Source organism: Sturnus vulgaris, chromosome 8, assembly GCF_052056855.1.
Source record: "Sturnus vulgaris isolate bStuVul1 chromosome 8, bStuVul1.hap1, whole genome shotgun sequence".
Taxonomy (NCBI): domain Eukaryota; kingdom Metazoa; phylum Chordata; class Aves; order Passeriformes; family Sturnidae; genus Sturnus; species Sturnus vulgaris.
The window spans coordinates 19442541-19569036 of NC_142250.1; the positions used below are offsets into that span (position 1 = coordinate 19442541).

General features: G+C 45.8%; 4 protein-coding genes across 6 annotated transcripts; 2 read left to right on the forward strand and 2 right to left on the reverse strand.

The window, feature by feature from the left end:
* Positions 1–57104: 57104 nt before the first annotated feature.
* On the reverse strand, positions 57105–66736 carry HIF1AN (hypoxia inducible factor 1 subunit alpha inhibitor). 2 transcript variants are annotated; one of them, XR_015805146.1, is made up of 9 exons: positions 66465–66734; positions 65259–65509; positions 63844–63992; positions 62012–62157; positions 61431–61537; positions 60975–61038; positions 60638–60748; positions 60466–60551; positions 59370–59506 (listed from the first exon to the last, which is right to left on the reverse strand). XR_015805146.1 is itself a non-coding variant. In XM_014875372.2 (8 exons), exons 1-8 carry the CDS (start codon positions 66681–66683, stop codon positions 59462–59464), a joined length of 1092 nt encoding a protein of 363 aa, XP_014730858.2. In that variant the 5' UTR covers positions 66684–66736; the 3' UTR covers positions 57105–59461. The 2 variants fall into 2 exon arrangements, 1 of the variants encoding a protein (XP_014730858.2); XM_014875372.2 differs by lacking the exon at positions 60466–60551 and having other exon boundaries at positions 57105–59506; positions 66465–66736.
* A 2057-nt stretch (positions 66737–68793) lies between these two features.
* Positions 68794–72238, forward strand: NDUFB8 (NADH:ubiquinone oxidoreductase subunit B8). The gene is made up of 5 exons (XM_014875370.2): positions 68794–68997; positions 69167–69293; positions 69853–69952; positions 71154–71309; positions 72013–72238. Exons 1-5 carry the CDS (start codon positions 68898–68900, stop codon positions 72103–72105), a joined length of 576 nt encoding a protein of 191 aa, XP_014730856.1. The 5' UTR covers positions 68794–68897; the 3' UTR covers positions 72106–72238.
* A 2005-nt stretch (positions 72239–74243) lies between these two features.
* Positions 74244–109296, forward strand: SEC31B (SEC31 homolog B, COPII component). 2 transcript variants are annotated; one of them, XM_088169050.1, is made up of 27 exons: positions 74244–74312; positions 78624–78712; positions 80709–80832; positions 81629–81824; positions 82591–82686; positions 83743–83883; positions 84372–84514; positions 84751–84850; positions 86795–86956; positions 88799–88951; positions 89707–89937; positions 91337–91411; positions 91982–92062; positions 92988–93096; positions 93470–93648; positions 94272–94398; positions 95432–95577; positions 96957–97130; positions 97746–97928; positions 98611–98824; positions 99208–99531; positions 100567–100605; positions 103449–103504; positions 104745–104891; positions 105308–105424; positions 106816–106887; positions 107426–109296. In XM_088169050.1, the coding sequence occupies exons 2-27, from the start codon at positions 78634–78636 to the stop codon at positions 107603–107605; spliced, it is 3648 nt and encodes a 1215-aa protein (XP_088025176.1). In that variant the 5' UTR covers positions 74244–74312; positions 78624–78633; the 3' UTR covers positions 107606–109296. The 2 variants fall into 2 exon arrangements, with proteins under 2 accessions (XP_088025176.1, XP_014730853.2); XM_014875367.2 differs by lacking the exon at positions 100567–100605.
* A 4820-nt stretch (positions 109297–114116) lies between these two features.
* Positions 114117–119849, reverse strand: WNT8B (Wnt family member 8B). Its single transcript, XM_014875288.2, has 5 exons — positions 119799–119849; positions 118682–118820; positions 117200–117325; positions 115064–115206; positions 114117–114674 (listed from the first exon to the last, which is right to left on the reverse strand). Exons 1-5 carry the CDS (start codon positions 119811–119813, stop codon positions 114117–114119), a joined length of 981 nt encoding a protein of 326 aa, XP_014730774.2. The 5' UTR covers positions 119814–119849.
* Positions 119850–126496: the final 6647 nt, after the last annotated feature.

A 126496-nucleotide genomic window follows, 5' to 3' on the forward strand; every position in this document is an offset into this window, starting at 1 on the left:
TCATGAGCTGCATAAAATATTTTTTTAATATACTGTGCTTGGGATGCAGGTGGAAATGGGCTACAAAGGCTTCTCCCTTCCACCTTGACTATCTTTTCACGCAACACTTTGCTTTCCTATTCCCGACTCCCTTGTTCCTACTCATTCATTTACTATGTTCTTGCCTTCTTTTCCCCTCTTGCTCTTAAACTATGTTTTTCTCTACTTGTCCTCCTTTCCCTGTTCTCCTCCTCAATTTCCCTTTCTTCTTTAATATATATACATATTTCAAAAATCTGGAATTAGAAATATTGAAAAATTATTTAATTCCCTAAGTGGGACTGACGAGAAGGCAGTAGAATTTTCCCCTGACTCACACTTGGTGCTGACTGTATTGCAGAAAATGCTGTCTTTTTTCATTGGTTGCTTGCTTTTCAACTTTTCTTTTTTCTTTTAGTTATGCTGCAATTAGTCTAAAATTGAGGGAGTTTGAAAAAGCAGAGCAATAGCAAATCTTTATTTTCCTTCCTTCTGTCATCCCTATGGTTCTCTGAAGCTAGAAAAGCAACTTCAAATTATAAAGAAGGGAAGAGCAAAATTAAACTTCAGACTGCACACACTATTCACTTGTTGGTTAAAGGAACAAAATGGGGAAAAGAGGACAATTAGCATGTTTGGGATGCAAAAACTCATGTGTCTGTATATATGTCAGTAGAGAAAATGTGAAAATGGGTAACAGAAATACTGCAGCTAGGAACTGATGTACATTACTAGTGATGGTTTAAATACCATCTTTTAACTTCTTTAATCTGCTTAAAAACCCCTGTGGCTAAATCAGTATAAACCCTTCAGACTGTAAGCACAGATATACTGGTATCTGTGTACCTAATACCTGTGTAGCTTAATTTCATGCCTACAAGAGAATAAAGTTAAACTGTTAAAAAGTCTATTTGTATCAGTGTAAATGCTAGAGGGAAATGTACTGTGTTTACCCTGCTGTCACAGTTAAAATTTCTTATACAGATAAAGCCAAAATGGGACTCCTGACCATCCATATTTCTCTCCCTTCCCTTCCTCATCCTTTCAGCCCCATTTGTGCCAGCTTTTCTTTCTCTCTAGAAATTCCCAGAAAACACGTTTGTGGGGCACCTTGGAACCCATGCTTAAATCTCTCACTAAGGGACTGTTCCATCTCGCTGCAGAGCCCCATGAGGATGGATGAGTCCTGAGTCCAACCTCTCTGCAATGGCAGGCAGGGGCAAGGGGAGAATAGTGCACATTTCTGAGTAGCAATAGGAGTCATTCTCCTTCCAGCTCAACTTTCCCTGTTTGCTTGCTTTAAGATCAGGAACAAGCCTGGATTTTATAGGGGAGGGAAAAAATAAACTAAAAATTAGCAAAGAGAAGAACAGGTGTTTGTGAGAAATTTACTGTGTGGGAAAGAAGAACCAGGGAGGATGAAACTGCAGGAAAACAAGAGACTACTCTGAGGAATGTGTAATTCTCCATTTAAAAGCTGGACTGTTGGCTCATTCAGTCCCCACACTTATCCCTCCTGGCTATTTAATTTACAAGCTTTTGGGTGCAGAGACTACCTGTACTGCTCCAACAGAAATCTTGGGAGGTTTTCACTCTTTACAGCTGTCTGGGGCATGAAAAGGAAGCTGCACTTTAACAACATAGGTCAAAAAAATAGCAGCTGGACTCAAGGAAAGAGAGATTAAAAGGCTCTGCCAAAGTCATCCTATTAGACACCGATACAGTTGAGGTATCCTACCTGTCGTGTCCTATATCCTGTATGTAAAGTAAGAGAGCAATGGAGAGACAAAAACAGCCTGATAGAATGACAGAACTAAATACACTTATTTCTATGCAGAAGACTGCAACCTTTAATGGTTTACATTGAATGCGAAAGGTGTCTAACTCTTTGGCTGTCTCCTCTTTCTCAAAAATAAATATAAATCCACCCATGACATACCTTAGGTATGGTGGGCTTATGGGCAGCCCATAACAGAACAGGTTCTAAAACCAGAACAGAAGCTTTCAGGCCAAATTCATCGCTGGAGCAACTCCGTTGACTTCAGGGTTGTTAAACTGCAGAGGGATTGGGCTTGATGCTTTTAATTGTAGTCACAAACCCAACTGCAGCCTGATGAGCAGAAAATAAGCTATTACCAGAACCATGTAGTCCTCCATCCCAAAGAAAGGAAAATATGCAGGAGCAAGAGCCTTAGCTGTACTGAGCCTAAGGCCGTATCATTTGGAGGACTGGAACAGCCCAGATACCTGTGTTCTTTTTGTACCAGCATCAGGTATAAAGCACTGCGACATCCAGGATCAGTTCACCATCAAGTGATTTGCTCATTAATTTCACCTATAAATCATGTTCCTGCTTTTAAAATGGCAAGGACAATAAAACACACAGTAAAAGGTATGAAAGACACACAGATCCATAAGATGAGGGAAAATGTTTGCAAAGACAAACATTTTTTAATTTCCAAAACTGTATAGAGGACATCTAACAGTCTCCTAGGGAGAGTAGTCAAGAAAGGATGATCAGTACAGCCATGCAAACTTCATGACCTTTAGAACAGGTTGGTAAAATTCATTAAAGGACCACCTAAATCTCATCACTGAACTATAGTCACTTCTGGGGAAAAAAACAGCATCTTACTTACTAGTGGCACTCAACAATTAAAATTCCTCATTAAGTACTCTACACTTAAGTATGTCCTGAACTCCTAGCACATGCTTAAATCCTTATTTGTTAAGGAATGGTAAAGTCCATGACTAATGAAATAAAAATATAATTTACAAATGTTCAGTCTTTCTTTGGAAGATTGGAGTTAAGCATGCTAGTGTCTTTCAATATTTAAATGCAAAAGAAACCAAAAACATTATCATGGAAAAGTTTTAACAGTGATAAGAATAGATGTATTTGTTGTCTCCATGTTAGGATTTACAAAAGCTTTATAGTCATGAAAAATGGAGCTAAGCCTGATGAACAAAATAAGAAAATTCTTATTATAATTTACAGGAACACACACACATAAACATGTATCTATCTGTGTATCTGTAATACACAGTGTCTGGAATATAAAAATTTTATTGCCAAATTGAATACCAAATAATAAGTTAAGCTGACAGAAACATAAAGATCTGCATTAGATGGCACCCAAAGGAAGGCAGAATTTCCAGTAGGAAATTGCTTCCTACCCCATCGTGATTTGGGGGGAATTTGTAGGATATATGACAATTTTGGGGACATTTTGAAAGTGTGGCTCATGTATCTTCAGGACACTTGGGTCCTGATAAGGGATATGGCCTTTCTATTTTCAGGGCATACATCCAAGTTGAACTCAGTTGCAAGTGCTGAGCCCTGGGACACTTCTTTTGCTTCCAAAGAAATCAGCAGAGGAGAAAATATGTTTTTTGGTGGTTGGTGTTAAAGAAGAGAGACCAACAGGCTATTCCAGGCATGCTGCTGTAGTGCTGCACTGTAGTGTGAGATCAGGATGAGAGAAAAGGAACATAAGGCAAGAACCAGCTGTGAGGAGGAGCAAGGCTGCAGAAGGCCTCCTCTGCACAGGTCCGGGGTGGCTTTGCTTGGCAGAGCATCTTTTGGCCTCGGGGCTGGGGCTGCCCTCCACAGGGTGCATCAGCCCACGTGGACATGGTCCAGTGGCTGCCCTCAGACTGCAGGACAAGAGGAATTATAGGGACTCAGCTGAGACCTGGACATCTGGGAACACAAAGGGTTGGGAGCTATATTGGGAGGCAGTTTGGAGAACATCTTCACAGCATTTGAATGGTTTGGCTGATACACTGGAGCCGTATGGTGGATTACTGGTCTCATAGTTCATGGGAGATGCCAGTTGACTGGGTGCTCACTTTCCTTGGCTTGTCACTTGTCTTTAGGTCATTTGGAGTGCAAAAAGTCTCTCCTGTCCGAGGGACACTTCCTCCCTCAGCAGCCATGCAGACTGGGGCAGCCCTTGGCAGTCCCTGCCAGTGGTGATTCCTTGCCAGCTGGCAGGAGCAGCTGATGGGCAGAGGCAGCCGAAGAAGCAGAGACAGGTGACACCACCACAGACACAAGGGACGCCTTTCCCAGTGTCCCCTGTGGCCAGGAGGGGTGGGAAGCGTGGGAAGCTGGTGGGTTGGAGCTGCCCAGCAGCCACAGGAAACCCTGCAGACAGTAGTGTGCAAATGACTGCAGGCATAAGCTCCATTGATAGATGTAAGAGCAAGAATAAATCCGATTATGGACAAATTACTGTTTGGCCTCACCTGAAAAGATGGTCCTGGAATCTCTACTTGTGTAGAGAAGGCAGTGCTTTAGACTGTGTCCAAACCCAGATTAATCTGGTTCTTCCATGGACAGAAATGTTCCATCATAAACTTTGTCTGCCACGTTACTTTGCATGGGTCCCACAAGCTCAGAGTGCAACCTGATGGTTTTGCTCAGAGGCCTTCATTGCTCCTGCCCATTCCTGCTGTGTTTTGTACTGACCCCTGCAAAGGTACCTGCAGTGCAGTACACCTGTGTCTCCAAAGGGAAATACACACCTCTACATTAAAAGGAACACAGATAAGAAGCTTCTCCTACATCAACAGGGGAGGATCAAGTCTGATGAGCCTTATGTTAGTCTGTCCTGGACAAGATGCTGAAATCAGCCATGGAACTTGTACTGCGTCTCCATGTAAGTTTTGGTGCCTCCCATATTCGGCTGAAAGCACTCATGGGGAAGGAACAATTCATTCAAGGGCACAGGAAGAGATCCTATGAGGGCGAGGTGATAATTTGCACCATGAGCAATACAAAGCCCTGGTTCTCTATGCCTTGAACATAAGCTGTTAAAAATGGGCATTTCTTTCATCCCAGAGGCCAGGAATTAAAAAAATTGTAGAAAACATCTTGTGCTTGTGCTGCCACCTCTGCTTGCAACAGACAGCTCGGGCTGTGAAGACACGGTGCCGAGATGAGTGAGTGAGTGTGTGTGTGTGTGTGTGTGTGTGTGTGTATGTGTGTGTGCATGTGCACGCCTCTTGGTGCGATTCCTCCTTCCTTGCCAAAACATCTCCTGCTGTTTATTTATTTATTTCTCTCTGATAACGGAGGGGATCGCGTTTCCGGAAGAGTGCCAGCAGATGATACGAACCCAGGACTGATACTGCCAGCAAACCCATGCCAGCCCTTTCTGCCGGAAAAATTTCATTTTTTCCAGAAGGAAGCCATGAGTGTGAAGCAGAATCCAAATCCGATTTCTCGGCATTTTTTGTTATCGCTCAGCAGCCCACCAGGTGGGGCAATGGAGGGAGCGCACTCAGCTGCAACTCAGTGCCTTAATCCAATTTACAGCTTCTCTTGGAGAGATAATTACAGCCCTGAAACCAGTTAGCACTGTACAAAGAGGCTCTCGAACCAAAGCCCCGATCCTGTCTTTCAAATATTCACCTAGAGTGTCAGGGATGCTTTGGAGAGGGAGGGGGACACTTGAGCTAAGCCACTATGTATGGAGAAGTGAGTACACAATGTCCCTTCCCAGACACGTGTGCCTCACTTGTACACTCACACAGGTTTCCCAAAGACCCACAGGGAGTGACGGTGTGGGACTGCCAGCCCCTGATTCTCCAGCTCTGGACACCTGGGCAGAAGGAAGCTGCAAAGCCTTCTCTTCCAAGCACAAGTGGCAGATCAAGGGGGCAAGATGATGGGCAACCTGAGGTGTGGCAGGGCGGGTAGAGAAAATGACCAACCCTTCCCCTAGTCATGGACACAGCAGCTCTGCCATTAAGGTTACTCCTGCAGCCACCCTGAGGAAACCAAGCCTGTTCAATTTTTTCCCCAGTGATTAGTGACTTAATACTTGGTTTAATACAAAGATGCAACGTCTCTTTGCAAAGACACCCTATGGTGCAGCATCTCACAAGCCAAGCAGGCCACCCCTGCAGGTGCTGACTTCCTTGCAGCTCACAGCAGCTGGGCCTGAATTTTACACAACCTGTTACGCCTCTGCTTGGCCCCTGTGGAGCCACTCAGACATGTCCCTAAGCTGCAGGGCTGCGGAGGGATTCATAAGCAGTGATGAGGAGGAGGCTCGGGCACTCTGCAGCAGGACAAAAGACATACAAAAGACATACAGGGGCATTTATGCTCCATGCAGACCTCCAAAACCTATCCTTTTCAGCACCACAGCCCATTCTCATTGCAAGACACAATGGCTGATGCCTCTGCTGTCACCATCACATCATTGCCTTGAGAAAGAAGACACCTGAGAACCTGAATAGTGGAAAAGTCTGTGCAAGTAGATAGCTTTAAGATTTCCTGTCATATCATCACAGTGAGATATGGGGTGACACTTGGTGATGGACACATTGGATTCAACTTGCAAATTATCAAGAAGGAAGCCTGGGGCTTCACTGGGTTTCCTCAAGCCACATTAAGTAACTTGTAAACTGTAATTAACCTCCTCTGCCTTAATGATTTTGACCTTCATTACTCAAGTGTGATTCTGGAAGATCTTTCTTGCAGGTGATTTTCAGTCCAATTGGCATAGTCAAGAGATGAGTCCAGCCTTTGGGATTTAAGTATTAAAAAGGAATAGAAAAGGCAAAAATATAGATTCTTGCTGGTAGGAATGCCAGCTGATATAGGAGAAATTTGAGATCAAAACACATGTAAGTAATCCACTGGATATGTAGTCCCCTCCCTGATGCCTTGGTTCATAGCAGAGGCCAAGTTCTTACCAGAAGGTGACAGTTGAAAGTTCTGTTCTGGAAACTCCTCCTTTAGGTGTGGGTCTGGAAAATTTTCCAGGAAAGAATAAGCCAGTATTAGCTGAGATTGCATTTGCTGCAGAGTATCAGCTTACAGGCCAAAGTGGACTTTCCTTCCTTGCCTCAATGGAGAACTGAAGGAGTCAGGCTGGCTGCCTGGCAGAACATCCTCTTTCAACAGGCCAGAAAGGCCACAGCAAGTCTGCAGTGACAGAGCTTTCTCTGGTAAAAAAACAACCTTTTTATTGTTGTTGTTCAAGCTTTCAGTCATAAACAGAGTGTGCTTGGTTGGGATCCAGGTTGAAGCCCTCACTCTTCTACTCCTTTCCTCTGTGTCCTTGGCCAAGTCTCTCCACTGAGCATCAGCAGTTGACAGAAGGCACTGTCTCTCTCTGGGTGTGCCTGGGCTGGCAGGCACACTCAGAACTGAGCTCTGAAGCATGGCAGTATGCAGGAGAGGTCGGAATTGGCTGGATTCAAGAGGCATGGCTTATTTGTTCATGCATAGCCTGGGAAGAATGTGCCCAGACACAGAAAGCTGGCACAGGCTGAACCTCTCTCCTTGCAGGCCTCTGGTTGGGCTCTTCTTCAGGGCAGACATGCCCCAATATGGGCTTGTATCTGAATGGATTAACAATGGATGTAACTTTTATTGGAACCTCCTAGCTATCACATGGACTCTAGGAGTCAAGCACATGAAGTTTGTCTCTAGCAGGAAAGGAAGCAGCAGAAATCAGATCTCAGAAAGAGACATTCTGTTTAGAAAGTCTTTAGGCTCTGAAGCATTTGCAGAAAAATTTTCTTCTTGTAACACAAGCCTATTGTAGCCCTCAAAATGAACATCTGCCTTGTATCAGATACTCACACACTGGACAAGTTTATGAATTCTCCAGCTATCCTGTTAGGAACTCACTCTGGCAGTAGTTGCAATGTGAGGACCATACATATATTCCATGAGAACAGTTGTTTTGATTTTCTAGCAGTGCATTAGGATCTAACACTTCTCTGCCCCTCTTGCATAATATTGTCCAGTAATATGAAACACAGAAGCCCTGCTTGGAACCATCATGTTCTGACTTCGATTCAAGTCTTCTAAATGTTCTAACTGTGGTCCTTGGCTTTTCCATTGATTGCTCCCATGGCATTTCTGACCTGCTAGGAATGTGCCAAAAGGGCAGCTGGAGCTTTCCTTGCTAGTAAACCTAGGGCAAAGTGTGGTTCATCTGACACATACCTCTCACAAGGATGACACCCTTTGTGCACGTGATATCTGTTTGCTTTTCATAGCACAGCACCATCAGAATCAGTCATTCTCCAAGAGTGTAACAGGACTATCTTACATAGTTGATTTGCTTGTATAGATACAGGAAAACACATGGAAATTCCTGTATTTATGAAGTCATTTCATCTGCCTCTCTGTATAATACAGACACTCTAATGTGGGACACAACTGCCCCATGAGCAAGCTATTATATGGTTCCTTGGGAGGTCTGTAGAGGAAATGAAGTATATTGGTCTCAGTAGCCAACTGAGTTGAAATCCATGGATATCTTCCATCCATTTGGCATCTGGGACATTGTATCTAACTGTGAGCAGTTGAGAGACCTAGACACTCAAAATCTCCAAGCTGATTGTGGCAAGGCTAAAGATGCACCTGCAGGAAATCAAAGCACGGGACCAATGCTGACCCAAAGTAGAAAGCAAGGCATTAACACTCTGCTTCTTAACTCCCCACATGTCTGTACCCAGTTCCCTTATCACAACACTAATTGCACCCCAATAGACTGTATTGGGAAAGCCCAGGAGACCTTCCAGTTCTGCATCATATCATGCCTTGGGAACAACTCTGATCAGTAGAACCTTCTGGAAGACAGGCTATGGACTCTTCATCTCAGAGATTATTTTCTAGTAGACAGGCAAAATCCATAGCCATTAAAGGAGTGCTGGTAAAATCATTAGTATAAAATATGCTTGGGCTTGGGGGTGCTTATTGTTTGGTTTGTTTTTTACATTGCTGGCTGGTTATCTAATCACCAAAGAACTTGGAGTGCAAGAGGGGCAGGATATCTGTTAGGTGAAGAAGCATGTATCCAGTGGCAACCGATCAGGAGGCTGGCTTTAATCATGACATTTTACAAATAACTGCATTTTTTAAAGTGTCCTACACGAAACCAAATTCTAGACCTTATTTATCTCAGAATTCCATGATTAGGCCAGCAGTGTTCTGTCAAAATTGTATGCCTGGATCCATGTAGGCAAATTCAGTGTTCTCTGCTGGAACTACACTGCCATTAAAAAGCACAGGAATACAGAACTAGAGATTATTGAAAAAGAACAGACGGGAATGAAAACCTCTGGTCAAACTGGAGAGAGAGCACTGAATAGCTCCAATTTGCGACATCATCTTGAAAGCTGGGGTTTATGCAGCCTCAAACTGAGTACCAAATTTTTTAGGGAAACCTCGCCTTTTATTTCTGTTTTGGCTTTGTCTAGACTCAGAAAGTAGCTGCATATATAGACAGAAGAAAAGCTGAGTGCTTATCTGGAGTAAATAGGTAAGGATCCCCTGCTCCCAGCAGCCAAGTAAGAGCTGGGAGTGAGGGAGAGCATGACCCTCTCTCAACACTTCTTTTGGTTGGTAAAAATGGCAACCTAAAGGCTGACAGGAATTTTCCCCCCTCTCACACTGTGGTTGGAATTGGGAATATTCCATGGAGGCTGATGAAGCTGAGTAAGAGCACTGCAGCCAGAGCAGCTGCCAAGCAGCCATCAGGCAAGACTATGTCAAGACACAGGGACCTGGGCTAGGACCCAGGAGGTCCCTGTGGGTCCTGACCCTTCCACCACATCCAGGCCTCTTCCTGTCTCTCTGGCAGCAGCACAGCCTCCCCAGGCCTCTTGCCACCGCTGAGCTGTGCGGCTGGAGGGGATGGCACATTGAAGCAATTTGCCAGGCTGCATGACAATTACTGACACAGATGCTCCTGTGTCAATATGGGCTCTTCTCTCCGTTCTGGTTACAGCAATGGGTGTGCCTGGCGGGGACTCCTCTCAGCACAGGCCAGTAGCATTATGGGGCTGGGAAGGGGCCATGACTGCCTGGGCTTGTGAGAGAGAAGCAGACTCAGAGGTTGTCCCTGCTCCCTCCCCTCTTCCAGTCTTTTTATCAGGATCTTCAGCTGCCTGCCATTCCCACACTCTTCCCTCTGTCCTCTTCTACCCACATACTGTAGCTTTCTCTCTGCAACATCACTCCCTTGCTGCCTGTTTGGAGATTAGGGACGAGAGAAAGGGGCACTGTCCAATTCATTTCTGTCAAATCCTTCATGCACCCTTCCTTTCAGTTTCCTCTTGTCTCGCCCTGCCTCAATTGTTCCTCTTTTAGCTGGGGTGTCAGTCATTGCACAAATGCCAATAAATGACATCCTTCACAGACACAAGAGAGGTGAGATGGGGCAGATTTTAGGAGTGTCCGAACAGGCATAAGGAATTACAGACAAACCCCTTCACCCTCTGAGCAGTTGTGAGAGTCATCTTCTCCTGACAGCTTTTCAACCGGCATCAAAGTCTATGTGTTTTTGCCTGCCAAAGGCTGAAACGCAGTGAAAACACATTCAGTATTCAAATGTCATCAAACTCCATCCAAACAGAAAAGTGTCATCAAGGTGACATAAAGACCTCAGTCAGACACTGTAAACAATACACACAGCAATCCTCGATCCTCGTGTCCACCTGAATGCCTTGGATGATTCCAAGACCCCTGGGGATATCGTGCAACTAGTTATCAGGTCTGTATGAAAAAAAGGGTCCTTCCCTTGGCTGTAGCTTCAGCACCAGGTGGACAGACAAGCAGTCCTGGGCCATTTGTTGCCTAGAGCTGCCTGACCTTGCCTCTGCAGAGAGGCCCAGAGGGACTGTGTCCACGACTGCCAAGGCTATGCCTCAAAGCTGCATGCTCGCCAGTGCCTGTCCCAAGTTTAGACACGACAGTCAAAGCTGAGACACAAAGCACTCTGCCAGACTTCTTCCAGCACGTCTTGAGGTAATCTGAGAGATCACTGCGTTCAGCTGCTCTTCTTTGTTTGCTATTCCCTGTCTCATGGGAGCATGTCCCACTGCACAAAGGCTGCAGCACCAGAGGCCCAGCCATGTGTTGCCCTCTGCCAGCTCAGCAATGGCAAATGGGTCTCCAGGAGAGGGACAGCTGACCTGGTGAGCTGGGAAAAGGTCATGTGTGTGACAGACCCACCAAAACAGTGTCTGCTAGCACACACTATGTAACACCATGCCTTCCCCTCCAGAGAAGGCCATCAGTGGCTTAACTCTCAGACAAAACCACCTCAGGATGTATCCTCAGGATGTGTCTTCTGCCCTTTGAGAAGACCAGCAAAGGAGTCTGCTGCTCCTGCCAATGCTGCACAAAACTGAACAGGCCTCCCTCAACCCCAAACCAGCTTCCTTCTGACCCTCCTCTGATGTAAAAAAAAATGTACTGCTCCTTTAAATGTGGTGCATGTTCAAAAAAAAAAATTGACAAGCTCCCTCACTCTCAAAAGAGTGAGAAATTTTCATTGATTGATTTCTTCATGGCTTCTTAAACAGATAATTAATTCACCGTGAACCTGCGGACACACCGTCGTGAGTCGTTAATATTGTAAATTCACATATACTTCAATAATCGCCTGACCCCCCCGTCACCCCGAAAAACAGATAGCTGTGCAGCAAGGAGGAGGGGAACGGGGGGGGAATCGATTTTCGAAGACATGAAGGGATCACCCAGCAAAGGGAAGCTATTGATTCTCTTTTATAAGACACCGCTATAATATTTATTCTTTTGTAAACAGAATTAACCCAGCATCATGGGTCATTCCTATCGAACAACTTTCCTCACATGTGCGCAGCAATGCTGATTGTATCAGATGAGGTAGAAACATCCAAACTGTACCACCCACCCTGGCTCGCACCTCAGCATCTGCTCAGCTCCCGCCTGCCGGGTCCTGCCGCCATGGCACAAACCCAGCTGGCGCAGGGCTGGCCGCAGCCGGGCTCGGCTACGCAGGTACGGGCAGCCCAGGGAGCAGCCGTGCTGCTCTCACCAAGTGCTGCTGGCACCGTGGTGGTCTTGGGCTGCCTCGTGCTGGGGGGGAGTGACTGCGGGGCTCCTGCAGCTGGAGCCAAAGAGACTCATGGTGCTCGGCTGAGCTGTGACTCACACCTACCCACAGCTGTTGATAGAGGAGAGGGGGAATTGTGACATGAAGAGGAACTTCTCTCCATCCCCTAACCCTCTTCCCAGTCTGGAGAGGTTGGTCATCCAGAAACCCATCCAGCAGCAGATGGGGCAGCAATTGGTGTGAGGACTCTATCACATCCAAGCTCCTCTCTGCCCACCCATGGCAGGGGATGCAGGCAAAAGACCCATGTGGGGCATCACACTCCAGAGCCCTGAGGCTCAGTGGCTCCTTGCACAGGGACAGCACAGGGACAAGGAGCAACAGGGCTCCCCCTGTTACTGGGGCATGAGCTATTACTTGTGAGGGGACAACTGCATTTCAACCAAATGAAAGGTCACCCCTGAAGGAAGCAAGAGCCTTAATGGCAGAAGTGACAAGCAAAAGACAAAGAGAGGCTTCTGGATCAAGCATCCCAAAGAAGAGCTAACAAGTTGTGATCCAGTCAGGGAAGGATCTGTAAATCTTGCCTGGAGCTGTCTTCCTTCCCTGATTTTATCTGCATAAACAGTGAATCACTGTTCCCTAGAAGAGACTATTCATACACATTCAAGTCTCTTGAAGATGCATCTTTGTGGGACATAAAAACATGTTCTGTGTAAATAGAGATGCAAATCTTTGCCGTGGGTACAAACATGCCTGAGGTCTAGAAAAGTCTGGAGGCTGTAACTGTGAAAATCCTGGCTGCCCATCAACTCCTGAATTGCCATCTTGTAGTACCATGCAGTCCAAAGCAAAGACAGAAACCGTAACAACACAGGAGTCCCTTGCATTTGCCACACAAATGTGAAACTCTTTCCAGCAAGGTCTTCCCAAGAACTTCTGGCACGAGAAGGACAGTTCAGATTTCACAAAACACAAAATCGTATCTTGGTCACGTTTTTCATGAGTTAACCGCAGATCTACCCATCCCAAAGCCGGCGCAGCCGAGGGGTGCCCGGGGTTCCCCGGAGGAAGCCCGACCAGTGCGGCTGTGGCCGCTCGTTCCCGGGCGGCAGCGGCGGGCCGGCCCCGTGCCCGTCCTGCAGCGGGGATCCGGACGTGCCGGGCCGCCGGCGCTCCGGCTGGCTTCCCCTCGCCTTCCTCTCGCCCCAGCCGGCGGCCAGGCCGAGCCAGAGCGAACGATGAGTTGTGCCCGTGGGTTTAGGGGCGGCGGGGGGAGCAGCAGCAGCCGGGGCCGGGCGGCGGGGCAGCGGAAGCCCTAATTAGAAGCGGGGCCGCGGGCAGGCAGGGCTCCATTCAGAGGGCGGACAAAGGCAGGGTCTGTGGAGCAGAACCGCCCGGCACTGAAAGGAGCGCGGAGGACCCCGCGGCGCCCCTTGCCCGCCGAGGCAGCGCAGCGCAGCGCCCCGGCCGCAGCACCCGCGCCCCGCACGGCCGAGGGGAGCCCCGGCTGCTGGCCTGCAGGAGGACAGCGGAGAGCACCAGCCCCCCAGGTCACCTCGCGGGCCCCGCCGCCAGACGAGCGCCTTTCCACTCCAGCAGCGCCCCTGAATGCGCTAATTAGCCCCCCGAGCCCGGTGCTGGGAAAGGCCACACCGCTCATATGACCGCCACGAGGGGCCTCGGGGAGCGTCACCGTGCCCCGGTCCTCCCCGCAGGTGGGACATGGCCGAGGGAGGCCGGGCCTGGGTGCAGGTGCCAGCCCGTGGAACCCCTATGCGAGGGCACCCCTGGAGAGGAGCTGAGAGAAGGTGCCGGCCCCGGACGTGGAGGGGGCTGTCAAGGTGATGCTCTGAAAGGCTGTGCGGAGAAATGAGCAAGAGGCCCAGAGCTTGTCTAAGGGCAGCAGTACATCACAGTTAATTCAGGGCTCTTTCCAAAACAAAGGCTTTCTGTGGATTTCAACATGTTTGCACAATAGTGGACAGAAAGAGCAGTGAAGTGTCATCTCAAGGGCCCCCTCCCTATCTGTTGCCTCTTTGCCTTCCCTGCCCACACATTCAGTACATCTACAGCACTGTCTCCTCTTCAGATGCTTTCTTGCTACAAATTCACTTCTTGATCTATTTTTACCATGCCACATGTGCTTTGCTTTCTACAGACTTCCTAAGGCTCCACTGTGAGGCATCCATGGCTGTAATTCCCCACATGCTCCCACTTGGGGATATGTGGCACAGGGAAGCTCATGGCTGTGGGAGACCTAGTACAGCAGCCACACATTAGGAAGCTGCTGCTGGCAAAGTGAAGAGTGGACTCTAGCTCTGCCCTCTTTCCTCTGGATTTGAACAACATCCAACTCAAGCCTCAGCAGAGGCCACTCTATCACATGTGTAAAAGCAGTTTCTATAAAGAGGGTGGAAGGCCACAGCTATATGAGACCTTCGTGACAGTGGTAGGATCAGAGAAAAGGCAGGGGAGAGGGAGGTCACACATGAAGACCAAGGCAGATGGCTTTATCATGTATTCTTCCCCATCCCTGTCCCACTTGACTCCCCACACAAGCTCAAAGGTGGTGGCCAGCAGCTTTGTCCTCCCATGGTCATGATGAACCAGCCAGGACAGAGGGCATCTCAGCGCACACCTGCCCTTCTGTGTGATACTTTCTCTTTCCCTTCACTTTTGGGATCTGCACCCTAGCAGACCCCAAGATCTCTCACATCCTTGCAGTGAGTGTGCACTGGTCTCACTCAGCCAGCACATATTAGTTAAACCAGGCTGACATACAGCCTTTTGTCCTGATGGCAACACGCAACAAGCCAAATCACCTCATTTAGCTGGGTATGCTATCAAGTTCAAGGGTTCATCAGCTCCAAGACTGGTGCTCACAGCCCTCACACAGCAGTGTGAGTGCCCCTCCCTGGATCTTCAAGCACCCCAAAAACCTGGCAGTAGTCAAAGCCTTTCAGAGACTCTGACATGCTGGTAAGGAAAAAGCAGTATAGTACAGAGGAGCAAACAGCAGGCAGTAAAACAAGGCCATGGATTAACCAACTCATCTTTGATTTTCCTTCTTCCCCTCCCATTTTTTTCCAACCAGCTTCCAAGGGTAAGGGCTTCCAGCTGAGGCTGCTTTGTCACCTGCATCCCCCCACACACACTTCCCAAGCCCCAGAGGTCTGCATTGCACCCCAGGACCTTGAGAACAACTGCAAAGAGACAGGAGGCCTCATACAGAAACCCAACAACCCTAGCGAGAATGTAATTGCCTCCAAAGCTAGCAGCGCTGGCAGGAGAAGCTGCCTTCAGTACAGCCTTTCCACAATCACACGCGTCACCCAGGTGCACAACATCTTTTGCAAAGGCCCAAGGGACTCGACAGCTCTGTAAGGCCCTGAGAGAAGGGAAATTGCTATCAGAGACTCCTGTCGACTACATAGCCCACCAAGGAGGCTGCTGGCTTCTACAGGCCATCCCCCATCTGTTGGAATAGCAGGAAGTTTAACGTTAGCAATAAAAAATAAAAAATGCTGGAGTCCAACTGGTGACTGAAGTCTGGTGCCAGGCTCTGCTGCAGAGACATCACAGCTGCTTACAGTGCCTGCTCGGAAAGAGGTGCTCATTAAACATTTGCCTTAGGTTTGTTTTCCCTGTTTGCTAAAAGCAAACATTCACAACAAAGATCTATGACAGAGGGCTGCAAATCAAAAGTTTGATTTAATAAAAACAAATATTACCAGCCATCTGACTCTAGGCTCTTCTTCCTTTAGCTTCCGCTATTAGACTTTAGGAGTTATTTTGAAAAGCTTAAGGCCACAGGAACCATAAGTGATTTTTAATTTCTGATTGAGAACTCTAGATTTTCAACTAAGAGATCAGGCTTTAGAGAAGGCCCTAAGTAACCAATACCCTCTTCAGAGCTGGCAAAAGGAGTTTCATATCACAGAACTACCTCATGATGCAGAAAGCACTTTTCCGAGGTAAGTGTTTTTGGTGGAGTTCCTGCCTTTTTTTCCCAGCTATGGAGATGCTTTCAATAGCTGCAAATAACTTCCTTGCACGAGCCATGAATACTAGCAGATCAAAGCTGACGAGTTGGTTCAACAAACTGGACTACTAAAACATAGAATGCTCATCAATGCCAGGCTGCTCAGAGGAAAGCTCTCATCAGCAGAATCCAGACAGCAGAGCTGTGAACAGAATTCAGAAGTACCAACATCCCAATGTTAGCAACACGTGAGGCCTCTAGCAGGAGTGGGTAGCTTGCAGCCAGCAAACCAGGCAGCACCCACCACTTTGCATTATATGTCCCTACAGCACTTGAGCTAACACTGACACTAGTACCATTCAGCTGCACCTCAAGTAGTTTGAAAAGTTTATTTAGCAGATTCCTCACGTTGCCCCAAAGCATAGTGAGCTCTGTCTGGTTGCAAGCCCATCTACTGCCATACTAAGGGCTGAGCCTTCCCATGTCCCACTGAAATGGTCTCAGGAAGCCAGTGCTCCCCAGGCACCACTGTGCTTGCACCCCACACCAGAGCAGTGCTGTGCAGCATCCATGGAGCATGGCATCACCTGCCTGCAGCTGTCCTGGTGGTGCCTCTGCACCTGGGGGCCCGTCTGTCTCTGGGCACACCCTTCTCAGCATGGCCAGCACCAAGCCAGTCTTGCCCAGCTCTCTGGGAACCTGGGGGGAAGCTGGTCTCCTTGTGGAGCCACATTGTGAGGCACTGACATGAATTGATCCGTAAGCCGCCCCTGATATTCTCCACTTCTGATTGCTACATTTTTTGTGACAAATTGATAAACTGCATCTCCACTCAGTTAAAGATTTGATCTCGCTCTCTTAATCCGCTATCAATAAGATATTAATCGTGCACCCGACCCGTTCTGTTCCCCGTCTGCCTGCAAATCCAATAATCATTTCAGAATTCACAGCCGAGTGGGGCACTCCCTTCAAACAATTAATTATAGGGGAGTCTCATTTATTTTCCCTGTAACTCTCTTCCCCCCTACCCCTCCCCTGCCTGCCTGTCTGTCTCCTTCTTCCCCCCTCCCTCCTTCCCCAGCTGAAATTCATGCTCAGCAGAGACAGGAGGTGGGAGTGCAGTTTAGACTGGGAGCTGAAGAGGTCCTGCTGAAGTCCCTTCCATTTGCTGCTCCACAAAGCAGATTAAACCCCACTTTGCCCAGCCTCCATATTTCTCTGAAGGTGCTGGCCAAATTCACTCCAAAGCTAAAAACTTGAATAATCCCCACTGATACATAGTCCCTCTAACACCTTTAATATTTGTTCTGCCAGTGACTTAGGATTTCCACCTCTAGCCAGTCAGGACAGGGTTTATTCATGCCCAGAGCTGTGTGCCTCAGGGTAGCTCAGGTAAGGGACAGTTGAATGAGAAGTCTCTGTGTGGGCATGAGGATGGATAAACTGATGACAACTGTGCTTTATCCACATACCCCATTGACATTTTCTAATAGCCTGCACTGCTATCTGAGTACTTCTTGATTTGGACTTTAGAGGTGTAGTTTCTGTCCCTGGTCCAGAGGAGAACCAAGCTTCCTGGCTAGATGTGCTCTCAGGGCAAGGTCTCACTGCACTATTCCTTTCCTGCCCAGCCTCTTCTGGCACTGCATCTCAACAGCCAGCCCATTTCAGATGATGCTGTTAGGGAAATTAGTCTATGCAATAATTTTTAGCCGTAGCATTCATATGAAGGCCAGATACACAAAGTAGTTTGTGTCCCAAATTTGCTACCACAAGTGCTGGAGACCAAGAACATAGCCCATGGGGAGGTAAAAGGTTGCAAAGAACCACAGAACATGCAAAGTCTTTCATTGTCTGCGCTACAAATGCCAAGTAAAAAGCGTAAGTTAAAGTGTCCCTCACTGTCAGAGGACTCACTCCTGAGGTGCATGCATCTTTTGCTTCATCCTCTTTGTCATCCTCCCCTTTTACCCCAAACCCCATGGGAGACAGAGGCACTATGACCAGAGATGAGAAGGGCTGGGAGAGAGGAGCTGTCACCAGCAGTAGCTGCTGTAAGCATTGGCAGGAAGACCAGAGGAAAGAGTGTCTCTGCTCCTGTGTGGGGACAGGAGCAGAGTTCTGACAAGCTCTTTAAGCTCCCCAGGCTCCAGAAAATGCTGTGCAAAGTGTTTTAGCAACAAAAGTCTTGAGAAGAACAAACACTCTAATCTCTTAATGAGCCGGCTGATCCCCCGTTTTGGCTCTGGCTACTCTAAAGAGCCACACGCTCCCCTCCTCCCTGGCCCCCAGCCCCCTTTGGAGCAACCCGCTGTGGCCGCCTCAGAACCGATTCAAGGTGCTCTTCGGGATCCAATCCAATTACCCTGCGCCCTGCTGAGCGGCCCCACAGACAGACTGGCTCTTTCAGGGCAGAGTCTTATGGCCTGTTAATCCTTCCCTCATTAAAAGACCTTGTTCCTCCCTCCTCAGAGATGACAAAAAAAAAGCCACAAAAAGCTCCTCAACCTCACACTGGGAAAAGTTTACGCAAGAGAGCCTCAATGCGGGGCATGAAAGCTGGGCCTGCGAGCTGCGGCCTCTGCCCGCTCACAGGGGTCACCTCTGCGCAGCGCAGGAGTGTCTCTGCCTCCTCCTGCCCTCAGACCTGCCTCACCCATGACGAGCAGGGCAGGCAGGCGGCCCTCACATTGCCCCGGCACTGTGCCTTTATTGGCTTCTCTCTAATGGGCCTGTCATTAAGGCAGGAGGAAGCTGGGTGGGAGGGTTCCCATAAAACCAAGGCCTCAGCTAATGAACGCAGTACCTGAGGGGAAAGGATGCAGGAGGGGTGGTTGTTGGTCACACAGGGCTGAGCTGGCTCTCGACAGCCTCGCAAGGACAAGGTTCCCTGCTCAGTGGGAGAGGAAATGTCAGAGCAGCCCCCTCTGCCATCCACCTCTCTGGGGTGCACATGCAGGAGGAACCAAGATCTCTTCCCAGAGGGTGGCCATTCCCACACCTGGGAGTTCTCCTCAACACTTAGCTGGAGGGATGAGTCAGAGGTCAGTCAGCTGCAACCACCTCCTAACAAACGAGTAATGCTGCTGTGATTTTGCACCTCTCCTGCTTCCTTCTGTGGGAAGCTGCAGCCACAAACCCCAGCATTTCCCCTCCAGCTGTGCATGCTATCTGACCAGCTCAGGTTCAAATCCACCAGTCGTACTGTAGACACTGCTACTTGCACCAGTACTCATTAGCCCATCAATGGAGTATAATGAAGAGTAGGATCACTCTTCTTCTGAGGGAAGATCCATGTATGTATAAGCCAGACACTCACTGCAGCAGGTGTCTTCAACTCAACCTAGTACACATGGCAAAAAGGAAGTATGGTAATGTTAAGAAAATACTTCATAGTCATGTTTTCCAAAATAAATTATAGTTCCAATTGTTGCTGTCTAGTAGGCTGAATTTACATCCTTGCCAGCATACCACAGTGCAGAATTTCAGTCCTAGATCCCAGGAGTGTTAAAAACATGGCTAAAGATGGAGACAAACCTAGTAAATTTGGGTGCAAGATAATAACAACACCAGAGTTAGGCAGGATGATAGGACAACAGCAAGGACTTCTCTCTAAAGATAAGGAAATAAAAATTAAGCAGAGTAATATTAAGGGAGAAACTCCCTGGCAATGAAACTCACTAGGAAACTTCACTACTTAAAACCCTACAAAAATTGCACTGAGGAAAAGGGCTACAGGGGTGCCAGAAGAGCCTAATCAGGTATTTTGGTACAACACAGAGCTTGGGGAATCACAGTTTTATTCTTGGTCCTGATACCAGTTTGTAGTACAGCCTCACCACATTAAATTCAGCACATGTCCAGATAATGCTCCCATCCCTCCAACTGCCAACATACAGAAGTCACTTGCCAAATTTAACAGAGCCAGTCAGGCTTAGGTTAGAGGTAACCTAAGCATCATGATTTCTGGGCTCAGGAGAATGTTAATTCCACAAAGTCTTCTCAAAATTGAGGTGGGCTCACAATTCACATGAAAGCTGCTATGGAGGTGGTCAGCCTCCCTCCAGACCTGCAAGAGTTCCTGGCAGTCATAACGTGTATGAAAAGGAGCTACAAGAACGAAGTAATTACGTTTTGTGGGGTGAATGGCTCATCCCAGCTTGGGCTAACCTAGGAACTGGTGAGTCAGGTTCTGCTCTGGCTATGCACTCTAAGGAGCAACATATCTGTGATGGTCTGATGTGATGGGGCTCAGGATTGCAGGTGACTGAGAAGGATTTCAGTGATAACAAAAGGCATGATTTGGTCTTCCTAAAATTTTGTTGTTGCAGGAAATTGCAGCATGGACTTACTAAGTATTTTTTCACAGTGGGTGTCTGATTTTTTTTCTTATAAGATAGTAGAGGGAAGTGAACATACTAAGCTGAAAGGGACATTTTTTCAGTGAGGTTGTGGTTTGAGTTGAGTTTTTGGGAGAAAGAATTAAAAGCAGTTAAAATTTCTGATAACTTTTTTCCTTTCTCAGAAAAAAAAAAAAATCCTTACCAGTCTGTCACAGGCCCCAGGGAGGTGAACTGCATGATCTAATTGGGCATTATCTCAGTGTTCTCAAATTTCTCTCTTGTCACACAGTCTGCTTTTTGACCTATGCCAAGAGAAACAACGTTGGCATGCATCCTTTTTGGCTTTGACAGAGCCTTTTTCTGCTCAGCTCTCTTCCACAAATTCTTTCTAGTTATGCCATCTCATCTATTCACTTTGCTCTTGCACATTTAACACCTTAATTACAACACACAAGATTAGAAATCAGACTCACCTTTTCCCACCTAGGACTGTTTTCTTCTTATTCTTTGTACTCCCTTCAGTAGGACCAATGATACCCACTTCTTCACTTTTTTTGTTAATGGTCAGGTTCATTTTTTATTCTTTCTTATTGAATCCAGCCATCTGCAGAGAACTACTTTACTCAAGAACTTGGTCTCTGCTCACCGGTTGACTGCCATCAGGTGATAATTCCTCCCCATCTGTTGTCTGAAATTATTTTCTAAATCATTTCTGTGAATGATTCCAACTATCTTGGTCAGCTTTGACTGGATGGAGTGGTTACACACTCCATTTCTTTCCCCATGAGTCTTCAGTCCCCTTTAAAGTCAGGTCTTGGGTGACAATCCTGGAATTTTTAGAACAAAACAATTTTCCATTAGATCTCACTAAATTTTACTTAAAAGTGTCTTGTTCCACAAATACTCTGACTAGAAAACCTGTCTACTAGGACACCATCAGAAACCACATACCTAAGAGAGAAACCTCAAGGAAATGTAAGTTTTTTGTTGGATGGTACACTAACTAAAAATGCATTCTTTGTGAAGATTTACTTCATTATAGGCTGAGTTCAGCAATGCTGCTGCAAACGCAGACCAGGTCCTTTGACACAACACAGAATGCTGAAAGCTTTGGACTCGATCCAGCAAAATATTTAAGCACACAGGCAGCTTAAGAAATTAAGTGCATAGTTAAATATCTAGCTAGATCAGGGCCAAAACATTTGGCATCTCATAGGATTGCTCCATAGAAATGTTCTTCATTTTTAAAAAGCTCATGTTTCATCAAAAATATATTAGGAATTACCAACTTCCTTTTTAGATGCAATTTAACATGGTTATCTGACATAATATCGTGCCTTTCACTCATTTCTCTGGAGACAGTTATTTAGGGGAAGAGTTCTTATGTCACTCAGCTACAACACAAAGCTAATTTCTTGCCAAGGTGTTGCCTGGGAATCCCCCCTGCAGTTGTGACCAGTCTCAGCACATTCCAGCAAAGAAGGAAAGGTGGTCTGAAGGACACAGATATGCAAAGACTCCTAATTTACTAGGGATATGTTCCAAAACAGTGTTCATAGCAGGACATCAAGGGGCTGGCCCAGATGTGGAGGTCAGATACAAGTGTATGAGCCAGACTTGCTCTCTGTCACGCAATTACTTGCCCTGTGTTTAGCACAGACTGTGAGATAGAGATCAGAGCCCTCTGTGCTACCTACCAGCATGAACGAAGAGTTACTGTCCGTAGACCTTCTGTCCAAATAACCACAGCAAAAACCGGGAGGGAAAACTGCACTTTGCCAATAGAGAGTAAAAAACTTTCCTGCCTCTCCTTGCAGAAGCAGTTACAGGGACTAATACTGGAGAACACTACAAGACATAGGCAAGATCTTTTCCTTCATGCTAAAAATACCACCTCACAAGTTTAATGGAGCTGATACAAGGTCCACCACGTTTTCCTCTGCCCACTACCACCTTCACCAGTCTATCCCTCTACCTAAGCACTGGGGAGGCTGGAAGCCCATGGGGGCAGGGAGTTGCATCAGTATCTCCCAGAAGAGATAGGTCAAGAGGAAGTCAAGTCAAGCTAGATGGCCCTTTACTGATCCTCCCTCTTAAGGCCATAAATAGCTCTATCCTCTGTGACCCTCGGCCTCCCGCAGCCCTTCCCCACCTCTGCCCCCTCCCCAGCACAGGCTGCTCCTTGCCCTCTGCAGATCATTGTCTCCCTGTTAATTGCTCTGTCTAGGAGGAACAGGTCAGCAGCTTCAGGTGAGAGCCAGAGAGAGCTGTTAATAAGTAAATGATAAAAAAAAAAAAGTTACAGAATGAACTTGTTTCTTTCCAGGACTTGCCTTGCAGTTTGGCAACCACAACTGTCCTGTTGCAAAAGGGCTCTTTTTATCTCTCCTTGATCCAAATCTCTGACGGTAACATTAAGCACGAACATGTGACCTGCAGTTCCAACAGGAGTGTGTGTTTGTGTGTATGCATGGGTCTTGCCAGTTTAGAGGCTGCCCTGATGGCCTCACTGTATCTCTTTGTCTATGTTACTAAACAAAACAAAGCAGGAAACAATATGCCCTCAGATCATTCCTACTGTTTAACTTCAGGCTCCCTGGCTGGGGGATGGTTGTGTCTCTCAGACAGTGCATGGCGACAGCCTATGACACCAACCAGCGCCACCAGACAGCACAGACAAAACCTCCAGCACCATCCAGCATGCCTTGCACCCCTGGACACTGTTACTTGCCACACCTCAGGGCCCCATCATGCACTAATGCTCCTGAGATCCAGTGTGCCACTTTCCTGTGATGCCCTTTCTCAGCATGAGGCCTGCAGTGCTACACAGGAGCCATGGTACTGCAGAACCAGCAGTCCCAGCCACTGCTGCTGTCTTTAAGTGTTACACAACGCATGGAACTCATAGGAAACCTCTCCAAACCAAGTACAATATGAGAGATGAAGCATTTGGAGCACACACAAGCCACCAGCTCCATCTGAGAGGAGACATTGCAGGAAGAAACTTCTGATGTTAGGAGACCTGAGAACAGACTTGTTCCCAGCCCTAGAATCAAGCATCAAACAGAGAGCCTAAATTTCCCCTGGAAACACTACCCTGGGCTTGTGCCATCTGGCTTATTGGCCATGCTGTGGCTCCTGCCCCTGTCCATGGCACAGTCATTCCTTTTGCTGCCCCTTCCCAGGAGGAGGTGCTGCAGGGTGGTGGCCACACTCCTCCACTCTCCACCTTTGTGAGCCTAACTCTGTGGGGTCTCATATTCCTTTGAAACCTGAGTTGTGTTGATGGATATATTTGCTGGGTGCCTCCCGTCTCTCCTGGGCTCAGGCTGCCCTGTCTGAAGGTTCTGTGAGGGAGAGGGGTCTGGAGTTTAAGAGCGTTATTGTTACCGGAGGAAGGAATTTTTGGTCCTATAAATCAGAGGCAGGCAGGAGTAGGGCCGGCATACTTGGGCTGTGTGAACAAACTTCATTTCCTGGGAGACTGGCCTTCAATCACCCTCTGTCATACTCCACTGATCAGAGGTGGACATGAGAGGAGTTCATTAAGGTGGAAGAAAAATAATATAATAGGTCCTCCCCATGCATGCACTATTCCCGACCCCTGGGGGTGGCAAGACATCCCTTCCTTGTGCTAAGATCCAAAACACATACACACACAGAGCCACTCACCCTGAATATGCTGGTATTCCTCTGCCTAAGCAAATTTCCTTCTAAAAATGGACACCCTGAACACAGACCGAGGTTTTTTTTCTGGCTACTTTTCAGATGAACTCAGTTCCACTGTCTGTTGACTCGCTTTGTAATTCTTGGCTGCACTCTGTCGGAGAAGAATCAGGTCCAGCACTTGAGGCAAAAGGAATCGACAATTTTCTGAGCAAAACAGAACACTCAAAGCTCTCCTTGTTGATTTTGTTTCCTGGCTTTCTGAATGGATTTTTTTTTAGGAGATTATCTCTTCTGTTCCTCTTTACCATCCTTCAGTACTATTGGTTTTGACTGGAATTAGGAAAAGGAGCAAGAATGTTAAGTAGGCAAAAATTAGAAAAATAAATACATTTAATGAAAAAAATATTTTGAATTAAGGATATGGGAAAACCTCAAAGAGGAAAATTGTTTACAAAAAGTTTTGTGTTTTCAAGAAAAAATTGTGAGCCAACCTGCTGTATGGAAACATGGAAAAGAGCTCTAGTAAGGCCCAAGAGACTGAGCTGATGTCTAACATGGACTTGTGCAGTGGTGATACCACATAGAATAAAAGCCTTTCAGACTTCTGAGCTTGGCTGGGTTGGTGCCGTCCCTTTATATGCTTGTCACAGAAAGAATAACTAAAAGAAAGAAATAATTTATTGTTTTGACCACTTCTAAAACACTTCCTAGCAGTCCTTATGTTTATAAGATACAAATACAAAACAGATCTTGGGCCACAGGACTCAGGAAACAGATAAAAGATAAATAATATTAATTTGGTGGTGCTGTCCAAGTACATCTTCAGACTAGTGAACAGCTGGTGCTCTCACCTCCTGTGTGACAGAGGCACACATTGGTTTAGGGAGCTCCTTGCAAGCAGTTTTAATCGATGTCTCGTTATGCTGCTGGACTCAGCTCCTGGAGAAATTTGTGGTTCTGTCCAGGCAGACCAGGGAGCCTGGGCACTGCCATCCTTGGTTCCAGTGTCTTGCCTCTCTGTCTATGATGTCTAGAATGACCAAATCCAGCAGGAAATGAGACGGGGTTTGTGTGAACTGGTCCTGGGAACAGAGGACTCTGGAACATAAAGAGTGCACTGTGGAGCAGGAGCCTCTGCTCACAACCGTGACTTCACATGGCAGTACCTCACATTCCTCACTTTAGTACAGTTCTGCTCTTGACATTTGGGCACATCCCAGCAGAGGTGGCCAACTGCAGCAGGAGCACTCCTTCAGTCGTTGCTGGTTAGGGAAAGTCCAGAGACCTGCATCTTCTGGGGGAAAAGCAGAAGGTTGGTGAGCTTGCAGGGGCTGAGGGATATACTGATTCATTGCATCCACTGTGAAGATCATACCAAGAAAATTCTTCTTTGTGATCTCTTATGGTCTCCAAGGAAGGTAGCAAGGTACATCCACAAGCGGGTGAGCAATCCTGAGCAGTAGCAGACTGCTCCTGGTTGGAGAAGTAGTTTTTACATTGGTGGGCATAAAATGAGTCATTCCTGGTTAATATCCAGAGGCTGAAGCTGGATGGTGAGGAAAAACAGGTAATATTTAATCATCCCAGAAAACGTTGGAGGATATTCTCAGAAGATTTCTTGTAGGGACAGGTGCTGCATAGAAAACATAGAAGTGTCTGGTACTAACATCTCCTCTAGAGAGAGAGATCAGACATTTCAGTGGCATTTGATGAATAGTCACTGAAGGATTTTGCAGGCCTCCCAGATGAAAAAGGTTGCTGGAAAACAGGACTATGGGATGGCTTTTCCACCCTGGTTGTTCATCACCAGAAAGGCTGTTTGCAAACCTGCCTTTTTATTTACTGCATAAAATCTTTCTAAATTGACTTTTTACACTAATATCTAAAAGGAAAGTTGTACAGTTGTTAATGGATATACGCCTTTGTTGGCTTTGAAGCTGCTCAGCATATCTGCATTAAAGAAAAGTTCACTGCGTTTGTTGAGAAGTGTCACAGAACCAGGATATATTAATTGAGCTCTGCCAGACTGAAAAGCAAAGGGGATAGAACAACTGAGCTAAAAATCTAAGGCCATCACTGCAGCAGAGAAGAAAGAACAATATGCAATATTGATAATGCACTGGCTGGGGTCGAGGGACTGTGGCTGGAGATACACAAGAGTACTGTCAGAACAAAGTGTATGACAGAGGTGTACCCTATACCCAAACACAGCTATATGCCCCAGCCCACTCCCACTACATCAGAGCTCTCTTTGGGTCATTAGTGCTTGTTTTAATTTATTTCACCAATTTTATGCTGGAAACACACAGTGATTTACAACCTTTCCTGAGTGCACAGATTAATAAGTCTTCTTCTCACTTCCCCTAGAGACAATTAGCACATAGCCATGATGGGAAATGACTGTGAGGAGCACACAGGCAATATTCTCTAAGAGCTAGACATTAGGCTGAATTCTGCTTACACACAAGGTCACTTGAAAGCCACTACTCATGCTTTCCTTACCTGGAGAGAAAAGCCACCCCCATCACTGAGCAGAACACACAACAAAATGGATGGATCCACCTCTGGGGCACATCTGATCACAAGGTGCAATTTGAATGCAGAGTCCTCTGGAAAGCTGGCCAGGAGGAGGCAGAGACCCCAGCCTCCAGCGTGTTATGCCACTGATTTTGTGTGTGCCCTCAAAGCCTCTTCTGCCTGCCTTCTTGGAGTTGACCCCACTTTAGGTGGAGGTGAGTCCAGACACCTCCGAGAGTCTCTTCCAATCTGAGCTGTTTTGTGACTGTGACACTCTGCTCTTAACACAACAGGACCCCAAGTTGTAACTCAGCCTGAGAAAGAGTTACAGCAACTGCCCTTAAGGCTACAGACTTGACTTCAGAAGGCTTTACTATTAGATGAAACATAAGCAACAGATCGAAAAAAATACTCAACAAAATAATGTGATAATCTTCCTCTTTTCTTTCAGGTTTGTCTGTTGCTTTCTTTCCCAAGCCATCACATCCCAATCTCCCTTCCAGGCAGTTAGGTCCCTCCAAGCACTCTTGCAGACTTGGGTTTTAAAACAAGAACTAAGAATCCAAACTCATTATTTCAAAATCAAAGGGGAAAAGGATGGCAAAAATAGGCTGACAATTTTCTCACAGTTTGGGGGTTTTTTTAGCTTACTGAAACTTCTTTTCTCCGGTTCTGATAAGTCAACAATACTTTTATTCTTCAAAACAGAAAAAGATCCAGATTCTGACAATGAACATTTGAGAAAATGTTATCAAAAATTTTAGCAAACTTGCAGTCCTTTTTATCTCCACAGGTAATTTTTAAGTAATCCTTTCCACATATGTTCTGATGAAGATGAATATGGTAAACTCCACTTTAGAAGCAGGAAACTTGAGTCAGATACCGATAAAACCAAATATGGTGCTTCTGCCTCCCTGGAGAATCATCTATTTTACTGTAGAGTCCCATAATTAGCTACACCGTGTGCTCTGATCAACTTACATAGCTGGGGCTGTAAAGGTGCTGTTAATAACCCAACACTTCCACTGCTCTGCTGACCCACACTCGTCACCTCACTAAAGGGAGTCCCGTAGGAAGCTGACAGACCTTTCAAGTGTCCTGAGAAACCATGTAGGTGGTGCAGAGCTGTGAACACATAAGTCACCAGAGGTGACAGAGTAGTGTGTCCATCATTGTCCCTCAGCTAAGCCCTTGTCTGCATCTGCCTGCTCTCATGCTTTCTTCCTGAGTAGCTCAGTTTTAGTTCTCCCCTGGAACACCATCTCTGAGCATCTCAGACTAAACCAGGAAGGTTTGGGAGAGACTCCTGTGGCATTCCAGCAACTCCTTGGGGTTTGCTGGTCTCCTCTGTCTCCTTCTCCTTTCCTATGCCCCAGTGACGTGGCCATTGCCCACCAGCACTGTGTGCTCGCTGCCTCCCCAGCAGCTGCAGCTCACAGGTCTTGTGGGGCATATACCCACAGCAATTGCATGACCTCGAATAGCACTGCTGTGATTTTGGTCCCACATTCAGGTTCCAGTGACACCATTGTCCTGCAGATTATCCATGGCTTCCATGGAGCTCATTGCCATGGCAGCACTCATATGGAGGTCTGTAAGGACAGTTTATAGTGTTTAAAACATCACTGAAGAGTTCAGTTTGAGCCTGTCCTCTCCTGGGAGTGTCTCATCTCATCTCTTTGCTCAGGATGCCCAGGGTTGCTCCCACCCTTGGTCTCCACAGATCCCTTTTTCCCTTCCCAGAGCAGCAGTGAGGCTCAGGCAGCAGCAGGACTACAGTGTGTTTCTGCAGAGGATGATGGGTCAGAGAGGCCAAAGGGAGCAACTTTTAGGGTGTAACAGTGCTGGCTGTGTTGTCTTTCCCTCCTCTCTGGACCCAGCCCCGCTGATAGACGTTAGTGGGTGGGAGGCTGGCTCACTCCAGAGAGCCTTTGACATAAAGGGAGTTTTCACCCCACCTCTTCATCAATCAAAACTTAAACTTATTTGTGCTTATATGCTACTTCTTAAGTAGAGAAAATAAAAACTGGGTTTAGGAGAGTGCAAATATTTAACAATAAAAAAACCACATTAATTTACCCTTTTTCATTTCTACAGAAGGATCCTTAATGGAGTCACATGACTCTTATTCTAAGTGATAAACCACAGGTCATAAAGCACCACTTTATCACTCTGCACAAGCAGTATAAATAACAGCTATTACCCAACCTCACTCCATCTGATAAGCTCAGAGATTTTCTAATATACATTTCTGATTTTTTTAAATAATATTCATGATCATTTCCTCTTGAGCGTTATGAGTCTCTGGCTATGTGGCCCTTGAAACCAGGGCCTGCAAGCCCTTGTACCATCTCCCTGATTTATGGCCATGTTGGTCGGGACTGACGCCCTAATGAAATCTGTGACACTGCATTAATGGGGCTGTTTGTTACCACCAGAGTTCAGCAGCTGGCTGTAGTCTCAGCGCTGTGCACAGGATGGTCCACGCAGAGTCTATAAAACCCACCCAGTGGGCAGCAAACCTCCCCTGCTGCACACACCGTGGCACCAGGGGCTGCCTGGCCAGGTCAGTGAAACCTCAAGGGTGCAGGTAGAGGGTCACCGCTCTGCACCTCCAGCTGCAGCTGCACGAGCACATGGAGTGCGTGACAAGCTCGGGGTCTTCCCCGGGCCCACGGCTGCACACACAGACACACGGCTCTCAAGCGTGTAATTAATACCCAGCCCCCGGTGCAGAGTCATTGAGTTGAACCAGCCACAGCCACTGTGCACCAGCAGATTACCCACTAACAAGTGCGTGCGAATGGAGTGTATCCATGGGGTGTATCCACACACATCCCTTGTGCCTGCAGCGGCTTCAGCACCACGTGTGGGCAAAGAAACGCTGCCCACACCTCTCCAGCGTCCTGCAGGGCTGCCTTCCCTCTGGCTCCAGAGCAAAGCCACAGGCCGGCACCAAACACCCACCTGCGATGTGTGTGTGCTTCCACATCGCTTTCCAGGGTGATGTACTTCCATCGACTGAGACATCTAAGTCAAATAGCCACCCAGTTCTCATCAACTCTGATGGCAGTTTGGAGGATGATTCATGTCCTCAGCTCAGAAAAACTGAGCCAGCATGTATGCAACAAAGATCTTGTGTTTCCACTGCACAATAAAACATACCCGCAAGACAGTTATTTTAATACCAATATGCCCTATATAGAGATACATTATCATGAACTCAATCCTGGACCTACCACGGCAAGCAAAGAGAACTCCAGCTTTCTGTTATCAGGGAGTGTTGGTACCTCTCCTTGGGCTAAGTAATCACCCTAAAGTTTTTACCACAGGTACATTCTTGAGTATCTATATCTCATATAGACTGACTGAAGTAGTTCCTTTTTGTTGCAATCAGCAACCATCAGCATGTACATTCTCTTGAGTTTTATTTGCTCCTGTTCATCTTTGTTTCATTTTTCCTTTTAAAAAATAGTGTAGGAAACAAATGCAAAGATTTATGTTCATGCAATGCAGACTCCTATGCAACAGGATATAAAAATTCCAAAAGTGAATATTTAGCCTTAATTCTGCCCTGGGGTAAAACTCTGTCAGCTGCTATAACCATATATTACCCATCAAATAATTCAACACAGCACACACTTTCCTCCACCTTAGGTACATACAAGGAAGAGTCTTAGTTCCTGTGTGCTTTATATTACAATTTTAAATGCAGGACTATTCATTGAACTGAAAGCCTTCTTCAGAAACATTTTGATGTGAAAAGTGGAATTGTTATGGAATATATTGTTGTGCCTTTAAAATGCAGTGCCTTTTTTCAGGACTGCTTTTGTAGTATTTTTAATAGTCAAAGTGGCTTAACAAGAAATGAGAGGTTTGACAAATTCACATCTTCTGGAATTATTAAATAATTATAAATAATAAAGCATTGAGCTTAAAAATGACAATTTAAAATCACTAATATTGATATGGCTGAGTTTCATTTGTCCTGGAAAGGAAACAGCTTTGACAAGATAATATTTTTTAATAAAACGAGTGTGATATTTTTCTATCAGGTCTCTTTAATTCCAGTATCATAAAAATGTGGTATATCTTTATTGATAGACTTTAGCTGGTGCATTCTCTTCTCTACAGCATATATATGTTAATGATTTTCTCAGCACTGACATACAATATGTTTAACCAGACGATTTTTCCTTTCAGTCAGAGTTACTTCTCTGAGCAGTAATTTAGTGGGCAGTTCTCAAATGACAACTCTGAGAAATACACACACCATGTCTTGTTAAAAGTGTATTTTAATGATGTCTTGCTTGACCATGTTTCTTTTTTGTAGAATTGTAAATAATTCCTACTCTTCTTGTGATCTGTAGCTGGAGAGACACAAGACTAGAGGAAACCAGCTATGCAATCAGGTCCAGTGCATTTGCAATCACTTTGAAGCATGTGTTTAGTCCAAAAGAAAACACAATCCCTTCCCTATGCCACAAACCTCAGAATAACTCAAACCTGCTTGTGCTAAAAAGACACATACACACACACAAAAACCCAAAACCAGTACCCAAAGCCCTTGAAAAATGTAGTAACACATCACAGGAAAACAGCAGAAGGTACCTGGAGCCAGAGCATCACCCACTGCTGGGAGCTGCATGGGCAAGGGAGTGTGGTACGTGAAGAGGCACAGCTGATCTCAGCACATTGCAAATATAACTCTAGTCAGGCAGTAGATGTGCTCTCTTTAATGATATTACTGAACAGATTACATAAATGAGTGAGAATTTATGTACAGAATTTGCATGTGTTTGCAACTGATCTGAAACTTATAAATACATTTCTGTATTTACACGCACAAGTAAATTAATATTGATTTCCAACCAGCAAGCACTACCAAAATGGCATTCAAGTGCATGTTTCCAGGTGCAAAGTATTTAGCTGGAGAGCAAAGCAAGCAAGTTTGCAATGAGAACAGTGAAAATGTGCATGCAGTTCTGGAAATAATGACTTGCACGGTTTTTGTTGCAGCCGTGCTGGAGGTTGCAGGCATCCTGGGGATCTCCTGGGCAGAGCACTCTGCAATCCTACTGCAAGAGAGCTTCTCCCCAGCATGTGTTAATGAGACAAGTGCCTCCATTTAGCAACAAGGGTGTAATTCCCAAGTGGGTGCTCATTCCCTGCCCAGAGAGCTTTATTGGGTGTGCAGCTCAACTGTCCAGGCAGGCCATTAGAGGTTTACAAGCCATTGACATGAGCTAGCTCAGGGACATTGTGGCTACTGCTTGTACCCGGTGTGCTCCTGCATTGCTTCATTTTCAAACCCCTGCTTAGTCACCATCTGCACACCCTCAGCACCCTGCTCCCCTGCTTCTTGCTCCCCAAGCTCTAACACATCCATGCATTCTCCAAAGGGGACTCTCTCCCTGACTACCCACATTCTGGAGCCTGCCCTGTACCCATGCCTTCCCTCATCTTCCTACAGAGTCTCCTACCTTTCCTAGAGCAGGGCCACTACCCTGGGCAGACATGGAAGACACCATTCCTCACTGTCCTCCTGCTCTGTGCCCAGTCCAGAGTGAGAATTTTGGGATAGGGCTGTAGAGGGCAGGGTGAAGAATAGCTGTTGGGGATGCAGGAGTCACGTCTAAACCCTTCTCTTCACCAGAAAAGGCCATTACTTTACCAAGGATTGGGTTTTTAGCCAAGGTATCACAATCACATCTCTCTAGATTTGCTTTTGTTTTTTCCTTCTCCTTTCACTGAAACTCCTCCTGATGTTTGGTGCATTTTTCTTGGGTATGCTTTGTTGTTTTTGGGTTATTTTGTTGCTATTGTTGCTTGCAGCCACCAGAGAGTTCCCTTCCTCTGGTTAATGGCTCATTAACTAGCTCTCTCCATGCAGGAGTAGGGCCTGGGAAGTGCTGAATTCTGGAAAATCCTCACCAGCAAGGAGCCATTTGCCAGCAACAAAATCCTCTTTTCAGAGGGGGCACTGTGTCATAGGACAGCAAGGGGAGACAGTCCGAGGATGGAAGGGATAGGGACAGAGCCCACAGGAATGTGGGGCCACGGGCATTGTTGCTGTTTCTTGAAAAAAAGACATTGGCTCTTGGGAAGAGGGGGGGAGAGGAGACAGGAGCTGGATTGTTAGAGGATTCAATGAGCTGTGCCCAATGTATTCGAAAGGTGCTTAAGACAGCCAAAGCTCCTCACCAAACATGCACTGCTGTGAGCAACACAGCAGTGCCCCGGGGCTGCAGAGAGGCAGCCCAGCTCCCCCTCCCCTCGCACAGCACACCCGAGAAATGGGCACCCTCCCCTCTGCCCCTGCCCCACACCACCATGGCATGGCCAAGGTGTCAAAGCTTCCAGCCATGCTCACCTGGACTTCTGACTACCCCAGAAGAGGTGCCCACCTTAAACCCTTCCCCTCCCTCCCATCTGCTCCCTTCCAGGTAGAAAATGACTTGCAGCTTTAGGTTGTCCCAATCAAGCAACCCAATGGCTAGGCCAGAGAGGAGGTACAGGATTTTCCATAGATATAAAAAAGAGAATTCAAAGCAAGTTTTGGGATTGACAGTGAAGCCTGTTTTCTGATAGCTTTGTGTCTGATTCTTTTGTTCTCCCTCCATCACCACTGCAATAACCGCAGAGGAAAAATTCTCCTTCAAGTGCTTCCAGAAGGACCCTCAATTTGTGTGCTGTCGCTGGCTTCTAGCCATGTGCTGTTTGGTCATTGGGCATGGAGGGGTGGCTGGCCAGCAGAGAAGGTGAAGTAGTCCTGGTGCTGGTACCAGTGTGAACCTCACTTCTTTACTCCATCATTAATTTAAACACGTTTTGCAGGCATAGAATAATTTAGTGGTCTCTGTCCGTGTGTCAAGTATGGCTGACATTGACAGGTAGGTTAAACATTATGGAGAGGATGGGGACAAATGACAGTGCAATGGTCTCTGCTGGGTTACCTGAGCTAAAACTTAAAAAAGGTGATACTTTCATTTCATCAGTGTCAAAAAGTATTCTCACCTGCAGCTGCAGAACAAAGCACAGCTCAGGCTCATGAACATAAGCAATCAGTTTGTCACACTTTAATCAGGTAGCTCCCATCAGCAAAACTGCAGAAATCACTTTTCTTGGGGGTTTCGTGGCTCAGCTTCACTGCAAAGATGAATTTTCTTCACCCCCAAGGGCTGGCACCTCTGGGCCTTTCGAAGTACCCTGAGGCAATCAAAATTGAACCTACTCCCACAGTTGCTCAGTTTGCCAAGCACAGTCCACAGGCACAGCAGAGATGTGCAGACCTTGATGTCACATGTGCAGTGACTGTGGCACTGCTTATGCCTTAGCACTGTGGCCATAGTCCCAGCAAGGCCAGTGACCTTGTTACAGGGCATTTTTGGGCTGTGTGGTACCATCTCACCTACAGATTACCACACCTAATAAAAGCAACAGTTTCTCACTGTGCATTTTTCATACACTGCCAAGTTCATCACAAATAAAGTAGTGATGATTACCTCCATTTTAAAGGCAGGGAAACTGAGGTATTGCATGATGCATGACCCAGTGTCTCCCAACAGACTGGTGGCTGGGATCAAAGAGACACCCAAGTTCCCTAAATTTCAGAGCAGTGTGCAGGGACTGGATTATCACGTGGACAGTATTCACTGTGTGATGCCCACACTGGTCTCAGGGGAAGCTTTGTAAGACCAGCTTTACACCCAGGGTGGTCTAAGGACTTGAGGGTGGCAGGGCAGAAAGGAGACATTCCCTGACAAGCTTTTGCCTCAGAGAAAGACTTGAAAAAAGTTCAGCTCAAGGTCCTAGTGAAAAGGACGCCTGCAAGGCCACCCGCACCGCTCTCTAGTTGCTCCCAAGCAGTGAATTCATCTGGCTGAAGCTCTGGGGAAAGTGAAAAAAAAGTACATATGAGGAGACAGAAGAGAGCCCCATCGACCACTCACACTGTTTGACATTAAAAAGTGCTGACAGCAGAGAGGGAGGAAAGGAATGGACGAAGGGACACTTTCATCTCATGACAGTCTCCTGCCAGCCCCAGCCACTGCGTCTCCCTCTCGCCCCCCCCCCCACTGGCCCCATGCTTTCCTAGGCATTTTATTAAATAGGGTCACAGCCCGCATTACAGTCCCTCCCACGGCCCTGGCAAAATGAAAACACTCGCCCATCCCCATGACCCCCACCCTCCCAGATCTCCGTCTCCTTCACTCTTTCCCCCCACTCGAGAACTGAGATCTCCACCCCACTTCAACCTTGGCGTTTCATAGCCAAACATCAAGGCTAAGGGCTCCAGGGAGGAGGAAGATCTCCCCCATTTTTTTCCCCTCTTACATTAATTATCTCATTTAGTTGAAAGAAAAGTCAAAAAATTGAGCTTTCCCTTGGCAATTTATGAGGCTACAGGAGTAATTTATGGCTTGATACAACTTTATTTTTTTCCTTCTTTACACACATGCACACACACATACACAGATAAACACACACATACATACACTTAAGGAGACGCTAAGCTGAATTCATCACATTAAGTACCTGCCTGCTAAAAGGAGAGGACGGGGCATAATTTACAAGGCAGGATAGGGAGGGGTTCACATGTGGGGGGGAAACATTTAGAAGAGTTAATGTTTGAAAGTTGTTCTTTGAAGGCAGGAGGCTCCTCTAGACAGAAAAAAAGAAAACCTAACTAATTAAAAGTGATGTATCAGTTTCAGAAGAAGAATGTGCTGGGAATGAAACTGTGCATGGGCAAAAACAACAGTCAGCCAGGTTAGCCATGACAGTGTAGATACCCCCAGGGAGAAGGCCCTGATTTCAGCATCAGACCAATAGGGTCTGAGATCTAACTTGCTGGGGCAGTAGCCAAAGTCCCTTGCCAAAGTGGCTGGTCTGATGCAGGGCACAACTTAGGTGCAGAAGTAAATGTGGGTCATCTGTAGGGTTTGAATCATGGCCATGGCATGCCAGCAATGTGACCCACTGCGCTCTGCTTGGAGGAGGAGGGAGGGGATCTTGGGCCCCAGATGTGCCGCCGGTTGTTTCAGTAGCAATCAAGCACTGTGGATGGCCAAAGGAGAGGACTTGCCTGCCCCAGAATGTCCAACAGTGCAGGCAAGGAACAGCAAAGAGGGCGCAGAGGGGTCAGTGACTGGTCCAAGGGCAGTGCAGAACCACGGCTGTGGCCAGCATTCACCTCCCCAGTCAGCCCTTCAGCCTCACTGTGTCTCGCTCAGTGAGTTCAAGGGGAGCATCCTGGCTTCATCTCTGCATTTTCCAGGATACCTTCCTGAAGTGTCCTCCTCCCATTCAGGGATACCCGTGGAGGCTCCCCTTGCACCTTCCCCAGTTTTCCAAACCTATCCAAGTGACGTTTGGGGGGGAGGTCCCTCCAGACACTATCCAGGAAATGTGAAGTTTGAGTAACTAAGTATGCTGAGATGAGAAACACATGCAGAGCATCTCAACTGATGTTGGATTCTCTTTTGTGCACATGAGCTTCCCTAACTTCACAACACATCTCTATCTTCCATGTAGGAATCTGAGCCATAGAAGATATCCAGTGACTTGGACGTGGGTCACAATGCAATTAAATCTGTCGGGCAAGTTCCTGGTGAGCCCCCTGCAGCCAGACAGTTCTTCTACTCCAGGGCTTGTACCTGATGTGGTTGGGCACCAGCTTTAACCCCTTTTCCACTGCCCTTGTACAGGACTGCACAAATGATTTCCTGTGAGTCATAGAATTCTATTGCTCTTACAAGCCTCAAATCCTTTATATTATTAGGAGGAGAGGTAAGTATGGGTGTGGAGGAAGGAGTTAAAAAGAAAAAAAAAGAGAATAATAAAAGTGATTTCAGAAATGCCCCTTACCCAAATACAGATTCTTTCCAAAATGTGCTTTGATGAAAATTGGTCAAGCTGAGAGTGCCCTTTTAAAGTGCTGGGTCTGTGCATCAGGCAGAGGCACACCAGACAATAAACAGCCCCTGCTTGTCCGTCTACACAGCAAATTTCTGGGAGCCACTGAAAAAAAGCCCCAGAAAGTGATTTGTATGTAAACACGGAACACCCACTCCCTTTGGTAGGGAAGGTGTTCTTTGTCTTACAGCCTTCCCTGTAGACATCAGCTTGTTTACAAATCTTACAGCAACCCACAGCCGTGGCATTAAACAGGTGAAGAGAATAACGCTTTTTTCTTATTGATCTAGGGTCGGTTTCATTTGTAAGCAAAAGGGCAGCTGTCAATAGACTGCATGATCTAAGGCACCAATCCAGAGAAATCTTAAGCACGTGAGCGCCAGGGAGCAAGGATGGGATTCAGGGTTGTTGAACTGGGGCCAGCAGCCTAAACCAGGCTTTATTTCATGTTGCATCATAATTCTATTGTGTGAATGAGAGGGAAGCATTAATAAATGGGAGGATGGAAGGGCAAGAAGAAGAAACATGTCTATTTCTTGTCCAATAATGGTAGCAGTATATTTATAAAACCGAAACAAGACTAATCTTCACTCCTCTGTGCCTCTCAGGGAGCCCTGTCTATGTTGTCTGTTTTGTTTAGATTGTGCACTCTTCATGACAGAGATTATCTGTATTTTGTGTCTTGTAAAGCACTGGGCACTTTTATATAATAGTAATAATCTATAAAATGCACAAATAAAAATATCAGAGCAAACAAATGATGTTGCAGACTTGTTTCTGCCTAAAAGGAACAGCAAAATTCCAGTTAAAAATACCCATGTCTACTCTGATAATAAAATGTATGTGTGTGATTGTGCATGCACATGCAGATATATAGGGGCATACAGTAGGGGGAAAAGAGTCAAGGAAGGAATAAGTTCATCAAATCTGTAAGTATGTGGCACCTTAGCATCATGCAAGCTACCTTGGGTGCAATCAAAGCCTTCCAACACTCCGAGGGACTCAGTGGAAGTGTGCAGGATATTAAGAGTGACAAGCCATCAGGACTGCACTACTAGACCAGTAGGGAAAGAAAACTGAAGCAGGGTGTCAGTTTGAATTGTCCTTATCCCTGTTCAGGAAACAGCATTGGGCAAGGCAAAGTAATGGCAGGAATAAAGGAGGTTGGGTCATCTGGGGACTAATCCCCCATCCCCCAGGAATTCTGCACCCATTCAGGACCTGGAACTAACTGACTTCTGCATCACTCCCAGTCCTGCCTTTGTCATCTTGAGAAGGGGGGGACTGCTTCCAGGGTGCTTGGGGTGGAAGAGCAAAGGGGCAGATGCATCCCTGTGCCCAGGGAAGAGTGTCGGGGCAGTGGGAGAAACTCTGCAGTGCAGTGGGAGTGTGCAGCACTGGGCAACACCAGGGATGGAGGGGAGGAAGGGAGAGTGGGGAGGGGAAGGCCTATAATCCCCTTGGTAAATCCATGCCTGAACTATAAAAGGATAATCCATGTGCAACCCTGGCCCCACTTATAGGATTTAGCTCTTAGTGTAGAATACTAATATTTGGCTGTTTGTTTACCCCTGTGAACTAATTTGGCAGATTCTTATGATTCTCACAGGGAGAATTTATTTCGATTTTGATATTACTCAAAGCCTTGGGTCCTGGAGTCATAGGATTATATGCAAAGCTCTGAGCAGACTTTTTTAATCCTTTTTCTTAGGAAATAACTATTTGTTGTGGATGCAGCAAAAAGCTTGAAAGCTGGCCTGCTGTTCCACAACACAATGGCATCATGGCATCAGAAAAGAAGCCACTTGCTAATTCCTCCTTTTTTTTCTTTTTTTTTTAGCATGGTGATTTTTAAGCCAGTTTTGCAACTGTGAAAAGTGAATGGGGATCAAGCCCATGATTTTTGAAGAGTCGGCACGGTCAAGCCAGGCTCTGCTTGTGGATTCACACTGGCTTGGTGAGCTTCAGTGTCTTCTTTCCTGCTCCTAACCCAGTGGCACTGCCTTGGGAGAGCAGTATCACAGAAACTAGATCCTTGAGCTAAATATAATGTGCAGAGTTTGGGGAAGAAGGAGGCACAGGAAGAAAAAGAGTATGTGTTAGGATCAGGAATTCAGCCTTCAATTAAAAAGTAACTTTCTAACATTGGACAATGCAGAGAATGGCTTAAAAATGTGATGCATGCATCCCCTTAACACAGAAAGCCAGTACAAGAATCTCAACTATGTTATTTTTGTAATCTTGCTGGTTTGAGGGCCTGCTCTGTGATTTTTGAACAGTTAAAATTGTTAATACGAGGGGAGAAGGGTCCTTTCTTTAAAAGCAAAAATCAGCTTTTGTGGTAAAGTGTAAAGAAACGGAAGGAAAACAACCATTTTCTCTAAATGTATTTGTGGCTGTTCCTCTCCCACTCACTGTCCTGAAAGAAATTAAAAGTTGCAAATGTAATCACAGCTAGGAGCAAGGCAAAACTGGATATGTGCTGAAGATTTGATTCTCAATTTATGAAAATATTTATTTTTAATTCTGTGCCCAAGATCATTTCTTCTGAGAAGATTTAAGCACATGCCTGAAGTGGAGCAACTGCAGAGAGAGTCCACCAAATCAGGGCCTTGAGGAAAAAACTGACAATAAACCCAAAATTTATTTTAAGACAAAAAATCTCACCCTCAGTAAAAACAGAAGCAATGCCTAAAAACCCCAAACCTTCATATATCAGGCAAACAAGACAGGCAGATGAGAACCTTATCAGACAGTGGAAATGAGGCAAAAATAATTCCAATTATTCGCACATTTTGAAACTTTGCTGGACTGAGAAGAGAGGGCAAAATCTTAGTGAATAGATCAGGAACACAAGCAAAATTTGTGCCTAGCAGTTTAAGCTGGAAACACACTAGATCCTAGAAGTCCAACAGCAGAAAGTTTTTAGAGGATGCATGTGCATCGTTAGTGGCTGCCTGATTTTCCTCCTTCTCGGATCCTGCTGTGTCTGGCTCTCTTCTGCTCCTGGGGCTGCCTCCTTCCCAGAGCTGACTGCAGAACAAACTCCTGTTGGGGCTGAGCTCCCCAGCTCAGAGAGGGGATGCTGGGCACTCCACAAACCCTCATGTAAATCCCACCAATACCCTGAACATCTACAAGTGTCTAAATACACTGATTTGTTGTCATTTTACCCCTCACTCAGATGCTAATGGCCAGTTCTATCTCTGGTTATAGCTATTAATACTTAGTCTATAATTATAGAGATTGAGAAATATCGTTTAGATGAGTGATATTTTCCCAAATTTGTCCCAAAGATAATGTGAAGGGAAACAGTGTATTCATACACATTGAGACAAAGAGAAGGGAAGGTTTGGCTGTCTGATTTTCTAGTGGTTTAGACTCATTCCTGTGTCTTCCTTTTTCTATTTCGGCTTGTATTCTGTATTTGGACAGAACCCCAAACATTACCCAAAACTGGGGCGGAAATGCACTGCACCAAGGATCCTAAGGGAACCATTTATTTAGTTTATTAAAAGGATCAAGAGGTGACTTGTTTCCTACCTAAAAATTTCTTCCTAGGGAAGAAATACCAGGTACTAAAAAATGCTTTCGTCTGCCAGAGAAATCTGTAACAAAAGCCAATGGATAAATGCTGAAGCCAGAGAAGTCCAATTAAAAATAAAGTACTGGACCTTTTTTAATTTTGTTTCACTTTGTCCGAGGAAGTCAGGGTGATTAACCATCAGAGCAGCTGTTACGGGAAGCACTGGAGTTTCCCTTTCTCAACATCTTCGGCTCAAGGCTCATATTCTTTCGGGAAGAAAGTTACTGTGTTCAGTAAAGGGGTAGCAGGGGGACAATCTCTGGTCTGTGTAATGCAGGCAATCCAGTCAAATAATCGGAAAACATTTTGTGAGCTTAAACTGATTTAACAACTTAGAACCCCTCAGCTTATTTTTAAGCAGGAGGCTTCTTTTTAAAAAATTGGGAAAGGGAGAATAAAAATCCTCAGTAATTGAATACTTTTTTATTATAGAAAATAAAAAAAAAGGTGAAAATTTTGTAGAAGCAGAGGGATCTGGAGCAAAAATGATGCCAAGATCCGGAGCAGAGCAAAGCACTGCTGGTCGAGGCTGGTGGGGTTCACCCCCAGCACTGCAAGCCTTTGGGGAAGGAGCTGCTCAGGCTCCATGGAGAATCCTGCCTTGCTGATTTCCAGCTGAGCAGCTTTCCACACTCAATGGCCGTCCCTGCTGCTTTCATGCAGGGATGTACTCTAGCTCAGAAGAGAGCGGTTCTGTTTAGATAGCCCCCAATCCTAGCTTTACCTCATCCCTTCCAGCAGAGTCACTGTAATTAAGATTTGTTAAGGTTTGGAAGAAATCTCATTAATCAGATAAGATCTGAACTTTATTTTCTTTTTAAAGACCCAATTTGATCTCTCTTGCTTGTGGTAATTGCTCTCCTCTTCTGACATGGAAATTCATTTTCCAGGCACATAAAACACAATAGATTTCCATTGTCAACAGCAGCAACCCCAGGAGACTTGAAAATATTCCTCCAAAGGCAAAAAAGAGTATTGGGAGCAAATCCAGACACAGGCAGGGAGAGGGAGCATGAGACAGGGTGCTGTCAGAGAGATATAGGGTGGAAGAAAGGGGTTTGTATGGCCCAAAAAGGAGGAGGGATACACCAGGGGCAGGAGGGGCAGCAGGACCCCCACCGTGACCCTCAGTAAGTCAGGTTGAGCTGGCAGGTCCTACCAAGGGACCCTGCACAGAGAGGAGAAAAGTTGTTGCCACTCCTGGTTCCTGACCTGGGTGGTAAAAGCATCTTTCTCCCGAGTGTATCAGAAACCAGTGCTTCAAAGAGCGATCAGAAAAGCCTCCTGGACGGCTGACATTTCACATGAGGCAGCACCAGGATAAATGACACAGTGTGAAATATACCACATCAAATCCTATCCATCAGCAGGATTCCTGTTTTCTAAATGTGAGGTATAGAACAGGAACTCCTCAGGAACATCTGAATCAGAGGATGGATTCTTTCCTGCCACCTACTCCCCAGCTCCCCAACTTCTCTTGGCCCCCACCATGCTTTGGTGGGCTCTGCCTTGCCATCCAGGCCAAGCCCAGGCAGTCAGGCACTGCTGCCTGGGAGATGTGTATGGATAAGGCACACACCCTGAGCAGGGCTGGGTGTACATGTAGTATTTCTCACCTGAGACTGCAGGGCTCAGGAGAGACAGGACAGGGGCACATGGCATCCTGCTGCTGAATCCTTCAGCCAGGGCACAGCATGTCAGCCCAGTGTGTGGCCATAAAACTGGCATCACCACCTTCTGCCTACCCAGGGCCCTGTACCCTGCCACTCCTTTGTCACAGTGTCCCCCCCAGCCCCTGCCCTGCTGCTTGCACTACCCTATCACTGAATTTGACCTGGACCAGGAGGGGCTGAGCCCCAGCTGCACCATGAGGCCAGTGGCTATAAGCAGCCTCCCTTGTCCTGAACTGTCACAGTGAGAATAAAGCTGAGCCACAGTTTTCCAGCACTTTCAGGGGGCCACACAATTCTGCAGCAGCAGCAGTCCCTATCACAGCTCAGCCTGGCCACCTTCTGGAGATGCTGAAACTTTGGTGGAGCAGAGACAGAAAGCACTACCAGGCACATTGTGGGCTCCCAGAAATGAGCAGTCCCAGGCAGCTGGGAGAGGAGGCTGGGAGAACAAGGCTGGCTGTGGGTCACCAGGGTGGCCAAAGCAGGGAGAGTCCCCTGCACCGCCAGCCACGTGGAGGCAGACTGGGCAGGGTGAGTGCATGCAGAGGTACTAATAGAGACCTAGGGCAAGCATCCCAGCCCTGCCTGCCTCTCTCATTCTCTTCGCAGAGAGAATCTGCAAACATATTAATCTCATCTCACACACAAACCCTCCGTCCTGATCCCAGAATCCATATATTAGGAGATTTACATAAATTACCAGCTATCAATAGGGCACATGAGGTGCAGGGGCTGAGAGCCAGCACCCTTGCCAAGAATACAGTACAAGAGGATTGGAAAGAAGGGAAAGGGAGGGGGCTGCAGAGAAGGGCTAGGAGCACAGACCTGGTGAGCAGAGGTCTGGAATGGCAGTGTCTGGCTGTGCTCTCTGGGTCTCTGAGTCACTCACTGTGCTCACTGTATGGCTTGGCTGCGATGGTAGGTACATAACTAGGAGGGAAAAAGGTACGAGCTCTTCACAGCACCGCTTTGCTTTATGCAGGGCTTTGCATTTGCAGCTCAGGTCAGAGCTGACCTTAGCCACTGGCATCCCCAAGTCTCAGGAGCATTGGGGAGCCAGAGCTGTGTAGCTCTGCTGGGAAATTCAGCAGATCCTTGAATCCCTTGTTTCCACCTGAGGGGCTTTTCCTCTGCTGGGAGAGGAGGAAGGCGTAAGTTCAGCCACTGACCACACCACCTGGCCAGAGTCAGGATGCTCTCCACTTTAGGTTAACTGAAAACGGCATTCAGGCTTCTCTGAGCTGTGAGAAATACAGGTGATGCTTGATGAGCATTGTGAGAGCCATGTACAGAGCCCTGGCTTGCAGATGCAGAGAAAACCACGAAAACAGATTCCCTTCCAATGTGTTTCCCGGGACAGACCTCCTCTGCCAAAGGGGTGATGGCCAAGCATAGGGCAGGCCCAGAAGTGCTCCAGCTGACACCGGAGCAAGGACACAGACGTGTAATGCTGCGCATTTCTAGATCCATACCCTTGGCATCTGCCTGGGGCACATCCCCGTTCCCACGACCCGAAGTCAGACCCTGGGCAAGCCTGGGGCGAGCGCTGGTCCCAAGAGGGGACGGAGATGGTCCGTCCTTCCCTAGGCAGGCAATGTGCCTGACCTCTTCCGCAGCATCTTCTGAGCTTCCCAGGCAGCGGTCCCGGACCGGCCGCTGCCTGTGAAGAGCCCCGAGTCGGGATCCCTTTTGTCACCAGCCCGCGGCCACCTCGGGCTGAGCCCGCTTCTCCCGCAGTGTTCTGCTGCCCTCGTGGGCCCAGAGCGCTCATTGCAGCCCCGCACCCGCCCCGGCCCCGCGGCTCCCCCGCCGCACCTTCCCTGCAGGGAGCCAATGCACAGGCTGCTCCCTTCCCTGCCGGGAGGAACAGCAAGGCGGAAAAGGTAAAAGGCCGCAGGCAGCTCCCCGTGTTGGGTCTGGACCGAGGGAAATGAGGCGGAGAGCACTGCGAGCGGCCCCAGGACCCAGTCCCAACACTGCTGGTGGTGTAAAAAAGGGTGCAGAACAAGAACCCCCCGCACCACAAACAGTGATCACAGCAGTTAGAGCATCACCTCTTCGAAAGGGGCATCACGTGTCCTTTGTCCTTCCACCTTTCCTGCAGTCATCACAGCTGAGACCAGTGTGTCCACAGGCTGCTGGGGCTGTTCCATAGCTCTGAGTACGGAGAGGTACTGGAAGCTTCTTCCAAGCTGAGTTGAGGTACACCCCAGTGTTATTTCCAGTGCAGAGAAAGATAGAAAGGTAGCCACTGGGGCAAAGAGACAAAGCAATGCAAGCCATGGAAAACAGGCCTGGATTTATCTGCTAGAGAATCGGATTAAACAGAGGAGAATTTTAATTTTGTTTTATGATAATGGGGAGGAGGGGGTGGGAAGGAAGGAAAATGGGAGTAACCAAAACTAGAGTTCATATATACAAGCTCTCCTGGCAGTGTGGCTAGAGCACACATAGACCTCAGCAGGTTTGGTTTGTGTTGGTATATGACAACATATGTGGCACAATGAAAAGATGACTTGCACCATATGCTTGTACTTGTACAGCATCTAGCACAGCAGACAGCATCCCTCCTAAAGCCAGTGTTCAGGTGTAGGCACCTGGTCTCATGTGCATCCCCAGAAACTCTAGGTATGATTGAGAAGAGGCAAGTCTAACCCAGGTCTAACAGAAACTGGATTCAGATTCATGCCTGGCGTATCTGACACGAGGGCTCTGTGACAGGGAGATTTTCATGGGAAAAATGCTCCCAAGGTATCTCAGATCGGAATTCGGTTTTTGACCCTCCTGATAGCTCAGCCTGAAGCCCCTGCATCTCAGTTCAGAATTAGGCTTTTGATCCTGCTCATAGCTCAGCCTGAAGCCCCTCGGCAGGCCGAGAGCATCCCGGCTTTCGGGCGGCTCGCACGGCGCGGTGCCCGCGGCGGCCCCGGGAGCGCTCGGCGCACGGAGCGCGGGCTCCACGCCGTGGCCGAGCCGCGGCAGCACAGGGCAACAGCGTGCGGGCGGCACTGCCCGGAGGCAGGTTTTTCATTACTCTTCCCCCTCCGCTTACCTCAGACACCTTCATCAACACCATTGCCCCCGAACTAGGTCACAGTCCAGACACTTCAAAATCTCTCCCCCTTAGGTCTGAGCTCTCCTCTTTCAGACGCGCAGGATGGCTCTCTATTCACTATTTTTCTGCCTTAAAGCACTTGGAAAGTGCTGCTACTGCCACAGCCACCCCCTTTCACTGTAACCTTCATGCAGGGTTCCCATAACATGGGAACTCCTGCTTTTTTGTCGTCCCAGTGTGAATAGGCATTTGCAGACACATCCAGTACCAGGTAGATATGCTTTGTCCAGTGCCTGGAAAGGGCTGGGCAGTGTTTGTCTGGCTGTGCTTTGGGTGCAAGATCAGTTTTTGACAGAACCTTTGCAGAGCAACATCTAATAAACCAGCAACGACAGTCCAGTCTCTTGGATGTGGAAGGCAATCCCAACATCAGCAGGCATCAGCATCAGCTCTGTCCTGCTGGGGAAGGAGCGAGTCTGACAGCTGTAGAGCAGCTGCCAGAGGTGACAGCAATCCCTTGGCCACTGCACCAAGAGAGAGCTCATCACAGCTGCTCCTGAGGAGCTGAGTCCTCCCTTGCAGACCTGGAGCATCACTTTGGGAAAGGCAGGTTGTCATCACAGCATCAGAGACTGCAGGTACAGAAAAGGCAGCAGCCGGCCTGATGGCAAATTCTCCTGCAGGACGGGTCAGGCCAACCAGCAAGGTCTGGCTGCTGTTCAGTAATGGCAGCTGTGGCCCAAATAAACCAAAAATCAGCACAGCAGCTGGAGCAGCACCCAGAGGTCAAAGGCAGCTTGAGTATTGGGGGCCAGGGGAGTGTGACCCTTTCCATTCAAGTTTCAGATGCTGACAGAGAAAGAAAAGAAACTACAGTAAACACAGACAAATTTCAGTCAAAAATGGGATTCAGTGATGGGTTTTATATGAAGTGGTAGGAGCCTTTCACCTCTGGAGCAAATTCTTCAGAGCCGCAGTAGATTTTCTGTCCCAGTGCCTTCAAACCCTGACAGGAGGCCCTTTGGGAAGGAGGGATTTAGACAAAAGAAACAAGGAGAATTCCCTCAGTTACCCACCAGCTTACACGAAGTGACTGAACAGCTGCTTTTTGACTTCAAATCTCTCCCTGGCTGTGCTTGAGCTGCACAGCTCTTTCAGGTGTGACAGGCAGACCTGCCTCAAGTACCATAGCCTCCATGTGGGTGGGGACAATGGGACAAGTGACTCAGGTGGTTTCATAATCTGTCATAGCAATAGCCAGCACATGCACTCTATCAGCCCTACCATCTCTAGTTTGCCTATTGAGCATCAAAGCACCTCCTACAGCAGGCAAGTAAAGTTTGTTGAGGAACATTTTTCTGTTCCTGACCTGTGTAAAAGGCACCACCATCAGATGCCTGTCTCTGAGAAGTGTTTGAGTCACAGGAGTAGTGGAGGTGACTGTACCTACTCAAAGAGAGCAATCTTCTGGTTCAGCAGCTAATTACAAAGTCTCTCACACAATTGCTCGTGGACTTTCTCCCTTCTTGGGGTCACGAGACAGAAGGGAGATCTATCCGTCATCCTTCAAAGGACCTTAACCAGGGTGACACCAACTGTACCATAATCCCTGGGCACAGAAGCACTTGCCAGAGCAGGTAGAACCTTCAGGGCCAGGGCTGATACCAATTGTCCACTGGGAATCATAAAGCCCTCCCTCCTTTAGTATTCCTCAGAAGCACCTCCTGCTTTTAAGCAGCTCAGCAAAGGCTCTCCCAGCTAACACCATATTTTCCCAGCAATTTCCTGGGTGGGGAAACTGGTACACATTGGCTGACAAGTGCAAGGTCCTGCCCCAGCCTGTAGTTCATTTGCTTATGCTGAAGACCTGTTCCATGGCTGAGAGCTCATCTAGAAGCCCCCTCTGATGCCAGAAACCTCTCTCTAGGCCAAGGCATGCCTCAGGAAAATACACCATAATAAATACTTCCAAGAAAATCCAGTCACCACATTTGCTTCCATCTGCACTTGAATCCCCTCAACCCTGGACTACAGCTGTTTCCTTCATCCACAGGCTTCAGGCCTGATCTGGCCCCAGCTCTAGGGCAGGATGCATGAAATTACCTCTGATGAATCTGAAATCCAGGGAGCTTGAAGCAAACACAAACCAGAGCTTTGAGTAGTCCACAGGTCATAAGGATAAGTTTTCATCTAGCGCCATGCAAAAGGTTCACAAGAGGATTTATGGATGGACAGAGAAGAGAGCAGAGAGTAGCAGGGACTGATGATACCAGTGTACCCAGAAAGGGAAAGCCTTACTGTTCTTTAGTCCTGCCCTTCCCCGTGGAAATTGGGCATTACATCTCCACCCAAAACCCAGCAGACATGATGTCTCAGCTGGCAGGAGGTAAGAGTTGCTGCTCTCAGCAGAAAACTGATGCAGGTAGGTAGGTAGGTAGGTAGGTAGGTAGGTAGGTAATGATTTTGTTTCTCTGGACACCACAGGTACATGGTCTAGGAGATCTCTGCCTCCAGATCTATGTGCACACTGATGACATCAAGCCAGCAAAGGACAGGGATTAGTAGCCCCTTCTTTCATCTGAGACAAACCCACTGGGTTTAGTGCTGTAGGAGCACAGAAATACAGAGAAAATAGGAGGCTGGCAACAAGCTACGGTCCATAGGTAATAGAGAGTAGAACAGGCAGGGAGCTAGTTCAAGCAAAATGCAGAGCCTTTGAAAAGGACAAGTCCTGAGAAGAACTTCACATTCAAAACTGACCACAGCAGAGAGCTTTGTGAGTTTTCTGGACAATCCTTGGGAGGGCTGGCTTCATCTGATTGTTAAATAGACAGGAGAATTCTGTAGGTAAATGTATCTGTACTCAGTAGTGTTAGACATGCCTCATCAGCTTGATTTCCTCGTTGTACGACTTCCCTATGGTACTTATGTATCAGAAAGAGCAAGAATGTTTATATAGAGGTAAACACTGCAACTGCCTAAACCAGCAGGTGACACAAGGCAAGAAATACAAGCTTTCTTTCTAAAATACCACATATAAAAAAATAAGATTTAAAGCGAGGATTTCTTAAATAGATAGAAAACATATACTGAAAATAAACTTTGTTTAATAACAATTCATTAAATCTTCTCCCGCCATTATTTCCACCAATTTTATTCAGAGTTGAAAATGCAAGACAGGCATGTTGTCATACCAAAATGCAGCCGTAGGCAGTCTGCTAGATGAGCCCAAGGACACCATCACACGCATGCTTGTAATCTCACCAAAGTTATACTTTGTTAATGATCCAGATACTTGGGTCTCCATTTCCAGTATCAAATACAAGAAAAGGCACATTCTCATGGTTGTATATGAACCAGTCTGAAAATTAAAGATCCCGTGCAGAGATCTGAAGAGAACCTACTGCTCTACTTGCATCGGCTTTGGGCCTGCTTTGTTCCTTGAATTCCTGGAAAGCAGCCACTATAGCCAAGAAACACTGATTTTGTTTATTTTTATTTCACTTGGGCAGATCTTACTCACAGGTTAGTTTGAGAAGATTTCTCCCCAGAGAGGATTGGAATCAGCCAGGCTTTGCTGGGCCAAACTGCCAATATCCTTGGTTTTCCTAGCTGGTTTACTCCTTCAGAAGTTGTTCTCCCATTAACTGCTGTGCAATTTTGTCTCCCAGATCCAGGACCTCAGGGCAGCCAGTAGTGTCACCAAAGCTATATTCCTCCTAGTATTCCAGCTACTTTCCTGTGTTCTTTGGGAAAGGTACAGCTAGGTGACCCTGGCAAGGTACTTTCCTCTCCCTACTCACAGGTAACTTTTTTCCTGTCAGAAAAAGGAGAGTCAGCATATGGTAAGAGAAGAAAAACACCTTTCTGGTACTCCTATCACTCAGGAAAACCTCATTTTTCACATGCTGACATGTTCCTTGTAAGTGGTGGGATCAAAGCAAGAGGTTTGGAGACAGACACCTTGCTCAGGCAGTGCGTCCCATGGTTTCAGATGTGCAAGATCCAAGTGCAGCTCCAGTAGATGGCAGAGCTCCTTGGCAAGGTGCAACATAGTTGTGCTGAGGAAGGATTTTGACTGCTGTGTTTTCTGCAGTAGCTGGAAAGGTGCTATCCTGAGCAGCCTAAGCAGATGGAGCCTGAAGGCACAGGAGATGAACAAGACCCGGCTCTCTCTTTCTGGGAGGCCAAGGCAGTCACTGACCTGCAGTGCCTTCACAGCTCCCAACCTGAGCCAGGCCTGATCCACCTCACCCATCAGTTCTGCCTCATTGACCACACACAACCTCTTCCAAATGCTGCTGTAAACAGCAGGCTCTTGGAGGGGGCTGGAAGGTGGCATTGGTAAGGTTCATGAGCCACCTCTTGGCTCTCTCCTCTCCAAGCACAGCCACATTGCCATGTGGAAGAAACCTTTGGCAGCTGTCTTGTGCTGGGAGACAGGGCTTGTTGAGCTTGGCTGAGTAATCCCAGCCACTCCTGTCACTGCAGCTGCATGCATCCTTGTTCTCCCAACCTAAGGATCGCTGCCTCGCTGAATCACCCCATTAAATTGCTAATATCTTATTGTTCTTTAAGATTTCGAAACTTGCTGCGAAACGTTTACAGATAATTTTTTTTGCCTGCAGTCACTGTGCCTAATGCCCAGTCATTGAGTGCCATATGTGTTTATATGCACTGCAATTTTCCACTTGATTACATTTTACCACAAACACTTTCATCCACTCTGCAAAGACAGCAGCAACACATCCATAATGTTCAGAGCAGCCCAGACAGACAGAGCTCAGACACAAATGTCTCCATTGGATGGGCACTGCAAAATGTGAGATTCTTAAAACCAACTGACCCAGTCTCCAATTCTGAAGTCTCCAAGGGCACAAACACCTCAGTCACCTAACAGAATGTGCAAAGTTAACTTCATGCTCCAGCTTTCCCATTAAGCACCAGGTGCTGCTTGAAAGTCTGGAACAGCTACACAACATGGACATGCTTGCCAATAACCAAGAATATCTCAGATTTTCCAGGAGACAGGGAATGACCCAGACTGCTACAAGGTTGATTAGCACCTGAACCTGAAAAAAATCATTGGGACAGCAACAGCACAGCATATAGCACAGACAAGTTCTGAAATTAGATCCTGAACCCCGAAAAGTGGAGGCAAGTTCTCATTCAGCCTTCAAATAACTGGACATAGTCCAGCTTGTCCATTGTGGGGGATTTCAGCTCCTGATGGCTACATCTTCCCATTTGCAACTAGGCAAGTCACCTTGTCACCTCAAATAGCACAAAGCATACTTGCCAGATCAGCCCCTACCTGGGGATAGGATTCCCCTTAACTCCACCTGGCTCAGGGCCACAGCAGTGCTGGTGCAACCAGGTCACAGTCTTCCAGGAGAGCAGAGGCAACATGATCTACACAGCAACATTGGCATCCCCGTGTGAGCTCATTCTTTTCACCAGTTCAGCACAACAAGAGCAGAGAATGCCAGCTCAGCTGCAGCAGTGAGCCAAGCCTCAATACCGTGCTGATGAGGCAATGCTGCTTTTGCTTCTACAGTCCTTGTCCTGCAGCATCCCACCCTCTCCAGTGCTTGGTGTGGACACTCACTGTGGGGAAGTGGCAAACATCTGCCATGTAATGATCAACAGCTCTCAATCCATTACCATCCACCTTGGCCTGCATTGCTGACCAGCTGTGCTGACAGACATAAGGCTAGCTTGGTGAGGAAGCTCTTCATAACTCTGGAGACCAAAGAAAGTAGCCTACAACATCCACAAAAGATTTTACATAGAGAAATAGAATAACCTTATACTTCCTTTATATCCTGGGCTACCTGGGATAACCTCTGCCTTCAGATCTACATGCATACTGTTTTCTTGTGTTATGTCCAAGAAAGAAACATTACTACCTCTTACAGGATGAAAACTGTCCAGGGACAGGGCATTTTCTGCTGCTAATGAAAATCTTCCATCCTTGACCAAACTCATGGAAGCAAACATAACCACCCTACACTGGAGAAGAGGCACTAAAGCTGTTAGTGGTCACTAGTCAGGCAGCCCAAAGCCAGTGTTCCTCACCCTGGACCCATGAGCACAAGTCTGCAGAAAACAAGGCAAATGAGTGAGCCTGGCTGCCAAGAAGGGCCACCACTGTTCTGCCAAGCATTTACAGCCTCTCTTTCAACAACACTGATTAGCACCACCAGCACAAAATCAATATTTACTTGAGAGAAATGCTGGTTGAAAGAAACCCAGCAGTGACCTTGGCAGAGGCCACTCCCAAGACATGGGGCAGCATGTCTGTCAGAGGGAGCACACACTGCCTGCTGGAAAGTGCCTGTTAACTCTTCTTTTGTTTGAGACTTCCTGCCTTCCACACATCTGATGCAGTCAGCCTTCAAGAGGCAAAGGTGTTTATTCTAGATGAGTTTATTGCCCTCCTTTGGGACTCAGGCTGTATCAGTTTTTAGGTCTGGACCTAAAAACTCCTTTTTCTCCTTTTTGAGGAGAAAACAAACAATAAGAGGTGTAGGAGTGAGATTGTATTTTTTCCTTGGCCGCTTCACTGAACCCATTCAACTTGCTGCTAAAACTCCCATGCCTTTCATGTAGGGCAAGAACTCAAGCTCACATGGCAAATAGTAAGAGGGTGTGAGCTTCCTAGACTCACTTGGGAGCTATCACCTGCCTGGCTCCTCCTCACAGAGGAGAAGCTCCATTGAGCCCTGTGTTGCTGCCTCCATCCCACTGCAAGATGTGGCGACTTCAAAGCACAGCTCATTCTGTCCACCATGCTCCTTGGTCTAATAGTTCGAACAGTCTCATGCTAAGGCCTTTTATCTGGGATGAGCCTATTAACTCTCTTCTAGGCTCAACTCAGGGCTTATTTATTTGTTCAATGCATGAGAGTAGAGAGAATTCCTTGAGTCACTGTATTCAGTCTCCTGACTCACGATACTTGACCACCTTGTCCCAGATCTTTACATCACATTCCATCTGACTTCTAGCACATCAGCTACAACTTCTTTCTCTCCTTCACAATCTCTTCTACTTCTGTAAATGTTAGTTACAATCCATCACCCTGCACAAAGGGTCCCTAGACATCCCCAGAGCCCCTAAGCAGAATGGTTATTACCTCTCATTCCCACTGTGGAGGGTATCAGCTTTCATGCATAAGAGGGAAAAGAATAATTCTATATGTACAGCATTCTTCAGTTCCATGATAATGGGACAGTGGGTACTGTAAAGCTTGATAACAGCAGATGATAAAATCCTTTTGGGAACATCATGCACCTGATGTACCCCATTTTCATCATAGTTAGGTAACAGGGCATTTGCAAGAGCAGGTACTGTAGCCCAAGAGCTTCTCAGGCTGCAGGTGAATGGAAGGCATCCTCATGACAACATGACAAGTCCAGCTGAACCATGACAGATAGTCAGAGGCAATTTCCTTCCTGCATATGACAACAGGAGTTTCCCAGGAAGACTTCACATCCATCTGCAAAATCATCCCCATTCTTTTTCCCTCGATGATCTCAGCCTGCTCTTCTTTCTCCTCTGACAGCTTTTCCCTCCAGCCACTCTGTTGGAGGCTGATATTTTCCTGAGAAGCTCAGTTTCTTCTCAACTGCCTTTGCACTGAAACCAGGATTTGAAGGGGAGCCTCAGGAGAAGGAGGGAGCAAAGTATGACACATTCAAGCTATAGTGAAATGACATATTCATCACAGCTAATGGGGGCCCACATGGCACCCCAACTGGATGCTGCCCCACTGCCCATTTCCCAGCTGACTCTGCTGGAGTTTCCCCCCTGCTCCCCTCCCCATGTGTCTGATGGTGTCACTCCGAGGGAAGTGGCTGATCTGATTGGCGAGAGAACACGAGGGGTGTCAGAGAAGGTGCTCACAGACATTTCTTGGCTGCCTCGAGGAAATAAAGGCCATCGCTGAGCCTGTCAAAATGATTAATCGCTTACAGGGAATGAGGGGGAGGAGGGAGAGGGAGGGAAAAGGAACGGGAGGAAGGAGAAGAGAAAGACAGATGGAATGGGGAGAGCTATAAACAAATAGCAAAAGCAGGAGACACAGGATTACCTCTGTGCTGGGGAGGAATTGGAAGCAGGAGGCCCCAGGCTGTGCTTGGAATGAACTGGTGGCAGATGAATGGGTCCTTCATTCACAGCCCCAAATTCCACTTGGAGATTCCTTCCTCAGGTGTGCACCACTCCCAAACACAGGCTCAAAGAGCTCTGAGGCCTGCTCCACCAGAGCAGTGTCAGACCTGACAGCTCAAGTAACATGGCCCTGTGATGCCTCAGTTCTACCAATCTCTGCAGTTCCTGTGAGCTGACAGACCAGAAGCTTATTACTTCAAATGCCAAGCAAGGCCTTGCCTCCAGCTCCACAGCCTGTAGTGGCTGGCATTTGACCCAAATACCCACCAGCACCAGTAATTTTTTGCTGCCAGAAGGATTTTAACCCAATGAAACACAGATGGTTGGGAGCAGCTTCTGAATGTCAGAGGTCCTGGCAGGGGAACTTGCAGCAGAATCAGCCCATTGCCTGTGGTACTAATCTCTTCCACAGAAACTACCCCCTTGGATGCTATTATAACCCCATGTGCCCTCTCTGTGGGCACAGGGACTGTCCTTTTATAGAAGCAAACGATTTGACCTCACCCCTTTATCTGCTTTCAGCTCAGCTCCAGCCCTCACACAGCTCACTGCATGAGGCCAGCAGTGCTTAAGCAGCTCAAGGGGCACAGAGCATGCAGCACATCTTGTAACACAGATTACCTACATACAGGAGAGCCTTCCTTCCTGGCTTCCCAAAAGGTTAAGTCACATCCAAAGGTCTTCCCCATCAAGGCATTCAATGGCAAATCCTGACTATTCAGGGAAAAAAACCAAACCCACAGCTGACATTGAGACAAAAGTCACACTTGTGCTCTTGCCATCAGTACAGTGATATTTCCTACAGCAAGGGCAGGGCCCTGCCATATCAAAGTCTGGGATTGCTCAGGGTTTGCTGCAGGTTTGTGAACTGAATTCTGACCCTACTACCTACTACACCACAACCTACCTTCCCCCTCTACAAAGAGCACGAGATGCACTCTTTCAAATGTAAACATGCATTTAAAATGTTGCTGTGAATGAGAAGCAGCCTTCCTCTTGTGTTCAAGTGGGAATAAAAGTCACCCACTATCTGACATATCTCCCCATCCTAAGTAATGTGACCAGTGATTCTCCTAACTTCTGTCATGATGAGCTCTGGATGAAAAGCCCTGTTAGATCCTGTTCTGGGATCTGTTTTCTCTCTCATTTGAGTTCCTGTGGTGAACACTAGCCATGGGTAGAGGCTGAAAATCCAAGCTGCTGTCATTTGACTTAAGCTCAGAGTCAACTGGGAATGAGACAACATGGCTTCAGCTCTCTCCTTTGTGTCTGCTTTGATTGCCAGTCACAGAAAGAATAATCACCCTGATGGAGACCTTCACCTCAAGCAAATGATCTAGCCTTGCGAAGACAGAATCTGCCACTGAAATCAATGGATCCAGTAAGCTTAAGTCTTCAGATGAACCAGCCAAAACTGTATGCCCTGAAAATGGTCTGTCATACTCCCTCCCAGGTTAGAGCTGTTGATTTAATCAGAGGCAATGCTTCTTCATGCAAACTATACCAAAATGTTTAACCTGACAAGACCATGAATGACATGGTCTTTTTCCTGCAGCTGTAGGAGAAACAGGTAACATAGATTTCACATGTACGATGATTTGATCAAAGCCCACAAAACCCAAACAAATGCATATAATGAATGGATTGTGCATGACTGGATGACGAGGTAAGACAGAAAATGACAGACACACAGAAGTCACCACTGCCTTCTTTTCTTTACCTGTCATGGAGTCCATCAGATTCCTCCTCGCTCTTGTAGAAAATGACATTATCAGGAAAAGAGCCTGAAACTGCTTTCATGTTGCCTATCCTTAGCTTTCTGCATGCCAGTCAAGGCCGCTGCCTGCTCTCTTCCACATCACAAACTGCATGCAAGATGTGGAGAAAGGAGACAGAAAATTTAAGACGTTTCTGTTTTTTGCTGTCAGTTAGCGGCCAGGCACCAAGATGGAAGTGCAAGGTGTCAGTGGGGGAAGGACTGGTCTCCCAGATATGTTCTCTCCCTTACTAACTAGGTATCTGAGACTCACTGAACAGGACTGGAAGGATTTTGCCATGCTGCCTTCCTCCCCAAGCTTTCCAAGCCAGACAAAACCCTCTTTGCTGCTCTGTACCTAGGCAGAGATGGCTCTCTGGAGCAACAGGAGCATTTAGTTATGCATCTTGTGGACTTCACTGTGGCTCTAGTGGCTGCCTCCATTGTTTGTGGGATAGTCTCCCCCCTTCCCTCCTTCTAACAAAGATTCTGATTAATGATCGCTCATTCCTAATTGTCAAATTTCTTTTCCTTCATCCTGTGTCTAATCACCAGTGACAGAAGCCATTACGCAAATGAGAGCAGACGACTTCCCACAACTGTTCTCGTTGGTAAAAGCCTTGTAATTTAAAGCTCTGATTTGTAGAGGAAAGCTGCGTTTCCCCAAGGCGTCCGGGCATCTGTTCCACTTACACTCCAAGAGCCTCCACTTCCGCTCCCTCCCCCCACAATTAGTCCTCTGCTTGCAACAAATATTTGACTTTTCCAGGCAGTAATTAGAACTTACTTTGCATGTGTTTGTCACAGTAACAGCATCTTTCTCTTTCCTTCCAGGCAGCACCAATGCAGAGAAGTACCCAGGGAAGATGGTGGCTTCAGGGCTTCCAAGGACATTGATGGGAAAGGTACTTTCTGTTCCGAAACAGGAACAGAAGATGAAGACCAGAAGCAAGAGTGCAAGGAAGCTTCTCACGCATACGAGGCAGAAATGCATTTCTCTAAGTGTAAAAACACATGAGCCAAGGCAGTACTTCTGTTGCAGTTACTGCTCTGCGTCCAGGCTGAGACCATGCACTAACAAAGGCCTGCCGGGAAATTGCTGAGACCCTGAGAGCACTACCCCCATTCTAGGGCTTTAAAGCACAGTTGGCTGTGTCCATAGTCAGTTTGGTCATTGCTAAGAGTCGTTGCAAACAAAACAATTCTCTGCCCAAGCCTGCCCCTCTCTCTCAAGAGCTGCTTTGATGCCAAGGGTGACCCCTTGCCCCCCAGCTGAATTAGACTGCCCCTGCACTGTAGCTGTGTCTGATACCTCCTCAATCCAGGCCTAATCCTCACTTCTTGGCTTGGCCTTGGACCTGATTTATCACTCTAAATTTCCCTAAGCTGAGCATGACCCTGATCAACAAGGGGATCAGTTCAAAAACCCATGCACTTCTCTTTACACAGGAAAGATCCTGCAGCTATGATTTACAAGGATTAAGACTTCTCAGAAGAATCACACTTTTTAAGGAACAGAGAAATGAGGAGAAAAAAAAAGAAGAAAGGCATTAAGGGACCTAAGTTAGTAAAAGAAAACAAGAAAAACACTGAAAGTACAAATGAAAAATCTTGGCCTCTGACCTAGTTTTCAAATGATATGGCTCTCATTCCTCAGTTTCCTCTGCTCTTTGCACAACCTAAGCATTTCTGAACTTTGTGATGCCACCTGTACATTATGCAAGAGCCAAGTGCAGAGCAGAAAGGATCAGACATAGCAGAACACAAAGTTCAGAGGAACATAAGCAAGGGTGTTCAGAGATGATGATCCCAGCAGGCACAGCAGGAAAGAGTGAGCACCCGCAGTCAGACTTCCTGCACTTGGCTTTCCTACTCCCCATTCACCCTGTCCCCCAAGGGTGTGAGGAGAGCATGCCATTTGGGGTAGCCTAGGCTGAGGCATCTCTCTCTCCCACCATGCCAATATCCCTTACCTACTATTCAACTCTTCCCTGTTTTACATCTTAGCCATTTGTTCGGAATTAGTCAACATTTCACCAATGGTTAGATTTCAAGATTGCTGTAGAGTTAATATCACCAGAAAATAACTTATGTTTACTAGGTAGAGAGGACTCCATCTCCCAAGGCTGCTAACATACAGCACAGGTACAGACAGGAAGCTCCCCCCCAAAATCTCTGTGACAATTAATTGAGTTCATTAGGCCTGCTTGTGTAGTTTGCTCTGTCACCCAGTCAGTGGCCAGAGTATGGTGACACCATTCGGGTCAGCAGGGAGGGGAATTTTTCCCTTCCCACCAACAGTTCTTCTTGACAAGGTACAAGGACACCATTTTATTCCCAGCTGTCCTTTCAGGCTTAAAGAAGTAGTATGGAGAAAGTTGTGAAGACACATAATAATGCAATTGGTATTGCTGTTTTGAAGGCAGTTCTGGAGACCAACAGTCTTCACCAGTGAGGAACACAAGTAGAGTTGTCATGCTGAAAGGTAGCTTTATACACACATGTCCTTTCAGAGCTCTTCTACACAGCCACTCACAAAATAAAAGCCACACCATTCTGTTGTTCAACATTGGTTGTATTTAAGAACTACACTTCAGAAGGTACCATGTGTTTGTCACACCCCACCCCCTGCACACACACCCCTAGCAGAGAACACACAGCTTCCCAATACCATGGCAAGGGGCATTGAAAGCACAAGGTGAAAAGGGAAGGGGAGGGGAGTCAGTCCATCAGTGCATTGTAAATGAGCTTTCACAAAGTCAAGTGCAGCAAAACCTGTTCAGACACTTTAAAAGTTAGACCTTTGGCAAATAAAAGGAAAAAAAAACGATCCTAAAAGTTCTGTAAGTACCATTCTCTCTCCACATGGGATATGAACTCCCACCCTGAGCTTCAAGAGTTGATGGTGTCTAACAAGCAGTACTGAAGACTACCATGTGCTGAATAAATAGCACAGAAATGGGATACAATTTGAGTGTCTTTCAACAAAGGGCATGTGCCCAAGATTCCTGGAAAGGTCTTGCTTTTGGCCAGTCAGAAGCTTCTTCCCCAGTTGTCCAAAGGCTGAGCATTGATAAGCATCCAGCTGAGTCACCTTAGTCTGGATCTAACCACAGCTCTGGAGAGTCTGCAACATGGCAGTCAGACTACTCAGTGACATGTATTTCTTGAACAAGGACCCTGTAGCTGCCAATAAAACTTCATTTATTCTGACCAGTAAAGCAGCCAGAAAACTTGCCTCAGGACCTCCTGTATGAGAAGCCTTTCACTTTTGTGAAAGACAAGCCCACTACAAGTGGTGCATGAGCTGTCCCAGCAAAAGATGGGACCTGAGACTAAAGATGGAGCACTTCTCAAGTAGTATGTTACACTTTTATCAGAACCCACATCAGAACAAGCCCAGCACAACAGGGAAAACACTGGGAAGTCTCAACGAAACAAATTCTACACTTTCTGGGATGAGATACGTGGGCTATGAAACAGCTTCTCCCAACTCTTAGCTCTTGGGAACCATCACAACCACATAAAAAATACAAGACCTCTGCACCACCCCCAAACCAGGGACAGCAGTGCAGCACACCTCAGGGAATAAAAAGGCCAGCTTCCACAAGAGCCTAAGGCTTCTGCATGGAAGAGGAGAAGGAGGAAAGCAAAGTGATTTTTCAGAGTGATTACTGAGGACTCAAACAGAGGCTTATCTGGTTCCTGTGCTCTGGTCTTGTCACTTCCCAGTCTGCCATGTCAAGTCCCGGAACATAAAAAGGATCAAGATAAACTTAATCACATTTAAACAAAAAGCCCTGAACTCTTTCACATGACTGTACAAGGAAGAGAACCACACACTGGCATGGATTTAACTGATGGACAGGAGCCACACAAAATCACACAAACATACACACCTGTGCGCAGCCACACACACTTGAGTTCTTGCAGTTTCAGTAAAAAGGGCACTTTCCTGTGTTAGTCTGAGGAGCCAGCACCCCTGGTGGGGAGAAGTGAGGCTCTGTACCTATCTGACACTGCATTTTGACAGCTGAGCTCAGCATCCCTTGGAAATTTAATTTTAAAATGTGGCTTAATCATTCAAGACTAGGAGAGTGCCCTGGCATTTATGCATCTCCCTTCATAATGCTACATCTCCTTTTAACCATACTGCAGCTTCAGAAGAGCAGGAGAGAAGCCTTCACTCCCCAGAAAAAGCTACCAGAAAGGAGATTTATCTAGACTCATACAAGACAGATGTTATTTGGAGAGCATAGGATTTGGTGCTCACACACTAGATAATTCATTCTGATCTCTACCCTGTACTACCTCCAAAGCGTAGATGTCTTAGGCTGAAGTAACTGAATCATTTGTCCAGTTGCTCAACACACACAGGCCATCTCACATGTTCATTTCCATTAGTACAAAAAGGTTCCAGAGCAGGGACAGGTCCTCTAACAACACAGGACTGTGAAACCTAATATTTCCCACCTTATATCCACTGCCGGCACCAACACACAAACCCAGCCACGAGGTCCAAACCCCATAAGGCTGAAGGAAACAATATTGCTCCTGATTATCCTCCAAGCTCTTCTTCATATGCCTGAAAATCCTGAAGTAACACATCCAAGTGCCAGAAGCCATGCTCCTTGTTGTGGCAAACAGGGCAGAGGGAAGAAAATAAACAAGTTAGTGAGCATGAATCCAGCTTCCAATAAGTGCAGACTCTTTCTTGGGAGGTTCAGTTAGATGAGAGTGGAGGATGAATAGGGTACTAATGGTTTTGCAGTTCCAGTAGCCCCTTTACTGTAGTGGGGTCAGGATAGGCCAGGAAACCCATCAGTCTGTTAAGTGCTGCGTGCAATACTAGCGCTCAGTATCTTCCATTGCTTGTGAACAAAGCAGCTCCAACATCCGCCAGGGCACCAGGCATTAGTCATACCGGCCCTTAATCATCATATTCAACAAGGGACCCACCTGTTCAAAGCAAAAACAGGTCATTAGCCAGGACAGTTACACAGAAATGTCAGTGCAGAGCCTGTTCCTTCTGCATCACAGAGCCTGAGATACACCTAATCACTTTCAAAGTATTTTCTAGAAAAACACTGGGGCACTCACGAACACGTTCTTAAAACACCCTACCAAAACTGCAGGGTTCTCTGTCAACATCTGACTTCAGGTGACACCAAAACATTCCATCCAGAGTGGAAACATGCCTGAGACATTTCCACTTCCTACCCAACATCTGTGATTTCTAAGTAGATGCTACTAAAGAGAGTCAATAGTCATTATGGGTTGCTTTTTTCAGGGCAGAGAAGGAACACTGTCACTCACTGAATCCTCTCTGATCCTTGGGGTCAGTAAGAAGAGGAGCTACGACTGATGATTTTGCTAAGGTTTTTTTTTTTTCAGTCAAGACCACTCCCACATCTCAGCACTGCCTAATCACACAGGGAAGTTCAGAATGCTATGGCAGTAAAATGATCTCAGGGGAGAGGCTAAAGAGGAGTTTCTGCACAGTGGCAAGGATTACAAACCATGAAAATACTTCCACTTTCAGATGATCAGATCTTCAAAGGCATATTCTTAGTACCTCAGTCTTTTTAGACTTACTAACTCAGTAGTACCTTACTACCTTATATATCAGATGGTTAAGACTGCAAAGCATTCAGAGATGAGCAAGACACATATTAAAGATGAAGCACATGACTTAATAGAGGAGATTCCTGTTATTTAAGAGACTTGGATTCAACAGGTAAAATAGTTCCATTTTTTTCACAAATAATGGGCATTTCTGCACAGAAGGCTAAGGAGAGTTCGGAAACAACACATTCCTGGAAGTACCTAAAGTCAAAGTACCCTTTTTCCCACATACAAGAACAACTACTTCATTGTTTGAAGTGATCCTTTCCAAAAATATAATTTTAAGAGCTTGCCTTTTTGTAAGCAAATGACCTTCTGAAGACTGCAGGAAGAACCAGCAGAAGAGCAATCCTGCTTTCTTCCACCCTCACTGTGGCACCTAGAGAGCCAAGTAGCTGTCATCTCAAGTTTTGCATTATGCCTTAACAATTTCAATAGCAGTGAGCACATGGTTCTTTTCCTTACCTCTTGTGGATTTCCTAAGGCTTCTCCCAGCATCTTCTCAATGTTCCTCATTATTGCCACTTTCTGATGAGCCTTTAATGGATACTCAATTCTCTTTGGGGTTGGGGCACCCTGAAATATCAAAAAGAACTCATTTGCATGCTTCCATATTGGCAGCTTATTCCACCTTCCCCCAGTCACCCAGTTCTTCACACACACAACTCTGAAGAGGAAAAAGTAGTTTCCAGAAGCAAAGGACTTGGTGCCATGAAGTTCTCATACTGACAATGTGTGCCAATACATCTCTACCTGAAAAAATCCTCTGGGATGGAACTATGCAAGCTGTGCTTGTACTCACCTTGTACCAGAAGTTCACAGTGATGGTAATCCCCCCATTCAGGAGAGACTCAATGTGGTGCCACCTGCATGGAAATCACATAAAAAAAAAGAAACTATTGCTGTAGCTTATAGTGAAATACCTTGGATGATGAGTTCAGACAGCACTAGACATGCCTTGCTGTATACCGCCTGCATCAAGACCTCAGAACTTCTGGAAAGCTCTCCTTATTCAAATAAAGATCCTTTTCTCACACATGTTAGTGAGTACATGTGCAAATAATGTGGTGTCAGCGAGAATTACTATTTCTATCCAACAGACAGGAATTAGAAGCATTTTGGCCCAAGATATCAAAGAATATATCACAGTTGCTGGAGAAGTAAAAACAAAATAGTCTCAGGAGCCAAACCAACACTAAGTAGAAAACATTTTTAACCTCTGGTTTTTATCACAGTGCAGCCCTGCCATCCTTCTTACCAGTACATAGGTATGTACAGCACATCCCCAGGACCCACCACCGTCTCATAGCCAACCACATTGCGGAAGTTCGGAAACTTCTCATAGTCAGGATTGTCAAAGTCCACCTAATAGAAGAAAACATTAAGAAACTCAGAAGAACTTCCTGCAATCAGAGTCCTCATTATTGGCCCTCAGTGTCAAATCATCCTGGTCTTCCCAACACGGCTTTTATATTCCCATTTGTATTTTAACTTCATTGTGAGGTCCTGCAGTACCCTCCAAGTACCATATAGGTAGGAATCTTGCAATTTGTCTGTCAGAAAATCTGTATTTGACCAAGTGATCAATGAAACAGAACAGAGAAGGTAGCAGTAAGAAGGTTTTTATGGCCCTAGCACTTGCGAGTTGGGACCAGACATAAACAGAAAACCACTGGTCCTTCCACCAATGCATTCACCACTTAACAAATCTGAACAGAGGTTTTGCAAAAGCTCAGCAAGTGTTTTGCAGCTTTAATTCCAGTGCAGCTTCCTCCCACCTAGCATCTTTACAAATGCCCATTTTTGGCATGGAGTAGAGAACAGATCTGCTACTCTCACCTGGCTTTGTCTGTCGCATGGATGGTGCACAGGATAAGGGTAGAGGCATTCAAACTGATCAGGAGGAAACAGGATACACCTCTTGTAACCCTTAATCTGAGCAAAGAAGTTCTGTTGCTCGTCATAATGAGCTGGTGTCACATTCCCTACACAGAGAAAAAAGATAATCAAGACACTCTGATGCACAGGTATGAAAGAGAAGCAAGTTATATTCCTTGCTAAAGACAGAAAATATACTCCTACATATTCAGAAACTAAACAAGGAAAATGACAACAGGAATGTTACAAACTGATCACTCTATTAGTCAGCCTTTATTGAGCAGTTGCTACTCCACTTAATTTCCATTCTAAATCCATACTCAGCAATTTATGCTCTACAGGATTAGGATTTCCAGCTTGTTTCAGTGAACAGCAGATGCTGAATGTTGATGGGAAGCTTTTTTCAGAAAACACTTCGTTTAAGTAACAAGTTGTAGAACAGACTGTCAAAGATTATTAGTCTAGAGAAAAGGAGTTCAGTGGTCATATTTGAAAAAAAGTCCTAGAAGTTTTGAAAGAAAACAAGTATACAATCTCTGTCCCTGGAGCTCCGAGTAGCACCCACTCAAGTCTGATTAACAGTGCTTGACTGTTGCCACTAGATTTTAAATTTAATCAAATTTTTAAATACAGTGGGGTGTTTTGCATCCCTCACGACTGTTTTTCAGCTCTTTGCCAATTCAGATATTACTCTCTTGCACTGCAAGAATTAAGATAACAGTTAACCCCATAATTTCATTAAATAGATCATACAATCATGCTGCTCTAAAGATATTCCTTTTTCCAGCACATACTGGTTCAAGACAATGCCTTGGTTCTTGTGCATAACCTGTTAATAGGATTTTAGTGGTTATATGGCCCGTAAGGAAGTGTTGGTCCACTGATTTTGTATTATGTTCTCTGAGCTAGTAAAACAAGTGCCAAAGACAAACTACTGTAGGTTGAGTATGACTTGGTGCAAAGGAGAAAAAAAACATCCAAATTGTGTAACTGGGCAATTATAATTGGTATGTTGGCCACATTGATTAGAGGCCCTCCCACTTCACAGAATGGTGTGCATTTCTTGCCCAGATTTTGAGATTACTTTCTAAAAGAATGTTCTCCTTGTCAACAGCCTAGTGGTACCTCTGTCTTCTGAGGCACCTGCCTCTAAGTCAGGCTCCACATGGATTTGGAATTTTATTCTATCCAGATACTTTTAGAATTTACCCATCTTCAAGTTTCCTACGTCCTCTAGCCTTTCAAGAAAAAAAAAATCAGGTCTTAATCAAAAGAGATTTCCTCCTTACAGGGTACTACCTCAAATAAGAAAAAAGGCTTCACAAAATAATCAGATTTCCTCTTGGGCAGACATTAGACATACTCAGAAAAGTCCAGAAGTCTAACACTGTTCAACTTGCAAACCTTTCTGCATTTTGAATCTGCAGGCTTCAAGCTTTTTAAATCTACACTGCCCGAAGCATGCAAACAGTAAACAGATCTCAGGATATGATTAGCAGTTACTGGAAACACAGTCCCGCCAGCATGACACAGAGCTTTTCCATGAGCACATTACATTCAGGCATTCACAGTACATCCCTGGCAAAACACAGACTTCATTTCCTTGTTTCCTCTTTATAACCCAAGTTAAGGTGTGACAGTAGTCTCCTCCCAATGCAAGTTTTAAACTACCTCCTCTGAAAGAACACACAGAAACTAGGGGAAAATCCATTTGAAAGACCTTCTGGAACTGAAATGCAGAACTGCTGATGGAATCTTCTCCCTTTCTCCTCCAATCTGAGGAAGCTATTTACCTTCCATGCCAATAAGAAGCAAGTTTGAAGTCAGTTGACCCCAGCCACGTTTCCCTTGCTGCTTGTTAATCCAGTTCCAGTTGAAGCCAAGGAAATCCACCACAATCTTCCTTCCAACTGTGTCATTCAGCGTTTGCTGTAGATATAGCCTGAATTGTCCAAGAGAGAAAGCAGAAATCAAGTATTAAGCTTTTCATGAACACAGACATACACTGTATCTTCAGAAAGATTTCAAAATGGAGAAGTACTTCCTAGAAATTCTGTTCTACCACTACAAAGCTTCAACACCTGTGGAAGGAAATAGTTTCAGAAAGTTCCCAAATTTTGCTGTACGGTTTCCCAGTACAGAAGAGAACAGATCTCAGTTCCACTTGAACAATTACAAGGGAAAAACATAGTTTTAAGGAAAAACAACCCTCTCACAGGGCAGGAGGAAGGAACTTTAAACAGACTGGCCATTATCAAATATGTTCATGTCTAATCCCTAGATGAATACCACCCCTCTAACTCATCTGCAATATCAGTTACCTCCCGTAGCAGAACTACATTAGGGCAAAAGAGGGCTCAGGAGTGCCTGGACATTTCAGTATCAGGTTACTTAAAGCCATGTTTACATTTCGATATAGAGGATCAGAGGAATCAAGCATCTGTACCAACAATCACAGTATTACAGACTGCTGTCTGCAATGCTGAAAAAAAAAACAACGCATTTTTAAGAGCAAGGACTGCCTTCTCTCTTGGAAAAAGCACACCCAAAGCTACGAAAGAAGAGAAAGGCACAGATGACAAGTGGGCATGGGTACAGTGTTGCCTCCAATTAAGACACAATTAAGCATCAAAGTAAGCTCTTTTAGAGGCCGGTGACTGAAAACACTAAAGGTTTAAGTACAGCTGCTGACAGTTATATTCCATGTCCACTTGAAGCTCCTCTCAGTAACTTACAGCTCTGTTAGTGGCACAGGCCATCACCACTAGTACACAGCAAAACCTGACCTCGTATTTCCCAAAGAGGGTTAGCTCCAGCTGCCTTGGCATTCTATGGGAAAGCTTGAATGCTGTAAGCCTGTACCTCTTCATCAGACAACAAGCTTCTCTAGCAATACCACAGTCTATAAAAAAAAAACCTGAGGCTTAATTCTTTCTCTATACAAACCCTGCCTCACATAGAGGAGGAAATAAATAAATAAATTCCCACAGTCAGTGTGAGCAGTTTGTTTGGTATGACTTTTCTAATAAGGTAAAAAGGCTGCTGTCAACTAGAAACCCTGCAGGAAAAGCAGGATTATTAAAATGAAACAAACAAAAAGTCCAAAAAGTTCAAGACACTTTAATCATCAACACCCACTGAAGAGAAAGTTAGCTCCTACTTAAGTCAGAAGAAAGAGAGAAGCCTCCACACTCCACATATAACTTACCTCTCAGCCCCCCCTTTTTGTTGTATTTCTTTGAGTCTGTCGACAAACTCGGCAAACTTCATTTCTTCCCTACTTGACTTGGGTTTGAAGTTCTTAAAATTGGCCATTTTCTTCTCATCGTAGTACAAAAACTTGTGTGTGCTGGCACTATACACTGAGAAGTCCCCATTGCCAATGTTTTCCTGGAGGTAGTCCAGGTCCCATTTCAGAGCAGGATAAACCAGATTCGTATCTGTCAGCACCACTGGCTCCTGGAGAGAAACAGGAAGTTTATTGATTCAAAGACCTCTTGAACTTAAGAAGGAACACATTCAACACTGCACCCACAAAAACTCCCTTTCAAAATGGGGAATTGGAAAAGGCATTTGATGTACTCATATGCCTTGATCTGAGGAGAATACCGAGCAAGACATGATAGTTTTAAGAAGTTTTAAGAAGGTGGGGGCCTGGGGTTGCAGTAAGCTCCTGGTAGCAATGGGACAGATTGCACTATCTACTCAGCCAATCTCTCTCAGCGAGGTTAGACAAACACCAGCTGGCAACACTTCTGGGCCTGTTTGGTCCTGCCACGTAGCCAGGAGACACAGTAGATTCTGGCTGGTCACTTCCAGCCTCAGCTGTGAAAGGGTAAATGCTAGCCAAAAGATCCCTCTGAATTCATAAACATCTCTTTTCTCAGAGGACTGAAAATAACCAGCCATCAAAATACTGACCATCTCTTCTACAGCAAAGAAAACACAACCATTACAAAAGGATGACAAAGGACATCGCCTATCTCCTCATCTACCAATAGTAAGCAACCTAAGCAAGGCAGTGCTGCGTTCCCAAGTTGTGCATACACAACTTCCCTTCTTGCAGACTTTCCTTAAAAAACCCAACCACCAAACCTACCAAAATGAGACCGAGCTGGTACACAACCAATACAAGAACCACCACTGCAAGGGAACCTTTAAATCTGTGGTCACTCGCACTTAGAAAACACTATGTGCGCAGGGCTTTACACAACGTTCTCACAACTTCCATCCCGACAACAAAGCGCTTAAAACAAACGTTTCCTGCGAATTTCACAACTCAACGCTGTAACACCGAAGAAAAATATCCACTACAGCAGACAGGAGCGGGATAGCGGCTATTACGGAGTCCGCCCGGTACCCCGGACGGACAGGGCCGGGATGAGGGGGTGTCTGCGCCCGGGACCCCCCTCACCTCGTTCTCGATGAGTTCCTCGGCGCGGGGGTCGCTGTGGCTGAGCCGAGGGATGGGCCGCGTCTCGAAGGAGTAGCGGCGGAACTGGGAGTCGCTCCAGCCAGGCCCTGCCGCCACAGCCGGGCCCTCCCGGCAGCCCGCGGCCGCCGCCGAGGAGGAGCAGGAGGAAGAGGAGGAAGAAGAAGAAGAGGAGGAAGAGGAGGACGAGGCTGCCGCCATCGCCGCCTCCACCGGAGAGCCCGTACCACGGAAGCCGGAAGCGGAAGCTGCGCACCCATGGCAACGCCGGAAGCGGAGGGCGAAGGCGGAGGGCAGAGGACCATAGAGAGGGAGGGACAGAAGCGGCGGCGGCGACAGCGCCCCCGCGCGGGCGGAGGCTGCAGGGGCTCCGCTGCCCTTCGCCTGCTGCCCCTTTCCAAGGCTCTCGGCCGCCCCTGGGAGCTGGGAACACCCGCTGCAGAAATCAGAAAGAAAGGATCGGATCGTCTCTGCAGCCTCATTCCCGGGCCCCGTGCCGCCCCGCGTGCCTTCAGCCCCTTCCCCTCAAAGGCGGCGGAGCGAGCGCAAGCGCTGCCCCCGGACATTTCCATTGCCCTGACGGAAACAGCGCTGCCCGCTGCCTCAGTCTGCCCTCGGGAAATGAACGTACTGCGGAGTTCTACGCCTGCAAACGAGCAGGTTAATTAACGCTTGCTACAAAAAAAAAAAAAAAAAAGGTAGCACTGACTGCCTGGTGTAACCAACACCCAGCCTGTGAGGGCGACTACATCATTTTAGCAGGATTTCATGAACTGTGTGACTGAGGCTGGAGCTATTGAATTATTTTCTTACTGTATGTTTATTATGTGAGACGAAGTCTACATTTGGCTTTTAATTTGCAAACAGCGAGAATGATGATCGCTATTTCCCAAGAATGCGTGCCACATTAGGCATCAGCTCTGGAGAAAATTTTGGTCACTGGCATTCAGGGGTTTCCATCTTACAGTAGCTGGGATTTGTTATGCCTGCACAGAGCTTTGCCTTTGTGAGAATAATGCAATATGAATGCCCTCTCATCTTCTAAATCTACAGCATTTCTGCTGTACAGGTTAGCAACATTTTTTACGGTGTATTTGCAAATATATTTGGGTGCTTAGGAAAGTTGAAACATAGCTGTGGAAAACTCAAACATACTTCAGAAAATGAAGCTGATGTAAGAAGTAGCTGACCACAATCCAAGCCTGCAGTGAGGCCTGGGCCCAAGTCAATGGGAACCTGGGTCACCACTTCCAGTGCTGTCCCCACTCTGCTGTCCCCAGAGCACTGTGGGCTGTAGAGGTGAGATAGGCACCAAATGCTGCTCCATGGAAAACAGCAGCAGCATCTGCACAGGAAGGTTGGACTCTGAGTTAATAACTTTATTAGATAACTAGTAACTTCACTGCATACTCGTTTGTAAGGGAGTTGGCTGAATTAAGATACCATCCCTAAAATTACATCAGTAGGCCTTTCTCTGGGATAAGTGAAAGGATCCTGTTTTTTATCTGCAACAAAGCCCCCCTCTCAGGCATGCTATATCTCAGATATATTTTTGTGGTTCACCACTATCTTCAATTATTAGGTTTAAAATTAATGTTGTTATTAGAAGGAATAGCTTTAATGAAAAATTGTCTGTGATAGTTTTTGAGCTGCAAAGGTTTATAATGTAAATCGTTATAGAGACATTACCCATTATGGCTGATGTGAATAACTGAAGGAAAATGAGTTCAACTACCACAGAGTTTACATAATGAAGTAAACTGCAAAATCCTTTAATGCTCATATTGATTTTATTTACAATAATACATTGCTTACATTTGAAAAATCATAATGCTAAATTAATATGTCATTTCTGCTGTCCACCTTCCCCTGGCTCCATGGAGATAAGACGATTACATTTGGGTATTGACTTTAATAATATTGATACTGATACAAAGGCGATTTGCATAACGCCGCCGAGCACAGCATCGATCCGATTGAGCATCGATCCGGCTGCTCCGCAGGAGGCTCCCCGCATCTGGTAGGCAGTTCCTGCCATAAATTCCCATTGCCCCGCTTCAGACGATGTCAGACAGAGCGAAATATCGCACCGATGCCTTTTCCGTCCATTAACCCCGTGTCACTATTACAACACCAGCGGCGATTAATTCCTGCCTCGGCGGGGGCCGGTGCCGGCAGCGGAGGCAGCCCCGGGGCGGCCCCGCCCCACGGACCGCCCCCTCACAGGCCCCGCCCCACGGACCGCCCCCGCAGGGCCCGCCCCCAAGGACCGCCCCAAGGACCGCCCCCTCGCAGGCCCCGCCCCAGAGACCGCCCCCTCGCGGGGCCCGCTCGCCCCGCCCCTGCGCGCTGGCCCTTCCCCGCCCATCTCCGCCCCTCCGCTCCTCGGGCGGCCGCGCCTGCGCGCTGGGGGCGATGGCGGCGGGCGCTCTTCGCGGTGTCCTCTGGCCCCGGGCGGCCGCCGGCCTCAGGGCGGCCCGGGCCGCCTTCGCGGCGCCTTTGGGGGCGCGGGCGGGTGAGCGGGGAGGTGGAGGCTGGAGCGAGGGGCCGGCGGCGGGGCCGGGATGTCTGGGGCGGTGGGCCGGTGGTTGCGGGGTCGGGGCTGGAGGACGGCGCGACCTCCTCAGCCTGGCTGTGGCTGCCGGCGGGGCCCGCGCCCATTGTGCCGCGTTGCTCTCCCGCAGCCTCGGAGATGTCCATGGACATGATGCCCGGCCCATATCCGCGGACTCCGGAGGAGCGGGCAGCCGCTGCCAAGAAGTACAACATGCGGGTGGAGGACTATCAGCCCTACCCCGACGACGGCCTCGGGTGAGCTGGGTTGGTGCCGTTGTTCCGCAGCCGGGAGCGGGCCGGGGCCAGGTGATGTAGGCTCGTAGTCCTTGGCGAATGCCTGGTTTTGCTATACTGTGAGCTTAGAGCTTTGAAGACACTTCAGTGTTTTGAAATAGGAACGAATGGAAGGGGTTAGAGGCCTGTGTGAATAAAACACGAGAAAATTCATGAGAGATACTTGAGAGACTTCGAGGCTAAGTGGAATTCTAAGTCTATAATAAAGGTTTCAGGAGATATTGAACTGTTGGGAAATACTTCGATATGTGCCAAGATAACTAGGGTTCCATATTTTAGTTAAGCTTGCATTTTCTTTCATCTAGTAGAGCCGAATAAGGCCATTTTGGGGAATGCCATTTGTTACGGTGACTGGTATCAAGGTAATTATTGTTGTGCTAGTTGTTTTAATGCATTTCAAAAATGTATGTGCATAAAAGCTATAAAAGCTTCTTTAGGCCTGTCTTATACTGTCTCCTACAAATTACATCTAAATGAGTACAGATTTCTTTATGTTTGGTCTTTTGTTTGTTTCTCATAGGTATGGTGACTATCCCATGCTCCCTTATAAGTCTCAATATGAGAGAGACCCCTGGTACCAGTGGGACCAGCCAGAAATGAGGCATAACTGGGGAGAGCCGGTAGGAACACCAGTCCCTCTTGTCAATTTGCTTACCAATGGTTTTGTTACTAAATTCTAATATGCACCTCTTGTTAGAGCTTTCTATTGAATCCTTTGTGTAATTTCATCACCAGTGCAGGTGTGTGTTGCCTGTGCAAGCAGGGACAGTCAGTTCAAGGCAAAGTTAGGCTATGGCCATCTGGGTTAATACTGTGAAATTGCTGAGAACAGTTAACTTACTACATATGAGAAGGGAGACTTCACAAACTTAACTTTCCCTGCAGGAGTAATTTTATTTGCCTGGTCGGATTCAGTACGAGAGTCTGGTTCAGAATTGTTTAGCAGAGAAGCCACCATTTGAATGAAGTCCTTTTAGTGCAATGGAAGTAGCTACTTGTGTTGTTACTCTAGGGCTTTTTTGAGGCAGACTTCATATAAGGACGTTCTCTCTAAAGGAAGTTTGCAGCATGTCCTTAAGATAAATGTGAATAGGTCATCTATGTTAACTTTGAAATTCTAAGCTCCTCAAATCCCTTTCAGGAGTAGCTCTTCTCTTAGTGCATGGAGTTTTTGTGAATGACTGCAATCTGACTGCAATTACTGAGCTTGGTAATTGACTTGCAATCTCTTTACTAAAAGCGAGAGTTTATCTAATTATGTGTGCTTAATATATCATAATAAAAGCATGTCAGAGCATTTCAACAAAGTGCATGTTGTAATGACTGTAGAAGCACATGAAAAAAGCCCCATGTTAATTCTGTGTTGTTGTAGTGCTTGCTGCAGGAAGGCTTGTGTACACAAGCGTTTGCACATGGTGTTGGCAATTGGGAATGAAGAGGACTATACTGTTGTATTCCAGGTTTCAGTGGATGCCTCTGTTTAGGCAGCTTTGATTTCTGCTCCTTCTGGCTCTGGGTTTGACAGGAAATGGCTCTGGGGGAAATAGAGCTGAGAATATGGAAGCAGTACTTGAGCTCCAAATTAATGAGTTCTCTGCATTTGTTAATGTGAAGGGTCACTATAGGCAGACCATGCTTGAGACTTTCCTATTTATACTTCAGGGCATTAGCTTGCTGCCAACGTTGCTCTTTTCCTGGAGTTACAGCAGCAGGTCCTCTCCCAGTTTTGAGGGACCAGCTTCTGAGTGTCATATAGTTCCCTTGAGAAAAGCAGCTTGACCACTCTTGATAAATGTGCAATTGTTTTCCTTTGTCCTTTAGATGCATTGGGACTTTGACATGTACACTCGGAACCGGGCTGATACATCCCCCACTGTCGTTCCCTGGCACACCATGAGCAAACATTTCTTCCTCTTTCTGGGCACAATGCTGATCATGTTTGGTCTTGGAGCGATCTACCCATCCTACATGCCTGTGGTGAGTGAAACCTAAGGGTAAAGGGAGGAAAAGCAGCTGTATTTCTTGTCATTGCCCATAAGAGTGGTTTTGCTGAAGATGAGTGATGGGTGTGAATGCAAAACTGCTGCTGGCAGTGGATGGGCCAAGGGATGTCCTGTGGCCTCATCTAGCCTGAGTTGTTCTCTTGACTGGCATGACTCAGCTCACAGATGCTGCTTCATAGTGAGCAGTCCCTGTTCACAGGGAACTAATTTGAATTATGCTTCTTACAGTATCCCATCTTTGGTCTAGATATTCTCCTTCCCTGTGTGTGCATCTACTCAAGTGAGATGCTTTAACTCGTCTCTTGCCCTGTGTTGTTAATTATATCTCATGAGCTGTATCATTTGGGAAATGTGCTATTGAAAACTGTATCTGAATATGCAAGCAGCTTTTGCAATATATTATCCACCTGCTGTGAGATAAAACTGTTGATTAAGATTAAAAGCAAGACCATCTTGATGTTTCTGTTAAAAAAAATTATGCAAGGAGCTCCCTATTTCTGAATTTACTTTCCTCATACTCTGATGTTCTAGCTGAAGCACTTAAGAAATAGAAATTTAGGTCATAAATTACAAGCTTTAATTTGGGTGGGGGTGGGATGGGATGAGACGTTTTCCTTTTACTCCTTAATTTGCTTGGTGAACGCGGTGAATTTGCCACTCTTTGTCTCTCCTTGTAGGGGCCGAAGCAATATCCCTTCAATGACCTGTATCTGGAGAAAGGAGGAGACCCCAATAAAAAGCCACCACCGGTGATACACTATGAAATTTGAAAGTTGTTCAAGTGCTACATTTCCATCAGTTTTGCTGGAGAAGGAAGCTTCTTTAGTGTTCACTGGCATATGTTAACACTTGTTCTTCAATGTTCAGCTGCTAATTGCAGTGAAATATATCAATGACACCTACTGTGCTAGTTGTCTTCTGTCAGTTTGAGAGGGCTGAATTATAGCTAATGAAATGGAGTGACATTTGCCATTTTTCTAAGTGGGATAGTATCTGTGGGGCAAAGTTATGAGTACGGACCTAGGACTGCTTGTCATTTATGTATCTTGTGCACAAGTATTCCTCACCTGTGCCTGTTTATGTAGGAAATACTGCCTGTATCCAAGGCATTTGGCATTTGCTTCTGGGAGTTGAACTGGATGTCACCGTATACTGTAAAATGACAGGCAGAAACAGACTGACAAGTGCCAGTCCTTGGGAGTCTTGTACTGTGTCTGTCCTTACTGGGAGCTGACTTTAATCTCTTCCAGGTCTAGATGCCCTCTCAGGTGAAGTCTGCACAACCAATAGGAAGCACTGGTGAGGCACAGAGTCTTGCAGTGTGTAGCTTGAAGCTGACAGCAGAGCTGTGTGGACAGCAGTTGTATGAAAAAGCTAATGAGCAAGTTCAGCTCTGGTCAGATCTGCTTTGATCCAAGTGCACAAGTGCCCATAATTGTTCCTTTATGGCCTGAGTTCATCCACCTGGCCTGGAGTTATATCTGACCCATGAAATCTACCTGTTTTGCTGCAAACCACTGGTCTTGGACTTCCTATAGCTTCAGCAACAGTTTGTTTGGGAAATTACACATACTTGCATATTAAGCTCGTAAACTTGTCCAGCTCCACTCTTAACATAGGAGATTTTTTCTTGTTGCTGGAGGAGACAGTACCTTTAGTACTGATTTACAGTGAATCTTCTCTCAACTCTGCCATGCTATGCCTTAACTCCACAGTTTAGTTGCAGGGGTGGGTGATCACAGAAGGTTGAAGGCTTGGGCTGCTCTACGTGCTTCCTATAAACTGGATGCTATGCTCTGCTCTCAGCACCCTGTCACAGCTCAGTTTAGTGCTTTAAGAGAAGCAGGTATATAAAGAGTGATTCATGGTTTTTCCATCTGTACAGATTTTAAACCTCGAATTCTGAACAGATTGTTTGCTTGGTTTTTTGTGTAGGGGTTTTTATAGGGCTATATGTTAAAGGGAATTATGGGATTGAACGCTAGGATGTAGTTTTATTTACACCTAAATATTTGTAACTCCTTTGGAAGTGCTGAACAATCAACATTCCTCATAGCTTTTATAGGCTGTCACCTTCTCTTCTCGTTAAAGAAATGCTTGCTTTTAAATTATAGTCAATGATGTTTTATCCCAAAGGGATTTTTAAGTGTTGTTTTTTGAGCTATGGAGACCTTAAAACTGAGTTCTGTTTTGCAGGGTAAAACACTCCTTAGGGATACATGAATCGAGAATTACCATTCCACAGCACTTACGTGACAGCACTATGTGCAATGTTATGAGAGTTGTAAGAATTTTCAAGTAAAATGAAGATGATAGAGCAGTAATAGGGGCCCTGCCTTACTGTGTGGGATAGTGTAGCACTTGCACTGAGGCAGGGCTAGGCTCATCCAGCTCAGTGAGCAGCGTTCAGTGCTGTTTGCTGCTGCCTGCTTTGGGGACTTCCAACCCCAGTTTGTTCTGAACCGTAGCTTAATTATGGTGTTCATCATGGGGAAGGCATAATGGGTTGGGCAGATATGGCTCAGAAATCCTAAAAAATGGGCTTTGTAATGTAGGCAAGCTTTTTCTTAAAGCAGGAGACATGTAAGGGAAGAAGGCCTGGGTCCTTCTGCATTTTCTTTTCCTGAAAATTACAATAATTTCAGAAAAATATGTTCCTTTCCCTTCTGCACGACCTCAGGATACATTAAATTTGTAGCTAAGGCAAAGTTCTGAGGTGGGGGGTCATGGCATCCGCAGCAGAACCCGGGTATAGCAGTGGTGCCCTTGCCTCCGGCGTGAACCACCCCGGACCGCTGGACGGAGCCGATTCAGGTGCCTTAAAGAGGGCGAGGCTGGCCGGAGCGCGGGGCCGGGTTCCGGGGCCGGGCCCGCGCAGGCGCAGCGCGGCGGGCGGGCGGCGCTCCGGGCTCCCCGCGGCCACCGTCAGAGCGCCGGGCTGCGGGAGCGAGCGGCGCGGGAAGCACGGCAACAGCCGGTAAGGGCCGCCCGCCCCCCGACCCGGCCCGGCCCGGCCCGGCCCCGCCGCGCCCCTCGGACACCGAGCCAGGGCAGGGGCCCGGGCTGGCCCCGCCCCGTCCCCCCAGCCCAGGGCTGCTGTGCTGCCCTGCGCGTCTCGCTCTCGAGGCTCCGCTCTCAGGTCCCGTGGCCCCGTCCTTGCCCCGGGAGCTTCGGCTCCGCTCTCTCGTCTCTCCTCGGCCGGCCGGCCGGCGGTGGGCGGCGAGCGGCCAGAGGATCTCCGCTGTGTGACCTGGGCCGCGGAGAGGCCTCTGGCGTAACCCAGAGCCCGTGTCTGACACCCGTGTCCGAGGTCAATGCTTTCCTCCTAGACCCTTGCCCTTTCTCACCATCCCAGGGGGTAATGCTGTTGTGCAGACGAGCACACTTGAGACGTGTGTGCAGTGCCATCTGAGCAGCGCTGAGGAATGGGCAACAGCTTCTGAAGCTGCGCAGAGCACATGAAGTTTCTTTATATACCATTGGAGCTGTCATGGAGGAATGTGCTGAGCCCTGCCCTGCAACAACCCCACCTTGCACACACCAGTGATTAGCTGAGATTAGCTGAGTGTCTCTCTGCCTTCTGTAATCGGGGTTTATAATAAGCACATATGAGACCAGCCTGGCTGTGGGGTGTTGGGGAGCTGCGGAAGGAGGGTGTCAGAATAGTGCAAATGGAAGGAGCAGTACAGAGATCAACGCTGGGATGTGGAAACTGCAGAGACAGTTCGTGTCTTAACCATTGTGTCATGGCTGAGGGATGTTTTTCAGGTCTTAGGGTGTCTGCTTGTCACCCGAGTGACCTTGGATAAATCTTTTTTGTTCTGCCCAAGTTTCACTTTTAACTAAGTGTGGGGAGGTCAGCCTATCAGGTCCTTTGTGTGCAGTGCTGGAAGTCCAGTATCAGTAGGAGCTGTTCAGAGAGGAATGTTTGGGTGTCCAGTGGCAGGAGGAGGACTGGGAAAGTCAGTGGGAGGGGATTTCTGATTGACAGTATTTGGGTGGTGCAAGAGAGAGAAGGCCTCACTGGAGTGCTATCAGGGATAATTATTATGATAGCTTTGAGGGTCAGTTAGCTCATGCAATAACCATGGTCTTATTATAGTGTACTGTAAAGCTGTAAATGTTAAGGTTAGCAAAGGTGAGGAATTTTTGCCTCTGACAGTATTGTTTGCATGGTCTAACGTATTTGGGAATTTTCACTGTTAAGCTGCATGCTCTCCTTAGTGGTGAGGTGTGCTGTGACCTGTCAGATTTTGCTTTGCAAACGTTGTTACCCTTTAAGGTCAGTGCAGGAAGCCATGTCTGAGGAAAGCTGTGGAGAATTGATGCTCCTGTCCACTCCCTTTGGGGCTGAGATTCATTAATATATTAGATCTGTAACCGGATGGATATCTGTAGAAGAAAGGTGAGGAATCGTCATGATTAATTAATTAGAAGTCCTGAGAAAAGCATGAGCTTTATTCGAAGTCCTGCCTGCTATTTTGAGAGATGACAGCAGGTGGCAACCTCTCCCTAAAAATTCTGTTGTGGAAGAGTTCAATACTTGCAAATTTTTCTCAAGCAGCCAGAAGAGTTTGCTAAAGAAGGGTTTTTTCCTTCCGTAAGGATTGTGAATCCTCTCCTGGAAACAAATATGCATAGTATATAGAAGGATCACTTCTCTAAAAGTAAGACTCAAATCCGGCTTCTTTTTTTTCTCCTTTCAAACTCAGAGCTCACTGACTTACGGAGGAGGTGCTGCTGTATCTCTCAGACCCTCAGCTGCAGTGGAGCTGAACTGCTCGGATATTCTTAAGAGACACTGTGATACTGTGATCTTTTAGCTTCTTATGCATCTTCTGTTGGCCTTCTTAAGTTTGTTGGAACCGATGCTGGTTTGCCTTTAGGGCTCAGGGACACACTGAACCTGTTCAATACTTCTGCAGTTGTTCTGTTGACATTGAGCCACTCTAAATGGAGTGTTGTTTGCTTTCCTCCATCTGGGTGGGTTACTATGACCAAGACACTTTACCTTCACATTCTGTTCTGACTTAAGTTTGTGAAAAGAGAACAGTAATGATGCAGTAATTGACTTTCTTATGTAAAACTCTCTATTGACAAGAAAAGCCAAACAATTGATCAGTACTGTTCCACACAAGTTTTTCAATTTATCTTTATTTGCACATTAAATGTAAATTATTTCGGGCATGCAGTCAGTCCAGAACACAGGTAGGGAGGGGGAATTTGTACCATTTATCCAACTAAGTTTGTGATAGTTGCACTTTTCACTGATTCCTTACCAGTTAATTTCCTATAAGGAAGACGTCTCTTGGCCATTGTCTATTAATGTTCATAGGGAAGTTTCTCTCTCACAAGCCAAGAAGCAGTGAGGCCTGAGTGTACAGCCAGCTCCTACAACTGATGGATTGTAACTGGAGGAGGAAGAGGCAAGAAAGGGACTTGTAAGGAGCATACCAGCTGTCCTGCCCCGCCACGGTCGTGGACCCAGCTAGAGCCTTGTGCAATAGACTTGCTAGAAGATTCACCTAACTTCTGGGGATATTTTCACTCTCCTCTGCCAATGAAGGGAGAAGACCTGGACAGGGTTTCTGCAGTAGTATGGGAGGCATGAGTAGGTGCTAGAACATCTTGAGAGATGCACTGAAGAGAGAGTGTGGTGGAACCCTAGTGACTACCCCACAAAGTGTGTACTGGAAGACTGGAAAGTGAGCTTTAGAGATTTGTTATGGTAATGAGGAGACGACCTTTCCACCTGTATTCGTAGGGGGCATGAAGAAGTAGTTGCACTTTTTTTAATTGTACAGGAGTTCTGTTCAGATTCTTCTGGGCCTTAACTAAGTTGGGATAAGCCTGATGTGAGAATAGCAGTTGGCAGTTTGAGCTTTGGGAGATACTGCTGCAGACTAATGCTAAAAAGCATTAAATAGATTCTAGTCAATCAGCGTATCCTAATAGTGCATGGGGGAGAGAGAGAGGGGATGTCTTTAACTTCTGACTCATAAGGCAGAAGAAACCTTAAAAAAGGTGTAGAATTATTAGCTGGGAGGTCCAAGCCCAAGAAGTAATGCTGACTAAACCTCCCCCTTGCGTGGACCCCAAGAGGCCACAGTTTCAAACAAGCCCTGCATCTGAACAGAGGGCCATGTGATGCAGGTTGTGGTTTGCACAAACACTGTCAAGTAACCAGGAGAGGTTACTCACAGCAAACTGACAAGATGCAGAGGGTTTTGCTGTGCTGCCTGCTGACAGTTTTACTTTATTCAGCATGATATCATCTGTTCATACAGTTCTGTTTAGCTAAACAGCAGGGCAGCCAAGCTGGAAAAGTGTAGGCAGCGTTCATGAGAGTGACCCCACTAGCCTGTGAATATCCACGCAGCATTTATGATACTTAGAAGGCGTGTTTGTGGTCAGGAGTGAGCACTGGGTGTTTTCTCCTTTGTAAGAATAGGATCCTACTCAGAGCAATAATTATTTGTATTGTATTCACTTGTCTTTATATTCAGTTTTGCAGCCTCCTAGCTGCCTGCTGTTGATATTTGATTTTCAATTAACCTGCTACATTGTTGACCTACTAATCTCTCTCCAGAGACTTGGGGAAATTTTGTTCCCGTTTTACAGGTGTCCCTGGATCTATCCTGAGTAAATAAAGGGCTGCTATCAGTGCTGAGATTGAAACCCAGTAGTAACTAGTGGATTGCTTTTTCTCACCTTCTACCACTTGCTGGCTCCAAGAGAAAGTAAAATGATTTTTTCCCTTTCATTTTTTGGAGGAGCAAGAGCAAAGTACATTAACTGAATTGCACTTTGTTTTCTGTCGCCACGTCACTTTTCTGCTTGGAATTTGGCCTTCCCTGAGATTCCTTCTTCTCTCTTTTTGCTTATGTATGTACTGACATTAGCTTGTTTGGAAAGAGCAACTAATGCTAGATGAAAATACATTTGTTTAAATTAATTTCTGCAGCTGGTTTAAACCAGCCTGCAGTGAAGACTTGAGTATGTTGATTTAGATCCCCTTCTTTTTTTGAAACTCTCCTGTAACTGGAAGATATGAAAAAGAGAGCTATATATGAAAGAAAATCTGGGTTCAGACACTGGGATTGGGGGGTGGGGTGTTAATGTATTCTTAAATATCCTAATTCATTCTAGTAAAACTGTATTTGCTGCCTCAGGAGGTGGAAATTAACTTCACTCTCGAGAGCAATGTGTTCTCATCATGTTTCTGATGCGAATATTTTCAGGTCAACCGTATCTCTCTGTTCTAAACTCTTTGTGACATTTCTTTCAGAATCTGGAAAATGAAGCTAAAAGAAATTGAGCGAACAGCTGTGCAGGCGTGGAGTCCGGCAAACAACCACCCTATTTACCTAGCAACAGGTAAGGTCCTTCACTAATTGTGAATATTGGAGTATAAATCACAGAAAAAAATTATGTAAAGTTGTATGGGTTTTAGCTTTCAATAGTTTCCACCTTGATGCTCTATGGAAAACTTACAAGCAATATACCAAAACTATTATAGCTTTTATTTTTTTAAAGTAACTGGTGGAGAATTACTTCTATGCCCAACTTTGACATTTTAAACGTGATTTTTCAAAGGTTGAATACACGATTTTTTGATTTCTAATTAGGACTGTATGGACTCCAACACTGTTTGCTATTCTGGATTGCACACTTCCTATGCCTGTGGGGGAAAAAAAGTTGATTCAGTAATGTTTATTTAAAGTCACTTCTACTTTTCTGTCTTCAGTCATAATCATGTAGCTTGACAATCAAATACTATAAACCTCTTCTCCTTAAAGTTGCCTGTTTTGGTTAATATTCCATTTTCAGTACTTTTGCAAACCTTAAATTTTATTTTGTTGATTTTATTAATTAATCACTATTCTTATAGTAATTTTATTTCCTGAAGCAAAAAGTGAGTCCATTCACTGAGTTGGCAGCAGGCAAGTTTTTCTGTGTGGAGCTGACAGCTCCTGTGGTTTTGTTGGGTTTGCACAGTAAGGCTCTGGTAGCTGGTGGCTTCTGTAAGAAGCTGCTGGAAGCTCCCTCTGTGTCTGCTGGAGCCAATGCCAGGTGGCTTCCAGATGGACCCACGACTGTTTGAGGCTGAGCCTGGCAGTGGCAGTGAGAGCACCTCTGGGATAACTTAGTTAATAAGAGGGAGAAAAAATGCCCTGTATAACTGAAGCACAAGAGAGGAGTGAGAATATGTGAGAGAAAAAATGTTGCAGTCACTAAGGTCCATGCAGAAGGATGGGCTGGAGGTGCTTCAGGTGCCAGAGCAGAGATTCCTCTGCAGCCTCTGGTGAAGAGCTTAGTGAGGCAGGCTGTTACCCCCATTGCCCATGGAGGTCCATGATGCAACTGATACTGAACTACAAGCCACTGTGCTGGAGCAGGTGCATGCCAAAGGATGTTGTGGCCCTGTGGAAAGCTGGAACAGGCTCTTGATAGGGCCTGTGTCCCCATGGAGAGAGGACCTTATGCTGGAACAGGTTTCCTGGTAGGACTTGTGACCCTATGGGGGACCGAGGGTGGAGCAGTCTGTTCTGAAAGACCACCCCATGGAGGGGACCCACACTTGGATCAGTTTGTGAAGAACTGCAGACTCTGGGAAGGATTTGCATTGGGGAAGTTTGCAGAGAGCAAGGCCAGAGTTTTGGTTGAACCAAAGGTCTTGGCTTCAGTTTGCTTTAGATCAGAAGCTGTGTAGTTTCATAATTTGTACTGCTTTTTAATATTCCTATGGGCACTTTCCATGCTGTAAGCATCCCTGTGGTAATTGGGGGACAGTTTGCCTGGCAGTGTCCCACTAGGCAATGTTAAATGAACTTGTAGCTTTTCTTTTATAAGAATAAGGAGAAAGAAGGAAGCTACCAGTCTGTGACTGCTAGCTGTCTGTGGAGGCTTGTTTAGTTGGTTACAGTTGAAGAACTTATGCTGTAGAGTAGGTTTACAAAGTCTTATTTAGACATGTCATGATTGAGGAGCAGTATGCAGAAGTACTTGGGATCATAATTGTAGCTGGATTTCGTGATGTCATTGAATTTGTAATTTAGAGAAGAATTTAATATCAAAAGCCATAGCTGCTTGGAGGAGGGTGCATGAGTTGCACCTGTCCCAAGAAAGAAAGTTATCTGTGTAACAGTAACCTTGGTGACCAGAATTTCTTGAAGAACTTTTAATTTCTTTCAAAGTCTTTGTCATAATTGTTGATTCCTTTCTGTGAGGTGTTCAGACATGTCCTCTTTTGAACTATTACAACACCAAGGTTGTGTTGACTATGAAGAACAGGTTTTCAGTGCCTTACTCTTTTTGTATCTTGTGCTTTTGATAAAAATGCCCACTTGTGTTGTCCTTGTACTTCTGCTAGGAACGTCTGCCCAACAGCTGGATGCTTCCTTCAGTACAAATGCCAACTTGGAAATATTTGAGGTTGACTTCAGGGATCCCTCCCTAGACATGAAGCAGAAAGGAGCACTTCCTGCCTCAAACAGGTACTAGAGGCTCATACTGGTATCAATCAATGAAACTGAAATGGGTTTTCTGGTGCAAGAAATTAGAGGAGGAGATAATGTTTACAGCATACAAAGTGATCCTTTAAATCAATTAACTTCTCTTCAGAAATGGAGCATTTTTGTTGATACAGATCATATTGGATACCAAAGTAGAGCAGTTGGACTATTAGAGAAATCTGAAATTACTTGTGTGGTAGTCAGTCAGTAAAGACATTATGTATAATGTGAATTTGCTGGGGCTAACAATATGCCCTGAAGAGACTATAAAGAGAGTGAAACTTACTTTTCAGCTTTTTAAAACAAGATGATTTCTTAGGCTCATCAGTGTGGGTGACATCTGCACCCGGTGTAAAACCCAGCCTGGATTTCTAACTAGCAGATTTTAAAGGATGTAAACATATTTTTCAGATAACAGCTCTGGAAATGAAGGTTTGTAGATCTCTTAACCAATTTTCAATAAAGTGTAGGCTAGAGGATTTCACACACCAAATCCCACATAAGGTTCTTAGAGTTTTAAACAAACAACAAAACAGCCAAAAAAATAGAGACAAGCTCTTCTTTATAAGTTCCCTTGAAAAGTCATTGGAAGGGATAATTTCTTTTTTTGCATGCAAGAGCCACGGTCTTCTTAAAAGGGAGATGATTGCTTAAAGTGCAGACTGATGGATATGTTTGATAGGTTGAAACATGGATGTGGGTGTTGGTAATGAAGAGGTTGTCTTGATTTCCACCAAACATCATAGCCAATGCCAGCTTTATTTCCATCTTTTTTTAGGTTTCATAAGCTGATCTGGGGGAATTTTGGCAATGGGTCTGCAGAGTCCTCTGGAGTGCTCATTGGTGGGGGGGATAATGGAGTGCTGACAATGTACAGTGTGCAGCGCATCCTGACTTCCAAGGGCGACCCCGTCATCGGGCACACAGAGAAGCATTCAGGTCCTGTTCGGGCCCTTGACTTCAACCCTTTTCAGGTGTGTAAAATTAAGATACCAAAGGAGAGTTAACCTCCATGTTAGAAAATACATTCCTTTATGTATAGATTTATTAAGTGAAGGGACAAGTTTTAATTTAAGAGGCACAATAGTTGTGATACAAGGCTGATTTGAGACTCCGATTTGTGTTCTGTTAGAAGTGACCTTGTTCAAATCACTTACCTCTCTATAAAAACATGTCTTATTATAAAAACATGTAATATTTTTCCATGTCAAACCACTGCCCTTTTGAAATTAGAACTTCTATTTTTTTATTTGTTCAGTTGGCATTTAATTCAGTGGAGCTCTGATCATATTTGAAAGGACTGCAACATAAATGAGGAGTGAACAGAATATGGTTATTATGGTAGCACAAAGGCAAATGGAAAATTGTCTGCAGTTGATTGTGTGAAACTTGCATCTTCTTAGAAGAAATGTCCTTGGCACCAGGATGCAGGGCAAAGGCTCAGATGGCCAGAGGTGGTGGCGTCCATACCTGTGGCAGAATTTCATCATGATGAACAGCCGCCACCTGCACAAAACAGACAAATTTTAAATGTGTCTGTACTACACCACAGTGGATGGCATGCAGGCCAGAGATGTACTTGGTTTATAATCCAGTCAGTATTTTTATGCATGCCAGTGGCTGTGAAATACAGCTCTCACCTCACTTGGGAAGATTTTTGGGGGTTTTGCTTCCATTTATTTTTAAGAAATCTGTAAGCGGGAATCTCGGATGAACGTTTTCGTTTTTTTTTTCCTACAGAGTAATCTCTTGGCTTCTGGAGCCAATGATTCTGAAATTTTCATCTGGGACTTGAATAATTTCAGTGTGCCTATGACTCCAGGGACTAAATCACAGGTAAACGAGTTTTCCTGTGGACAATACTCCTGCAATTTTTTATCTCAGTAGGCAAGACAAAAAGATGTGTGTGGAGACATCCTAGCCTAGTCAGTCTGTGTAAGGGGAATGACTTTGAAGTCTGTCAGGAGAGAGATGAATCAGAAGAGACTGAATGGTTTCATTCTTGGAGGTGGAAGAGGTGTTGTAAAGGGAGGGGAGATAGACTGGCAGGCTCTGGAAGGATGCACTTTGCATGGATGGGTAAGCTCTTTGTGGATTTGAATCAAGTAACTGACCAGTTTATCTTGTGATCCAGCTGGGGCATGTGTGATGGATTAAGAAGGTTTATTGGACCTTCTCTGAGGAATGAATTTATTTCAGGCTTCAGCTGAGGCTTTTCATATCTCATGAAAGTCATATCCCTAGCAGAGCCAGTGAGCCATTAAATGCATCTTAGCTATTGCTCCCAGATAATGTTTCCCAAGTTTGAAGAGGAAGAAGTTTCTGATCTTCTGATGCTTATTATATTCAAGGCAATCAGTTCCTGAAAGTAGAAAAATCATAGTAAATTTCAGTAAAAGCAGGCCAGTTTTTTTCTCCAGTAAGTCTCGTTTGTTTCCTTGCCTATGTCCTGCATTGCAGCAGGTACAATAACAGCAATTAGCCATGAATATTTAATTGTCCATCTCACTGCATTCTTGAAATGTTGCACAAGTTCATCTGAGAAGTTGGAGTAGAAACATATATATGTGCTCAGCTGCAGTTCTCTCTGGAGTGATTTATAACACATTTAGCCAATGTAGAATCTAGTATCTGCACCTCAAATGCAAAGATACTTTTCCAGGTGACATTCCCCCATAGAATTTTACCATCTACTGTACTCTGAGCAAAGGGCTTTCCCAAGTCTTTCTGGTTAGTGCTGCTGGTATTTCCAGTTAGTTGATCAGCAGTTGAAGAGAGGAATCTATGTATCATCAAATCCCTAATCCCTCAGTTAAAGTATTGACAGACTCCTGTGGTTTGTGTTCCCTCACCTTGGTAATAATGGATGTGTGACCTTTCCTGTCTTGTCAGCCTCATGAAGACATCAGTGTGGTGTCCTGGAATCGGCAGGTGCAGCATATCCTGTCCTCTGCTCACCCCAGCGGCAAGGCTGTGGTTTGGGACCTCAGGAAGAATGAGCCCATCATCAAAGTCAGTGACCACAGCAACAGAGTGAGTGGAGAAAAGGCTGCATTTCTAACTAGCTTACAGCATGCCACATGTGACTACAAAGCAGCGACACAGACTCTTGGGACAAGTGGTTTTATTCTAGGAGCTGTTGGAACTAGTTCTCTTGTAGATGTAGCATCAAAGCACCTCTTTTTATTCTTTCCTGAATGAAATGGGGAAACAAGACCCCTTATTGTTCTTAAAATTCATGCACTCCTGCATTCAGTTTCTGTGTTCGCAACTCGTTTATGGGAAGCTTCCCAGCTTTCTTCCTAGGTCAGCTTTGGACTTCAACTTCCATATGGTTAGTGGGGTTTTTTTGCTGTGAAGAGAAGGTAGAAATACTTGCTGCCTGGAGCAAGACATTCCTAGACTTGGTTTATGTCAAGCATTCTAGGCGAGTTCCGTACAGAATGACATGGCTTTGGCCCATTTGTGCTATTACCAGCTTGCTTTGCTGAATTTTCAGCCTGTGCTATTTTTGTCCCTAGATGCATTGCTCAGGAATGGCCTGGCATCCAGAAGTTGCAACCCAGCTAGTCCTTTCCTCTGAGGATGATCGTTTGCCAGTGATCCAAATATGGGACTTACGCTTTGCCACCTCTCCTCTTAGCCAGCTGGAAGGGCACACGAGGTGAGGACTTCCATGTTGTGTTGCATCTTTTCAAGGCAGATATCTGGGAGATTGGACTTTGGGGAACTATGATTTTCTCCCAGGCCTGCTTTCTTTCCCAGATGAATCTGGTTGAAGGCAGAGGTGAGAACTAGCATTTCTGAGCCAAGGTGCTAGTGTATGGGGCTTTCTTAGTAACTGGGTGGCAGAGTGGACTGTACAGGAAATATGACTGATTTCTTTCTGATCTATTTTAGGGGAGTTCTTGCTGTTTCTTGGTGCCAGGCTGACCCTGAGTTGCTATTGAGTAGTGCCAAAGACAATCGGATCTTGTGCTGGAACCCAAGTATGGGGGAGGTATGTAACCACAACTATCAGTACACATGGTCTACTTTATATTGTGGGCTTTGCTGTGTGTGTGTCCTTCCCTGTATCCTTATGGAGTGCCAGTGTCATTCCCTCAAGTGTGTCTTATGCACTCTTTCTGTCTGGAGTGAATGGGTGTGGTCCATATCCAGACTGAAATAGGTTTTCACTGATACATCTTTGTCCAGAGATCAGAGAGGAAAGAAAACTTTAATTAAAGTTTAGTTTCAACTATTTATGATTACTCTTGCTATGCTTACACTTTAGTGTTCTCTCTTCCTATGTGTTTCTTCTTTTTCCTTCTCCTAGAGTACAAAGTTCTTTTGGGAGGAAATTTGAAGGGAACTAAAGAGCATTTGTTAGAGAGGGTCACTGAGAAGAAAACAATGTAGTTAAACAATGTGTGACAACTTTATAGTAAAATGGTTTCACATATATGTGCTTATCTAGTCATATATCTCAGAATTACCATATTTGGTATATTAAGGTATCACCTGAATTAAAGTGGGGCTGTTTAAATTTTTTTTTATGCACACCCATTCATTCAGTGCTGAGTTCCTGGATAAAACTGAACTTTGGACAATGCAGTTGATCTTGATGATAGCATGGGGAAAGTGCTCTAACAATATTGAACAAAGTCCAGATGGGAGCCCAGGCTAGATTAATTTCATGGGACAGTATCACTCAGCTGACCACTTTTGCCTTGGAGGCAGGGAAAAAAATGAATCAGTTTTCCTAAAATGAATGAAATGCTGCTTTAGTAGTTTGATGGGATTTGATGCTCATTTTTTCTAGCTCTCTAGTAGTTAGAAGGCAAACAGACTCTGAAACGTTCCTGATGTCTAATTTTTGCAAAAATATTTTCACTGTCTTTTAGTGGAAAACTTAAAAAAAATAGTGTGGCTGACTTCCCTTTATGCATGCTGCTATAGATTTGCAGTGTCCAAATTTAAATTAGACTTTCATGTAAAACTACTGTTAGGGGGCTCTTTTTGACTTGGTACCAGTGAACAATGAATTTTCAGGTGAAAATGTTGGGAAGCATAGCAGTGTTAAGGTTTAATACAGTTATACAGAATGGCTGATCTCGTAAGTTTGAGGAAAGTATTGATTTCTCTGAGTTTGGGGGATGTTTGGTTTCTTGGGATTTATTTGTTAGTTTTTTTATTTGACAATCTAGATTTTAATATAAGCAAATGATATTAATTTGCTTCTACCTGGAGTTGAAAACACAGATCATGTTCCCACAGAAAAGGAAGCTGTGATTGTCTGTGCATTATTCCTGTAAACCATAAAGGAAATATATTCGTTTTACAAATGGGAGGTTTAAAGTCAAGGCTGTGTTAGTGAGTTGCCCAACATCAGGCAGGAAATCTGTGACGGGGCCATGAATTGAACTTTGGCTTTTTTTGAGTGCTGAACCATAAACTTGTTGGCTGCAATGTCCTTCATAGCTCATGGGCAGCTATTACATTCCTCTTGTTCTATTTTTTTTCTTTAGGCTCTTTATTTTCCGTGTCGTATTTGTTACTCCACCCTATTCTTTCTGTTTATGTGATCTTGCTTATAGCACATTTTTGCCTCTTGACTTCTGGTTTTAGTGTGTTGTTTTCTGGTGTCTCTCCCTTGGTTAACAGCAAATGTGACAATGCTATAGTACTCTGATACAGCAGTACTTAGAAAGCAGAGCAAAAGCGACTGTTCACTTTTGGATTTTGTTCTACACTCAGAATCAGTATAATGTGAGCTTTCTGTGACTTTCAGCTGTTTGGACTCAAGGTGCTTTATTTGGTTGCAAATGCACACTTCAAGAAGCAAAAATAAGAGATTTGTATGCAATGGTGACGTACAAATAAAGAGACACGCTTGCTGTGAGCAAGTAATTTGGGGAAAGCAGGAGCCTATTTGTATTGTGCTTCTCTCTTCCTGTGATAGGTGGTGTATGAGTTGCCCATTCGGAGTCAGTGGTGCTTTGATGTCCAGTGGTGTCCTAGGAATCCTTCAGTCTTCTCTGCCGCCACTTTTGATGGGTGGATCAACGTTTATTCTGTTATGGGTGGGAACTTAGAAGCTCAGCAGAAGACACAGGCTGACAAGGTAAAGTCCTGTGACTGTGTTAGACCGTGACAGAGCAGCAGTTTCTCTCGTGACTGCTCAGAGAGGTGGAAGCACACGTGTGTAACAGAGGCACTTTTAAGCCATGCAGTCTTGTCCCATGCACCAGGACCTATGGCTGTATGGTGTGGGAACCAGAAGCTACCTGTGTGAGGGCTTAATAATCCCACCAGATCCCAAAGGGAGACCACATTGCCTCTGACAAGGTGTGTAAAGAAAACCAAGAGCAAGTGCAGTTGTGATGTTAAGATACATTTTATTGTTACTACTATTAGACTAAAAATAAAGCAGCACACAAGCTTTTCTTGTCATTAGGTTAACAAATACATTGATACTAATTAATAGGATATAAAATTATCTTCTAAACTAATGAAGAATAATGTAAGTGGCTTATAAACCACTATTAGGAATTTTTCTCAAGTCTTGACTACAACATAGAGCATGTTAATGTTTATGATACTGAAACCCATTACTTAGCCAATGAATAGATGAGCAAACTCTGAATTTAATTAAATGTCACTACTGTCTAAAATTTTAGTTTTAATCTGGTGTCTAGTCTTTTAATTCCCTCCCTCTGTCCCAGCCAACAAATGCCTTACAATACAGGTTTTAAGAGAATACATATGAGCTGGCTTAAGTGTTATTTATATAGTCATTTACAGCTGACTGAGTTCAGTTTCATAGGATTTGCAAGAGACAGAAAATACTTTATCAAGCAACAGCTGTGGGAGATTAAGGATTTATTTAACCCATGGAGAATTTTCTTCCTCTGCATACTTCATGTGCATGCACCACTGTTCAAAACTGGGAAACAGTAGTTTTGAAAAATTCCTGAATAAACTGAATAACAAGTAAGAACACAAGCAGGAGATAATGACAGTTATGGTGACAGGGGCTTTGTGACCAAGAGATCTCTCTCTTATGAATTTAGTAATCTCAGGACAGAAACTCTGTTGCAGACCTGGTTGTGTATATTTATTTCTTTAAGGTTTAGGGTGTTTGATATAAGCTGTTCCTCAAGAAATATTCTTTCTTTGGAATTGATTTCCTCTAAAGAAAGACAAAACATTACTTATGATTCTAAGATTTGGCAATTTTAGCTTGATCAGCCTGATGTTGGGTCCTTTTGGGTATGCTGGTTAGCTGAACTTTAAAGTTATTCCCTATGGTCCAGTCAAACTTGAACAGGATTATCTTTAGCAAACAACAAATCTGTGTGAACAATGTTAAAAATGAAAAGTGCTTGTGAACAGCATTGTATGTATGTTCACTGACTCCCTAAATGTCAGAAATCTGGCTCGGGAGCCACTTTTGACACTCTCTTGTCTAGACAAGAAAGTTTTATTTCATTAGTCTCATCTAGGCCAAAAAAGCTTGAGACAGTCCTTGAAACTAACCCATTTGAAAGACTCCAGCAACAAAAAGGGAGTCAGAATTCCTTTGTGAGAAAAACAATAAGTGGATCAACTTTTGACCATATGTTGTCATTATCTTGCATAAAACGAGTAATTTTGCAACTCCTATATTTGAGCTGGGTGCTAGGCCTAGCAGTGGTTTTTTTAGGACATTTGCATCTTGCTAAGAAAAAAATACTTTAAAATCTCTTAGGGTAAAACTTCCTTGAGAAACAATTGCTGGAATTGTTTTGAAATGCCATTTCTCTTGCATAGGGGCTCAGTGGTATTTCATAAAAGTGCTGAACTATCCTCATTCTTCATTAGAATGGAAAGTAACTAGTTCCTAAGCAGTAGTTTTTTGTGCTTGCTCCATTCCATACAGAGAGGAATTGAATTATATTTTCTTCCTATTTCCTTCTGTTTCTAGATCTCTTCCTCCTTCAACAACCTGGATCCCTTTGGCACAGGACAGAGCCTTCCTCCTCTGCAGGTGCCAGAGCAAGTAACTCAGACCACTGTGATTCCACCATTAAAAAAGCCTCCCAAGTGGATTCGCAGACCTGTGGGGGTTTCATTTGCAGTAAGTGAATGGAGCATCCTTAGCTGAAAATGCAATACATACATTGTCTTGTGACACAATCCTTTTTCACTGAAGAAACCTGTATCTTCCTGTTGCTAGTTGTTTTAATGCCTGTTTAAGGTGCATTTGGTGTCCCACGAAGTGAAGTTTGTTTACTCTCAGCATTTGAACATATTTCCAACAAAAAAAGAGTCCTGTAGCATAGAATGGGAGATTATAAGTAGGAGTTAATAAAATCTAAGGAAAATTGGTAAAAGCTTTCCTTGCAGCTTGGCATGCATTCCCATTTTCCTCTGTCTCTTTCCTATCTAGACATTTAATTTTCCTCTCATCTTTGCTCCTAAATTGGATGGCTGGATTGTTCTTTATGCCTGTTGCTTGACTTTTTCTTTGTCTGTCTAGTGCCTCCTCTTCACCTGATAGTTTTTATCATTGCAGTGTGCCTCTCCATGTAACAAAATAATTAACAGTTCTTTTCAATGGCACTTTTTCCTCTGTGTCTGTCTGGCACTTGCAATTGCCTAGGTCTGATCAGATATGCACAAGTGTCAAGTTTATCAGTGTTCAGTTCAGCTGAAGGGCTCATGATGAGAATTCCCTCAATGCTCATATCATCCATCCGTACACACAAAACTCTTGGGTTCCTTGTGATCACTGCTGGAGCTTGGGTCTGCCTTGCTAAATGAAGAACTAAGTGAGTAGCTTTTGCCTTTGTTTATAACAATACTAACTGTGTCTCCCTTTGTCATTCCCAGTTTGGAGGAAAACTGATTACCTTTGGTCATACCAAAGCTCCTGGACAGCAAATACAGCAGACTTATCCACACCAGGTATTCATCAGTCAAGTCACTACTGAAACTGAATTCCTACTCCGATCCAAAGAACTGCAGATGGCCTTGCAGTCAGGAAACCTCCTTGATTACTGCCAGGGCAAGATCCAGACAGCCAAGGTGCCATTTGATGAGAACCTTTGGAACTTCTTGAAGGTAGGATGGCTGTGGTGAAATACAGAGGTCAGTTCTTCTATGGTCCTGGGGTGGAATATGGTCCTCTCTAGCCCTTTATATTCTTGTTCTCTAAAATATAAAATGGAATTGAATGAATATACTCATTACTTTTCAAAAGAAAGTTAAGGTATTGGAGGTTCTCTTGGTTTTCATTAGGAATGGTCTTTTCAGTGGACTTGTTTGGGCCTCCTGAAACAGGAATTTTCATCTCAACACACTGCCAAGCTATATCTGCCTGCTACCTGTGGAGCTGTACATTATTATTTTTCAAGGTGAAGTCCAAATGAACAATGAGATACCCTAGAACAAGGGAGAGAGCTGTGGTGGCATGAGGACTGTTTAGCATTCATCGACAATTTGGTAGTATGAGAGTTTGGTAAGAGGTTGTCCTTCTGAAGAGGTAGGGCTTAGTCTTGGCAGTGGTTTCCAGACACTTGTAGCAGACTGTTTGGAGGGCAGAATCTTGGGATCTTTGCCATAGTATTATATTTGCATGGGGAATCTCAAATAGGATGGCTAGCTGTAAATCTAGGTGGTGACAGTGGTCTCCATTGCAACAATGTCTTCAGTTAAATTAAATGAGAGACATCAAACTGTCATTTTTAGTCATTTTTTATAATCCATCTGGTTTGTGGTCCTGAGGGATCACTCCAGCACATAAAGGATCTATTACAATTGATTGTCTTAAACTACAGACTAGGCTTCTGTGCAAGTGTCCTGCAGCACCATTCCTGCTTCTGCAGAAATAGTTTCTGAAATGGACTGTTTACAAGTATTTTATCCATGTACAGTTTGATCAGTTGTGTAGAAGGAACAGTTAAGCAGGACTTAACTGAGACGGATTCTCCTTGCAGAATGTTAATCATGCATTAAACCATATAAATAGTGCCTATCAATTAGGCTGTGTGCAGCCTGAGGGAATTTTTGGGGAGTGTCTGAAATCCTCATCCAGGGATCTTCTGTAACAGTTAACTAATTCTTGTGAAGCCAGCTGGCAATTCAGGCAACCACCTTGTCTCAGTTTCATCCAGACTCAAATCAGTCTATTCTCTCTATGAAGAGATAAGCTTGGCAGTTCCTAGACTATCCAGGGGACTAATGGCCAGTACACTATGTCTATATACAGTCATGGTCTTGATACACAGTTGTACCTCAGTTGTAACTGTGGCAAACTTGTTTTGCCCTTTTATCGTGATTATAACTTAAATTCCATACATCTTTACACAATAGTTATTAGGTAGGCTTTTCATAGTTGAATTCTTTATCTATAAACTGAACTCTAAACTTTGCTGCTGCCAGATGCAGGTAACTATTGTCAGTGTGAAAATATCTATGATTTTACATATTTTTTGTCTTTTTAATATCCATTGGGACTCAGGTGAATTTGGAGCAGGAGTCCAGGACTAAACTTCTCAAGCTGCTGGGCTACAGTAAAGAGGATCTGCAAAAAAAGGTAAGGGGTATTTCTAATAGATAGAAACCTTTACAGGACTAAAGCTGCTGCAGTAGAGTTGTAGGGTCCTACTGGAACTGAGCACGTGATCTCATAGCACACAAAAGACCAAACTGTGTGAAATTTCAGCTGGAAGTCACATGAAGTATACCTCACTAAAAAGCAAAAGCAAGCACTTGTAAGAATGTAACCGTAGCTGTACTGAATCAAGCCAAAGGGGTCTTGAGCCCAGTTATCTTGATTTCAGTTGTTGGTGCACTGGGAAGTGTTTAACAGCAATGCAGTTGTGAGAGCTTCTTTTAGCATTCAGCTCTCTGCATCTCAGGGGATTCTTCAACCAGGAAGGTGACAGGTGGAAGACAGTCTGGCATAGTAATGATGGATAATGCTCTGAAAAGGATAAATAGTCCCTGATAGGCAGCCAGCCCGGAATAGAGTAAAATGGAAGTTTTCAAACAGGTGAAAGAGGTGGGGGAATTGTGTCTGGGACTTGCCAGTCTCTTGGTAATTTTGCTGTCCAGGTGCTTGCTTTGATAGGGCCTTTACTCTGTGTGTCTGTTACTTTTCCAGATCACCTCATGTTTGAGTAATGGGATCTCAGATAAGCAGCCACTTCCTGAGGCAGGCAGTACAAACGCTGCACCAGATCAGGTATGTCCTGTACCTCTTGCCAGCTTGGGAGAGCAGGGGAGGGAAGAATGAACTGGAAGGTCTAATTCCAACCACAATTTGCTAGGCTCAATGCTGGCATTGCAGAGGGCAGTTAACAGGCCTGTCAGACCCTCACAGGGTCAGACTAAATGATAATAACTTTCCCTTCTGGCTTTAAAACTAATCAGTGAACAGTGAAGGACTCCTGGCTGTTATTCCTGCAAGAAGGTTTCACCTGTGTTGATTTCTTCAGTGGTAGAATTACCCTCACCCCAGCTTAACTTGAGCCTACTGTTCTGGATTTCCTCTGTGAAGCTTCTGCTATGGTATTTCTTTCATTTTCACCTCTATCCTCTGAAATGTATTTTCACATAATTTTGGGATGTCCATCTTCAGATGCCTTGCAAGGCCTGGTTAACTGTAAATTTTTCTCCTCTGAGGTATCTAAAACTTATATCCTCTAATTAGTAATCATCTTCACAAACTTCAAACACTGGCTAAGATACTCTAGGAGTAGCAATTGTGTCCTGCATTTCAGTAAAGCACCACGCATGGCTGTGATCCAACCTGTTATTTACAGATTTTACTTGCTGGTCTTGTCTCTGTTCCATCCAAAATGGTTCACCTTGCTCAAGGGCTGACAGTTGAGTTGATGAATGCTGTCCAGCAGTGCTGTCGGCATTGCATGTCTTGCACCATCAATCTCCTAAGCTTTGTCAATTGCAGCATTGCTCTTGTTGCTTCCCTCGTGAAAGTGTACAGATTGATTTCACAGTGACAGGAGTTTCCAAATTGAAATTAGATTTATATGAACATGCACAGCCAAATGGAGACCAGCCCCATCCCACCCTGTAGTCCACTAAACTGTTTTGGGTAGGATATGTGTGTGAAGTGAATTAAATAAGCTCTTGCACTCTTTGCACAGCTTTTGATGAATTCCAGCGATGATGTAGCTGCTGTTTCTTCCTCTTCAGCCTTTTTTGATAACCTCATCCCACAGAATATGAGTACATTGGAGATTCCTGTCACAGAAGGTATGCTATATAGTGTTTCTGCCCTCTTAGGAAAAGGGGAGAGGAGGGAAAACCAGAAAATTGAGAGACCAGGAAGAATCTAGTTCACTCCAGCAGGTGGATACTTCTAAAACATATGACCAAGTATCATGCAGCATATCTCATTGAGCATAGAAATACTTTTCCCAGATGAGAGACCCATTAAAAATACAGACGAATTTTCTAGATTATGGATGACTTAGAGTCAAGTCAATGGGTTTTTTTGAGTTTCCAAATTTTCTCTTAGCTGGGCTTTTATATGTTACTGCTTTTTCCTGCCTGCTCTTTAAAACAAACATTATCAATGAATCTGAGTGATGACTGTTTGGTTTGACTCTGCTTCTCACCTCTGTAGATACAGATGGACTCATCAGCCAGGCCCTTTTGTTGGGGAATTTTGAGGGTGCAGTGGAGCTGTGCATGCGAGCAGAGCGCTTTGCTGATGCCATCATCTTAGCTATAGCTGGTGGGGATACCCTCCTAAAGGAAACCCAGAAGCGCTACTTTGCCAAGCAGAAAACAAATCTCTCTGTGGTAAGTGATGGTTCTGTGTACACTCTGAGCAGGAGAAGGTGTGCACTGTCTTGCCAAATGTTTCTCTGAATATATGTGGAAATGCTTTTTCTTCAATAAAGGAAGTAGAATATCAGCAGAATCTGTGCATCTCCTACTGACGTGACATTTACTCTAATAGCCTGGTAGTTTTATGACAATTTTATGTTGTCTACATAGTATGTCTGTGTTATCTGTTCCTTATTTTTTAATGGATGTAACCTGTGATGCATACTGCCCCTTTACAGCTCAACTAGGAAGTTCCTAGCTTATTAATTTACAAATGGGGAAGTGTAACAGAGGTTGGAATACCTTAACACTGTGTTCCCGGTCACTGATAACAGCTGCTCTGAAACAAGATATGTGTTAGATCTTTAGTCTTGTCTAGTGTGGCTGTTTCCATATTCTTTTACTTGCTTTGTTGGGCCTTTTTATTTTCCTTAGAGGCATCAGGTTCCAATTACTGTTAACATATGGGTGCTGAGATTAATGTCCAGTGAGATAGTCACTAAATGGTAGAAAGCGTGTTTGAAAGTGAGCTGTTGCTTAGACTGTCAGCTTATCTTTGTCTTCAATGACTGACAGGCCTTCTGCTTCCCTTACAGCTGCTTTCCTCCATTGTGCAGCAGAACTGGCAAGATATTGTTTGCACGTGTGATCTACAGAGCTGGAAGGAGGCACTGGCCATCTTGTTAACATATTCAAAGCCTGAAGACTACACTCAGCTCTGTGGTATGCAGTGTACTGTGTTTTGATACAATTTCCCTTGCAGGGGGTATCTCTGGACTGCTTATAGATAGTCGATAGAGTTAAGAAAAGAAAGCACTTCGTTCTCATTACAGCTACCTGGAACTTAATTAAGTGTGGACTGTTGAGTTAGGAAGAATGATAGGTGCACACTGTAGCTGAGAATCGTGGTGTAAAGTTGTATATGTGGATATTTCCTGTGACCTCTAGAAGTAGCATGGGAAAACACCGGGATAGATGCTATCCCTAGGATGAGACATGAAGAGGGTGATTTTTATTCTGTAGAGAAAGGAATTTCATCTACAGTAAAAGGTGCAGTGAGCTTCATTCCATCTAAAACAGGTTTCAGCACCCTACTATTGCCTGGAGATTCCCACACCTCTTTTGGAAATTTTTTTAAAGTGTTGGATTTTTTTACTGAATTCATCTGTCATTTCTTTTATGTGTTTGGGCAGACATAAAAGTTGGCAGACATAGAAAATGTTTTTTTTATTTCCAACCAGGTTGGCTTTGGGTTTCCTCCCCATTTCTTTGTTATCCAACAGTTATGCAATAGAGCTGGTGAAGGGTCTAGATCCCAAGTCTTATGAGGAGCAGCTGAGGGAGCTGGGGTTGTTTAGCCTGGAGAAAAGGAGGTTTGAAGTGGCCTTACTGCTCTCTACAACTACCCAAGAGAAGGTTGTACTTCTCCAAAATCACAAGTGATTGGAGAAGAAGAAACAGCCTCAAGTTGTACCAGGGGAAATTTAAATTGGGCATTAGGAGAACCACCTACACTCAATGGATTGTCAAGCATTGGAACAGGCTGCCCAGTATATATGGCACTTAAAATTTTGGACTTGGAAGTGTTTTATAGTTATATATATAGTTAAGGTTTATAGTTAGACTTGATCTTAATGTTCTTTCCTGATCTAAATGATTCTGTCATTCTAATTAGGTTCAGATGCAAAGCAGTGGGGTTAATGAGCTCTTCCAAAGGGGAGTGTATTAAATGTTGGCTGCATCTCTTCCTCTCTAGACATGCTGGGTGCCCGCCTGGAGTCAGAGGGAGATGCAGCCCTCTCCAATGATGCCTGCCTCTGCTATATCTCATCAGGCAATGTGGAGAAGCTGGTGGAATGCTGGGTAAAAAACCATGAGACTTCGTCACCACTTGCCCTACAGGTACAGGCACTATGATGTTCATTTAACTCCTCTTTAGGCCGGTGTCACAGTCCTGAAGTGTTCACATTTTCCCATCAGGGTTTCTGGCTTCCAGCAGACAGTGGAGACCTGTTTGTACTCACCCAGGTATCTCCTTCTAGCCTGGATTATGGGCCCAGTTTGAAAGAAGGCTTGTACTCTTAATAATTCAGGGTTTGTATGTTTACATTGCATGTAAATCCAGCCATGGATAGGAGTTACAGCCTACCTGCCTCTCTTACATACTGATGCCATCTCTGAGCTTCCTTTTAGACAGGGAAGTTTGCGCTATACGTTTGGTTTTTTTTACTGGTGGTAGCCTGGGATACATTTGCTGCTGTGCTTGTCATGTATAACTTGATGCTGCAGTTATCTGGCTGTACCTTCAGAGGAGCCTTAACAAAATAAAATGAAGTCTGGATCATGATGATATTCCCACTGCAAGGAGTGTGATCACATATGGGAAGTCACATCTTGCAGATAAATCAGGACTTCTAAGTCAATGTTGTTACCTTCCTCTCTTCATTCCTATCTATTATTTCACAGAATAATCTGAGTTGAAAGGGACACACAAGGATCGAGTCCAGCTCTTAAGTTAATGGCCCATATGGGGATTGAACCCGCAACCTTGGTATTACCAGCACCATGCTCTGACCAACTGAGTTAATCTCAGTAATCTTTATACTTAATCTAGTCCTGGCGAAGTCACTAAGCCCTGTTGTGTCTGTCACTTGCTAGAATGAGCTAGACAAGTCTTCCACTTGGATATCTGCAGATAATGCCCTCTGCTACAGAATTTCCTGGTTTTGTAATCCCACTACTGAATAAAAGCAACAAAATGGCGTCTTCGGCACTCCTGGTTGTTTTTGCACCTGGCCTCCTCCTGGTTGCCAGATACCAGCATGTGTCATTCTACAGCTGTAAACACTACTTTCATTTCTAGGCATTGAAGGAGTTTTGAGTAACTAAAAACCTTCTGGTCCTTTTGCCAGGAGTAGTAGGATTTTTTAGTGAATTTCTCTTGGTATGGTTTTAAGCCTTCCTCTTCCAAGTTGATCATCTGTAACATGATCACAGTTGATTGTAACAATCTTGTGGCTTCTGATTTTCTTTTTTTCCCTTACTATTAAAGTAGCAATGTCAGGGTTTGCTTCCTGGTTCCTGTTTTTCTCCAAGTGCACCTGGGGAAATGGTCATCAGTGGCAGTATTTGGTGCAGAGGGGAGTAACTTCTGTCCACATTGGCCCTGATGTCAGCTGAAAGTGAGAGAGCCATCTGGTATTGTCTCAGCATGAGATGGACCAGTAAAGCTAGCCAGATTCTAAGTAGTCTTATTTCTTCCTTCCCCCTGGATTATTCAGGATCTTATAGAGAAGGTGATGGTGCTGAGCAGGTCCATTGAGATGCTCCGAGGCACAGCAGGACCAGCACCAGGCCCTGTCTTGGCAGAACGAATCACCCAGTATGCCAGTCTGCTGGCATCACAGGGATGCTTGGCAGCTGCAATGAATTACCTACCCAGCAGCTCTAAAGAGGTGAGTGAGCAGCAAGCTGTTGTGGGAAAGAGTAGTAGAGGGGGAAAATGTACTTTGTATGAGAGAGAGCTGGGGTTTTGACATGCATCAGGACTTAAAGTTTCACCTTAGTTATGCTAACTTGAGAATAGAGGGGGAGGGGGGAAAGGAGTTCCAGGATATGGGTTTTGTCTTCATTTGCATTTTCTTTGTAGTGCCTTTGATTCAAGGAAAAGGAGCTATAGAACTGTAAAATGGTTGATGGAGAACAACTCTAGGAAGCAGCTCTCCAGGGAAGCTGCCTCTCTTCTTGAAACTAGCTGGTAGAGGATGGTAATGGGGAAGTCACCTGGCAGTTTGAACTAAATCCATCTAGTGCCTAAAATGTTGATGGGGTTGAGGAGGGAATACTCTAAAAGACTGGGGGAAGGATCAGTGAGACCTCATCTGCCTGGGAGTATGACAGGTGATGTCCCAGATTGTCATTTACCATTTGTTGAGGTTTTTTTTCCTGGTGGCTGTTGGGGGCATGGTTAGTTTTGCAGTTCATAGTTCATAGTCAGCTTTAGGTCATGCCTCCCCAGCATTTTCCATTGGGCTCTCAAAGTGCTTCTTCTAAAGTATAGTTTGTTTCAGCTCCTGATTGAACAGCTCCGAGACCGGCTCTTTCATGCTCAAGGAGAGAATGTGGGTGATCAGCAGCCACCCCCTTTTCCCTACACTCGTGTTCATGTAGGGGTCATTAAACCCACAGCAGCCAAGGGTGGTTCCAGTCTTGAAGGAGCAGCCCACAAAGCAGGTCCCAGACATCCAGAGAAGGTAGGCCCTAAACTCAGGTGTTTGTGGCTTGGGAAGAGGGAGGGAGGCTACTGGGTTCTGGAAGGCAGATGAAGTAATATGAGATGACATGAACTGCAGACACTGAAGAATTCTTCAGTGATGTCCTTCACTGGAGCAAATGCAAGCTCTATGACAATTCAGAAGAAAGCTATCTGGCATCTTTTCACATAGCCCTGTCCTATGTGCAATCCCTGGAGGAGAATGTTACAAGTGTAGTGATCCACTGAGATCTCAAATCTTAGGATGAAAGGGGCTGCGATCATTTTCCTATGCTCATCTTACCCTGATATTTTTGTAAAATTAGTGTAGTATGGCTTCATGGCTTCATCTCAGTTCTTGAAGTTTTGCTTACAACCTCTTATTATTCCATTATTGTTCCTTTGTTATTTCTTCTGGTTGAGCTTCCAGGAGGTCATTATATGGGAACTTGCTCCTGAGGACTAATCCTTTAGAGAGCTGGAGAATACTCTGAAGAGTGTGGTACTCATCTTGTTGAGCAAGTTACATGGTGGGAAAGGCCTTTGATTGAGTGCATCCAGGGCACCAACAGCAGCAGCAGCTTCTGGTGCCTGAGAAGACAGGGATAGAAATTGCATTTGCTAGTATATGTATGTATATAACTCTGTCATCTATTTGCAAGTTCTTTGTTTTTTAATTGCAGCCCAACTATCAGTCATCATTTGCCCCTTCAGCACCATCTCAGCCTTCAGTGCCTTCCCTCTTCACACCTCAGCCAGTGCCAGCGATGTCTGTGACACCTCACCACATTGCCCCTCCCCAGGCCAGCACAGGTCCACCAGCAAGTGTCTATTCCAGAGGGCACCCATATCCACAGTACAACTTGGGCTTGAATCCAGCAACTGTCTCAGGGCCAGGTAAGCATTGTCTGATAGTTGTGTCCATTTCTAGGTTTGCTGAGACTGAAGCCTTCAACGTGGATGACAGCTGTAGATTTTTCCTCACAGGCCTATTGTACTGACAAAGAACAAGCCAGCTGTCTAAGAAGTTTCTCAGTGCTACTGACATATTCAGTTGTAGTAACTGTTGCTGCAAGTGTGCTGATACTAAGCATATATTGGGGTGGAAAAGCCACAGCTGTCTTGGTGGCAGTTTGACTGATGTAGCCTGGGCTAGGAGCAACACGGGTTTTAAAGGGTATGGCTTGAAGAAGGGAAGGCTTACCACCAAGAAGGATAGTGTCATGAGTAGTTAGCATATGAAACAAGTGATGCTGATACAGTCTCTCTGTTGTCTGTAGCTGTTTCACAGTCTCAGCCATTTGGACCAGTGGGAGTCAGACCTGTTGGTCCTGCTCCCTTCTCCAGCCAGCCCTCTCTGCCAGGACAGTCCATGCCCATGACATCTCCTGGTGTTCCACCACCCAGACCTACTCTCTTCACTCCAGCCTCAGTCCCATCATCCCAGCTCCCTGCAGCTTGTCCTCTCCCTGTGGCAAGCCAGTCTCCTCTAGACTTTTCTTCAGCACCTTTCAACTGCCCCATGAACATGGGTTATCCTCAGGGAGGTCCTGGAGCTCCATCTACTAAACCACTGCCAGCAGCCATTCCTCCTCCTCCCACAGGTAAGTACTGCTTGTGTTGCTTGCATGTCCAAGGCCAGGTGGGTTTTGCAGTACATAATGGACATAGATCTTGTGAGGTCTGGTCTGTCTCCCTAAAGACTGGATGTAGTGCTGAGGCAAACCTTACAGGTAAAGAGTGCTGAGTCTGGCTGTAGTGGTGAAACACAGCTATGATGATGGTTTCATTCAGCCTGCTCAGTTCTTTCTCCCAGGCTGTGGTTGCAAGATGATGTCTCTTCAGGTCCTCAGTGCACCCTGAATAGTCATCTACTCCAAAGGTATCTACTCTGATGGAAAGGGTGGTGGTTCCAATGGAACACCTGGTGGAAGGTTTGCTCATCTCGCCCTTGCTTATGCAACTTACATGAGAAGTGTATTTGAAATGGTGGGAGAGCTTCCCTGTCTGAGATACCCCTCACTTAGCTTCAGTATTAAATTCCTCTGTCTGCTGTGCTCGAGTGCTCCCATTTTCTTCCTGTTCCTTTCTTCATAAAGGGCTTGTCTGGGAATCACTTGTGGATTCTTCTCTGCAGTGTTTTAGACTCCTCTGGGTCTATAGTTTGAATCCAGTCTATCGTGTGAAGTCCTTGCTAGCATAATGAGTAGAAAGTGTTGTTGGACCTAGTTCCCCATGGATGGGCATTCTTTCTATTTCCCAGGATATCTGGTGTTTGTTAATTCTGTGTTTGCTGTCTCAAGGGACAGGCTTAGCCAGGCTGTGGAGATCCCTAGCAGGAAGGCTGACAATCCATAGATTTTTTGAGCAGATGCTTCTCCAAGCCACACATATGCTGAGAGTGAAGGAACTAAGGGTATGATGTTTGCCTTCACCTGAAATCCTTTGCTGACCTGTGTTTAACCAAGGATAGCAAATCCCATTGTGTGAAGTCTGTGGGGTCTACGCACCAAAGGCTCTAAGCTACAGCTGGACAAATTCCTTCTTCAAAAGCTTTTTTGCATAGTAATCCAGTGAAATTACTCACTGAATGAAAGCTGTTGGTGATCATGCCTTTTCCATCCTGCCTTGATTTTCAGGTTTCTTCCCTTGGCTAGATCCACACTCGGATCATACAGGTAGTACCCAGAGAAACCTCCAGACCTGTGGGGCAGGCAGTGTTGCTGCTTCCAGTGAAATGCATGTTTTGATGTGTGTGCATGCATGCATGCTCACTGCTGTTTGTGGTTTTCTTGCATGCCTGGGGAGCTGTACAGGTGGGGTAGGGAACATACTTGTCCTAAGGACTAGTAAGTGACAGCTGGTGATACTGGAAGGGAAATAAAAATACTATGCTATTGCTCATGAGTTTGGGTACAGAAAATAGTCTCCCACTTCTTCCTTCTTATTTTCCTCCAGTTCTGGAGGTATTAGACCATTTTCAGTCTGTCTTTTCAGGCAGTTGCTGGGCCAGCAGGACAGGGAAGCAGACAGTTTTCCTGTCTTGGTTCTCTAGGCAAGGAACAGGCCAGTGGTTGTAACTCATCTCTCCCTGTTACTCTCCCAGCCTTGTGCGTAGTTTTGCTTGTGCTTTCCCCCTGTAGTTTGGAAGAGGTGGAGTCCCAGCAGAAACAGTGGTGGAGTAGGGCTTCCCAAGAAGAATTTGGGGGCTCTCTTCCAAGGGTAACTGGAAATCCCTTTTGGCTTTAGTTAAAGGGTGAGGTTTGGCTTTGAATCTTAGTTCCACTGTTGGGGAAAATTTGGACCCAAGGGGTTTTCTGACTGATACTTTGTACTGATTTGTACTTGTACTGTATTTGTACTTTGTACTGATTTCTTTCCTTGGGACTCATTGGTGTTGGAAGGAAGTCATTTTCTAATCTACATTGTCAAAGGGGTAAGGCTTAATGTCTTTGTGGTCTGTCACTGCAGTGATTGCAGCTCTTTGGTGGGACCATCTACCAGGCACAAATCTCACAGCTTTATTTAGGAAATCCAAGTACTTATAGGCACTTAGACTCCCAGGCAGTCTGGCTGTGTGGAGTGGGACTCCAGAGAGGGAGTTGTCTCTTCAGCAGAGAAACAAAATACCTCCGTTTCTCACCGTTAAGGGAAAACGATTCTATGGCAAGGATTTCAAGCATTTCCTTAGTCTGAAGATGCCCTTCAGGAATTCACAATTGAGAAATTCCCTTCTCCTTGGCAGCATTTACCCCCAGTTTTAATGGCAAATGTATGGCATGCTTGGTTCAGCATTGTTGTTCTGGTTTTGATTTGCATTTTTCTTAATCTGAAAAGGGGCTGTAAAATCACTAAATCTGACTGGCCAAAATTGCTTGCTTTGGAAATTCCTGAATATAGTACCTACAGCTCATGAACATTATTACTAACACAATGAACAGACACTTCTACTTGTAGAAATCCCAAGTTCCTGAGAGCGTTAGGGACAGGGTGAACGATGGCAACATGTTGGCTCATCCCCTTTTTGGCCAGGATAATCCCTGGTTCCAGCCTCTGATGGTCTTGTTATTTCTGGGACAGGCATTGCTGGAGACTGCTGCCATGGGGCACTCCTTTCAGGGATAGTGAGAAGTACTATTTCACAAGTAGCATAGGAAAGATAGCATTTCACCCCAGCAGAATGCACCAGGGTCTGTTGTCTCTCATGTCTGATGATTAAGTGCCTGGCTTAAAGAGTATAATTTAAATAGCTGTTTGCAGTGAGGATACAGAGTGCCACTGGGTTGGAATAGTGCCAAGGACTGCTAGGCCACAGACTCAGTGGGGGCCAGCAGAGTTCTAGGGCACAGAATCCCCAAGCTAGAAATAGGTGCCAACTTAATTAAACTTCTGGTCCAAACTCATCAGAGAGTGAGTCTTGAAATCATGGGAAAAGGGAGGGCAAAAAGAGGCTGCCAGAATTTTAATAATAAAGGTAATTAAAGTAATGAAGCACCTTTTGCGTCTTTCCCCTGTGATTTTTAAAGCTCAGTTCCCCTGTGATTTTTAAAGGATCAGTAGCTCATTAAGTGTAGCTCTAAGCTCCAGCAATTCTGATATTGCCCCCTTAGAATTATTCTGTTTTCTCACAGATTATTCCTGTCTCATAGGCTTGAGGTTATTAATACTGGGGTTTTGTCTAAATGTGCAGGTACCTTTACAGGACAGCAGCAGACAAGGTAGTTACAATTTGACCTTTGGAGAATGAAGAGTGGATACAAGTCTTTTGATGTCATGTTGTCTGATGGATTTTAAATTACCTGGAGTGAGGTTAGAGTACCACAGAAGTATCTGCTGAGACACCTCTCTGCTCCCAAAGCATTTACTGGTTAAGTCTATTCCCTTCTATTTGGCAGTCAGCAAATTTTGCTAAACTTTGGTTCTGAAAATAATTTTGGGAGGGAACCCACCCCTATATCTTTCTGCCTTTATCAGAACACCCTGTATTGCTTTGGACTGCCATCATGAGAATTCCTGTGAGTGCTGGTGAGAAGCCCTCTCACCTGTAGCATAGCTCTTGCTGTGCCACCACAGTGCCAGATTCTCTGGAGAACCCCAAGAACTTCCTGAAACCTGAGGTGCACACTTATGCAGATTCCCAACAAGGTTCAGGCCTGTCTCTGAGTCTGACTTCTGCAGTTTACAAAGCATCCAGAAAGCTTCAGGTAGTTAAAAAAAAAGTTTGCTGCGTGGGAGCGGGTGTATGCTGGTTCAGTCTGATCAGATATCACCTCCTAAAGTCTGTGCACACACTTGGATACTGAGAATGAAATTAAGAAAGGGAAGGGGAAGCAAGAGCATCTCATGGGCCTGTGAGCTAGGTTTGAAATTCCTTAGCCAAAACAGTCTAAAGGTGCAATGACAAGGGAATTGGAGCCAAAGGGCCTTCCCCTGAAGGAAGTTCTAAACTGTGCAAGCAACATTGTTGCTGCAGCCAGCTTCTCACAGTCTGAGGTTTCTGTCTTGACCTCTGTCCTTGCAGCTCAGGATTCTTGGAGTGATCCCTCCACTGGAAGAGGAGGCCTTCAAAAGAAAAAGGTAAGTTTTCAGCTACAATATGTGCTGGTTGTCTTTTAGCCAGGCAGTCCCATGTAGCAGATACATTCCTATAAATGCTTGCTGTCAAAGTCCTCAGGTCTCTATCCCTGTTGCTCTGTTTATGTCCGCACTGCATGCATGGCTGGGACTGGAGTCTAAGTAATCTTGACTCCTTGCCATCCAAAGTCACATGCTGTTCTGCAGGGTGGCTATTTTGTAACGTGGTTTTCAGCTCTAATGTTGCATCCTCTGTCAGTACTTCCCAGGCTGCCTACAGTAATTTGTTGTTAAAAATACAGATTTAATCTTGTGCCCTTGCCTACAGAACTTTTTTGATAGTGGCTGAGGAGGTCACATTCTCTTCACACCTGACAGCTAGGGGCAGCATTTTCCCTCAATACAGTAGGACCAGCAGTGATTTTCCTTAGATGCTGATACCAAGTGATAAGGCACTTGTGCTGAGAGAAGCTGGGACAGGTGTAGCTGTGAGCTGCCTGCTCTGTTGGTCCTGCAGCTCTCTGCCTTGTCGTGATTGCACTGGAAGGCCTGTGAGCTGAGCTCTTCTGCAACAAATGGCCTCAGTAGCCCATTTCTATCACTGCTGCCTGCTAGCAGGTGTGACAAGAAGCTTCTTTGGCATCCTTCCCACCCCCCACTCCTCTTCTTTAGCTTGGAACAGACTTCTCGCCCTTTTTTCTGGCAGCATAGCTGGGAACCTGCTTCAGGCTGTGCTCACTACAACAGGATTAGCCTCTTGTTAAAGCCATCTCCTTTTGATCTAGCCCTGTTGGAGAGAATCTGTCATGACTCTCTGGCTTAGCAGGGGCACGATGAAGTGTTTGCAAGAGGAATCTCCCCCCATGTCGTGGGATTTTCCCCAATACTTGCTCAGTTGGACACTTTACTGCTGCTAATCTCTACATTCAGGACTCGTGCCGTTGCAGAGACCAAGCGGCTTTCTGAGGACCAGTGCTCTCAGGGGTAACGGATCTGTTTGATTGAACAATTCCAGAGGGGTTTTCTTGCTGTCGCTTTGACTGTTCATCTAGCATGGAAGAAGGGCCCCATTCTCTGAGTCTGAGGGCTGAAAGAACTGGGATGTGTTTTTTCATCATCTTGAGAACTGGTGACTCTTCAAGTTAGAAAGGATGTTGAATTTTTCTGTGGAGAAGCAACCAACATTTCTTCCTTGGACTTGGTTTTCTTGATTGTTTTTTTCCTTTCCTTTCTTTGCTGACAGTTGCCTGAGAAATTTACTCCTCTGGCCCCCATCACAGCTCCAGTAATGAGCCTGCCTGCTGAACCCCAAGGGATCCATCCTCAGCTATCCAGGTTGCAAGAATCTGGCCAGTCACCCCCAGGAGCACCTAAGGAAGGCAGCCTACAGGTACCAGGGAAAGTGGGGCATTCCCCAGCCACCACCATCTTGTCAAGTAGAAAAACAACTGAGCTTTTAAAGTTCTTAGTACGTGGCAGCTGCAGAGAGCTTATGCTGTTCCCTAGCAGTATCTCTGCCTGAACATTAGAGGGGTTGCCAGGTTGGAAAATTGGCACCTGGGTATGGGTGGGAGAGAGTGAAGGAGACCAGGCAGGCTGTCAGCCTGCTGGCAGTTGAGAATCCACAGAGGCCTGGAGCTGTATCATAGTCTGAAGATGATAACCTAACTCAGTGCTTCCAGATATTCACTGGGTTTGTGAAGGGGTGGAATTCTTTCTGTTCTCTAGTTTGAAGAGGAGAATCTACCTACTCCAGCCTTTCATGCTCCTGTTGCATTCATTCAGCTGCTTTTTTTTTTCTGTCAGTATCACCAGCTACCTGTGGAAAGCATTGAGAGGAAGGAGCTGCCCCCTGAGCACCAGCCTTTGAAGGCTACATTTGAAGGGTTGGTGCAACGCTGCTCAGCTGTTGCCACTGATCCAGTAAGTCTTCCCTTCTCTCATCTTTGACTTTTTTCCCTTATAGATGTTTGAGTGGTGCTTCCTTCTTTTGGTTGGGTAAAGAGAGGAAAAGTCTTGTCCCTATAACCAAGTTAATCTCCTTTTGCCTCCTTTATTTAAGCTGCAGGTTTGTTCATCTTTGGGAACTGAGATGCATTCACTAACTTTTATGCACTGCTTCTCATTGCCTTCTTGGAGCAATGATTCTGTCCCCCTGGCTCTTTCTATTAAGGAAAGTAGAAGAATTTGCTCAGCTAATTCAGTTTCACTGGCTTGATCTGCAGATAGTTCTTGCAGAGCTGGTATTACCAGATCTCTTCAGAGCTTAGAGGGAAAGGCTGAGATACCTCAGGTGGAAGAGAAAGCCGAACAATCTTTGTGTCCAAGTAACTGTAATTTCTCCACCCTGATTCCTGAAAGGCTATTGGTACATGTCACATTGGATGAATGTGTCAGGCCAGACTGTCTGGAAGCAGAAAAGCAGTGTGTGCATATTGTGTTAGGTTGCTAAGTCTTCCCAGGTCTTGGGGCCACTAAGAAGCCTTCCAGAATACCTCTGCTTGATAGGTGTTAGGATGAACAGTGAGCCCAGACTGCTATCCCAGAGTCAGGCAATTAGAGCAGCATCTTCAGTGTCTTTGCTCTGTCTTTCTGAGAGTGCAGCATAGCAATTTCTAATATAATAGATAATCTAAAGGTTCCCTCTATGAACAGAAAGGTCTGTTGATTTGGGCTTAAGCACGTGACTCAGGTGGTGGTTGAATAGCTGGCTTTGTACAGCACTGCAACGCACCAGAGATCCTGTGGCTTCCAGGCCTATTCCAGCAGTGCCCAGAGCAAGGCATTTGTGTTCATGGAATAAGTTACCTGTGAGTGGATTATTCAAGATGGGCTTAATGAGGTCAGTCTCATCAGAGCTTCAGTCACTTTCCTTGGTGGTTACCTAGAGTGGGAAGGATATTCCCTCTTTTCCCTAAGGAGACCAGGAAGAAGCCCTTTCTTGGGTCAGTCAGGGTGAGGCTGTCTGAACACCCCATGGGTCAACTAGTGGATGTTTCTCACTCTTTGGAAGTAGTCACTATATCCTGTGGTCTGCAAGTGCTGGCAGAAGGGGGAAATGTCTAGGCTGGGATATGGGAAAAGGGGCAATCCATCTTTCTGTGTTGGGGAGAAAATGTGTATGTATGTGTACATGTGCAGAATGAGGGCATGGCTGGCTTGTATCACAGGCGCTGGCTTCAGAGGCTGAGATGCAGTTGAATTGTAAGGTGCTGCGGAAAGACAAAGGAAGGGAGGGACTGAGTGAGAACACTTTGGCTCTGGAGAGGTGGCTTTGAAGTTCTGGCGGACAAGTAATACCCGTTTTTCTTCAGAAAACGCGAAGGAAGCTGGAGGACGCGTTACAGCGGCTGGAGTGTTTGTATGAGAAGCTCCGAGAGCAGGCAGTAAGTAGATGCCACCCTTCCTTGTCATCCATCTGGGTCACTGAGCCCACCTTGGCACTGGGTTGTGGGTCTTGCCATCTGTACCAGTGTAACCAGCACATATTCTCTTGGAAGACAAGGGGAGTGCCAAACCTTGTAATGACCTGACCATGAATCCAGCCAGCCTTGTATCTTCTTTCTTAACTTTTGCCCAGACAAAAGGTAACTGAGGAGGTATCTGCAGGGTACTTTTAATCTTCAAGAAGTATACTGGCACATAGACAGATCCTAGATGGGAAGGGGCAGTTGGGAGTGGTTAAGTGTGAACACAGTGTAACTAGCTTAAAAAACTCCAAAGATGGTGATGCCAGTTGCTGATGCCAACTGGTAGTTGTAGTCTGCCAAGGGAAAGAAGGAAAGAAGCAGCTATCCTTCCTGCCAGTGCTTGACTGTATAGGTGCTGTTTGGTGAAGTGGAGAACAATAAGGAAGGGTGTGGAGGGAGAGAGACCTGTGTTATATTGCTGAACATACTGACTCATTCTTCTCCTTTTCTACAGCTCTCTCCAACCATCCTCATGGGTCTCCATGAAATTGCCCGATGCATTGAGGCTAAGAACTACTCACAGGGTCTCCTGATTCACACCCAAGTTGTGAGCAGCAGCAGTTTCAGTGAGGTGTCTGGTTTCATGCCCATCCTGAAAGTCCTCATGACCATAGCAGGCAAGCTGAATGTGTAAAGTGTGGAGCAGTGGAACAGTGCACACCAAGAGCTGGTGGACCGCCTCACCTGTTCATGTGCTGCAGGTTGTAGACTCTCCTTCTGACTCTGGAGAAATAGGTCCATGCCAGTGCCTGGAACTGTGCTAGGCCAGCATGCCTGGCCCCATCCACTTTCAGACAGCCCACTGGTGCCTGCAGCTCCTGGAGACTGTTCTTTCTCTCTTCTTTCTTCCTAGTCTGAGGCCACTTTTCAGCCCGGGGATCTCAATTTCAGGCTGTCCAGGTTGCACAGTGGTCTTTCATCTTCCCTATATCGCCAGCACAAAGGGGAAACTTCTGCCCTGCTAGGCTGACATTGCTTCTTATTTTTCAGGAAACAAACAGGGCTGGTACCTGCAGCAGCATCACAGAAGAGTCTCAGGCTCTATTCCCTGCTGCAGAGTAAACTTCCTGAGTGGTAGCTGGGCTGCCTTGGGAATCTAGGCTGATGTGTCCTCCTTCTGTTGGGCTGCAGCAAGGGTCTCTCCTGCCTCCTTCTTTCTCTTCATTCTCATCCTTGACTCACCCTTTCACCCCTCTGCACCCATATCCTGCTACAGCTGGGGCTAACTACTAGTCTACTCCGGGCTAGCTTTAGTTCTCTTTCGTCTTCACCCAGCTCTCTTGTTTTTAAAAGTCAAGTCTCCTGTTTACCCTCTATCCACCTTCCTTTATATCTTTTTTTCCCATCCGCTGCAGGCTCAAGCCCATAATATTTCAGGTCCAGGGATGATTTCCCTTTCCAGTTGGTGGGACTCTCCCATTCAGGAATGTTGGCAGGTTGTACTCTGTGTGCTTCTCTCCAGAGCCAGTCGCATCCCATCTTGGGGCTAAAAGCTGCCTTTTCTGGCTCCTGGCCTTTTACACTTCTTTTATTTTAGCACAGCTGGACTTTTACCCACTGATGTTATCTAAAGGCTTCCTACTTCAGGTTTTTCAGATGGCCTAGGGGCTTTAAGAACAGCAGGGACTGTTTAAGTCCCATAAAGATTTCCCTTGAGCTACCCTGACCAGCCCAGACTTGAGCAGGGAGAGACAGCTCATTGCTACATGTATGGTGCATTCATACTGCCTACAGTTGCAGATACATGCAAAGGTGGTTCTCAAAGGCCCCTTGGCACTATGGTGGTAGGAATATGCTGCAGGAGGTGATGCTGTCAGGACTTGAAGATGTGGATTGTGCTGAGACTTGTCATCACTGTGGCAATTCCTCTGGGAGTAGATGAATGAAGCATATCTGTTCTGAGGAAGAAGTCTGGGAAAGGAGGTGGGATTTTGGGGCACATCTTTGTGTGTGTATATTTCCCTCTCTTCCTCACTCCTTTCCTTCTCTCTCAACATCCTTCTTACTAACCAGGCAGCATAATCATTGATCCATAGCTGAGAGCAAGGCTTATTCCCAAGATATGGATGCAGCCAGCCCCTTACACTGCTAGCTTCTTGAGTGATAATGCTGTCGTGGACCTGCGGTTCAGTGGCATACACGAATCAACCTAGTCTACCACGAGACTTAGGAGGGAGGAGAATCAGAGAAGGGAGGAAGAGGACATGTCTCATTCTCTCCTTTCCATGTCAAAGTGCCTCCTTGTTGCTGCTGTGTTGTTTCTATTGCTGCGGTTTGATGCACTGAGAAATTACAGAACAGTGAAATAAAAGCTGTGTTTTGTGATGCTTTTTTTCATAGGCTGGTCACCTCTGGCTGCATGGGACTTCCTCAGTCTTCATGGCCACCCACTGAAAGGGCAGTAGAGAACTGTGGGGCAAACCAGTTTTTGGGCTCTGCTACTATGGGTGGCATCCATCCTGGTGTGGTGAGACCTCAGGTCTTACCCACTCCCTAAGGCTGCAGGATCAGAGCACTGATCTTCTCCAGATCACCTGCATCAGTTGTGACTGTTCATCTGCATCAGACACAAGGCCTCCAGACACAGATTCCCTTGGGGAATCTCAGCAGTGTTGGGGATTTGCACTTGACATCAAGAGTTGGAAGTATGTCAGTAAGTAAACAGAGAGTCCTTGATGACATCGTCTGCCATTGGAAATAAATGTTACACCACTGAAGCCATGCAGCTTGAACCAGGATAAGGACTGGACCTGTGTGGAACTTTATACCCTTGAATTCTCAGTTCTTATCATTAGTCAATAACTTAGCAATCTGTTGGCTGATTTCATTTAATCTTTTAAGGAGGTAAGAAGGGCTGAATTGAAACATAGTACTGGGATAAATGGAGGGGGATCAAACTTCCTTCTTACAAAAGAAATTCTGATGCAATTGTTTTTTTCTGTCAGCTAGCTAGTATGTATGTACAAGCCTCCCAGTCAGCACGCATGAAACTCTGAAATATGAAGGACTGTATTACATGGACCAAGGTTGGAAGACTTGGGAGGAAGCAAAGGTTTGGAAAGATTGTTTGGATGCTGAAAATTTGAAGGGCTGTTGCTGGGAAGGGCCTGGGATTTGTGAGAGTTTTGGGTGTTAGGGATATACCACATGCATTCAAGGAAAACAAGCCTTTTGTAGTTCTGCTGCTGGCAGAGGCAAACACCCAGTGTAAAGGAGTCTGGAAGAGCTTTTTTGGTCTGGAGCAGTTAGCTAACAGCTGTCCCCCAGCAGGGACAAGGAAAGCTGATTTTCAAAGGTAACACTCGTGCAGCATCAGAATAGGGTTATAACCCAGGTAGCCCAGGTGGCATACATTTGCTTAATGAGTGTATAAGGGAAGTCCCGGCTCTCTGAGATCACTTAACAAGCCTGGCATTTCTTAGATTCTGCCTTTCAGGGTTCAGTTTTAGTACCCTGTGCAGTCCAGCCCTTTGCTCTCTTTAACTCAGGCCACTTGTACTGCTGAGAAATAAGCACAGATTTTTTTCACATTTATTTCTCAGATAAATATGACATTAGTTCCCTCCAGCACGGATAGCTACTGCCACCCAGTACTTGTGCAGAGACTGGCTGTTTATCCTGCCTTTGATGTGAGTCCTTCCCACCTGCCCCTCTGTTCTCTGTTTTACTTCGTGTTTACCCCTGTAAGCACCGTCCCTGAAGCTCTTTGTAGTCAAAGCAAGCAGAGAGGGGAAGTGAGGTGACTCGCTTGAAAGTCCTGGAGAGGCTTGTGGCAGAATGCCTGTCTCTGCAGCCCTGTTGTGGTATATTACCCTTCAAACCCCGCTGGGAAGTGCTCCTCCATTTATAGCACCATCTCTACTTGCTGGCAGTATCTCATTCTAGGGGCAGTGAGCAGTGCCCCCTCCCATGTGGGCACATGGCTTCACAGCACCCGGGCACCGCAGAAAGCATTTTCAGTTGGGTGAGAAGGCCTTTGGGTTGACAAAGAATGTGGGGGGGAAGGGGCAGCAGGAAAGGATCCCTGGACACAGAGAACAGAGCTCTAATCCTGTGGCAGATAACATCATGTCTGCAGGCTAGGCTTGTGTGTGTTTGGGGGAGCTGGAGGGGCAGAGATTGTTAGGCAGTATTTGTTTGTAAAGCCACTTGCTCTGAAGATAATGCTTGCACTAACTTCTATTGAGGGAGCAGTGTGAGTCCCCACAAAGTCCTTTCCCAAAGTGTCTTTGAAGCCAAGAACCCATTGAAAGGAAGAAAGGCCAAGAGAGGGGATTAGTTTGTTCAGCAGCTGTGAATTTCAGTGGGAGGCTGATGAACTCCAAAGTCTTTGTTGAGATGTTTTTTGTAAGGAGCCCTGCTGGAGGGAGAGACCCACACCGGGGCCGCGGCCTTAGACAAGAAGGAATCTGAAGCGGCGGGGAGCTGTAAACGGGCCACAAGGACTTTTCCCAAACACTTTTCGGAAAAGGTGTTGTAAAGAGATCGGAGGGGGATTAGCATGTGAAATGACACTTTCCATTGACTCCACTGAGGGGAGGGGAAAAGGGCTGGCTGGCTGATTTATTAGCATTTTGTTCCCTTCTCTATTCTGCTCCCCCAGCAGCCCCCCCTCTGCTGTCTCCCCTCCTCCCGAGCCCTCTAAAGAGGCTTGGATTGGAAAAGGGAGCGGGGGGCTGCCTGTTTGTGTGTCATCTGGGCGAAGGTGACCACCTGGGAAGCTGAATGTAAATATTTCTCCTCTGAGGAATGCGCCTTCATTAAACCGAAATGAATACATGGAAGCATCCAATCCTGCCCACAATGGCAGCGGGGCCTTTACCGCTGAGGGCTCCGTGCGCCGGGAGGGGGGACCCGCTGCTGAGGTCAGCACATTCTGCAGCTGCCGTGCCGCCGTTCCCCTGGCGGAAGCAGCGTGTGGCGGGGGGCTCACACCGAGAGGGGCTCACACCGAGGGGGCTCACACCGAAGTGCCCCACACGCCCCCTCCGCCAGCAGCCGCCGCCGCAGCCCCCGGGCCGTGTTCGGCCTTCACGGGCACCAGTGTCAGCAGTGTGAGTGTGAGGAACAGGGACACGGCTTCTGCAGCTTTTCCAGCTGAATGTGCAGCGGGGAGAGCCATGGGAAAGGGAGGCCCATGCTCGAGCTTTTCCTGATGGTCGAGAGGCTCTTGCTTCCTCTTTCCTTTCCTGGCCAACCACAGGGACATAGAGGAACTGCTGGTGGAGATGCAACAGAGACCTTCGGCAGGGTCACTCTGCTAGTAAGAACCTCTGTGCAAATGATGGTGGTTTGTGTGTGAAATGGAAGTGTTTCAGTTTTCCCTGAGAATATGGGCCAAGATTTCTTGCCATTTTTGAACGACTAGATGATTGCTTGGCAGGAATGCTTTTGCTCTGGTGAGACCCTAGGTCCTAATTCCTGCTCCCTATGAGGTAGTCCTAGAATCAAGGGACTAATTGATAATGAAGAGACAAATACAGGCTGCCGAGTGTCTTTAATATATCAGCTATGTAATGGGCAACTGGGCCCTGCCTGCCCCCCTCCCACCCTATTTCCTGGCAGTTGCATTGCAGTTGGATGCATCCTCCAGCAAGCTCAGGAGAGAGCACATCCTTTCCCCTTGTGGTAGGGGCTGAGGTTGTGCTGGCTGGAACTGGTTCGGTCTTCCTAGGCTCAGATGAGTAAGCACTGTGTTTTAATCTCCAGGACTCTTAAATTGATACATACATACACAAAATGGGATGAAAGAATACCCAGCTACTTAGACACAACAGCATTTTGCAAGCACTTGGCTACTGATTTATTGCATTTGCTATTGTTTTACAAATATAAGCTACACGATGGCTCTAATGGCCAGTAACAGCTCTGCTGGCTTCTCGTCTGGCTAAAGGACACTTCAAACAGCAAAGTAAATGATATAATTGCAGCACAGGGGAAGATTGCTATGATGATGCAGTGAGCTTCCCCAAGTCCTGCAGCTGGCAGCTTCTTACCTCCCTCCCCTAGCCTCAGCAAGGGAACAGAGATACATCAACCAAATCTTCCTGCTGTTTGCTTAGCCTATAGAATATATACAAGAAGTGGTAGAGGAAAAACTGTTATGTATACATCACAGTAACTGTGCAATAAATTAAACTTCAAAGTGCTTCACTTTCCTATTTACACCACCATTAAATAGTAACTGACATTATTTTCTCGGACTAGGAAGAAGTATTTAGTTAGTTAGCTGACAGGGTAAGAGTGCTTGGCAAGTACACCAGGACACGGGGAGTAGACTCAGCTTGGCAGCTTCTCTCTGGGAGAGATTTGGGAGGAAGGAGGTAGTGGAGAAGTGTGAGAGCATCTTTATGGCATCAGTCAGGGGCTTTGATAGGAACGCAGGCCTAAAAAGAGAGACCAGACCTGGAGGCTTGGAAGACACAGAGAAAACATGTAAAAGCCAAATGCTGGGACCCCTTTTTTTGACAGCTGTGTAATGGGCAGGTCAAGCAGCAGTTTCGGTCTTGCTGCTGCCATTTCAAATGCAAAGTAAAGCACTGGAGAGCTTAGCAAAGCTGCAAAGGGTGGAAAGCAAAGCTGTGGGTTCCTGGAGGCTGGCTTGCTGAGAAAGGAATTGGATGCCTTTTCTGTTTCCTGATAATGTAGGCCTGAGGCAAATAACTGTTTTAGTACCTCTATTTTTTAAAAGCCTCTTCTCCTTTACGGGTTACTGATCTGAGTTGCTCGATTGTTGGTGCTATCTCAGTTTCCTTGTACCTTTTATCTCACTTACTCAAAAGCCCAGAGCATGTGCTTGTGTGGGGAACAGACAAGTTCAAAACCACAGGAGCCACCAAGACCTTCCTGTGTTTTCAGAGATAATGCCATAGTCACTGGGTAGAGTGACACTGAATTGAAGGGACCAAGTCTCACCTTGTTTTGTCAAACAAGGTCTCCCCAGAAGACATTACCCACTGCACTAATGCCCTGTACAGGCAAGGCCTGAGCACTCATACAAGACTCTTTTGCCTTGCCCAAGCCCTAGTGAGGCAGTAGTGGGAATGAGACAAAACTATGCCAAACAGAAGTGGTGCCAGGAGCTGATGGGAAGGGTAGGAGAGGAAGGAGAGGGGCAGACAGCACTGTGGAGGAGCAGAAGCAAGTTAGAGCTTTCTCTTGAGCTTGCGACTGGCTCTGCCACCTCCGCTGCGCTCCCGCTTCTCCTTGCGGACACAGAAGTACTTGGTGACCCGTTTGCGGCACTGCTCACAGCGCACAGCACAGCACCAGTGGAACTTGCAGTTGCAGCTGGACACCATCTCAGCTCGCCTCTCCTCCACCGCCAGCCCGCAGTCCCCGCACAGCCGCCGGCAGCTCCGCTTCTCCCACTTGCTGAGCGCCTTGCCCCTCTTCAGGCATTCCCTGCCCTCCGTGCCCAGTAGGCCCAGTGTCTTGTTCTCCAGGCAGTAGTCAGGAGAGTCTTCCAAATGGACCAGTTCCTTCTTGGAGATGGAACTGAAGGTCTCAGCAATGGCACCCCGGCTGGCAGCGCTGTTCCCTGCTCCCTGCAGCAAGTCCACCTTCAGGGCTTTGTGGTACCTCTCCTTGAGGTAAGTGCCCACCTCCCGAAACTCGGGTAACTGCAGCCAGCAGGTCTGGGTGGTGCAGCTCCCCGACACACCATGGCATTTGCAAGTCCGCTTCATGGTCCCTTTCACTGCCTACAGGGTGAGCAGAGAGAGAGGTTCAAGAAAAAAACCCCGGAGGGGCTGTATCTATACTGCAATGCATGCAGAAATATAGCTCCAGGCCTGGGGAGGAGTTTGGCATCAATTCTCCCTGCACAGTAGTCCTGAAGCTCACAGATTTGCTTTTCCACAGTGCTCCCCTCCTTGGAACTGGGAAAAAGAGGACTGTGGAAGTCATTAACACTGTAACAGAGAAGCTTTGCTACCTTAGAGCAGATACCATTGTACTGCTGCCACCCCCCCCAAGAAGTTGTTTCTTCTGGACATGTGTTTTTAGCCACATCAAAGTGTGACTCTCCACAGTGAATGCTCGGAGACAATTTGGTATGCACTGTCAGCTCTGGAGGGAGAGAGGGGCTCACCTTTCTACCTGCCTCGTTGTTATGCAGGTTCATAGCAGCTCTGGCATCTTGTCCAGTCTCCAGGGCATCCACAAACTGCTTGGAAATAGCTTCCCCAAAGCCCACATTATCACTGCAGCCTCCCCACAGCCAGCCTTGTCCCCCTAAGAAAGGAGATGAGATGTGTGCTGTCAATGAACCAGAAGAGGATTCAGAAGTGATGGGAGGGAATGGAGGCTGTGGGGCAAATCCAGCCTTTCACCACACAGTACTCCCTGATTCCCTCCTGTTGAGTTCATGACATTTTTCCTTAGGCCTGGATAGTAAGTGGCTCAGGCAGGCAGCAAAGGAGTATGTCCTGTACAACAAATGCAGGGCTTTCTAGGCTTTCTGTAGAGCAGGATTTAGAAGCTATAGGTTATCATGCATTAGCAGACATGCAGATAAGCCTTTGGGTCTCTAATCACCTCTCAAACCCTGACTTCAGCTGGTTCAGTGAGACTTGCAGGGACAGCATCTTGCTAACTTCAATTAACAAACTGGTGGAGGCATCCTGTCAGAGGCAACAGATTCCCCTCTGCCTAGAACAGCCCAAGCCTGGCACATATGCATCAAGGAGGCCCTGGTTTTGCCACACCAGAATTCTGAGATGAGATTTGGCATCTTAGAAGGGTCTGATTTTCTACTTACCATCAAGAAATAAGGAAGTCAGTACAGAACTGTGAAATTACACAAAAATATGTGAAAGGTACTTTTCCTAATTGAGTGGGAGCTGAGTGGGACTGGATAAACATCATGCAGTTTTTTTCCTCCTGGAGAAAGATGCCAAATTATTAATGAAGGTTTGAAATCTGGAACATTCTGACCCTGACATGCCACACTGGTACCTCTTGGGAGTTGTGGTTTAATGGCCTTGTGCCTCTCTGAAAAGGCTTGGCCCTCGCCTGGACTTCCCCAGGGCATCATGATCCCCTCTCCCAGGGAAAGGCAGGAGTATTTCATGGCAGGTGGGTAATTGCAGTGGATGATGCAGTCCAAGTCAAGAAGTGGGACTGAAGGAAGTAGGAAAACCTTTCACCAGCTTGGATTCAGTTCAATGGCTGAATTGAATCACACTGTTTTCGTCAAGCCCAAAAGTTTCCTGTGCCTTACGAGGTTTTAAGTCCACAATGGAAAGTTTTTTATTAAAAACAGATATATTTGGGGGGGAAGAAATGTAGCATGACTAACTTGGTTTTCCAGAGAAGATAGAATTTGATGTGTTGTTGCCCAAAAGTCTTGCTCTGCTAGACACAGGCATTCCCAAACTTTAGACACCTAAGCATTAGTAGCTGCTTTCAAAACTATCAGCCAGTAAAGTAAATTACTAAATACTGGACACTCCAAAGGAGTTTGTCATAAAGTGACACATACTGACTGCCTGGTGTGGCTGGGTAGGGCATGGCTTTTAAAATATTTTGATCATTTGAAATTTGGCCTCTTTCTATTCAAAACAAAACCCCTAAATGTCAGTGTCTTCTGTGAACGCTGAGTGAAGAGCTGGATTGTTGCAGCCTGGAGTTGCCCACCAGGGGTGCTTGGTGGCTGAGGGCCTGGATACCACTGTCATGTGGAGGGTGTGATAGCTGTTTGCTGCCACAGTGATTCTTCTGGTTGTGCTCTTGTGTGCCTGCCATGCTGGCAAGTGCTAGGGAGGTTTATGAATAGCACCCTGCTTTTCTTCATGGTCATTCTGCTGTGGGGCCAACCTGGTCCTGCAGACCCTGGGAACCCTGGAGTCCCTGACCTGTGCTGCTATACCTAGATCATTTAGGTGCATGGCAACAGATCCACTCCTCTGCATGTATGATATAGTTATTCTCTCCAGCAGCTTAGAGTTCTTGATTTGAATCAGGGAAACTGCTACCCCTTCTACTTTCCTACTCATTTAGAAAGTAAAGGAAAGCATCAAGAGCTTAGCTGGTATAAGTTGGAGGTGGCTCCATTAGCTTCCACAGATCTGCTTTGGTTTAAACCAGGGAAAGCTCTGCTCTGAGCATTGTTCCCAGCTGTGGAGACCAGAATGGAGAGGTGTTTCTGCAGGCCTCAGGAGGAGAGAAGAGCTTCTCCTGCCACCTGGGACAAGTGAGGGGCAGCAGCTCATGTCTCCTTCCTTACCCAGCTGTCCATTGCGGGAATCGTCACAGCCACAGTTGTCAAAATCCCCCAGGCTGCAGTTCCGGGTCAGTGTGTACATGACGCCCGCAGAGCTGATGGCGTGGACAAAGGCTGTTTCTCGGTTTGCTGTCAAGGGGGAATACAAAAAGAGAAGATGTGCAAAAGATTTCATGGCAAGGGCAGTGTTAGAAATTGTTCCTACCATACAGGAGTCTGCACAGGACATCTGCAGAGGGAAGATTTTGTGGGGTGGAGAAGGAGCCCTACATGTCAGATTAGCTTAGTTTGGGCTTGAATTGCATGAAGACAGAAGCTCCCAAATACGTTCCAGATTGACTCATGCCATTTGAAAGGGTGTGGATGAGATAGCACCTGGCTGTCCCTGTGGGAGCTCAACAGTGGTGATATAGCACAGACAGCCAATGTCCCCCACTTATCACTAACACACCCCCAACAGGAAGGGGTCCTATCCAAGTATCAAAGAGCTCCTTCCCCACAGTCCCCTCGAGCCTTACCTTCTGCTGAAAGGACTCTGGGCAGTAACCATACCTACCCACCAGGATCAGTCTGGGAATCATTAGCTGGCCTTTGGCTTTCATTTAATATCAGCAAGGTAATGATGAGCAGATAACCTTGACAGGAATGATTCAGGGACCTGCTTCTGGTCTCAGAGCGGGCCTTGTGCTGCAATTGACTCCTCAAGGCCTCGCTTTGACACCTTTGTCCATCTCTGCCTGGGGCTCTGGTTTCTTGTCTGCTGCCAGTCCCACCAGAGGCCTAAAGCTCTCCTCCACACCCAGGTCCTGCTTTTATAGAGCAGATATGAGCCCAGCCCAGCATCAAACATAGGTCTAGAGGGCCAGATATGCACTGAAATATTTCCTGGGACCTGCAAATAGGTAAGGAACAGGATACAGTGACAATGATCACAGCCCCATGCCCTACAGTGGCCCAGGTCAGGGATGATGGATTTCTGCCTAGGGTGATTCTGACATCTGGAAGATATAGGAAGACTTCTCCTGCCTCTTGGCTAGAACACAGCCACTGATGAACTCTTACCTGTTCCCTTTAGCCTTATCCTTTCTTCTTGCTACCCAGCCAGCCTGTGCTGGTTCTCAGCCTCCCTGGGATACCCTGGGACACCATCTAGGTGTGGTGTGTCCAGCAGGCCATGTGCAGGTCAGGGGGATGCATGCTTCTGGGGAGGCAGTTGTGTAAGGGTTGGTCCTGAGCCAGCTGGGGTTCAGCAGGTCCATGGGTAAGGCTGGCATTGCAGGGGGGCCTTGGAGCTAGATCCCAGAGTATCTGGGAGCTGATGGGTGAAGGGGTCTCCTAGGGAGATCCCTCCAGGGGATTCCTAGGAGATGCACTTCCCAGGTGGGAATGGGGAAGAAAAGGAGGCACTTGGGAAGAGAGGAGGAGGCCACGGGCTCTAACCTGTGGCAAGGGGGTCCCAGTAGTGGTATCCCATGCTTTCCTTACCACTGCGCAGCCCACCGTGGCTGGAGAGCTGCAGGGCCCTCTCCGGGCAGTTCCAGCGGTCCCAGGCGAACTGGAACTTGCACTCCTCGATGCCGCTCTGTGCCCCAGCCGCCACACTGCTGGAGTAGATGAGATAGGCCTAGGAGCAGAGCTAGGGGTCAGCACAGGGACCATGTATATTTTCAACGGAAAGTAACCTGTGTGTCATCTTACAAAAACAAGGCATACAGAGCTCAGAAGGTCTCCCAAGTTTGGCTTCCCCGGGAAGCTCACCAGCAGCAGCAGCAGGAAAATCATTTCTGCTGTGCTGGGTCACAGCCTGAGCCTCCTGGGGGAGAATGCTGAGCTCTTGGCTTTTAGCCACATTAGGAAATGTGTCAGCCAGCCTCTGCCATGAGGAAGCCCTTATCTCTCCACCATGAGAGGAAACAGTTTTCTGCTCAGATCAGGGAGCTCCAGGCCAGCACATGCCTCAACCTGTCTTCTTCTTCACCACAGCCCATGGGGGAGAGGTAGTGCCTTGGGGCAAGGTTGCTCCACCAGTGTATTGGGAGCTAGATGGGCCCAGAGGTGTTCCTGGGGAATAGCCAGAACAAAATCTGGGTAAATTTTATGCCTGGTCCTGGCTAAGAAAAAAAAGCCTCTGAAAGAGGAACACAAGGATGTGAGGGGTTAAGAAATATGAACAAAGTCCTGGCAATTCTAGTTGTGCTCCTTGAGGAAGTATGTTTTACAGGGCCTACAGAAAATACTTTCTGGCTGGATCAGTGTGGGCCCTGATGCCAACCTGATCCTCAGGAAGCAATAGATGTCAGGTGAGAGCCTTGGCTGGTGTCAATAGACAAATCTCCAGAATCTGGCCCCAATCAGCTTAAAAGAACCCCAGGTCAGCATTGTTCATGGCTCATGTAGCCCAAGGAGCTCACAAGTTGCAGCTCACAGCAAATCTTTCCTGGCCTTTCTCTGCCTTATTGCTGGAAACCTGGGGGTGAGGGGAGCTCTGGCCAAGGCTGGGTGGAGAGGATTGGGAAGGAGGAACCCCCCCCCTCTCTCTTTCTCCCCTTCCCTCCCTGGGTTTAGTGGAATCAGGGACAGAGATCAAAGGGATTTCTCTTACCTTGGGGCCCGTCATCAGGAAATTATTCACTGACCTGGAAGATAGAGACAGTGTCAGCAGGGAGGGGGTGATGGTGGAGGGGCCTGGGGAATGCCAGGCATCCCAGGGCTCTCCTCTCGCTCCCCCACAGTCTGCCTGTCTCCTGGCTGCAGGCACCTCTGGTCTCTTCCCCATGTCCCCTTGCTGCTCCCTAAGAGACAGGACAGTGCCATCCCCTTCCCCCCTCCCTGCTCCCCTCAGTCAGGCTGTACAGGGCTGTAGTTCCTTCACTGCTCCCTCCTTTTGCTTTCCTCTGCTCAGCTACCCTTTGTACCAATCCACCCATTATTTTGCTTTCTTGTTCCCTTAGCCTTGCTTTTTATCTCACTTGACTAAACTCAGGGTAGCATTTCTCCCAGCCTCAGGAATGGGACCATGCTGAGGGAAGAAGGGCATGGCACTGCTGCTCCTTTGCAATATGTGTCCAGATGCATCTCTCCACATCACAGTCCCTCGTTTTCCTGTGGTGCCATGTCTGACTGCCCATACTCTCCTCTTGGTCAGGTTATGATGATGGCTGAGGACAAATATACATGTCCTTCCCATCCTCCTGGACATTGTGCAGGGGATCCTGGGGATTTGGAGTGGGTGGGAGGTCCTAGACAAAATTAAGCTTTCTGGTGTTCCCACTGAAGGTGTGGAGGGATCACCTCCAAGGGTCAGTGTGGCTTGTCTCCAACACTATCCAACACTAGAGCCTTGCAGAATTGACGCTGTCTGGTCTGTGTCTTTCTCCAGTAAGAATGACTGTTTCTGTGCAAATGGTCAGTCACCATTAGGACTCCATATGGTGGAGTGACCACCTGCAGAATCTGGAGAATGGCTAGGTGAATCCTGTTTAGCTGCATCATGGCAGAAAGGACTGACACTTTGAAAAAGCCCAAGACCCAACTCCAAATATCCCAAGTCAGAAATGACATAAGAAAAGAGAGAGTTTCTTAAAAATACCTAATTCCACTCTCTCCAGTATGAAATAACACTCATCACTATTTCTGGTGAGTCTGTGGAGCATTTTCCCTGCTGGAATCCAGCACTTCAGAGAAATGGGTGAGTGCTTTTACCACCCAGAGAGGACACTGAGGCCAGAGAGGTGGAATGACTGGATTGAGACCTTGCAGTGAGTGAGTGATTTGGAATATGACAGAGCATCCACTGATAGAAACTTGGCTCTTCTGCTTCTTCTCAAGATTATGTTCTGCTTCAAATGAGCCACAAGTATTCCCTTGTAAGGGAGAGAAAGATACTGTCTTTTTGTGTTAAAAATCCAGCACAGACACTGTGCGGGCCTCCCAGGGTGGGCTCAAGCACAGGCAGAAGCAGGCACTTCTGTCCAAAGCTGAGCGTCAAAGTGCAGCCTTGCCATAGACACAGGGACGGACAAGGTGACAGGACTGGTGCCCAGACGTCAGACATGTGAGAGATTAAAAGAGGATGCTGTCCTGCCCTGGAAAACCACTTGTGCAGTTAGCAAGCTCATTTCACATCCACTAGAACTGCACCCACAGAGATCCTTTCCAAAGTACACCATAAAAGGAGGTCTCATTACTTTAGCTTGGTAAAAACTACAAGAAATGTGATCTTTTCTGTTACAGTTTAGAAAGAGTTTGTAACATTTCATTCTAGCAAGTCCAGCTTTCTTTTGTTTTGGTTTGTTTTTGTGTTTTTTTGTAGAAATGTGTTTATACTGATGAAACTTGCTTGGGGAAAGATTCCCCCGGGTCAAAACAGGAGTGGGCTGTACCAAGGCACTGGTACAGCGAGAGCAGGAGATTCTTTCCCTTTGTTACAGGCTTTGGATTCAGACCCAGCTGTGCTTCAGCCCCTATGGGTACTTTAGCACGAAGTCAATAGTTGTTTTTCAGAGGAATTTTCCTTTGGAAGCTGCTTCTGCATTGTACAGCTAATTAAATATTTCCTGGGACTTGGAGAGACAGCATCTGTAGCCGAGTGATTAGAGCATCGGGTGACCTGAATCACACAGGGCCATGAACCTGGGGCTAATCAGACTGTGTAAGCTCCATGGGTCCCCATCCTAACGCAACTGGGTAGCAGCATGAACAAGTCATTTTTCCATCTGGTTTCCCTTCTGTCCATTGCCTTGACCTTAAGTGCTTTGCTATGGGGACCACACTCAGGATGGTGTCAGTGTGAATCTGAGCCCCTGGTAGCAGCTGTGAGAAAACTCTGGTAAAATGCTCCTGCATAAGCAAGAGCTAGAAAATTGCAAGTCCTCTCTTATTTTGCTTTTGTCACCAAAACAAGAGATATATCCCAAATGCATTGCTTCCCATGTGAGTAGGAAAACCCAAATTCACAGTGTATAGGGGGGATTTGCCTCAAACTCTTGGATTAGGAACATCTGAGAAATTGCAAAGATGGCTTTAGGAGGAGGACGGTAATCCACAACATCAGAGTTTACAGCAAACCAGCCTGTTAACAGGAGTCAATTGACGTGACTGCATTGAAGCAGAGGATCTGTTCCTTCCAGGATGAACTTCAAGGTTCACAAAAAGGCCAAGTTCACGATATGCCAATTCTCCATCTGCAGCTGAGCAAATGATACAGTAGCAATTTCCCAGCAGGGTATTCGAAACAATATATAAAGTTAGAGAGACACAAGGCATTTTCCTTGAGCTCTCAGATCAACAGGCAGGCATGCTGCTGGCTGGGTTCGGAGGACTTAGACAAGTAAAGGATTTACAAAGTTTCAAGTGTTTGGTGCACTTGACACCCCAACATTTAACTCTTGCAACTTCAGGTGGCTTCAGGAGAAGGGGAGATGGGACCATCACATGGCTGGAGGCTGGCTGAAATTTTTCTTACTTGTGTAGAGGGGAGAGGAAAGATAATGGAGACAGAATCTATGTGCTTTGTCTTTGCTCTTATAATTTAGCTAAGAAAAATGCATCTTCATTCTGTATATAGTCTCCAGTAAGGACAGAGAGCAATTAAGCCACTACTTACATAAATGTAGTACAGTAGTGACAGTGTCTCTAGAATCATCTCTGTGCTGCAAATAGGAATCACTACAAAAATCTCTCTTCATTATTTTCTCTGTAGTGTGATTTTAAAAAACATATTATGTGTTTCTACTAAATTTTCATTCCATTGTAAAGGAAAGCAGAATGTAATACTAAACTTAACTAAGTATTACGAACTAGTTGCATTCATAGCTGGTATTAACCAGCCCAAATTCTATGACTTTGGTGATTTTTTGTATCACACACATGGGAAGAGACACTTGAAGTATTTTCTCTTCTCTGAGAAAGCTCAGGGAGTTTCTAGCTGTGTAAACCCCTTTCCCGCCATGTTCAAACTCCAGGACAGCATTACAGGGACTGAAGTGGAGCAGGATCATAGCTAAGCAGTAGAGGGGAGACCCCCGAGTTCCTCTGCCCCCTCCCCAGGCTGTGCAGGGCCCTCGTCAGAGCACACTGCTTCCCTCAGCACAACTCTGTCTCCATCCAGGTAAAAAGTAAATCTAGGGTAAGTGATTTTCATTGGATCCAATATTAGAAAATTGTCTCAAAGCTAGTGAATATCATCAGCAGGAGTAGTTTTATTGAATCTGAAAGCAAAGAACTATGCCAAGCAGCTGTCCCATTATATTTTATTCATATCAAATACTAATAAACCTCTGATAATTCTGTCTTAGTTACAACTTAAACCAATAACATCACACTCCTCAGTTCAGCAGCACACTCCTCAGTTTAATATGCCCTAAGAGCCTTATCTAATCTCTCATTACGATATTTGTCTGTTGCCTTACCACCCACTCAGGCTTCTGTGCTGCTGGTTCTGCTCTTTAGAGAATGATAAAGCTGGATTTGCATCTTCACTGTCATTATTGTAAATAGAGAAAATAGATAGAATTTCCATTTGGATCTGAGTTTTATTCTCAATATGAGCTCTCCGAGGTTATTAGAAAATCAGGGAGGCTGGAAACCAAAGGCAGTCCCACAGCTGAAGTGTAAAAAATACATTTAGAAGCAAACTACTGAGTTAGAGATCTTTATATTTTTCCCACAGGAGAGGAGAACTGGGCGGTAACTCAATAACATTTGGAGCTTTACTTCTTTTTTCTTCATTTTCCCCTATTTTGTTATATTTATTTTGAGGATTTTGTTCCTAAATGCAACCCTGACATTTTGATCACCTAGAAATAATACACTGGTTGAATGGTCTGTTAAATGGTAAAAGCTAATCCACACTCAAAGAAGGAAGTGGCCCCATATATATAAAACCCCATTTTTGTTGTTGTTCCATATTGCTTTCCCCCCCCATGCTCCCACTCCCAATTCTTATGATTAAATCACAGGAAAAAAATAACATGTGGTTTAAGCCATTGGATCAGATAGAGAAAACCAGCACAAATTTCAAGCAGAATTATTTTATGATTCCCACAAATTTGTCATTTCTCAAGAGTTATGGGAGAGTGTCTGCAAAATGATAATTTCAAATAAAGGTTGCAATTTTCCTTTCCCTATGGAACTCATGACCTATGAGCAACATGCAGAGAGAATCGGGGTTGTCTTGATCTATAAACTTTTCTCCTAGATAAAAACTGCTGAGAGACAGGGAATTTAAACATCCAACTTTAGACTGAAAATGTCTTGGATTTCCTTATTTAGCTCTACTTTGTGCACTGAAATTTCTCTCCTTTTCTCTCATTTGAACTGTTTCTTTAAAATGATGGGTTTTTTTCTTTTAACATATTCTAAACCTGTTTTTATTGAGGAAAGCAAGACACGTACACAGGAAGAGCAGAAAAATAACAATAAAATCAGCATGAGCTCTTGCCTAGCCTTTCTGTAGAACACACATATTCCCCTTGTTCCAGAAGGGAGGTTTATCTTGAGTTTATAGTATTTAGATATATACAAATTGTTGCATATTCTTTTAATGAAGGGATTATAAAATCTCTGAAAGAACATGAATTTTACTTCCAGACTAACAGGAACGAGTTCCCATTTACTCTTTAGTTTCTCTTTTTTTAATTTTGATTTCTCCATCCATGGTAATAACCCTTGAGATCTGCTATGAGGAAGGCAGAGGATTTTAGTAATTGAATGGTAAAAGACTTTCCTTGCCTTTAGAGATAAGTCTGTAATCTGCTGAGCAGATTCCCCAGAGCATCACAGCAATTGAGAAAAACGTTTGGATACTTAGCAAAAATCACATAGGAAAAATACCTGCAGAGACCATTTCCTTTTGGGAATGGGACTGATACATCCCACAAGGAATGAGATTTGATGCAAGCATAATCTCTTTCTGTTCACCCTTAAAGAACTTTTTGGAAAATAAATATAACACCATCCTCAGGACAGAGGAAGAGGTCCACAGGACATAGCCACAGATTTGTGCACAGCAGAACTGGTCTGATGGGACTCAGGTGGTTGGAAACCGAGCTGTAGCAATCACCGTAGCAAAAGCTTCTCCCCAGGAAATCCTAATACATGAATTTCAGACGTGTAATTCTGACCCTGTGTGTGCCAAGGAGCTTGGCTCTCAGGCTGCTCATCCAGAGTGACAATCCTGTGGATCTAACTCACCCCTGCGGGCTCTGAGCTCTTAATCACGGACTGTCCTCTTTGGGGAGCATGACAGAAGCCCCACTTGATTTAATTAAGACAAGAGACAAACTGACTGGGAGCCTTTGGAAAAACAGAAGTCTCTGGTTCTTTTACTGGGTTATCTTCCCACTTGAAAGTGAGGGGCTAGGTCTCAGCTAGCTCTCACTCTCCTCTATTTTACCCCAGTTTACAATGTGGCCCCTAGTTATTTTTGGGAGGCACAGGGGAAAAGGAGGACTTTTATAGATCTAACCTCTCTGCCAATGAGTGTGTAGGGACTTGGTTAGATACCTGATTCCATTAAAGACAGAATTGAGCTAAATGAGAAAGAGGAGACATTTAGGAAGGTGAAGAAGAATTTCCTTAGGGTATCTGGGAAGAGCATCTGCCTGTGACACAGACTGAGATGCTCTTGATACTCACCAGGCATAGCAGGACTGGAAGAATGGAGTGAGGAAGAAGATGCCCAGATAAGGGTCCATGTGAAATATAAAATCCAAATAAAGAGGGAGAAAGGAGATCCTAAAAAAACTCCCAAACTTGGGTGCCCCCACCACCAGAGAAAAGGAAAAAAAAAAAAAGATGCACAACTAATTTAGGGAAGGGATGGAGTTATTTTCCACCCAGCAGTCCTGGTGTGATGAAGAAGCGGATGCCTCCTGAATCCCACCTTCTGCAAAGGATAACCAATCCTAAAGTAAGAGCTAAAGGGGGCTGGTGAAATGGAGCCGCAGAACTTCCTAAGAAGAGATTATCTACTTAATTAAAGATTTTTTTTTTCCCTAAGTCCTTCAGCCAATCAGGACTCAAGTGCCAGAGAGAGATTGAACTGATGAAAAGAACACCCCAGGTTCCTCGAAGACAAATGCACCACGAAAGGGATAAGAGGGAGGGAAAAGGGGGGGAAAAGAAAAAAAAAAAAGAAAAAAAAAAAAAAGAGAGAGGGATAAAGAAAGAGACAGCAAATCCCTTAAAGTAATCACTAGATTCAATCTCCACCAGCACTGCCCTGGCTTTCCATTCCCGGGAAAGGCAACTGGAAGGGCTGCTTTTGAAGTGTCCTTTCCTCCTGCCATGGAGATTCTG

Coding starts and splice junctions, on each gene's coding strand:
- SEC31B (XM_088169050.1), top strand. CDS start 78,634: ATGAAGCTAAAAGAAATTGAGCGAACAGCTGTGCAGGCGTGGAGTCCG. Junction 83,884..84,371: donor TCAGTGACCACAGCAACAGA/GTGAGTGGAGAA, acceptor TTTTGTCCCTAG/ATGCATTGCTCAGGAATGGC. Junction 92,063..92,987: donor CAAACGCTGCACCAGATCAG/GTATGTCCTGTA, acceptor CTCTTTGCACAG/CTTTTGATGAATTCCAGCGA.
- WNT8B (XM_014875288.2), bottom strand. Junction 117,326..118,681: donor CCACGGTGGGCTGCGCAGTG/GTAAGGAAAGCA, acceptor CCCCCTTGACAG/CAAACCGAGAAACAGCCTTT. Junction 114,675..115,063: donor ACAACGAGGCAGGTAGAAAG/GTGAGCCCCTCT, acceptor CTCACCCTGTAG/GCAGTGAAAGGGACCATGAA.
- NDUFB8 (XM_014875370.2), top strand. CDS start 68,898: ATGGCGGCGGGCGCTCTTCGCGGTGTCCTCTGGCCCCGGGCGGCCGCC. Junction 68,998..69,166: donor GCCTTTGGGGGCGCGGGCGG/GTGAGCGGGGAG, acceptor GCTCTCCCGCAG/CCTCGGAGATGTCCATGGAC. Junction 69,953..71,153: donor GGCATAACTGGGGAGAGCCG/GTAGGAACACCA, acceptor TTTGTCCTTTAG/ATGCATTGGGACTTTGACAT.
- HIF1AN (XM_014875372.2), bottom strand. CDS start 66,683: ATGGCGGCAGCCTCGTCCTCCTCTTCCTCCTCTTCTTCTTCTTCCTCC. Junction 63,993..65,258: donor CAAAAAGGGGGGGCTGAGAG/GTAAGTTATATG, acceptor TGGACAATTCAG/GCTATATCTACAGCAAACGC. Junction 61,538..62,011: donor CATGCGACAGACAAAGCCAG/GTGAGAGTAGCA, acceptor TTCTTCTATTAG/GTGGACTTTGACAATCCTGA.